The 136,662-nt window shown below is 40.9% G+C and overlaps 1 protein-coding gene and 1 long non-coding RNA gene across 2 annotated transcripts; one reads left to right on the forward strand and one right to left on the reverse strand.

Annotated features, from left to right (window-relative positions):
• Window positions 1-54,509: 54,509 nt before the first annotated feature.
• RAPGEF5 (Rap guanine nucleotide exchange factor 5) lies at window positions 54,510-113,579 on the forward strand. The gene is made up of 16 exons (XM_033164926.1): window positions 54,510-54,947; window positions 84,143-84,221; window positions 84,373-84,517; window positions 86,107-86,204; window positions 92,036-92,066; window positions 92,854-92,932; window positions 94,382-94,531; window positions 95,727-95,824; window positions 98,535-98,657; window positions 99,246-99,424; window positions 104,018-104,108; window positions 105,180-105,230; window positions 105,697-105,784; window positions 110,223-110,287; window positions 112,490-112,544; window positions 113,205-113,579. Exons 1-16 carry the CDS (start codon window positions 54,656-54,658, stop codon window positions 113,321-113,323), a joined length of 1,743 nt encoding a protein of 580 aa, XP_033020817.1. The 5' UTR covers window positions 54,510-54,655; the 3' UTR covers window positions 113,324-113,579.
• LOC117055422 lies at window positions 108,757-113,447 on the reverse strand. Its single transcript, XR_004427632.1, has 3 exons — window positions 113,344-113,447; window positions 111,778-111,920; window positions 108,757-108,951 (listed from the first exon to the last, which is right to left on the reverse strand). It is a non-coding gene; the product is annotated as an uncharacterized LOC117055422 (long non-coding RNA).
• Window positions 113,580-136,662: the final 23,083 nt, after the last annotated feature.

The following is a 136,662-nucleotide window of genomic DNA, read 5'->3' on the forward strand; positions in this document are numbered from 1 at the left end:
ATAAACAACAAAAACTCAGAGCATGTGCACCTATACATTTGGTTACAGCAAACATAAGACTAAAACAAGTGGACAACATGAAATCCCCCCAAAATATACTCTCAATAACACAAACAAACAAATAAAGCAATCGGGGAATTATCATCGAAGTAATAAACTAGCCAAGCCTAAAGAAAAGGGAAATCAAATCTTATAAATATCACTACATAAATCCATAATGTTTTTTTGTTTGTTTAGGAGAAGTTGCATTGGATCTGAACTCGTAGACTGGCTTTTAAAGCGCTGCCCTTTCATAAAGAGCAGATCTACAGCAGCTGGTATCTGGCAGCTCCTACTGAATATGAGAATTGTGTTATCAGGTCAGTTTTATGAAAGCAAGTCTAACCTGTTTTACGAAGGTATTCAATTTCCCTTCCTGTCCTCATCTTTCTCTGGGCATTAGATTTATTATGTTTACAAAGGGAGAGAGAAAAAGACAGATATCTGTTGTTCTGTTGGGCTCCCCTGTGCTGCTTTGGTATATATTTCACATGCGATCTTTCATATCCTGAATAATTATGACGACATATTTACTAGGTATTTTTGCCCAGGGACATACTTGTCAACTTTCAGAATGTACATTCTTTTCTCTCTCCCTCTCCCATGCTCCCTCCCTCCTTTTACCTTGATGCTTTCCTTATCCTGTTGCTAAATACTGTGCAGCTGAGTAAACAATACAGTAGTTCACTATATGATTGAAGGTGGAGCCTTTTTTAGTACTGTATATTGAAAGGAACCTTTGACTGAAGATTTGCAAATTCTGTCCCTGTTTCCCCGTACTACGTTCTGCATAACAAGGAGTTTACGTCTTGTACTCCATAAAGTGTATGCACACCGATGACCCTATATTTTATAAATAAATGAATTCTTGAAGGATGGCTATGAATAAGGAGCACTCTTTACCTTCGCAGCTTTTCTTCTGTCACTGTATTCAGGCTCACAATCATTTATCCATCCACGTTCATGCCACTCCCAAGTCTTCTGCCTCCTTAACAAGAGATGGCTCCCCTTCTCCATTTATTGCTGAACCACCTAGTCACCTCTCATCTAGACTGTTGTGGTTCTTTACATTTTGAGGCTCCATTAAGCCATGTCTCATGTCTTTGGGAATTTCAAAATTCCCTGTGTAATGTAATTTTCTCTTCCATGGCTGGGATTGTGTCTGCTCCATTCTTTCAAGCTTCATGTCGCTTCTGCATCAGTTTTTATTTACCCTTGTCTTACTTTGAAGGAATTCTGTGTCATTGCCACTGACTATAACTTGATTTGTACATGGCCTTTGCAGCATGGTAGCTGCTTAGAAAAGCAATTCGTGAAGATTATTCCAACCTCAAGCTGTCTTATGTAAAGCACCTCCTCACACACTTCCAGCCATGCTAAAGCAATCCCTGTTTTGGGTAATTGCTTTTGTTAGCATTCTTGATATTGCAGGAGAAGCTGCTTCACATGAATTCATGTTGGGTTTTTTTATGTTGCTTAAAATGTTGAAATGGTTGCTGCAGGTTGTATCTGTTCACAGTGTGTTTTTCTACATGATCCGTATTCAAAACGTATCTTACCGGTATATGGTTGGTCTGTACGTGTGAACTAGCCCTTCGTTGTCAACTGAAGCCAAATTACTGGATTAATTTCCAATACTTGCTTAGCAGTTACTTCAAGTTCTTGGTTTTGTGGCAAGCTGATAGAAAACACTTTCTAAGATTAATAGAGTTATCCCCCTTCTTTTTACACAGTGGATAAACAGATTTATTTTCAAGACAAGTACGTTTTCTACCAGTTCTCAGCTGATGAGTGTACATATCTTTTCTGTGAATATGAAAGAGATGATGGATGGAAAAATGGTGTGAAACTCTTGCTGCAGCTAGTCCCTGTTATTCCTCCAAGGATTAATACCTGTAATCTGTAAGTATATTCTCCATACAATTCTTACTGAAAGTTCTGCAGATGACTGGGTTATATCTCTTAAATAATCTACCAGTCTTCCCTTCTACTTTATGCATATTATCGCAGAGGCTGTTGCCTGTGAAAACTCCTACCATAATCTTCCTACTTACATTGTATAAACTGTGTGGCTACTTGGTTTGTGTTATCTAAATCAGTGTTTTTCAACCTTTTTTGGGCAAAGGCACACTTGTTTCATGAAAAAAATCACGAGGCACACCACCATTAGAAAATGTTAAAAAATTTAACTCTGTGCCTATATTGACTATATATAAAGTAATTCTCTTGAATTTTTCAATTTTTCCCACGGCACACCAGGCAACATCTCGCGGCACACTAGTGTGCCGCGGAACAGTGGTTGAAAAACACTGATCTAAATCAGCCTATAGCTGGCCCTGTATTATTTATAGGAAGCACTCTTATGGGAAAGAAGTCTTGCAGCAGGCTAGCCATATTTTATTGAATGAGTTACTATAGTAACTTGTATCTCAGTGGTGCCCAAACTGTGGTACATGGAGCTCAGTAGTTCACAAGCTTCATTCAGGTGGTCCACAAAGAAGAAGTCCACATTAAATATTCCTATCTGTTTTTAATTGTATTTTTATTGCTTTTTATTTTTCATATGGTATATATCCTATCTATTAAGAAATTAAAGAAGCAATAAAAATACAATTAAAGATAATATAGCATTACAATTGCTACAGGAGGCGGCAAAATCATTTAGTGGACCATCAAGACCTTCAGCAATTATCAAGCAATCTGGGGGGTGGGGAGTTTGGGAACCACTGTCATAGAGGGTCTAAGGTCAGGTAGAAAGGAAGTGGACGGGCAAAGGTGCTGTCTCTGCATAAAGGAGGCATAGGGATGATGGGTCTCCTTGCTGTGAGTGTTCCTGTACACTTATGAGATACATACTGTAAGCCACAGGCCTCCTCCAGTGTAGCCCTGGAAGTCAAGAGGCATCAAAGAAAGGATGTGAATTTCACAAACTGATTTGAATCAACTCGCCAAATTCACAATGGAAAGAGAGGGTTCCAAGGGCAAGCTGGGGTTAGGCTGGGTCCCAGTTACTCCAGTTAGGTTCTCTCTGTAGTTCATGAGAAGCTGCCATGATGAAGACAAGTCCTGCTTCAGCTCAGACCTCCTTCCGCTCCTCACTTGATTGCAGATAACAGGGTGGTGCCTTGCCACTCTTTCATTGACCTTAAAATGTAAGAGTCTAATTCGTTTGGGTGCCATTCCTGAAGCAGGGCTGCAGTTCAGCCTCTGTATATGTCACTGTAAATTATTGTACTAGATTATTGTACCCTTTGGCTTTTACAGTGGCATTTCTTCTTAGTTTGGGCAAGTCTGAATAAAACAAAAGCACTTAGAGGAAGACAAATTGATGGGACACTTCAGTTATAGCATGACATGTCTTGGTCAGAATATTTTAGTCTATGCACCTCACTTCCCTGTTTGTTTTTAGGCACATCATTTAACTTAAGGTCTAATTCAGCTTTTCCAAGGTGGTGTTCCCAATATGTTAAAGGCTCCTTTCAACCTCAACCAACATTCCTAATGGCCAGTGATTATGGATGTTGTGGGTCACATTATCTGGAGGGCACCAGGCAAATCAGAGCAGTCCTTTACAAACCTTTCCTTTTTAAAAAATGAAAATGAAAATACATTCTTTTTGTTTTAACAGGAGCAATAGAAAAATAGAAGACACAACTGAGACCAATGCTGAAATTCTTGCCCGTCTCACTTCTGCAGTGAGTCTTTCAACAAGCTTTTCTTTACTGTATTGAAAAGTGATATGTTTGTGACCGACTGTGGTCTCAAGGAACTGTAATGCTCACATCATGGTTCTAATCTCTTGCGCATAATTTTAATGGCAGTAGATTAAAACTCTAATATATTTGTATTTTGACCTTCAACTCTGAAAGATTCTCAGGGTGGCTAAAAATTAAAACACTTACTTAAAAAAAATATCATCAGTATTAAAATATAGGTCAGTAGAGCATTAAAACAAAGGCAGTTTTAAAATATAACACCTTACAACCCCAAAGTGTAGGTGTGGGAAGGAGGGGAATGTAGACATACTGGGATTTGGGGCCCTTTTTTGTTGATTCTTTCACACAAGAGGCACTAACAAATTGACCACAAGGCTCTCAGTTGAGGGTCTCCTAGCTGTTTCTGACAATGGGTGTGGCAGTGCCATTACAGGCAACTCCCATTTTGCACATGTTCGATTCATGTGCGACCACGCATGCGCGTGCCAGGTTCAGCACAAGAAGAGGATGGAACGGGGAGAAGCAGGCTTATGCACGCTCTGCCAATGTGCGCAATGACCCAGAATATAACCCACACGTAAATTGGGGTGGGGGTGGGGTTGCCTATATTTACCGCAAGGCAAAATAGTTGAACTATTTGGATAGCTGAATAGTTTTATTAGAATTGTTGGGAGTCTAAACCCCATACAAAATTTCCACAAAGTGAACAAAGGCCTGCATTTATCAGTGTTGAAATGCATGCAGAAGGATTATTTGCCAATTCAGAGTGTGACAATAAACGGCACATAAAATACTAATGTGAATTTTAGCCACATGAACTGAAGCCAAGGCTAGTGAAGAACTAATTATGCCTGCGTGTGTGATACTGCTTTTCCTGTCTCTTGGCAGGATGCTTTTTAGAACCAATGAGGTACTGTATGTTTTCTTGTATCTCCCCCTGCTTGATTCCCACAAGGGTTCAGTACCTTTAACTGAGCTTTTAGAAGGTATATTTTCTCAGAATTAAAGAAGTACAAGCTTCTTTTTCTTGATGAGTCTGGCTAGAACCTGTTGGTAAAAGGAAACACATAGTTGTTTGAAACAATGGAAGGGCGAGGGACTTCTTGAGCGGTAAAAGCTGTGTGGAATGGTGCCAAGTTGGTCAGGTTGCAGGAAACAACTGCAAAGCATTTGCTTTTGTGTCAGAAACATAATATTTTAATTATTTAATTACATTTACTGCTTTTGTCTTTCCACCTGATAAATCCCTCCTATAATGTGACGTTGTATGTAATAACGTGTGATACGTGTGAAACATAAAAGAATGAATATTTGATATGTGGGCTGCATTTGAAAATGGTACAGAAACTTGAGGGTCAAGGAGATGGGTTGCTGTCTATAGAAATGTCATCTCTCTCTCTCTCTCTCTCTCTCTCTCTCTCTCCAGTTGAGTAGGGATCTAGTGTGTGTGTTTCTGGTGTAGGGCAATTGGGATAAATTAGGGATTCTGCTGGTTTACCACATGCCTCGTTGCCCAGCAGTTTCCCTGCCTGAGTTGACGCAGTTTTTCGATTGACTTGCCTAAGATCCAGGACAAAGCACCTTCTTTCAGAAATCCCCCCCCCCCAGATGTCAATTCCACCTTTGAAATTCCCTTTGAAATATATCTGTGTGGGGATTTGTTTTCTGTTTGTATGGTTGCAAGTTGTTTTGGGTTTCCCTGGGCAAGATAAAGTGACTGACAGATTTAATAAATAAAATAAAAGCGTAGAAAAATAGAAAACCCACGAACAGGAAGAAAGACAAACATTTAACTCTATTGTATGTTATTTGTCTTTCTTGGAAGATTTGGTACACACATGCACAACCCTTGAGAGGCAAAGCAGCAAAAGATTTGAGCAAGTGTCTTAACATCAAGATGCAAATATTAACCCATCATCTTTACTAGTCTAAGATATCCACACACACCCATCTCTAATATTATTTAGGAGCCTCAAAATGAACCAATTTTTAAAGCTGGCAAAAGATGTGGAAAGCATAATGAGAAAGAATTAGTCTTGCACCCTGTTAAAACAAAAGCTGAATTTCCCCCAAAGCTTGCAGGATATTGATATACAAGGGCATTCTACACTTCAGGATTTAAATCTGCAGAAAGCCTTAATTTGTGCTTTTTTTATTGTAAACCTTTCCTGGCCTGAAAATGATATTTTTTTTACTGTTCCTTTTCAAAGAGAGATCTGTGGGTTCCGTAAAGTAATAATTAAATTTGGGTGATTACAACCTTTATGAAAGCTGCTTCAGTTTTACTGGTTAACACAGTGTCAGTCTCTTGACATTTAATGTTCAGTAAGTTTTGGGTTGCATATGCAGGAAAGGTCCTGAACATACTAATTGCATAAATTGATTGAATGATTCCTTGTGAATCTGACAGTAGTCTCAGATGGTATCTCCACGATGACTGAACTACAGTATTCATCTTTTCCATGGCCATGTCATCTCTAATCTTGTAACCATGATATCTGACCTTTTCCCTCATGATGATCCATCTGGGTTTCAACTGTGTAGACTTTAAATTATTAAAAGGATTATTAAGGGGATATCAAAAATGATTAATATGAATATGAACTCTTGCTGATATATGGAAGTGCTGGGTGCTTGGGGAAATCACAAGCTACTGTCAATGTGCGAATTCCATTTGCAATATTGAAAGTTAAAGAAAAAGGAATTCTTGGGGATGCCTCAGAATTCTTTTTATGAGGCCTTGTGCTGTTCTCGTTTTACTTGTTAATTTTTTCCACATAAGCCAAATATCGGACTTTATGTCAGTTGTGGGGAACTTTGGTCCTCCAGATGATGCTGAACTAAAACTCCCATCATCCTTATTCTTTGGCCACACATGCTGGAAAATGATGGGAGTTGTTGTTCAGCAACATTTGGAGGATCAAGAGTTCCTCACCTTTGCTTTATGGTAGCAGTATTAATAATTAACATTTATTCATATAGTACCATTAATGTATATGGCTCTGTGCACAATTAAAACAATAGATTCTGCATCAAAGGGTATACAATCTGAAACAGGAAATATGAACAGTGCAATAAAAATCTGTAGCATAATATGCACAATACACAGCCTTGGATGAATAAGAAGCACAGAATTAGAAGAACGAAGAGAGAGACTAGACCAGGGATCAGTCACCCTTTTCAGTCATGGGCCGGTCCACCGTTCCTCAGACCATGTGGTGGGCCGGACAATATTTTTTTGGGGGGAAATGAACGAATTCCTATGCCCCACAAATAACCCAGAGATGCATTTTAAATAAAAGGACACATTCTACTCATGTAAAAACACGCTGATTCCCGGACTGTCCGTGGGCCAGATTAAAAGGCGATTGGGCCGCATCCTGCCCTAGGCCTTAGGTTGCCTACCCCTGCTCTAGCACAAGGATTTTTGATTGTGCAACAGAACGTCTTCTCCATCTCTCCATGTGTGCCCTGTGTGCCTTGCCCCCCCCCCCCATTGTACCTCAGTAGTTTGGGAGAACCCCCAGAACAGATTTAGGGAGCCTGTAGGAAGAGGATAAGTTTTGTTGTTCAGCCAGAAGTGCTAACAGAAGCACTTCTTTGGAAACCACCCATTGTGTTCTATAAACACCCAGTGCTGATCCATTAAGCTGCTTGGGAGAGGGGATAATGATACTGATGAACCGAACAATTGCAAATTGTTTTCCTCCTTGCTTATGTTAACTGTTGTGTTAATGTGGTTCCTACCGGTAATTGCTGCACCGAATCAAATATATTTTTTATGAGCATACTGCCACTTAGGAAATAGCAGTATCCTATCCGAGTTCATTCAGAAGCATGTACAGTACCACAATTTTCAGTGGCGTTTTCTTTTGGACATCTGTGCAGAAGATTGCAGCCTAACTCTAGGAGCTCCAGATTGCTAGAGTAGATGGTTTGCTATATGTATGTAACAGCTTCCTGCTTATGGGCACGACTGTAACACTTTGTCTTTTTGGTGCGTTAGGTGCAGAGAGAATTGGCGGCTGTTCTTGCTATTAAGGCAAGAAAATCAGGTGAGTGTATCCAGGTTTGGATTTTGCATTTTCAGACCATATTAAAAGAAAGAAATACTGTATAGTATAAAGCTTATTTAATGTGACAAGAACTGCTTGGCATTTTCTTCTGTTTTCCTTCTTTCCTACTCTTCAGTGAATGTTCACCTGATGAGCTATTATAATAATTGATCTACTAGTCTAAGCTGTTTGTAACAGCTTCTCCTACAAGTCAAGTGTTCTGTTTGCTTATCTTTTTATATTTTGTAAATTAATGCTTAAATATCCATTGCCTTCAGTTGAAAGGTATACATTCAGATTTTGAAGATTGTTTTTTTTTTTGTCACCACCCGTGCATAAGAGTTATGCTTTGGAATAGTACCATATAACTTTTTCATTTTTCAAAAAATATTTCTTGCTAAATATAATACATGAGATAAATCACAAGGCTTCCCAAGGTTGCATGAACCCATCATAGTTCTGTTTAGGCATGAACATGATGTGTGGACTTTGAGAAATATACAAAAGGGATATACCTTAATATATACTCCTTTAACTTCCGTTAATATTACTTGTATGTATTGCTTGCTGATACTCAACAAAAGGCAAATGGGATACATGGAAAAGCATAACTGCCTGATTTGTGGCTACTCTCAGTTTGTTCCATGTTTCAGGCACTTGTCAACATCAGTCATTTAATGTGTCAGGTACAAAATGAGAGTTTCCAAAATGTGGATGTTATTGACAGTTAGAGAACAGCACCAATGAACTGCTTGGGCTTTGGGTTGGTAGAGGAACTACAATAGTGTTATTGGCTGCCCCAATATCTGTGGAAGGGTGCATGAGATTCTTAGGGGTCTTGGCACTCAGCCAGGGTCTGTGTTCCTTTGGGGACAATGAGGCGTGGTGAGAGTCTACAGTGTCTTTGAAATATGACTTATTTACACATATTTACACCGGAAGCTTTAAGTAAAGTGAGATTTCACAGCATTCTCATCTCAGGAGGGGCCCCGTCCTTCACCGCAGCCGAGCATTGGATTCCCAGACACATGGTTGTAGTAGTAGAGTCCTTTAAGTTCCTGGGCTCTATAATTTCTTATAACTTAAATTGGTCAAGCAACATCAATAGTATTATTAAAAAGGTCCACCAGAGGCTGTATTTCCTGCGTCAACTAAGGAAATTTAAATTGTCCCAGGAAGTGTTGATCCAATTCTACAGAGGCATCATTGAAACCGTTCTCTGTAATTCTATAACAGCTTGGTGCGGTACAGCCTCCAAGAGAGACAAGAAAAGGCTCCAACGAGCTGTAAGAATTGCAGAAAGGGTAATTGGTGTTAGCTTGCCTTCAATAGAGACAATTTATGCTACCCAAGTTAGGAAGAGAGCAGAGAGAATTGTAGCAGATCCTTTACATCCCGGTCATCATCTGCTTGATTTATTTCCATCTGGACGTCGCTACAGGACAAAATCGGCCAGGCACAAGAATAGTTTTTCCCCTTGTGCCATTAAATTGTTAAATTCGTAGTTGTATAGCTGAAGGGGAGGTAAAATATGGGTGGGGTTTCTTTGCTTCTTTGTATTGTGAGAGGAACAGTGTCTATGTTTACATTGCAATGTAGCCGAAACAAATTCCAAGTATGTTGGAAAATGTACTTGGCCAATAATAAATTATTCCTATTCCTATTCCTATCTGTGCCTCTCTCACAGCCTGCCAATATGGTCCTGGACTTCACATCAACTCATCCAGTTCTCCCCCTTTTCCCACAAACCCTAAATTTCAAAAGGATACATTTTTTTCCTATATATGACATCACGCCCCCCCCATCACCTGCAGAGCCTCCTGCCTGGTTGATGGTTTCCATTGATAGCTTAATGATTTACTCACAGCACCTTTTGTCATTCTTAACAACTTCTATCCCAGGTGAGGCCCTGGCCTGGAAAAAAGACCTAGCCTGTATTTTCCACTGCCTTAGCATCTTTCCATCAATACTCCATATATTAACTAAATCCTACCATGTATTAATTTCTAACATTCACTAGCTCTAGCAGTTATGAGTGCCCTTGCATCCTCAAACTCTGTTACCCCAGATCTGGAACAGTATTATTGCTAGTGGAATGAGTCTTAATTGGTGTAGTACAGTATTTTAGGTATTAGTAACACTGCATTGCTGCTTTGAGTAGTTGAAGTGGCAAGCACAGTACTTGGAAGTTTGAGTGTGCATACAGGCTTTTAAAACTATTGAACTGAACACTTTACTTCATATTACAACATGTTTTCTTTTGAAGTAATGCATGTAAGGTGATTTCTGGACCAACTGTGACTGTAAAAGTTGATTTAAAAGTTAATAATTTTTAAAATAATAAATCAGGCAGGCATAATTATAGTACAGTTTTATCAATACACACTCTGATAATAGGAGCTGGTATAACAGGGTGCTTTGATTGCTTTTTACAGTGTTGCAAAATTTGGGAGCTCTGTTGATGGATGCGATGTTCATATATGGAAAAACATTAGCTTTTGAGTAAAGATTTGCAGCCAGATTATCTGGCAACAGTTTTGCTGTTAAGTTAAAGCTTTAAGCAAATTTTGCTGGTGTGGGATGTACACACTTGCAAGTAAGTGCCTACTGTGAAATCATCTGACTATGAAGGAAAATGTAATTAGAAATCCCAAAAGATCCATTCCACAATGCAGATGGCTATGTATGAGAATCAGATATGTCCTTGTTATAGTGGAGAATTCATGGTTTGCTTCTTCAAAAAGTAAATAAGGTGGAAAGAATTGGATTATAGAAAAGCATAACCAGTAATAGTGTTTTCTGGGGTTGAACCAGGAGGATTTTGCCAAATAATTTAGGAACTTACCGTATTTTTTGCTCCATAAGACGCACTTTTTTCCTCCTGAAAAGTAAGGGGAAATGCCTGTGCGTCTTATGGAGCGAATGGTGGTCCCTGGAGCTGAATTGCCCAGGGGCCAAAAGAGGATTGTGCTTTTTATTTTACAAAGGAAAAGGGAGTGTTGAAAGGACCCCGCTCAGCAGCTGATCAGCAAGAGATCAGGAGAGAGATAAGAGTCCCGGCTCCCTTTCAGCCCTGCCCTCCTTTGTTGAATGTGCTGCAGAGGGAGGTTGTTTGTTTCCCCAGGACATGTGACTGGCTGATTAGATTATCTGTCTGGAAACTGTAGAAATGGCTCCCTTTCCTTAAGATTTTTCAGAAATGTGAGTTAAACCTCATAAAAATGGGGCTTTTCCTCTTTGCTTTTCCCCCTTTGCAAAAGGAGCTTTGCTTTTCCCCCTTTGCAAAAAAAGCTGCAAAACCTTTAGCTGATCCTCGAAAAAAAAAAAAACCCAGGGCTTTTCCCTTTGCAAAAAAAGCTGCAAAACTTTTAGCTGATCCTAAAAAAAGCCTTTTGCCTTTGCAAAAACAGCTGCAAAACTTTTAGCTGATCCTCAAAAAAGCCAGGGCTTTTCCCTTTGCAAAAAAAGCTGCAAAACTTTTAGCTGATCCTCAAAAACACACACACACACACACACACACACACACAGGCTTTTAGAGGAGGAAAATCAGAAAAATATTTTTTTTTTCTTGTTTCCTCCTCTAAAAATGAGGTGCGCCCTATGGTCCGGTGCGTTCTATGGAGCGAAAAATACGGTAAATGAGATTTGGACGCGATTAAAAGAATCCAAAGCACAAACCCTATGAAAAGAAACAGTCATAATAATACTTTAAGGACTTTTTATTGCAAAAGCTATTCCATCCGATTAAAAAAGGCTTTTGTGTAGGATTCTTAAGAAGAAGAATGATATGTCTCTGAAGCCAAGTCATGCGCTGGTAAGAAAAATAGTGTCAAGTTGTTGTCACAACAGGAACAGACTTGAGGAGAAGTATAGGTTATAAAAAATGCAATTAATTCTTCTAAGACAGCAGAGAAGATAAGATCTATCTTCTAAATAGGACAGTAATGGGGAAACTCCATTTAGGATAGGATGCAGAAGAAACGAAGAGACTAGCATGAGTTTGGCCAAACTTTCGGAGGCAGTGAAAGATGGGCGTGCCTGGCGTGCTCTGGTCCATGGCGTCACGAAGAGTCGGACACGACTGAATGACTGAACAACAACAACAACAGCAGCAGAAGAAACAGTATTGGGATTACCGGATAAAGATACCATGATAAAGTTCCAAAGAACCTCACAAGTAGTTTTATGTGCCCAGGAGACCTTTGGAATAAGCATGCTTGCTTGATGCCCATGTTACGAAGCCTGGGGAGTTTTCAGCAGCAGTTTGTGGTACATTGAAGGAAAGCAAGTTTCTTTAAAAAAAGAAATTCCATGGGATTCTTTGATGCTCCTGCTGTAGCCCTTTGCTTTGAATGAGGGGGATTGTTCTGTGAGTCAAACGTAGAAAACTAAGAGTTAGTTTTAAAGTTCTTTATTAGGCTCTTATAAAGACAACATGAGTGCATTGTTTTGCAGGTTGAAAAAGTGCGTACCTTTCACACACTATTAAGCTGACACTACAGTATCAGATGAAAACTCATCTATTAAAGGGGGGGGGGACCCAAAGGAGCTAGAAACAGTGATGGCAAATATTTCCTAGACTTGGTGGCCATCCAAAAGTTTGTTCTTTCCAGGACCCTTGTCTCGCAAGGGAGCAGGGTTGTGTTCTGACCTTGTGCTTAATCATGTGAGTAGATAAATAAATATGAGTCTCACATCTCATACTATTTGTCTAATGTGTTGCACAGTACACCTGGTGCACTGCCTAAACCTGAAGTACATTTTTCCATTCTCTAAAAATATGCAGTCATAAATAGATAAAGGACCCCTGGACAGTTAAGTCCAGTCAAAGGTGGCTATGGGGTGCAGTGCTCATCTCGCTTCAGGCCGAGGGAGCAGGTGTTTGTCCACAGACAGCTTTCGGGGCCATGTGGCCAGCATAACTAAATCTCTTCTGGTGCAATGGAACACCGTGACGGAAACCAGAGTACACAGAAATGCTGTTTACCTTCCTGCCGCAGCAGTACCTATTTATCTACTTGCACCGACGTGTTTTCAAACTGCTAGGTTGGCAGGAGCTAGGACAGAGCAACGGGAGCTCACCCTGTTGCGGGGATTCAAACTGCCAACGCTCTGATTGGCAGGTCCAAGAGGCTCAGTGGTTTGACCACAGCGCCACCCACCAGCATTTAAACACTCAGTATAGAGAAGCCTGGGCACAATGTTGTAACAATGTCTACTTATTTAGCGTCCCTTGTAATGGCATCTTAGTTTATTTCTGACCGAAAGATCTGTAATGTCATTTTTGCTGAAGATGCCAAAATGATCTTGGAATATATGAAGAATTCCAAATCCCAAATTTGGTAGAATAAATTTAAATTCAACCACAGAGGGGCTGCTTACCTAACTTTATTCCTGTTTTTTCAGATTTCAAACTATGCCCACAGAATATCTGACTGGTAAATTCTTTAATATACTAACATAACAAGTGATGGTCATTGTGTTTGTGGATCAGGCCAGGTTGAATACATTGTCCACTGTATTTGTTATTGCCCTTTATACAAGTCACCTAGGAATTGTTGTTGTTCAGTCGTTCAGTCGTGTCCGACTCTTCGTGACCCCATGGACCAGAGCACGCCAGGCACGCCTATCCTTCACTGCCTCTCGCAGTTTGGCCAAACTCATGTTAGTAGCTTCAAGAACACTGTCCAACCATCTCATCCTCTGTCGTCCCCTTCTCCTTGTGCCCTCCATCTTTCCCAACATCAGGGTCTTTTCTAGGGATTCTTCTCTTCTCATGAGGTGGCCAAAGTACTGGAGCCTCAACTTCAGGATCTGTCCTTCTAGTGAGTACTCAGGGCTGATTTCTTTGAGAATGGATAGGTTTGATCTTCTTGCAGTCCACGGGACTCTCAAGAGTCTCCTCCAGCACCATAATTCAAAAGCATCAATTCTACGGCGATCAGCCTTCTTTATGGTCCAGCTCTCACTTCCGTACATTACTACTGGGAAAACCATAGCTTTAACTATACGGACTTTTGTCGGCAAGGTGATGTCTTTGCTTTTTAAGATGCTGTCTAGGTTTGTCATTGCTTTTCTCCCAAGAAGCAGGCGTCTTCTGATTTCGTGACTGCTGTCACCATCTGCAGTGATCATGGAACCCAAGAAAGTGAAATCTCTCACTGCCTCCATTTCTTCCCCTTCTATTTGCCAGGAGGTGATGGGACCAGTGGCCATGATCTTAGTTTTTTTGATGTTGAGCTTCAGACCATATTTTGCGCTCTCTTCTTTCACCCTCATTAAAAGGTTCTTCAATTCTTCCTCACTTTCTGCCATCAAGGTAGTATCATCAGCATATCTGAGGTTGTTGATATTTTTTCCGGCAATCTTAATTCCGGTTGGGGATTCATCCAGTCCAGCCTTTCGCATGATGTATTCTGCATATAAGTTAAATAAGCAGGGAGACAATATACAGCCTTGTCGTACTCCTTTCCCAATTTTGAACCAATCAGTTGTTCCATATCCAGTTCTAACTGTAGCTTCTTGTCCCACATAGAGATTTCTCAGGAGGCAAATGAGGTGATCCGGCACTCCCATTTCTTTAAGAACACCTAGGAATAGATCCCTCTATTTATTCCAATATTCTTTAGAAGGTCAATCAGATGATTTCAAAATTAGATGGTAGCTTTACATGTGCTAGCACCAAGAAAGTTGCAAAGCCAGAAAAATATTTACTGCCAAGGAGATTTTTAAAATCTAAATTATTTTGGGAACTTCATAATTTTAAGTGTTCATAATTTGCAGCTTTGAAAATGGATATGCTTTAACTTGTCTTGGGTTTTTTGTGATTTTATATAGTAATGGCCACTGGGTACAAACAATTAAGAAAATGACCGCCAAATATCCTTGATGATGGTCTCACATGTCATGTTATCATGCGACATGTTATCACTGACAATCACTTATATATTTACATGTGGAACAATTAGGCTAACTGATGACATGGAGAAAAAACCTATTTCAGGAAATGGATTTTAAAATAATAATAATTGGCACTCATTGAAGATTATAAGTCAGTGTACATAGCATTTTAATACTTGTTATTTAATGCAAGCATGCCTAGTTTCTGGTGCTTAAATTTGTGGCTTATCTCTCTTGCGGTCAATTTAGCTAGAGTAGAGAAAATGAACACTAATTAACTCTGTGTGTAATGCAATGCCAAACAGGCCACATTCTAAATTTTTAATTTTAATTGCAGATGGCTTTTTTTAATGATAAGACTTGCTTAACATCCTGCTATAAACTATTATCTGCTGCTTATTTCTAAACACTACCAAATACTCCCTTATATTTGCAGAGATGGGCTGGTAGAATCCTGTTTCCTATTTGGTATCTTAGAAACAGATCCTTCGGGACTGATTCTCTATCTGGAAACTAAACTAGCATAATGAGTAGCCTTCTCTGCAAATTCAATATTAGCTTTACACCTCAGGTTAAAAAAAAAGTTAATGACCATTTGCACACCAGAGATAGGAATTTTCCTTGGATTTCATAATGCTTCCAATTTTAAAAAATACAGCATAACGCTGGAGTAATGTATAGTTAGATTGATTTAAATTACACACCATAATCATGAGGACACCCAAGAACACTTCAGCGAGAGGGGGGGGGGGAAATCTAGTATCAATGACACTTAAATTTGATACAGGCGGTTCTTGCCACAATGATCCCAATGGATAGGAGAGATACAGAAATGACAACCAGAATGTAAAAAATTGATATGGTGGGAGGAGGAGAAAGAGCTGCATATGTAGCAAGATCTTTTGTTTTGTGTGCATATTTGCATTCGCTGCAGTGGACCCCACTATCAGAAACAATTTGCCTTTCAAACTAAAAACCTCTTATCTCTTTCGCGGCAGGAACTGTTGCTGCAAAATCAACATAAAAGTCCATTTTATATGGGTGTTTCCTATACAGTACTGTATATGTATTACTACCGGTAATTTGGATTCAGACCAGTATACCTTATTGAATCAATGGTGTATATATATTTATACAATGGTATTTAGGGTTTAGTTGTGCACTCAGTCGTGAAATCTGTTCAGCAATGTTTTTAAGTCTCAGCCTTCATCCTTAACCATTCTTGTTATCTATGCATTTTGGCACATGCAAAACCAACGATGTCTCCCATCTGTTTTTAGCCACCCCCCCCCCCCCCCCGTTTTGGGAAAGATTTGTATTCAGCTGGTTTGAATAGTTCTCTTTGTGACACTTTTATGCGACACCTTAGTTCTCTGCCAACTAGCTGATAGAGAGCATTTTGTATGCATTCGTTTCAAAATATATGCATAGGCGGGACAAAGGAAGAACCACACAACTTAACCGCAACCCAAAACATACGCATTGCTGAATTCTTTCATTCTAAGCCATTTCAAATCTTTTACTGAGTTTTTTAGTCTCTTTGCTTCATGTGGTTTTATAATCCTGCATATAGGATTGATGATACATTGCAAATATTATACCTTGCTTGGTGCTATATGAACATAAGAAGAACTAGAATCAGATCAGTGGCCCATCTAGACTAGCATTCTTTTGTCACAGAGGCTAACCTGTGGAAAGTTTTATTGTTCTTTAAGTTCCTTTATCTCCTTGTCATGCTGTGGAACCTTCATCTGCTTAACTTGCCTTGATGCTTCTCAGTTGCAGCTCATGGAGCAGGCTCCCCATGCTTGGTCTGTATTTACATCTACATAATTGACTGGCTGTGTAGTTCTAGTGGAGGCATAGGCAAACTCGACCCTCCATATGTTTTGAGACTACAATTCCCATCATCCCTGACCAGTGGTCTTGTTAGCTAGGGATGATGGTAGTCCCAAAACATCTGGAGGGCCGAGTTTGCCTATGCCTGTTCTAGTGCATTGTTGTTGTTTAGTCATTTAGTCGTATCCAACTCTTTGTGATCCCATGGACCAGAGCACGCCAGGCACTCCTGTCTTCCACTGCCTCCCGCAAGTTTGGTCAGACTCATGTTGGTAGCTTCGAGAACACTGTCCAACCATCTCATCCTCTGTCGCCCCCATCTCCTTGTGCCCTCAATCTTTCCCAACAGCAGGGTCTTTTCCAGGGAGTCTTTCTTCTCATGAGGTGGCCAAAGTATTGGAGCCTTAGCTTCAGGATCTGTCCTTCCAGTGAGCACTCAGGGCTGATTTCCTTAAGAATGGATGGTGCATAGGCATTGGGAAATGAAATGCTTCCCCGTATTTTTGTGTGTATGGTTCCTGGAATTTGGTCTGAAGAAAGAGTTCCCCTTAAGTACTGTGGCAAGGAAGGAACCTCCACTAGCCCATTAACACACTCCGAACTATTATGGTCAATTAGTCTTAAATGCTTTGCAATCCCTTCCTGCAGATTGAAGAACATTACTAATATCTGAGTGGGTCAGTAGTACATGGGTGGGGTCTTCACATCGCCAACAAGGGTACCAGTCTGTGTGTCTGCTGAATCATTCAGCACAAAATGGTCAACGGTAAGTGTTAATTGTTAACACCCTATAAAGTTAAAGGGAGGAAATTCACACCTTCCTAGACTTTATTGTTTCCATTCTGTTTGGCTGCAAAAATTTCTTCACCATAATTCATTAGTTTGTGTTGAGAAGTTTATCTCGCCAACCAGAAGTAGTATAATTTTTTTAAAAACCTACACAGTGCAATGGGTAAGCCAAATGCCAAGAGTTTTATGGCTCCGTACTTATTGTAATTAGGAATAAACACTTCAGATTAAAAACAATGTTTTTTTAATCAAGGAAGTTCTGGACTATGTATGACACAAAATGAGCATATGCAATAAGCTAACAAGAAAGGTGAGGTATACATGTATTTTATAAAATATATAAACAGCCCATAGATATTAAGAAGCTCTGAATATTGCCTTAGTGGATAGCTTTAAAATATAATTATGTTGTTAGGAACTTATAACTCCAGATGATTCTTACGCTACTATTTTTTTAAAAAGGAATTTCAGTGCATTTGCCTGACGTCTCTTGTAATGTCTGCTGTTTGTATTTAAATACCATTTTGGATGGAAGTGGACACCTATGGATTACATATTAAACTGCATTTAAATTTAAGCTTTCGTTCCTTTGGAAACAACCACCTTTTCTGTATCACAGCCAGGCATAGTGTTATGTGTAAAAAGGTAAAGGGACCCCTGACCATTAGGTCCAGTCGTGTCCGACTCTGGGGTTGCGGCGCTCATCTCTCGTTACTGGCTAAGGGACCTGGCGTACAGCTTCTGGGTCATGTGGCCAGCATGACTAAGCCGCTTGTGGCGAACCAGAGCAGCACACGAAAACACCATTTAGCTTCCCGCTGGAGTGGTACCTATTTATCTACTTTCACTTTGACGTGCTTTTGAACTGCTAGGTGGGCAGGAGCTGGGACCGAGCAACAGGAGCTCACCCCGTCACAGGGATTCGAACCGCCAACCTTCTGACCAGCAAGCCCTAGGCTCTGTGGTTTAACCCAAAGTGCCACCAGCTCCCCCTAGTGTTATGTGTACTGCATACATATTTAGGCATATCTTGCTATCTCTGGTGATGATTTGTTTCTCTCCCTCATCCCCAGTTTATTGGCTGGATATCTCTATCTCTATCCCAAGCTCCTTTTGTTAAAAATCCAAATTCTAGAAACAGATTTCAAAAAGTTGATACATATTAAAGATGCTTAATTGGAATTTGATTTCGCTTTAGGGGTTGTGTAACTTTACCCACAGGTCTGATTATAGACCCTTGCCCTTGTGTTCATCTCTCAAAGTCCCCTGCGAACCATCTCTTGTGTGGGGGTTCCATTTGCCAGATTGTAATTTTAGAACAGAATTATCTCCAGTTGAGTGGTAACCTACTGGAAAGCAGGGAGTTATAATAGAAGTGCTGAACCAGTCTTAATTTAGGCTGCAACAAATGACATATGATTATTACTCATCTTAAGTGAATCTTCCATTAAGGTCAAAGTAGGTTATTTCTCTCTCTAAAAGAGCTTTGAAGAAATTAAATAAGCCTTACTTAGCAGGAACAATAATCCCCTTTGTGTATAACTATACCGAGTCTCTTTCCTGGAGCAAGCCTTTACATTATTATTGGTTTTTACAGAATATCTTGAAGGGAAAATCCTTCCTGTAGCCCACAAGGGAGCAAGGAAATTAAATCAAGGCATAGCCTCCTGATCTTTAAGTGACCATTAAAAAATCAACAACCTGAACTCCTTCGGCTCATTTGCAGATGGACGCATTTGAAATTGCACTTCAGCAAGCTGATGCTCATTTAACATCCTCTCATTCTTTTATTCATGGTGACCTTTTCCATGGCTAGAACAGGATTTATAGGATAGGTAGAAATGGGGAGTGGCTGTAATAAAGCCTGATTTCAGTCTGTGCACTCTAGTCACACTGTGCGTGCCACACCAAACAGATGTGTGGCTCTAATAAACACTGCTTTTGTATTTAAAACAATAAAAGTAGCTTCCTTTGCTCTTGACTGGAGGACGAATGGAGGAGCACAGTTTATGTTGGCAGAGCAGGAAATTTTATTGCATGGCCTGGCTACAACCCAGAGATTGTAAGTCATGTCAGATTTTGAAGGAACTCTCAAAGACTCAACACATTCTAGCATTTTTCTCATCCCACCCTTTTGCATTACGGTGGTCATAAAGTAGGGAATGTTAGTTCACTTTTAAAGAAAAAAAAGAATAAAGTTGAGTACCAGAAAGTGTAATATTATTGCCCAATTTTGATACTTTATGAGAGAAATTTAGCATCGTTATTTGCACAGTACATTTTGCACCACCTAATTTTCACAGCCATACGTTTGTTTTAGCATTCATGAGTTCTTGAGGATATTCATGAATTCCCAATGGTAGCAAAAATGCAGCATATTGTTTTCCTTCTCAGGTGATTAATAAATTTGAGCATAGCCTAACATGCTGCAGTTTAAAGAGTTGATATTGTTTTGATACCAAGATAGGCAATGCGACCTGCTCCTTTAGCTCGGATGTATCTCCACTCTTGCTTCCTGTTCTGCCTGGAACTTCCTCTTAGAAGCCACGTCGTTCATGAAGTTTTGGATTTTCATGAAGTTTTAGCTTGACACTAAATGATGTTCCCTTTCTCTGTCAGGCTTGCCTCTGCCTTTGCATTTTCACAACGGGGAGGGGGACAAATTGTAAGCTCCTCGGAGCAGAGATCTGTATCTTTGTTTCTGCTACTCTGCTAAGTGCCATATATATTAGTGGCATTATGGCAAAATAATTATGCCAGCTCTGTTACTTGGAGTTCCGTAGAGCTTGAAAATTTGATTTATAGACGGGCTGTTTGTCTTGAGATTTGCTTGATGCACAAAAGAGACAGAAGAGGCATTTTCAGTTCATTTACTTCCCCACAGGATAAAAATACTACAACAGAATTATTTTTTAAAAGCATATTTATATATGGTTAATAGAAATTTTAAAGCACGTTGTGATTCAACATGCGCCTGTATATGACATCTATGCCAACTTTTATAGACCTTGTCTAGAACAAAGTATATGTGATGTGGGAGATGCCCTGATGCCTTAAAAGCTTTAAAATGACCACCACGTGGAGGCCTGAGATGGCTTGGAGAATAAGAGCTTAACTCTTTTTCCCCTTGAGCTATATTTTTACCAATTGAAACTGACCCCTCTGAATTGCCGCTTTTTTATTTTCTATATATTTTCCAGTCTAAGGGCATTCCAGGGTTGGGAGCCGAATAGCGAAGGCCCTTCTGAGTGTCGTTATTATACAGGCTAAGCCCATCAGAGGTGTGATAAGTGCACGCGCGCGCACACACACACACACACACACACACCACCAGCTGCAAGGCCGGGGGTGGATCATTGTCCTGGCTTCCTTCAGAGGATCTCCACCCCTTAACCTGCTGTGACCTTTCTGGGATCAGACAATTATGGCCCCTTTTGGACGGAGATGACTCCATATCATGGTAACTTCCACATAGGTTGATTACAATGGTCTTTATGTGGGGCTGCCCTTGAAGATGACTTGCAAATGTCAAACTGGTCCGAAATGCAGCAGCCACATTATTGGCTGTGGCTTCCATTAGAACTTTCATATCCACTGGTTGCCACTGCATTTCTGGGCCAATTCAAGGTCCTCGTGCTAGAGTTTAAAGCCCAAATGACTACAGCCCCAAATATCTGAAAGACCGCCTCCTTACCCACAGCTACTCTAAGAGGTGAGTGATGACGACCTGAGAGAGCCCTGTGGCAGCTGCTAAGTTGTGGTGGCATTCCCTTCCCACAGAGCTGTAGTCCCCACAGAGGTGTACCTTCATTGTACAGCTTTCATCAAATGCTGAAGACACATCTCTTTAACTTGGCCTTGAGACACACATTTTAGGACTCACTCGAGTTGTGATTGTAGTTCTTTTTAATGTTGTGTTTTGTATCGCTGTACCTTCTGCTCAGGGACCTTCTGGTGAAGGGTGGGGAATGAGCCCAATAAGCCTGTATTATAAATGTCTTTCATTTCCTCTCATTTCAGCAATGAGCCAAAGTGGTGAAAACAGCACTGAAGAAGAAGCAGCTCAAGACGACCTGAAGGATGTCTATGATGCACAGGTAGAAAAACATTCCTAATAAGCATTCAGGATCCTGGACTTCTGTTTGAAATAATATCACTTGCTAGGGTAACACTAGAACCCTGTCCTGAAGAGAAAGATGACTCATATGCCGTTCAGCGTGATATTGAAAGTGTATTGATCTTGCAGTTTTCTGCAATTAAAGTTCTAATATCTTGGCAATCTATGTGACTGTATAGCCCCTTCTTGATATTTCTTACATATGCATTATGCCATTAGACTTCATCATCCTGATTTTTTTAAAAAAATAGTCTCTTGTAGACATGCCTGCATTTGGACACAACATTGCCATAGATTTGCAAATTGCCAGGTGCATAAGCATGCTGGCGCACACAGTTTGAGTGGTCCCTACCTTCCTTCATGGAGCTGATTGTCCCTACTGAATATCCTAAAATCAGATCTGTCATTTACAGAATTTCATGTGTGGAATCTGTTTCAGTCACTTTTATAAGGTCACGCTAGACATGGCACAGGGTATCTGTGATGAATGTTTTTTAAAACTTTAAAAGTAGCTGCAGTGCCTATTCCAAATCAGGTTTGTGGCACTGATGAAGGGGTATTCAACTTTGCACCGTGCCATTTATACCAATGCAAAGCTGCCCACAACCTGCTATTTCCCCCGCAATGATGACGTACATAAGTATTTCCTGTATACTGGGTCTAGTTGCTCCAATACACTAGAAATCTCTGCAGGTATTGATAGAGGTGGATGGCTTATTTCATTCAGAATTAAACAGAATCCATTATAATTAAATAATTTATTCCAGTGCAGCTGAAATGATCCATCATTTAGCTGCTTCTCATGTCTGTAAATTTCCTCATCAGTCTGGTTCTGCATGGTATAATAATTAGTTTATCTGAATGCTCATTTCAAGGTTTTGTTGCTCAATATTTAAAAACAAAAGAATTCATTAAGTGTTCATCTGCTCTAATAAGCAGCATGCTAATAAGATTATATGGGTGGATTATAGAAAACAACAGTAATTTAATTTCAGTGAATTCAGTCATTCAATTTGTGTGGAAGCTACTTGACAAAATTTGTGAAATTTTCAAAGGGTATAATAGTTACTGTCTCATTTTGACTTCATGGAAATTGTTTGGAGTATTGAAACAGGACAAAAAATGGCATTGGCAGGGCTATATCCTATGGGGGGGATTCATTGCTGTGTGGGTGGACTTTCACTTGTGCAGTGGGACTTCGCCTTCCTCTCCTCCCCTGGCAGCCCTCATGTGCCCCTCAAATCTGCTCCAGAGGGTTCCCCAACCCCCAAGCAGATTTTGAGGTGCAGGGGGGCTGCACAAGAAAGTGAATCCCATTACGCAAGCAGAGACTGAGAGCAGATAAGATAGCCATCTTCAAATATCTTAAGGGTTATCACATGGAAGAAGGAGCATACTTGTTTTCTCCTGCTCTGGGGGGTAGGACTTGAGACAATGGCTTCAAGTTACAAGAAAGGAGATTCCGACTAAACATTCGGAAAACTTTCTGATTGTAAGAGCTGTTCGGCAGTGGAACAGACTCCAATGAGTGGTGGTGAACTCTTCTTCCTTGGAGGTTTTTAAGCAGAGGTTGGATAGCTATTTGTCATGGATGCTTTAGCTGAGATTCCAGCATTGCAGTAGACGACCCTTGGGTCTGACAAATATACAACAAATTAAATAAAATCTGGAGGTGTTTTCTATGCAGCATTCATTGACCTGAAGGCAGCATTTGATTCAGTTCCTTCCAGGTGGAAGTGAACTTCAAAGTGAACCATTCACAGTGGGATCTGGTGTTAAATAGGGTTGTGTTATTGCCCCAACTCTATTCATTATTTTCATTGCCACGATCCTACACTTTGTTGAAGGGAAACTCCCCACCAGAGTAGAAATCATTTATTGAACAGATGGAAAGCTCTTCCATCTGAGGAGGCTGAAAGCAAAGAGTAATGTTACCATAACTTCTGTCATAGAGCTTCAGTATGCTGTTGACAACATAGTGGGCACACACTCAGAGGATGACCTCCAAACCATCCTAAATGTATTGGCAGAAGCTTACGAAAAGCTTGGCCTATCACTCAACATCCAAAAATCCAAAGTGCTGCACCAACAAATACAAAATAACCCCTCTGCAGCGCCACAAATCCAACTCAATGGTGTAACGTTGGAAAATGTCGATCACTTCTCCTACTTAGGCAGTTATCTTTCCACAAGGGCCAACATTGATGCCGAAATCCAGCATCGCCTGAGCTTTGCGAGTGCGGCTTTCTCCTGATTGAAGTGTAGAGTGTTTGAGGACCGGGACATTCGCAGGGAAACAAAAATGCTTGTTTACAAAGCTATTGTACTACCAACCTTACTATATGCTTGTGAAACATGGACCACTTATAAATGCCATCTCCAACTCCTCGAAAGATTCCGTCAACGGTGTCTCCGAAAAAATTTACACATCACTTGAGAAGACAGGCGAACTAATATCAGTGTACTGGAAGAAGCAAAGATTACCAGTGTTGAAGCAATGATTTTTCAACATCAACTTCGTTGGACTGGTCATGTTGTGCGGATGCCTGATGTCTTCCAAAGCAACTACTCTATTCCGAACTTAAAAATGGAAAGCGTAATGCTGGTGGTCAACAAAAGAAGTTTAAAGACTGTCTCAAGGCAAATCTAAAAAAATGTAGTATAAACACTGACAATTGGGAAACACTTGCCTGTGAGCGGTCCAGTTGGAGAACAGCCTTTACCAAAGGTGTCATGGGCTTTGAAGACACTCGAACTCAGGATGCAAGGGAGAAACGTGCTAAGAGGAAAGCACACTTGGCAAATCCATACCGTGATCAACTCCCACCCGGAAACCAATGTCCCCATTGTGGAAGGATGTGTGGATCCAGAATTGGCCTCCACAGTCACTTACGGACTTATTGTTAAAACCCTGTTTATGGAAGACAATCTTACTCGGCTACGAGTGATCGCCAAAGAAGAAGAAGAAGTGTGTACACAGTTTAGGTCATAAGTTTTGAATCATCTGGAATATGTGTCTACAGGTACTGTGCAGAGCATCACAATTGTAGTGCATTTTTGTCTGTGGGAAAAGGCCATAATTTTATACCTGCAGGCTTGAAGTTTTTAAGACTAAACCCTGAGCTTAATTATTTTAGTGGAGTCAAATTTGGATTGATATCTGTTTGCAACCATTGCCCAAATCCTCAGACCAGTCTTCTCTGTACCTGAATGTGACTCAAATTACTCTTTGCAATCAGAAGCTGGTTTTCTTCTTTTCATACAGTCATGGCTCAAGACATTCAACTGCTGGTTTTAGTTGTATTTAGACCTCTCTGGCTTGCTTCCTTTAGTTGTGCTTAACTCACATGAGAGCAGTTGGATGACAGCCATTCACTTAAGGTTATGTTTTTGTGACTTTTCACCACAAAACGTACTAACTGTAGGTCTCAGCAAAGCAAGAGATCTCTTGAGACATTGTTTGATACTTTTTTTTTACAGATATCTGCACAAAGAGCTAACTACTCCAATATTAGTTTCTGATCTAGGGTGCTTAGCTGATGTTTATGCTACTTTTCTCCTTGCAGATTGAGACAATCAAGTGGTAGCAGAGTCTGCACAATTTATTGTGATTTTAATTTGTATATATATATATTTTTAAATTCTATTTTATCTGTTCAGTTGTGTTTTTATTTGTACCTTGTACATAAATTGTAATGGCTGGTGGTTGATTATGTATCTATTACCATTCAGTGAGAATCCGGTCAGCAGCATCGTCTTGCTCAAATATGGAACAGAATCTTGCCAGTCTCCTGCTTCCCTAGATTTCTGATCAGGTGGCAAAGTGTCAAAACACTTGGCAGGAGAATGAGTGGCTCACCAACTAATTACTGGTATATGCACACTACCTAAATTATCAGTATCTGGGATGAAGTACCGTATTTTTCCGCGTATAAGACTAGGTTTCCCCCCTAAAAAATAATGTCAAAAATTAGGGGGCGTCTTATACACGGATACATCTTCCTCCATTTTCTTAAATCTGTGTCCCCAGAAATAGGGGACGTCTTATACATGGAGGCATCTTATAGACAGAAAAATATGGTACTTATAGCTTTCCAGATATTGGTGGACTTCAGCTCCCATCATCCCTGACCATTGGCCATATTGGCTGGCGTTGATGGATGTTTTAGTCCTACAACATCTGGAAGGAACAGGTTTCCCACATAAGCTTTATACAGTTTAATTGAGGGCACACAAAACTTTACAGATTTAGTGGAAGCAAAGAGAACTGCTTTTACAGTTTTATTTGCAGCTATCAGGAGTTTCTGTGGTCCTTGTGTAGAGCTAGAATATCTCTGAGGGTAAATCTTGCTTGGAACTTCTTTGAGTTGAACGTGGTGAAAGTGATTTGCCCTCTGTTTCTCTGGAGACCCAATATTTCACCTTCTTGCCACTTCTAGCTTATTCATTTATCAATGTTACGGCTTTCCTCTAGGGACATTTTTTTCCAGGACTTGCTTTGCAACCAAAAGGGCTGTGTCAACACTCTGGTCAATGACTGTTGCGAAAGCCAAAAAAATAGCTTGTAATTTTTCTTTTGTGTAAAAACACAGAAACTTCTTGTGCTGTTTTGGAGTATTTCTGTACAAGTTGTGTGCTTTAGGAGTCTGATCCATTCAACCCACATAGGAACCACATACGGCCACCCACACATCAATGGGGATAACATACATTAAAGCTTAGAGTGGGAATATTTTTCCATCCTGTTAATTTGATGAGTATCTTGCACATACTTCACATGTATGCGTAAGGCAAAATGCATGGGAATAGAATGCTATAATGCCAGACTCCATGCATTGGTATGGAATGTGAGAAAAGGCTTTATGGGCACACAGTTGCAGAGAGCTTCCAATTACATGGATAATCAGGTTTTCCCAATCATGGGTATAGATCCTGTGCTTATATTGTCGTGTGTGCATAGGGTCTAGTATTACCTTTGACCCAGTACACAGAGGATAGGGTCAACAAGCATGATTTCACTTCCCCATCATTGTAAATGTGGAAAGAGGGTGTATGACTTGTGATTTACTGAGGTTTGCTGGCGCTATATCTTCTCTTGACTGGTTTTTGGCTTGTTGAACCCCGGATAATACAGATAAATACTATCAGGATAATATGCTGATAGTTGAGGGGCTGTCTCTAACTTGTTGGGGGGAACATGATAATTAGTTTGTATATTCCAGACTTTTGTTCCCATTTGCAATAACACAAATAGGCATAGAATAGATGTGCATACTAAATACAAATAATAATAATAATCAAACTGCTATGTTGGTTCCCATGGTAGTATTATGGTCACGAAGCAAAGCACTCACTTTTATACCTTTTTTCCAGTTCTGTGTGTCTGAAGCACACAAGAATTTTTTTTTTATTTTCTCTGCTATCATTTGCTCTCAACTTATTTCAGTGGTTGTATTTTAGCCATAAAGAGAAGGGTGGAGTGTGAGAAATAGAAGATTGTGCTGTTATTTTTAGGGATGACTCTCCTGCTCTCCATCCTTTTCCAGGGCTGTTCTTGGCTAACTTTCCCATGGATTTCTAACCTCTTGCTTCAGTTCTCTTATGTAACAGGAAATAGGTTGACGGGAACAAACGCACTGTTAGCATATCAGCTGCACACATAATAGCAGCTGATTTAGTTCATGCTGTCTTCATTTTGCTAAGCAGACACTATATAGCACAAGAAGAAGGAAAAAGAACTTGGGGAGCCTTTTTTGCCCAAGGGAGAACATTATAATTCTGCTCTGCTCAAAACTGCAGAGTTGAGGGGAAGCTTGATGTGGAATATGTTCTTCTTTTAAAGTTTGAAGTCTGGAGTGTCATGTCCTGGGATTGTGGATTTAAGTATCTCTTTGCTTTCCCTCCAACTCTCAAGGCAGGAGTTATGTGCAAGCTTCATGAACGAGAGGATATTGGGCGCCTTGAACTCGTCCAGAAACTGGCAAGAGAAAACCTTCTACAGACAGATAAAAAAGAGCAAGAGAAGACAGATCAGGTAGGACATTTTTTTCAGTTTTTGGTTTTTCAGAAGAGTAAGCTCACTGTTTACAGTTCTGCAAAGTGAGTCATGCCTAATTCCCAATGGAATCAATGGAACTTAATTTGAGTGCAAGTCTATGCATGTCAAGTCAGAAATAAGTTCCCTTTAGGAAAGGTTTGCACTCTCCCAAGGAGATATTTGTGGAAACCAACAGTTCTGATGAAATTTTGTTGTTCAAATAACATTCTTTCAGTAGAATCTGAGATATTAAGAAATGCATTAAATGCATTCAAATTGATCCGTTTTTACTTTATAAACATTTTAAATGATTCTATTTATTTTTCATTCGACCTGGTTTATGTAGAAATTTAACACTGTGACCAAACATAAACCAAGACTGTAAGTGATAGAATCTGGCCAAAAATAAATAAATCAAGCAGTCAAATTAAATTAGCCTTTGAATCAGCCGCCAAGAGTCATCCAGTGGGATTTACAGCCTTTCCGCAATGCTGTGTGGGGAGAATGGGCTTGATCTCCCTGGGAGGAGGTAAGTCCAAGGCTTCAGGGGCAACTGTGGAAAAGGCCTTGTGCCTAGTAAATTTTATTTCCTATAGCACAGGTATACATAGAAGGGCCTGATTGTAGTATCACAGTTGGCTTTGTACAGGGAGAGGCAATCTGGCAGGTATGTTGATGGCCAGCCATGAAGGGCTTTGCAAATATGCACCAACACCTTGAATTGGGTCCAGAAGCCGACAAGGCAGCCTGTGCAATTGCGGCAAAACCAAGTTGATATATATATATCGCCTCCTAGGATTTATTATGGGAACAAGCCATGGTATTCTGAACCAGCTGTAGCTTCTGAGTTGTCCTAAAGGGCAGTTGTGTACTTTCTTCCTTCTTTTTTAAAAAAATGAACATGGTTTAGAGGCTCCTCGGGGGAATTTTTTGTTTGTTTGGTTATTCATCTATTTTTAAGCAAGTATATTTTTCAATCCATGCCAGTCTCAAGGCAGTTTGCAACTTTAAAAGACAACCTAATGTGCTCTTGTAATTAGAACAGTCCTCAAAGCCATACCTCCCTTTCCCCAAGACCTAGGTGAAGAAATGAGTAGAAACAAATTTTGTCCTAAAGTAGTTATACAGATGGCAGACATTAAATAAAAGCCCCACACGCTTTATTGGATAATTTGTTTTGTTCTCTCTATGATATTTTGTTTGTAGATTAGAAAATATTTTTCCTAGCTGCATGCTAGTTTAGAACCGCCCAGAAACAAAAACAAAAAGGTTGTAGCAGTGTGTGTGTGTGTGTGTGTGTGAAGATCACCAATACTTTCTTTTAAACACAATCTGATCTTGCAGAATCCTTGTGGCAAGCTAGAAAAATAACATGCCAAAATGGGGTGGGCCTTTTGTTTGTTTGTTTTTGCTTTTGCTTTCCCCAAACAAACAAAGGAAATTAAACGTTATTTGAGAGAACCACTGTAATTTGTTCAACAGTACCGTAAATTGCACTTGGAAATTATCAGAGAGGACAGAAAAATTCAGAGAAATTCTGATGGTTGGGGCTGCATGGTTTTAGCACACTTTCAAGGTGCATGAGTGGCATTTGTGAGTCCTCTTTCTTTCATCCTCTAAATTAGTGTGATCCAATGCACAGCCTGGGGGCCTAAAGCTTTTTTGGTGGCCCTTGGCAACATTTGATGTCCCCCGCCCGGGCTTTGGGAAGGGAGGCATGAGTGCTCTAACAGGGTTCTAGAATCCTCCCTTCTCCTTCCCAAAGCCTAGTTAATGCTTTCCCAGCTTTGAGAAGGATGTGGGAGGGCTCTGGATCCCTGCCAGAGCCCTTGCACCTGCTTTCCAAAACCAGGCACCTTGCTTAGCTGCCTTTAGGAAGGGAGCATGAGGGCTAGCCAGGGGACGTCAAGTTTTGGCGTCCCCACACCCTTGCAGTAAGGCAGAGTGTGGCTCACAGTTTCCATGTCTTGCTGCCTACTTGGTGTAAAACATTGGGCTGCCCTGCATTCTGGGTGTCTGCACATTCTGAAAACCCCACATTGTCCTCAGCTGGACTTTCCTGTAAGCATGGTGTCTGTCTATTGTAAGCCACCCTGTGATGTGGTGAAGGTTCAGAAAACAAAGGCTAGGCCATTGTTTCTCGTTATTAGGAGATTGGCTCTTGGAACATTCTCCCTTTCATATAGTCTTCTTTTTCTTATGGCAATAATAGATTATATATTGGTAAGGAGAGGTAGCTTCCAGTCATTAAGGCAACCTTTGATCTCTGTTGCTTTGTACGTATCCTACAGACTTAAAAAAACTTGATGCATTGATGTCTCCATATAATGATTTTATGATTGCTGTTCATGTGGTGAATATGTTATCTAAATGCACCCCCAGGTGGTAATGGATGGCATGCTGCAGAGAACTACTGCAGGCTAGAGCTTGTTCTGGCATGGTAAATATTAGCTACTAATGCATAAGGGGCACCTTAAAACAACATATTAAGCAGACAAGACCAGTGGAAACACATCAAAAAGTTTTGGAAGCAGAAAAAATGTATATAAGCATATGGATGGATTCAATCCAGCAATTTGGATGATTAAGACTGACTAGAATTTGATCTTACTTGGCACAGAATGAAAGAATGTTTGGCACAATGCAGGGTATTGACTGCAGCAATTTTTTATTAATTAAAACGGAGTTTTACAGCACCTTAAAGACTAAATGGTGCTATTCAATGCTAGTCCTACTCAGAGGAGACCCAGCAAAGTTAATGGGCATAATTCACTTTAATTGACTTAAATTCATTAATTTCAGTGGATCTGCTCTGAGTAGGACTTTGTTGACTACAACCCTAACAAATGGCATATGTACTACAGACTACTTTGCTGAATGCATGAGCGCTGTACTGAGTTACAGATACATGAGGTAGGTACATACACACACACACACACAGAGAGAGAGAGAGAGAGAGAGAGAGCGCTTGGGATGGGAGAATGAAGCAGTTTCATGTTGCAGTCTCACTTTGATGTTCCTTTCCTCCAGGATGACAACCCTTTGTTCAGAGTTTACAAAATTACCTGTAACATCGAAATGTTCCATTGCTGTTTCTTAATAACTGTTTCTGATGTCAAATTTGTGAGATACAGTCATACCTTGGTTCTCAAACACCTTGTGACTCGAACGTTTTGGCTCCTGAACGCTGAAAACCCAGAAGTAAGTGTTCCAGTTTGTGAACGTTTTTTGGAAGCCGAACGTCCGATGCGGCTTCTGCTGCTTCCGCTTGAGTACAGGAAGCTCCTGCAGCCAATCAGAAGCCACAACTTGGTTTTCGAACATTTTCAGAAGTTGAACGGACTTCCGGAATTGATTCCGTTTGAGAACCAAGGGATGACTGTATTAATATATCTTGAATGCAGTAGCATGCATGTAGAAGAAGAATTCAGCTCTGAAAATGTAAATGGATGAATGCATTTTCTTTTTCATATCTTGCAAATTTTGGCATACAGTTAGACTCAAAACTTGCAGAAGGGTTACGTTCCAGGGGTCCTCATGCAAAAGCAAATTCATGCAGTCAGGAAGACCCCTGGAACAGCCCCCCCCCCGGTGCAACCATCATTCCCTGTCCAATGTTAGTGCACAGAGCGGGCAAAATTACATGAACCCTGCAGGGCCTTCTAGAGCCTGGTAAGCAAGGCAAAAAAAGGGCTTAAAAACTCTTTCCATGAAAGAAAATGCAGTGGGTAAAGAGGTTTTTAAGCCCTCCACCTTACTTTCCAGGTTCGGAGAAAGTTGTGCAATGGCTGTGGGTGCTCTTGTGAGAGCTCACACAGCCCCTTCTGATGTTTCTTTCCTCAGTCTCCCACCCTCTTTCTAGTTATCAACAAAACACACAAGACTATGATCGTGTATGTAAATTGCGCATAAGGTTTGGGGCCTACTGTATGACTTTTTTAAGGGCATTCCAAGAGGTCTATAAGGATGAATGGCATAATATTTGGTTTCATTTGCATGGCGTTTCTCACCATGCATCCTTAATTGCATTTCTCACTATATAGCACCCTTAATTGCACAGCTTCTTGCATTGCCTCCTCTGTGATGAACCAAGCTATTTGTACTATTGCAGAGAGGAAAAAAGGGCACATTGTGACCCAGCAATTACTGGTATGTAGATTCTGCTCTTGCTCTCGTCTAGACAGACAGCCTGTGCTAGAAAAGGTGAATGGCAGTTAGACTCACTTCCCTACATGACCCTAATGTTCTTCCCCTGTCATCACTCTCCTTTCTCCTTGTGCTCTAGCTCTCAAGGTCTTGTTAAATGTTTGCATCTTAAAAAAAAAAAAAACCACAAAGGCAAAATGTGGTGAAGAATTTCTTAATTTGCATGTATTGTTCCAGGTGTTCCAGCCAGCGTGCATGTGTCTCTTGAGAAACCGTTTAGCCCTTGCATCCAAGGGATTTGCTTCTCAGAGTCTGCTTTAATGTGAGAGGTATCTGGCAACAAGTAAGGCCAACAAAGTGGCAGCAAAAATAATTTTACAGTGGTGTTATAGAAGCATATTTTAAAGAAATCAACCTTTTTTTTAATTAAAAAAAGGTATGAAATATATACACCCGTCTAAATTTTCCAGTAAAGTGAAGCAAAGCCTGAACTGTGCCTCTGCTTTCATCGGAACCTCTGATTATTAAGAATTGTTGGCCTCAGCTGGTTTTTGAATGGCTCTTCCTGAAGAGGAAGTGTGCCTTTTCCTCCCTGTACTTTCCCTTAAGTTCTGCTGTGCATTAAATTGAGTAGAAGCCAGGCTCAGACTGCTGGATGAATGGATTAGAGATGGGTGGGTAGGTCAAAAGAGGTGAGATGTATGCCAGCAGCTTTGTACATATAAACTGAGTTTGGGTGGATGGGAGGTCTGGTTTTATTTTACTTTTATTTCATTCTACTACATTTCCTTATTTTTTCCCCAGAGGCGCAATATGCTTTTTATTGCATCTTTTCCTATCATACCAAAAATATCTGAGTTGGGACTGGGATTGTAGCCTGTCTGAAGCCTTGGAGAACTGCTTCGGGTCACTGCAGGCAGTACTGAGCTAGATAGATCAATGATATCACTCGGTATAAAAGCCTCCTATTGGTTCAGAATACTGTGTGTGTTGATGAATGATAGTTTTATATACTTATCTCATTGGAATTCAATGATGATTAGGCTCAATCCATAAACAGACACAAAATTCACATGGGGGGTGGGAAGAAGTCAATTTAGATTTTTCAGTACTGAGATTTCCCCTGGTTGTTTTAATTGTATTAATAACAGAGTTGTTGCAAATGGGTTGAAGTGAATATTAGAACATGTTCAGCTATGCACAATACCTGTGTTGCACTTTACACTGACACAAATAGATCCACTGGTGGAAAAATAGGAAGTATGTTAGCTCTATTAACTAGGTTTTAATGATGGCTGCCAATGAGAGTACCTTATAAGAATGGAATCCTCAGATAACTGTGTGATTTCCCTGTCTCAGGTGTTATGTATTTGTGCACTGAGGGAAGTTAAGGAGGAAATGAATGAGCCTGAAAACTGTACCTAATCTCTGTATGTGTAGACGTGGAGAAGAGAAATGGTCATGATTCTGTAAGCAGCACCTCCAACCACTAGGTGGTGCTGTTCTAAGTTCTTAGGGCTTAGCTGCGTTTCTGTTTTTCATCTTGCAGTTCTGTCAGTTTAATTTTAAGACCTCTATGTCTGTTATTCTAAGCAAGTTTTACAATTGGTAACCACAACTTGAAAATGGAAAAAATCCTTACTGATGGCGAAGAAACTTGATGGTTATTCAGCTGGACCTGAAATGATTGAGTACCTGGATGAATTTGAGCTTCTTGTCTTAGTGAAAGAGTGGATTGATTAGAAAACAGCGCAGCACCCCACAGTTTTTTCTACAGTGTGATAATAAGGCATTTTATCTGCAGCTTACCAGTGCAAACTGTGACTTGTGAAAGCAATTCTGTAATCACTTAAAAGCCATGAGATAGACTTAGGTATTTCAAAATGCAGGGAGGAATGGCAAGCTAGGGGGAGACAAGTCAGGAAATTAATCTCAAATTAATTTAATTTGAGAAAGCAAATGGATAAGAGCTTCCCCTGCTTCTCTATATGTCCACCTCATAAAAGACTATTATATGAAAAGCTAGTAACTGGGGAGCTTCATATTCTGCTAGTTGAAGAGGACACAATTTTAGATAAGCCAGTGGACTGTATTGTATGCAGAGTGCAGAATGTGAAAGCAGGTATTATTTCATTAAAGGTGTATGCTTAGAGCAGGCTTTCTCAGCCTTGGCTCTCCAGATGTTGGACCACAACTTCCATCATCCCTAGCTAGCAGGATCAGTGGTCAGGGCTTATGGGAGTTGTAGTCCAACAACAAGGTTGTAGTCCAAGGTTGAGAAAGGTTGGCTTAGACTTAGAGAAACTCTCTTATGACACCAGCAGCCATCCAGGAACAGCTTTTCACAGCAGCTGGAGAAGGTGTAGGAGTCCCCAGCCCAAAGGCATTTGCAGACAATGTGGAGAAAGAAGGCCAATGGAAGCAGAGTTTCCCATGAAAAGTGAAGATGTAGCAGAGAATCTGGAAGTTTAGTGTATAACTGAAATATCTGCCTTGCTGATTGTTGAGAGATAATTTATTTAAAGCATTTTAAAATGAAACTCTTATGCAGAAAAAGAGCAGCCTACAGTGATCAATAACAAGACAGTCCCTGCCTGTAGGCTTACAATCTAAAAGTCACAGCACAAATTTTAAGTCACATACTTTTAATCTTAAAAAAAACCCCACAGCCATTCTCATTATCCTCCTAAAATAGGTTGGTAAATATCCTAAGATCTTTTAATAAATATAGCTTTCAAGTTTACATAGTCAGTGTTCAGTGAACTTTATACAAATAAAAAATGTTCTTAAGTATTTTTGTTGCTTATGGCATTAAAATTTAATGTTTCACTTACAGTGCTAGGCACAGTGCCATGGGAGTTAAGTTTGGGCTGGATCCTTGAAGTCCAAATGCCACAGGAAGGTCTACTTAGAGCGTAATCAATGGCTGATCCACGAAGAGAATCTTATAGATGTTCTTGATGCTACAAATCCTAAGATGACAGACAGACAGACAGTCACGCGCGCGCACACACACACACACACACACTGCCCAGGCACGTACGTGCACACTCACTGCACTGCATCTCATTTTCCTCACATTCGGTATTCCCTCATGTGTAATTCCTGCCAGCGAGGAACATATGCAGCGCCACTGCAATTTAATTTATATTTGATTTGGCTGATGAAAAGCTTGCAGAGTCCCTGAAATACCCTTGAGCGATTGCAGAATAAGTGACAATGCAATCTTCAAAATCAGCAGAATGTATTTATGTGTGATGCAGGTACCTGAGCTGTAGTAATGCTCTTGCTTGCTCTCTAGTTTGGTCCATTTGCAAGCAGTGCTTGCAATGGTCTTCCAGCTTGATCTTCTTCCTGTCCCGCCTGCCCCACCCTCAGATTTCACCCAAAGACAATTGTACTCTTTCATTGACTTACAAATTGATTGGAGAAGACTTCACTGAGAAGCTTCTTGCCATTGTGCAGAAGGGAAAGGAACTATTAGACTCAGAATACATGCTATCAGATGGTTTGAGATTTGCTCCTCATCTGTGCTTCACCACTATATAGAAATCAGCTGACGAAGGAAGTGACATTTCTTTCTGCTTTTCTCTCCTTCTACCATGTGAAGCCAACCAGGCAACATGTCTGGGCTTGAGCGCTTTTGTTAATTGCTCCTATTCGTAACTTATTTCATATGGAGGAGGAGCTTAGTATGGAAATGGTCCATAAGAACTGTATATATATATATATTTTGTAGTAATTTTTATTAAATTTTATAGAATAACAATAAACAAAACACAACACACGAACAATACACAAAAAATTCATAATCCATCACATCATTATTTCCCATTGTATGGGGACTTCCCTCAGCCCCCCCCCCAGCTACATTGTCCATTTATTACTTTTAGCAGGATCATCTTGTAAAATCTTAAACTACAATAAGAAGAAAGTCTATGACAATCAATTCTAACCAAAAGTTAAATAATATGCATTACCGAAAACCTATCTATGCTTCCTTAAAGGTAAATTATATATTACAATACTTCTTCAAGTACTCTCTAAATTTCTTCCAATCTTCTTCTACCTTGTCCTCTTTCTGGTCACGGATCCTTCTGGTCATCTCGGCAAGTTCCATATAGTCAAACATTTTCATCTGCCAACCATTTATTGTAGGCATTTCTTGCGTTCTCCAGGATTTACCGGTAGCTATTGGTAATCTAGCTGCTGTTGTGGCATACAAAAAGAATGTGCAATCTTTCTTTAGGATCTCGTCTCCTACAATTCCAAGCAAAATGGCTTCTGGCTTTTTAATAAAGGTATTCTAAAACACCTTTTTCAATTCATTATTAATTTTTTTTCAGAAGTCTTTTATCTTGGGGCAGGTCCACCACATGTGGTAAAAGGTACCTTCTTTTTCTTTATATTTCCACCATTTGTTATCAGATGCATAATGCATTTTTGCCAGTTTCACAGGTGTTAAGTACCACCTGTACATCATTTTTAACATATTCTCTTTCATGACATGCAGTAAATTTCATACCTTTTTTCCAAAATTTCTCCCCGTCATTCAATATAATATTATGCCCCACATCTTTTGCCCATTCAATCATTGCTGACTTCACTTGCTCGTCTTTCGTGTGCCACTCCAGCAACAAATTATACATCTTAGATAAATTTTTAAACTTTGTATCAACTCTGTTTCCAAATATGACTTTTCAAACGAGAAACCAACATTTTTTACATACATTTTAAACGTTTCATTAATCTGATGATATTGTAACCAGTCATTTAACTTATCTTTAATCTGTTCATATGGCTTTAACTTATATTTGTCTCCTGCTTCAATCATCAAATCTCTGTATTTTAGCCACTTGGCTTCCCTATTTGGACTTTTATGGGCCTTAGCCTCCAACGGTGAAATCCACAAAGGTGTTTTTCTTTCTAACAAATATTTGTACCTAATCCATACATTAAACAATGATTTTCTAATTATATGATTTTTGAAACCTCTGTGAGCCTTTATCTTATCATACCATACATAAGCATGCCAACCAAACACATTATCAAAACCTTCTAAATCCAAGAGATCTTTATCTTCTAAAGTAAACCATTCTTTCAACCAGCAAAATGTCACAGCTTCATAGTAGATTTTTAGATCTGGCAGGGAGAATCCAACTCTTTCTTTTGTATCCGTTAACAATTTATATTTAATTCTTGGCTTATTCCCCTGCCAGATAAACTTAGAAAGCACCTTCTTCCATTCGCTGAAACATTTCACCTTATCTATTACGGGAATTACTAGGAACAAAAATAACATTCTTGCTAGCACATTCATATTAACTGTTGAAATTCAGCCTAACAGAGATAATTTCAGGTTTGACCATATATCTAAATCTCTCTTAATTTCATTCCACAACTTTTCATAATTATCTTTATATAAATTCAAATTTTTAGGAGTCAGATTTACACCCAGGTATGTCACCTTTTCCACAAAACTCAAGCTACTGGTTGCTTTCAATCTGGTTATATCTTCATTTTTAAGATTTTTGCTCAAAACTTTGGTTTTACTTTTATTTAACTTAAAACCGGCAAAATTCCCAAATTCTTGAATCATATCCAGTGCTTTAACTGTTCTGTAAAGTCAGAACCAAGTCATCGGCAAAGGCTTTTAATTTATACTGTTTTGACCCTACTCCAATACCTTTTACTTCATCATTCTTTCTTTTCATGTTCAGCAAGACCTCCAGGACAGTTATGAATAAGAGAGGGGAGAGTGGGCACCCTTGCCTGGTACCCTTTTCAATTTTTAGCTCCTCTGAAACCACAGTATTAACTATAACTTTTGCCTTCTGTTCAGAATAAATTGCATTAATACCATTTAAGAAATTTTGGCAACCTCCATCTTATGCAAATTCCTTTTCATGAAACTCCAATATACATTATGGTCCATAAGAATTATAAGTTATCAGATAAGCCATTTTTAATGAATCTGGGCAAGGCATTTTTCTTCTGCTTGAAGATAGCTCAAGTAGGGTTTTCTTTAAATACAGGAGTAGGATTGGAAATCATGTCTGCAATCTTATATCCACTTTCCTGGACTAATGAGTCAATATGTATAAGATTGTGCTATAGAAGTCATAACTATTTAGGTGCAGTGCTAAGGACATACCCAGTTGGCACCTTGCTATTAATATGTATCTCCTCGCAAAAGGAGACTTGCCGCCAGCTCTCCCACTCACTGCCCAAGGCCTCTTCACACATTACTGTTAGAGATGGTGACCACACTAGGGCAGGACCGGTGCTAGGGCTTCTTGAGCCCTAGGCAAACCACCTTCTGGCGCCCCCTGCCCCCCGCCAAAGCCTGCTTTAGCGGGAGGTGGGGGGGGTGGAGAGGCAAGCAGCAGTTTCTCTGCTGTAGCGGAGAGCTGCTGCTCGCCCACCCCGCCCAAGCCTGGCCAGCGCCCCCTCCATTTTGGCGCCCTAGGCAATTGCCTAGTTCGCCTAAATGGATGCACTGGCGCTGTGTTAGGGCATTGTGATCCCACAAAGTGCTCATGCTGCAGAAATCTGACAGCAATCCAGGCTTCCTGTCGCCTGCATATGTGTGGCAATATAGTCACGAATGCACTTGTCACACACTAACGTATAGATGTGGGATACATGCAATTTGATGCATGTAAGTGATTCCGACACAGACCCCTTACAGTGGGCTTTTGTTTTCTTCTGTTTTCAATCCTTACTTGTCCACCATCCTCTCATCATGTTTGCGAAATAGGGGTGCATATAGGTTGAGGTGTGTGTGTGTGTGTGGTGGCCATTATAGCCTCTCTGGTTTGCAAACTTTCCCATGGGCCCTTAAGGTCAAATAGCTCCCAAGAACCCCTTCTGCTACTTGCATGGTATTATATTGTTTAAGAGTAAAGCCTTGTTTTGTTCCTTTTGGAGAATAATCAGTGTAGTTGTTAACACTATAGCGTGGGGAGTCTAACATGTCGTCCAGAGTGGCTGGGACAGCCCAGTCAGATGGGCATAGTACAAAATGTTGTTGTGCTGCTGCTGCTGATGATGATGTCCAGCGTCCTAAGACTCCTATAGAGCAGTTGCCACTTGGTGGCCCACCCGTGGTTCTGAGGAAAATGCCTTGGCTTTTTAGTACTTTAAGACTGCCATCCTGTACATACCCACCTGTCAATCACATGGGGTCATTATGATATCAACATTTGACCAGTGAGGACAATCCTGATAAAGATCTGGCTCTTGGAGCCAGAAAAGGTTCTCTACCCTTAACCTAGATTATCAGGACAAAATAAAAAATTAAAAAATTCCTTCCAGTAGCACCTTAGAGACCAACTAAGTTTGTTCTTGGTATGAGCTTTCGTGTGCATGCACACTTCTTCTAGATAATCAGGCTTGGTGACTCCATTCTTTTGAAAAACAAAACTCTTGTTCTGTGGCCCCATATATACCAATGGCACATTAGAATGGTGACTTGGGCATGAAGTTCATCTACTGCTATGGAGCCCCTTTGGAATCATCCACTTGTTTGACGCTAGCTCGTGAATTAATCATCAAAGTGCTATAGAAATAAGTATGAGTCTTGTGCAGAAATGTTGAACAAGGAGGCTATTAAAATACTGCCTTCTTTTGTTCTACTATTCTGTAAAGCAACCGATGCATTTCTGGTATAAATTCAACATAATTACACATAAACAGCACTGTGCTGCTAATAATGTATAAATAAATAAATATATATCCCGCTGTAACCTTCATTCACTTTTTTTCTTTAGCCCACCACATTCCTGCATAATTTATTGGATGAAACTCTTCTTGAATTTTATACACCCAGCACGTGGAACAGATTTGTATAGACAGGTGGAGTGTTTTCCACACCTGGGAATAAACCTTAATTAAGATATAAAACATGGTTCATTATGGGAATTTATCTCCTTTGGCGGCTTAACTCATTTCCTGTGTGACACAGTAGAGAACACAGGCACGTCAATATGGGAATCTGCTCTGAAAACGTGAGCCCTGTTGAAATAAATGGGGATGGTGCCAGTCCAGCATTTTGAGAATTGGATCAAGTCGGAGCCAGGAAAAGAGTGCGTGTGTCACTTCTGCTTTTATGACAGTTTAATGGTTCCAATCCTTTTACAGCCTCTCGCTTCCAATTTACCATGTGCATGTTAAGTGCTTGCCACTGCAAGCTCCCCTCTTCTTTCCATAGACAATATGCCTAATGTACATCAGCTGCACTGCATTGTTGCGGAGGGAACCGAATGCTAAATGAGCAAGGGCTTTTATAGAAATGAAAGCTGGGGCAAAACTGCTTCATCGTGGGAAAATGGTGCCAATGTCATACAGTCTCATAGCTGCCTGCATGCATATTTTACAGAACACTGCATTCTGTTGTTTTTTTCTAGGTATATTTAAAATTTTAGGATTTAATTTGTTTTCCCCTGCTTTGATAAGTTTCCTTCAGTTGCATGCCGCTGCGTTTTAGTAAATATATTACATTGGGATGGGGCGAGTTTTAAGACCAAATGTGTGTGTGTGTGTGTGTGTGTGTGTGTGTATTCTAAACACAAGCATTTAAACTCCTTAGGGTGTGCAGTTTATTTTTTAAAAGATTGATTATCGTGTTTGGACTAAGGATTTGGAGCTTGAGCTAAATTCTAAACAAGCAAAGGCAAATACAGTGGTACTTTGGTTCCTGAACTTAATCTGTTCCGGAAGCCTGTTTGAAAACCAAGGCACGGCTTCCGATTGGCTGCAGGAGCTTCCTGCACTCAAGCGGAAGCCGCGTCGGACATACGACTTCCGAAAAGTGTTCAAAAACTAGAACACTTACTTCCTGGTTTTCGGCGTCCGGGAGCCGATTTGTTCATCAACTAAGCCATTCAAGAACCAAGGTACCACTGCAATCTAAAATACTCTTTCCCTGGAAAATTCTTCTGATTCACTTGTTGCTTATTACCTGTGCCCCTCCTGCTATTTCTGGAAGATGTGAAGCAGGATGTGTGTGGGTTTTGCAACAGATGATCACTGAACACACCACGGAAGGTTTTGAGTGAGATCCAGTAGTACCACTTTATATGTCATAAATGAGAAGTGTGAGCAGTGTGTACTTTTCCCCCTACTTTTCCTCATAATTTCAAACCAACTCGAAGGCTTTGTGCATGGGAGTGGGCAGTACCCGGTAATTGTATTTGTGTTTAAGTATTTGGAGATTGAGGAGCTGTGCCACTATCTGATGCTTCCGGTTGCTGCTGTTGTCATCACTTTTGCTCATTCCAGCCACATTTGGCATTTTGACATAGGCTTAGGTAGATGTAAATATGCCTGAAGGGTGGTGGTGGTGGGGGTGACAGCTGGTTTTTATGCTTTGACACACTGTATTTTAAAACCCCATGCATAGCTGACTCTTTTCACTCTCGGACCACGGATATTGGGTCAACCCAGAAATGTGAACTCCCTTCTGACCTACGTTGGACATAAGATTACTTCATTATTTTAATTTTACGTATTTCCTGGTCTGCCATGATGGCTATCTGCAAGCTGTTCTAAAAAGTTTTTTTCCTGAGATGTACAAAAAATAATGGGGAAAAGTTCTCTTTCACTGATATATTTTGAAGAATTAAAAGAACCTCGGGTGTGTGTGTGTGTGGAAATGGATAGTTACTAGTATGTGCTTTGCATTGTTCAACACAAGAGAATTCTTGGAGATTGCAGGACAAAACAAAACATGCCAGTGTTTACTTAAGATGCTTTGCATTTCATGGCAGCTACCACGTGACTTAGTTGTTACCATGGTAGCTATGCATTTTTCATTCCCTAACTTCCATAAATGCTCAGATTGCCCTTGTTGGGATAACTTATTCCCTTCTTGAAGTTGTATACCACTGCGCAGAATAATGATAATGAAAGCAATGCCTGGAGAGAAGAGAGAGAGAGAGAGAGAGAGAGAGAGAAAGAGAGAGAAATGTGCTCTGTTTTAAACTGATAGAACTATGGATGATATATAAAGCAATTTTAGTTACCGGTATTTTAGTCAGAACAGTTATTCTAGTTTTAAGCTCCCCTCCCCTTTTTAATGAAATAAAACAATGAACAAATTATTATTAGAGGCCACAGTAGTAAAGGTAAGATAGCAATGTACTATTACTATATTATTAGTGGTCCAGCCCTCAATAAATAGCATATCAAGAATGTGTTATGCACTGACATTGTTGGGTTTTTAATTGACATTTGTTCTGTGTTAAGATTTATTTAGCATCACTATACTGATGAAATATATCCTAGTATTACTGCGCAATGAAGTTTTTTATGCTATCTTTTTTAGTGTCTGTTACACAGGAAATGCCAAATCCTCATAACTAGAGAGAAACCGATAAAATATTTGGAATTGTACTATCCCGGAACTGACGTATAAAATACCGCGCTATATAATGTCTCTCGCGGAGGAATGGCAGAAACGCCAGATAGTAACGGGTGGTGTGTATGTGTGTTTTAAGGAATAATGCAATGCATTTTTATTTCTGCTCTGTGTTTGCGGTGCTTTGAGATAAGGAGCAATTCTGTCTGTTTCATAGAGCAACTGCGGTGGTCTAAAAAAGCAGTGTGCCTAAAAATGGCAGGAGCACTTGATAAATCCTGGATAAGATGTTCCCCCCCCCACTGTGTGAATGTTTCTGTGTGGTGTATAATATTGTTAATTTTCAAGCAATGAAATATTCTTCACTCAGCCTCAAAAGGAGAGAAAGCACCTTTTTATCTCCCTTGGTGCCTTCACATACAAAAGAGATTGAACCCTCATTGATATGCCAAATCACACAGGGACATGATTGAGCATTTAAAAAAAAAAACCGATTAAGAAATGATGAAATGCTCCTACAAGGAGAGTGGGGCAGGGTGTTAATTCTTTTCTGGCTTCCTGTTTAGGATTTACCCTGTGATAGTACAAACAGAGCTTCAGCTTAAAGGAGTAGCCCTTGGGATATAGGTAGAACGGTCCAGCTGTACACCACTGACTTCTCAAATCCCAATCCCTTGCCGAAAACCAACGTGTAATTGTAGCAGATCAAGGTCCGTCCATAAGGGGAAGTGGTCTTTACCAGGCACAGTGGTTTTCAGGTGGTCCTTCTGCTCCTATACCTTCTTAATAGGTCATAGGAATGTAGGTAGCTGCCTTTTTAACAAGTGGGTCCATCTAGCTCAATTTTGTCTGTGCTGCTTAGCAGCGACTCTCTGAAGTTTCAGGTAGGGGACAACCCCAGTTTTAGCTGGAGAATCTGAGGATTGAACATGGGAATCTTTTGTATGCAGAGCAGATCCTCTGTCATGGAGCCATGACCCTAAACCTGCCTTTCTGCACCAACATCTCTCAAAAGGTACCTTATACTGGCCCGTTTGCACTGGGTTGGGATATTGCCTTGGATGTAGATAGAAAAGCAGCACCATGGATCCTGCTGCCATAATGTGACCTTCCTGCCTGTGGCTAATACTAGCTGCGAGAGAGCGTGAGACAGAGTAGAAGAAGAAGAATTTGGATTTGATATCCCGCTTTATCACTACCCGAAGGAGTCTCAAAGCGGCTATTAACATTCTCCTTTCCCTTCCTCTCCCACAACAAACACTCTGAGGTGTGTGAGGCTGAGAGACTTCAAAGAAGTGTGACTAGCCCAAGGTCACCCAGCAGCTGCATGTGGAGGAGCGGAGACACGAACCTGGTTCACCAGATTACAAGTCTACCGCTCTTAACCACTACACCACACTGGCTGAGTGATTTTCATCCATACTGTCTCAGGGAAGGAAAGAGTTATACCCTCCAGCCCATGAACCATGTTCCTAATCCATCCACCCCTCCCTGTGCCACATTAACATGTTAGAACAATAAAATATAGAAAATTCACATAACTTTTCAGTGATACGCTATAGTGGTTTGGCACTTAAGACTATTAGAGAAACAGAACACCATTTTCCTGCGTGCAGCACTTGGGAGTCTAGATTTTATTTCCACTCCAGCCAGAGTACAGTACAAGGTTTGAGAGTCTCTAGTACTTGAGCTTATCCGCTCATACCTGGTACACTCTTGACTGGAGAGAAAATAAATCAAAAAGCCAGAGGAAAAAAGAAAAAGTATGCATCTCTATCCTTTGAAAACCATAATAGTTTTAAAATGTCATGTAAAGATGTCATAGTATTTTTTGAAAAGGTTTCCAAGCCCCTAAGGTATTGCTGGATACTAAGGGTGCTTCCTTCAGCTGGGTATTGCTGATGTTTTCGTTCTTTATTTACTCAAGAAATAAGCAGGAGGTTCAAAGTGCAGTGCGGGCCTGATTTTTCTCCTTTATTTTTTCAATAAATAAAACCGGAGGTTCAAAGAGCAGGACAGGTCTGTACATATTCCTTGCTTCCTGCTCAGGGATGTACAGTGCAGCATTACAAACAGAGCCTGAGTTGCAGCAGTTTAAGAGATTAGCCCTTGTGACGTAGGTAGAAGGGCTGTTTGAAGGCTCCCCCCACCCCTGGAAGGGGAAGTGGTTCCCACTGAAACCACTGTTAAAATGATGGGGGGGGGGAAATGCATCTTAGCAGTGGTTGCCACCTCCCAGAGCAAGTTACGGCTCATCGACTTGATAAGCAGTTAGAATGCCCTTTGCTTCAGCAAAGGAACAATTGGGAGTTCACTTGGACTCCCAATGGTTCCTTTGATGCCATGATGTTAGTTGTGGGCAGTGCTGTCAAGTATCCCGTTTCCCCCGGGATTCTCCCTTATTTTAAGCAGTTTCCCGCTCCTCTCCCTTATTTTTTATTTCCCTTAAATTTCCCGTTTTTAATGGAAGCAGCTCCTCCCCTGCTGGCCAGGGACTGGGTGGGAAGACCTCGCCTACTTGGAGAGAAAAGCCTCAGCCCTCAAAGCAAGTGGGAGCCGTTTCCCATCCTTACAGGGGGGTGTATTCCTCCCCCTGCATCAGCCCTTATCCGTTGCCGCCGAGCCCCTCAGCCGGCCAATAGGGTTAGCTGGAGGGTGGAGCCTGGCTGCCTTTGAGCAGCTGCTGCTTCCTGTCCTGTTTTGATGGGATCAGACAAGAAGACGATGGGGCTCCATTGCACGGAGCACATGGCTGCCCTCCTCTTTGCTGGCTGCCCTCCTCTTTGCTCCGCTCCGAGCCTGAGCCCGCTTGGAGTTTACATTGCTGCTCCGCCCACTTTTGCTTCTGGCTCCGCCCACCACTGACATGTGACTGTCCCCGGGATAGGTGAGACTGCTGATCCCTTATTTTCAAATCCGAAACTTGACAGCTATGGTTGTGGGGTGAGTGGGCATGGATCCTGAATGCCTTGTGACTCGGACGTTTTGGCTCCTGAACGCCGCAAACCCGGAAGTGAGTGTTTCGGTTTGTGAACGTTCTTTGGAACCCAAACGTCCGACACGGCTTCCGCAGCTTCCGATTGAGTGCAGGAAGCTCCTGCAGCCAATCGGAAGCCGCGCCTTGGTTGTTGAATGTTTTCAGAAGTCGAATGGATTTTCAGAACTGATTCCGTTCGACAACCAAAGTACGACTGTATAAAGAATACAGAACCTCAGAAGAGAAACCGACTGAAAGCCAGCATTAAAACAGCAACAGAAAATCAGTTGAAAACCACCCAAAAAAACGCAAAATCAGGAAATAACCTTGTCCAAGACCATACAAATATGCCAATGGTATAAGGCATAACAATGCTGATGGTCCCCCCCCCCCCGCCCTTCAAAGTATTGTATGAGTGGCACAGCAGAGGAGTGATTCATCAAAGAATTTAGAATATTCAAATAGTTCGTAAAATAATGCAGACTTAAGATAATCTCTTGCTTATGATGTCACATGAACCACCTTGAGTTCTGATGGTGTTTGCAGTAGCACATTTCACACTACCATTTCCTGATGCCATGAACATGATGCCCCATGAATTGAAGGGAGGGGAACTTATTTTCCCAGCAACAAAATATTAGTTTGAATGCTAGGAAAATGCTATATCCTCACAGCAGAAGAACTATACTCAACAGACTTTATTGAGATACAGACAAGCAATTGGGAGAGGCCCTTGCTATCAACACTGTAACTTGCCTTGAAGTTATTAAAGTAATTGCGTGTTTATGTTAGGCGAACTGACTTCAAATTTTTGGAAGTATTTTTATAATCTCTGGGAGATACCATTGTAGCATCTTTTCATTCAGGAGACAACGTCCTGGGGTTGATCTTGGAATTGCTGTGAGCAAGCAAGGATACTTATGCAACAGCATGACTTTCATTTTTAGAATTTGTCTTAAGCCTGGGCCCAGCTGCTGATGCACTTGTTTGCTAAGCACTTTATTATGAAAAATGACTCATTGCCCTGCAGACCGATGAAAAGCAAAGTCCAGGTGGTGGGTAATTCTCAAAGGATTAATGCATACCCCATGTGCCTCAGGTGCCCCCATAAGTGTGTGTATGTAGACGTAAGTTAGTTTGAAGTTGGCGAGACTTCTATTTAAATCTCTTGCTGCTTACATAATGCAGTTCCTAGCCATGTGGCATTACATTGCGTAACTGTGGGTTTGGATCCCTGGTGGTTTTTGTGCCTCTGGAAGAGCAGTAGAGGTCTGAGGAGACAGACGAGGCTGATCTGATCTGCAAACAGGGAAGAGTGTGAAGCTGAGGCAGGGGAAGCCATGCAAAACAGGAATTGTGATGGATTGGTGATGGAGCAACCCCTTTACCAGAAGCACAGTCCTCAGGGCCGTGGTTCAAAGATCCCTCCAGCACCTGCCCGTCCCCCATTTCCCAGAGCTGCTGACCTTTTTACAGCACTGCTGGCAGCTTTGCGGGGCTGGAGGAGGTGGGCAGCGGCTGGAGGGCGGCTCCTCTGGCAGGGAAGAGGTGGAGGCTCCGGGCGTGGCGCTGCTTGGGTGCGGTGGGCGAGGGCAGTGAGCTGATGGTGGGAGGCGCCGGGTCCAGCCTCCACCTCTTCCCAGGCGCCCTTCAGAACTCAGCGTGAACTTGGCACCCCAGTGCCCCACACCACTTACCTCTATGGGCAAAACGCCTCTGACAGTCCTGATCCAGTTTCTCTCCCATCCCCAAATACATAACTGTTCCTAAATTGCCGGGGGGGGGGGGGAGGGTGGCGGCTATGAGATTCAGCCTTCGCAAGGGATCTCCCTATGTCTGGTGTAGTTTGGACCTGACTTGCCTTTGATCAGCCTTTATCAAACATTGATAATTAGATAAGACTTGGAAAGATTGAAGGCCTAGAGCCAGCCAATGACTCTCCAATAGTCACAGAAAAATAAACACAATAACTGCTTACTGCCTATCACCTTGAGGGAAAGTGCTCAAGGCACAATTGTTTATTTATTTTAGAAACATTCCTTAGATGTCCTTCATCAAATGATTCTAGGGCGGTGTATAAAAGTGAGAAGAAAATGCAATTCGCAGAACATACAAATGCTGTTTAAAACGCAACAACATAAAAATCCTGAAAGAAAAAAAATGCAGAATCCCTAAAATAATTGACAACCTTAAAATTGCCTGTGCAAATAGGAAGGTCTTCATCTGGCAACCGAAAAGCTTGTAATGCACTGTCGGGATTGCTTTATTTACACTTTAGGGTGTTCAGAGCACTTTGTATGCATTATCTAACTGTATTTTTTAAAACGGCCCTGTAAGGTTGAAGTAAGCAAAAAACGTAAATCGGTTTTTGTCTCCATTTTGCAGATGGGAGGGGAAACAAGCATGAAAGTGGTCACCTAGTCAGTCACAGGAAGGGCCATGAGTTGTATCTCAGTCCCTTAAGCCACCCTGCTTTAGTTTTATGACATGTGTATGCGTTTACATATAAAACCAATAAATGGATATAGCTGGAGCAAGGGTAGGAATTTCCGGCCTAGATAAATTGCTGCTAAAAGGATCATTTCAATTCCTCTTACTTTCGCTTTCTTAAATAAAGCCTCTTTGTATAGTCTTATGTGAAAAGAGGTGAACTTGAGGTGTCTTAAACATTGTTTTACTTTCAGGTAATTATTGTCCACTGGTTCGGGAAAACAATTTTAAAAAATAATCTGACTCCATCCTCCCTCCCTCTTGTATTTTCCTTGCTCACCTTACCTCGGTTACAACCCCAAATTGCATAGGTACATTGCAGCAGTAGGTAGTGGGAGAAACACTGGATGAATTTTCTTCTTATTTTTTACGTTTTATACGTTTTATTTTATTTTATACGTTTTAGCATACTTGAAAATTAGTATGGAGGATATCCCCCTCCCCACCCCTTGTTCCATTTGAAAGGATTTTTACTAATTACGTCTTTATAATAAAGTTGCCGCCAAGATGACAGCATCAGCATTATTATTATTATTATTTAAAAAGAAGTGCTTTGTGCATGCATTATTTCACTTGATCTTGTGTTAAGAAAATATTGACAGCAGAGCAGTTCTGATTTATTTTAGATAAAAAGGATTTTCTGGTCTCGACATATTTTGATAAATGTTGATATTTCATGATGGTTGCATTTTCTAAAGTTAGGATGAGGGCTTTTCTCTGTACAGGTGTATGTCTCTGTCACGGAGCAGCAGTTTCACTTAACCTTAGCATTAAACGTAGCATTAAATGACTTCGGGCAGGATGGGGGAAGGCAGCAACAGAGATGGGGGTGCTTATCATGCCTCTATGGAGGGTTTTTTCTGTAGTGGAAATGATATTCAGAGTGTAAGAACCCCCCCCCCCCGTGGAATTATGGATAGTTACAGTCCATGGCAAGAAAATACGTTCTTCTAGGACCCTGGGAAGTGCCTGTTGCCACCTTCTCCTTGTGCATGGATAAGTTTCAGGGGTCTTGGGGAAGGGGAGGAGGAGGAGACGAAGAAGAAGAAGGTGGTCCTGTTCACAGCAAGTAGAGGTATGGCTCTACTCCCCTAAGTCTTGCTCATGCAAACACTTAATCAGGAGTGCTTTTGTGAATGTTCCTACTTGTGACATAACATTTCAGAAGCTACATTACATGGTTTAGTTTCCTTGGGAGGAAGAGCATTGGAGACTTAGTAGCTTGGTTCAGATATAACTTTCCTGGCCCAGCGACAAACTATAGCAAGAATATGTAGCAAGAATAAGCAACAAGCCACAGCAGTCTTTTTCATCCCTTTATACACTAGAGTAGACCTTCTGTTTTTCTAAAGTGCTCAAAGGTGCTCTCTGTGATCAAGCCTGGCACACATACACACAAGTTTCCTTATGAAACAGATGAATTTCTACTTCAGCGCTTTCCAAAATGGCAAATTCTAAAGAGCTGCATTTATTTTAGCAAAATAGGGAGGGAGTTTTGTGCCGTCTTAATAGCTCCATTTATAACAGCAAAATAGCATAAAAATGGGTGGGCTTTGTGGCATCTTAAAGAATTTAATTTATTGTGACTTTTTAAGGCTAGAGCCTGCTTCATCTGATGTTAATTTATACTATGCTAATGATGGGAGCACTGTTTGAAGAGATGCTCTATATAAATTGTCTACATTCCGTGCACACCTGCCCTTCCATAATTGTTGAATTATTAGCATGCACACACATTGAAAATTTTTTAGGGTGCTCAAAATAAGCAGTAAAGAAATACTGAAAAAAATATAATACTGAGTAAGTGATTTTTTTTGTCAACCACTTTCTCAGATACTTCCCTTTTAGAATTAAGCAAAATGAAGCACCTTAAGATAATGAGTTGTAGCCAACAAAGGTGTTCCATCAGTGCAAGGACTTGTGCTTGTGCAGCAGGACTTCCCTTCCCGCTCCTCTTCCTGGGTGTCCCCCAAATCTGTTCTGGGAGTTTCCCTGACCCTCCAGCACAGATTTTCAGGAGTGGTGGTGGGTGAGGTGGAGAGCAGGTGTAGTGGAACTTCAGTTGCACAAGTGGAAGTCATTGCACCAAAAGGACAATTTCACTGAGCACAACCCAATTTTGTTTTTTTTTATGTTGTGAGCTGCCCTGTGATCTTCAGATGAAGGGCGGTATTCAAATTAAACAAACAAGTAAGTAAGTAAGTAAGTAAGTTGTGAATTGTTCCACTGATTCAAATGTGTTTGACCTAGATTAGTAAATACAACGTATCTGTTCCTGAAGTCATAATTGCATGACTTCCAAGTATGGCCTTAATGGTGACACTGTGGGTTTGGATGTCCAGAATGCCTGCCTGGGTATTTACGGGGTTCAGAGAACTCCAGACGAAAGAGAATTCATGTTCTCTAATACAATACAGAAACAAACTATATTTTTTGGGTATGTCCCACATTATGTTGCCTGTACTTCAAGGGTAGAGAATATTTTTCAGCTTGAGGGCTGCGTTCCTTTGTAGAAAACCTTCCAGGGACTGCATGCTGGTGGTGAGCAGGGCCAAAGGCAAAAATGGGTGGAACAGTTGATGTGACTTTTCCCCTGGTGCTGTAGGCTGCATTCTAGCCTACTGTTCCTGCTCATTCTTCTTTGCTTTGATAAACTCTAATATGTTTGCAGAACAGGCTACAAAGACTTCTTACAGATGACTAATTCTTGCATATATATATCACCTACGTAATACCTTAAGGTAAAGGTAAAGGAACCCCTGACCATTAGGTCCAGTCGTGTCCGACTCTGGGGTTGTGGCGATCATCTCGCATTACTGGCCGAGGGAGGCGGCGTACAGCTTCCGGGTCATGTAGCCAGCATGACCAAGCCACTTCTGGTGAACCAGAGCGGTGCATGGAAACGCCATTTACCTTCCCGCCAGAGCGGTACCTATTTATCTACTTGCACTTTGACGTGCTTTTAAACTGCTGGGTGGGCAGGAGCTGGGACCGAGCAATGGGAGCTCACCCTGTCGTGGGGATTCGAACCGCTGACCTTCTGATCAGCAAGCCCTAGGCTCTGTGGTTTAACCCACAGCGCCACCCGCGTCCCATGTCGTAATACCTTCCTTGCATCCAAATGTACAAAATGTCCATTGGAAACCATTGCATTTTGAAGATTTGACATAGAACTATATGCAGATGTCCTTAAAGACCCCCCCCCCATTTTCCGATTCTGCAGGTTGTTACCACAGTGCACAGAGTTGGATGAAAGAGTTTTCAAGCCATTTCCAATACTATGCCTGAATGACAAACCAGAGAGAGAGAGAGAGAGAGAGAGAGAGAGAGAGGTTTAATTTCACATGTATGAAGAGAAATGTAAGATTACTAACATCTGTCTTCTCTTCTGAATATGTTGCCATTTGAAAGGAGCCCTCAGTAGCTACTGGTACCTTCAAAAGCTGCTGCTTTAGTTCCCACAATGTACCTTTGCCTTATCACTCAAGGTCATGCCCTGGTACCAGCATCAGATTGTGAGAAGGTGAAAGAGTAGACCAGTGTTAGATGCATCAGCACTAACTACTTTTGCTGTGTCAGTTTCAGCAGATGCAGCTGTGAAAACAAGTTTCCTGCTCTGCAGGGGCCTTATAATAAAGGTATTGCTTTTGTTAATGGATTTAACTTTCAGCCTTTTTTAAAAAACAAAACAAAAACATTTTGCTCCGCTGCCTCCTATTACAAAGAGCCCCCTTTTGTATTTTAAAGTCATTGTTCGTGATTCCGAAAGTCAGTGTATAGACTTGTGTAGTTTGAATACCTTATTTAGTTAACACAGTCATTTGAATTGGTCTTTTATCTCTTTTGTTCTTGCTGGTACTTAAATTGGCAGGGTCAGATTTTCTCTGAAACTGTCCTGCATACTTTTATGTAACAGGGCAGGAAAGTATTCTAACTGGCAAATGTAAGCAAAATAAGTAGCATGTATCTGCTGTGGTTTATTCTTGAATACGCTTTATGCTCAAGATAACTGAGTCATATATCCAGTTAATCAAAAGAGACCTGCACAAGTTACAACTTGCTCTGTAAAGGGTCCTGGTTAGTTCATTTCATTTAGGGGCAGCAACATTTATACTGGACGTGATCCAACCTAAGCTATGCACTTCTAAGTCCCACTTAGTGCTTAACTTTGGCTGACTCGTGCACACAACATTCCCATTGACCTGAACATGAACTCTGGCTGAATTGTGGACCCACTCACAGTGACCCCCGCCCCAGGGAGCAAAGGACTAGACCATGTAAGGTGTACCAAACTGCATAAGACAACATTCCGGGGTTTAAAATTGTCCGCAGCTTTTATTGATTACAGTTGTAGGTAGGCTTTGGTTCAGGCATTGGGTGTATATTCATTCTCAGCCTCCAGTTGGGGGGCTAACACTTAAACAGTGTCATGCCTGGGATTACAGGACCACCTCAAGATGTGGGTCTACCTAGGTGGCCCTCTGAGGCCACTGCCAAAAGCCAGGTGCAGCCGGCCTTCATAGCCTGGCCCTCTAGCCACCTGATTGGCCAATTTAAAACCCAGTGCATGGCGGGCTATTCCATCCTCCTTTGCCGCCAGCCGGGAGAATTCCCCAACTGCCAGCCACATGATGGGGAAGCCTTTGCTCTGTGGAGCTGAGGCCTGCTGTGACGGGCCACAACTGCCGCCCACCCGGAGACTGGGTAAGTGGCCATTGTTTATGGTGACTCTGATGAAGAAAAATTGATTTTTTTTTCTGATAAAAGGCAGCAAGTGCCAATCACTTAGCTGTGCATACAGGAAAACTTGGGAGGGGAGATTTGCCAATATTTTCCTTCTGACAAAATTGTGTCATACAACCTGAGGACCCCAACTATTAGTGGACTTTTGAAAAGACAAAATGTGGGAGCTGAAGAACCTTTATATATGCATGTGGTGGTTTGTATCCCAACCAGTATTGACTGTTTGTTTGCTCCAGTTATTTATTAGTTGCTTTTCAGGACCAAGTCCTCACAAAGTGATGCATACATATAAATAAAACAATAGAAACCTCAGGATTCCCTGCTCATTTACTTTGTTTTTATAGAGTGGAGAAATAAATGGCATAGAATAAAGTTCCAGTAGTGAAAAAATGAAGTTAGCCATCCGTTTAAATGGTCTTCATTATTTACATAGTTTTTGTTTTTAACCGGAAGTGCAGTAACTTATATCTGAGAGGAGTGCTATTGAAAGCCTATTTTTGCAGGTACAGTTCAGTGCCTATGAGCATCTGAATAGTTTTAAAAAATGTATTGGAAGCTGTGTGCTGGGACTTCTTTTTAACGCAATAATTTTTAGGTTATAGTCTACTCTTATCTCATTATTTTATGGCTGGGTTATAAATTGTAGGCAACAAAAGCATATACCATGAAATGAAAGTGCAATTATGCTTCAGTATTCCTGCAACATGATGTCTTGCTAATGTCCCCAGGGAATTTTTCAACAAATACCCTATGTTAATTACCTCAGTACCTGTATGTCTGACATGGCAAAAATCTAATAATTGCAGTGTGTGTGTGTGTGTGTGTGTGTGTGTAAGGGGGAGAGAAATTTGTAGAAAAGATGTTCCTGAATTTACAGCTCTTTGGGGTAAGACCATTTTTTTTGTGCAGGTTCCTCCAGTGTCTAACAGAGCATGATTCTACTATTCATTAGTTTCTGAATTCCTTCATGCCATTAAGATATAATGGAGAAGAAAAAGGTTAACCATCAAATGACATTGCATTGTAATGTTCCCCATCTAACATAAATCTTCTCTCGCAAAGGGCCATTTTAATTTTAGAATGCCAGTTTGATACTATCCAATGTTTGTATTCTTTCAGGACGTACAAATAATATTCCTGCATATTAAACAGTATCACTGTAAGCCACATTACTGTTAACGTTGGAGTTAATTAAAATATAATTAGACTATGGCTTTTGCTGAGCCTCTTGCTACACTGGGGGTTTTCTCGGAAGCTCTCAGAAGGAACTAATGGGAGCCTTTCATCCATCAATATGTTTCTTTATAGACTATTCAGTCAATACCAAAGCCTTATTAGGCTCTGTATCATCACCCATTTTGTGTATATATGCTATATATGCAGCAATAGTCATGCTCAAACCTTCACATTTAGAGGACCTAGGGTGGAAAAAGTCATCAGGTTCATCTGTGAAACCCAGATACAGTTTTGCAAAGGGTCATGGTCATCTGTTTGCACATCTTGTCCAAGTTTTTGTTTCCAAAAGTTAATTATTGAAGTTGTGAGTTTTAAGTGCAGGAAACAATATCATGTGGGTTTTTTTATTACTGACTGGCTTTATTGTCTGTCCCAAAGAATGAAAGTAGCTTCATCAGACTGTATACAGTATTTTGTTGCTGTAGCAGCTGCACCCTTGTTGAAATGTTGTAAAGTGTGTTTTTTATGACTGTAAACTGCCATGGCAGTTTAATTTTATTTGTTTAGTCGTTGGCCACATCAGTGAAACATAACATGCATTAAGCGGAAATGCTCAGTACCGGTAACAGTGAACAGTGAACAGTGAATTGAAATGAGCTGGAAACTGGTAAAGATACTAGAATTCCTTTCTTGTTATTAACCACCCGCTTCATTTATGTGCTTGAATATTGTGTTTTGCAGTTAAAGCGTAGACGTACACTCTCTGTGCCTCTGGGAAAGGGGAGCTCTGCTAAAATTCTGGTGCATTGTGAATTTTCAGAATGTAAATCAAGGGCAGTGACTGCTGCAAACCGCGGCACTGAGAGAGGGAGAGAGGGAGAGAGAAAACGTAGCTCTAATCAAGGCTTCCCCCACCTTCCTTTTGTCAGTCCCTGGAGATTTCACTCATTTCTCTCTTTCTTTGTCATTTGTGCCCCTCTCCAAATTAAAGCTGGATGATGAAGTGACTACTATTCAAGTGAAGGAACTGGACCAAGATGTGCTGGTGCTTAGGAAAGTGTCGTCACATAGCCCAGCCCCCACATCAGGGAGTGCCGAGAGTGATTGGAGGTAAGAGTTTTTTCCTTGGGTGCTCAGACACAGCCGCGCTCACAAGCTGACTGCAGAGCTCCCCTCGGCAGCCAGATGAACTCGGTTGCTGGCAGCAGAACTGAAGGGGAAAGACAGAGCAGTATGTAGGGGGAATACCTTTGTTGTTTTTGCCCTGCAGTATGGGAAGTTCCAGGCTGAGGATCTTTGACCCGCACATAGAGAGGAAGGATTCTGCTCTGTCTCTAGGCAGGGAGCTGCCTCTGCCCACGTTTGATGTGCCTTATTTTAAATACATTGATGAGGAGGATGAGGAGGATGAATGGAGCAGCCGCTCGCAGTCCTCAACGGAGGATGACTCTGTGGACTCTCTGCTTTCTGACAGATACGTGGTGGTATCCGGGACACCAGAAAAGATTTTGGAGCACCTCCTGAATGACTTGCACCTGGAAGAAGTGCAGGACAAAGAAACAGGTAAACTGCAACCGTGTACCATCTACTGAAAAGCAGCTGTCTGCATCCCCTGGTGCTTCTGGCACACATAGTTCATCAGCCATGTGCAAGTGTTCAGTGTGATGTTTCCCTGCCAGCATTTTCACTTCAAGTGATTATAATTTAAGATGTTACTGTTTCACGTGCATTGTGTTTAAATTTATATTTGATCATTTTAAGCTAGCGTGTCATCAGGTTTGGGCAAAAGGAGATCAAACCTGGGAAAGAAAAGTTACTTTTAAGAAATGACTGCCCCCTCCCCTTTATCCTTTTCAGTAGCTCATTTGCATCTTGATATATAAAATGCAAGGAACTGAAAGATGGGTGTGTGTTATGCAGGAGGTGACACACATGAGGTAGTAAACAGAGGTTTATAGCTGCTGGGCGGATACGTCCACAGTTATTTTTGTAATGTACTCAGCAGCTACTTGTTTAATACAAACTTCTTTTAATTAATAGCTTACCTATTGCATCTATAGCAATGCTGTAGTGTACAAAATACAATACTAATTACTCTTCTCCTGTACCACGAATCTATGCAAACTGAAGCTATTGCTATATTGAGCAGGTGTCTTTATTGTGCATTTTGTGCAGCAGTATGTTTTCTTAAAAATTCAGATGTTTGCCATCCTCATAGTGCTTTGACAGAGCATTCTGAGGTGTCTTGTAGACTTCACTTCACGACACGATATGCAGCAATGTCACCTGCTGTAGTACTTATCTGTCTTTAGCTAGGAATTGTAATTTTGTTCCAGCCTGAAGCAATTATTATATTGATCAGACTGCTTGACATGCAGGTTATTTTTCAGCTTGATCTCCTGACTTTAATGCACACTTTGTTGTCACCGAAGCTCCTTTGGTAGTTTATCAGGATCACCTGCAATTTATTTACAGTTTTAATTAAAGCAGCCTTGTGGTTATCCTTCAGAGTTTTCAATATAATTGCAGAAGGGCTGTGAAATGTAGCAGGCTGGAAATGGAGTTGGTCCCAGGGTTTGCTTTTTCTTATTGTTCTCAATGGAGCTTCAGTGCACATTCTTAGTGCTCTTTTCCAAATGAGATTACTAAAAATAAACACATTTACAAGGATTAAAAGGATTAAAGCATAAATAACATCTGTGAATTCCTACAGCACGCTTCAGCCAGGTTCTCTGGCCACAAATCAGTGGAATATTGTCAGGCATGAAGCATTTGTGCTCAACTGCACAATGTGGTTTTACTACAGAATAAACCAAAATAAAAAAACAAGTGCCTGATTTATTGTGCTGTCCATTGAGCTTCTTCTCTGTGGCTGGAGATTAATATTTTGTGCAGAGAAAGCACCGCTGTCTGATTGCTGTGCTTCCTCAGGTATAATCATAATGTTGTTTGTAATTTTACTGGTGCCAAATCATAGGCTATATAATAGAGGCGGTTTATGCCAGAATGCTCTTGGCTAGGTTGCACAGATCCCATGGGGCAAGGGGAATCCCTTCTGGTTCCTTGTGCATTTTGGTTCGGAGCAATTGGTTAACCTCTTCCCTTAGATTGCTGTCAGCTTTATTCATACATCTTTGGACTCCTCCTGAACGAGGATAGACTCCCTGGGAATGTAGTGCATTATTGTCAGATGCTTTTAGTTTCTAAAAAGAGTGCCTCCAGATAACATTTAACTGTTCAACAGCTCATTGTTACATTCTATTTTCGCCTCCGCGTTTCTCAAACTTAAACCCAGCTGCTCATTAACATTTTATTGTTCTATAGGTGAAAAATGGCCATTTGAGGATGGCTGGCTGAGATGATAATATATTTTGTGGTTGGCTGATTCCCCTCTACATCCTTCCACCCTTATCACACCCCTTGAAAGCTGACGCTGTCAGTCATGTCCATGTAGCAGGGTGCGTTTCTAAGTACAATAAATGAACTATAAATGATTAAAAAGAAATTCTGTTAAGCTGAAAGAAGTGGCCCAAGAAATTGATTTGAGATATGTTTTCCGATATTACATTGTGGATGTAGGCAAGACAACTAGGCATATGAACAACTGCAGGCTGCACATTCTGGTGTTGGTAGCAGAGCAGCATCCCTCATCAGCTGTTCACTGCAGTCCCTTTTGCTGCTTGATGTTGAGGATCGATTCCATAAAGCTTCTCAGTAAATATAGGTCCCTTCCAAAGTCCTGTGCAGGACTTGACTTAATCAGGATTCCCCTGGCTTAGTCAGGCTGATAGATTTAAATAGTTACCTGATGGACTGGAGGCAACCTCTGGCTGGGTGTTTTGGACCCTCCTGTGCTTGCCCTCAACCAGTCCAGCATTGACTGTTGCTACCCCCGGCTTCTTCTGAACTGCCACCCTTATGCCTGTTCCTGTGCCCACGTTTTGCTTGCGCTGCAAGATTGGATTGCGTAGGGCACCAGATCACTGAGCCTGTAGAATGGTTTCTCTCCTAACAGTCCCTCTGAGCCACTGCAATCCATAAGCTTTTCTAGCTATCGTCTGAATCTGGCTGGTAGCCAGGCAATATTCTGGCAACATTCCAATTCATTCTCTCATTATCCTTCTCACCTTGAAGTTTGCCATGATTGGCTTCAAGTGAGCGTGCTCAAAACTAGCACATGCTGTTTTCAATAAGCTGAAGCCAGAGCTGCACTACTTGTTGGCCTTTGTGAGAACTTTTGTGCACAAGGTTTGAATCAACATTTGCTAGGGCTTGCCGATCAGAAGGTCGGCAGTTCGAATCCCCGTGACGGGGTGAGCTCCTGTTGCTTGGTCCCTGTTCCTGCCAACCTAGCAGTTCAAAAGCACATCAAAGTGCAAGTAGATAAATAGGTACTGCTCTGGCAGGAAGGTAAATGGTGTTTCCGTGCACTGCTCTGGTTCGCCAGAAGCAGCTTGGCCATGCTGGCCACATGACCTGGAAGCTGTACACCAGCTCCCTTGGCCAGTAAAGCGAGATGAGCGCAGCAACCCCAAATTTCTCTGCAACTGGACCTAATGGTCAGGGGTCCCTTTACCTTTACCTTTACCTTTACCTTTGCCAAGTGTGTAGTTTCGTTTAAGCTCTGAATCTGTGCATCCTTATTGTCATGTCCAGACACTGTGGCACATTCTTCAATGAGATACATATTAAACTGTCATATATTGAATCCAACCATTGGCCTGTTTGGACCAATATCAGCTACTCAGACTGGCAGTGGCTCTCCAGTGTTTCAGGCAAAAGCTATTATTCCTAGCCTGGCACGTGACATTTGTAGTTAAATCTCAGGGGTTGAGTCTGGTGCCTTCTGCAGCCAAAGCTTGTGCTCTGCCATTGAACCATGACCCTCTCTCCAGGACGTGGATATATAGGAATAAACAAAACAAACGCAGAAGCTGCTGTAGACGTTAAGAAACAAATGGCAAAAGCCAAAAAAATAAAAGCGAGCAGAGTGCCACAGGGCTCTGCCCTATGTCCTGTGCTGTTTAACATTTTTATAAATGACTTGGATGAGGATGTGGAGGGGATGTTTATCAAATCTGCAGCGGACAAGAAGCTGGGAAATATAGCTAGCGTTGTAGGAGACAGAATCAAGATTCAAAATGATATTGACAGGCTGCAATGGTAGGCAAAAATGAGCAAGATGAAATTTCTCAGGGGAAAGTAAAGTCTTGTGTTTTAAGTGCGCGCGCACACACACACACACACACACACACACGGTCCAGGATGTGGGAGACCTTGCTTTGGAGCAGTAAATTGTCTTAGCTGTACATGAGCCAGCATTGTGATGCTGCTGATTTAAAAGGCTAATGCAATCTAGCATTAACAGAAGCATAGGGTCCAGATCACGAAGTAATACTTCTGTTCTGTTCAGATTGCATCTTGAATATTGTGTCCAGTTCTGCAAGACACATTTTAAGGAGGACGTTGACAAACTGGAGTAGAACCATAGAATTGCAGAGTTGGAAAGCACCCTGAGAGTCATTAAGTCCAAACACTTTGCAATGCAGGAATCTTTTTCGTATGTGCAGAGAAGGGTGACCAGGGTGGTGGTGAGATCTGGAAACCCAATTCCTATGACTAGTATTTGCTTGTTTTGCCCTCGACAAGCAAATTTTATGGGGGGATGGACAGACAGGATAGGGCTCTTCAAATATCTGAAGGTCTGTTTTACAGAAGATTGAGCAGATTTGTTCTCCGTTGCTCCAGAGAGCACAATTTGTACTAATGGGTGGAAATCGCAAGGAAACAGATTTCAACAGAATGTTAGGAGAAACATCTTAATAGTAAGCAGATATTTCACAGTAGAACAGACTACCTTGGGAGGTGTTGGGCTCTTGTTTGCTGAAGATATTGTAAGCAGAGGCTAGACAGCCATCTGTCAGGAATGCTACATTGAGCAAAGTTTGGACCAGATGACCTCCAAGGTTCCTTCCAGCAATAGCTATGATACCTTCATAGGAGGATCCCTCTCAGTCTCTCCTCCATACCAATGTGCAGTGGCTGATAAAGCGCTCGAAGTCCATTTCTTTCTTCTGCTTTGGTGCATAGATGTGTTTGTGGTTCAGCAAAGATGTGGGACATAGGCTTTTGTAAGCTGAGAACACCTCTCAGTCACTTGATGTGTCACAAGTATATATAAGTGCACTCATTTTTATATTATATTCTTTGCAGCTTCTGAAATCAAGGTTTGTGCCTGTTGTCTAAAAATATCACTTTGCTTCCTTGCAGTCCCCCACCCCACCCTTTCTCATTATGCTGAGTGCTAAGTTTTCTGTTCTTGCAAAAAAAGGGGGGGTGTTTAGCAAAATCTTACATTTCTTTTTCAAATTTGTCTTCTTTATGTTCAGTCAAAATCAACCTATGTGGCATTTGGTTTATAGACCCTCAAAGTACCTGAAATACAAAGCAGTAAGGAATAGCTTTATTTAGAGGCAGGTCAGCAGGCCATTTTAACCTAGTATTGACTACTCTGCCAGCGACTCTCTAGATTGTCTGGCAAAGGTCTGTTCCAGCCTTGCTAGTGGAGATGCCAGAGATCAAAACCTGCAATGCATGCATGTGGGTGGATGGCTGCATTGTATACTGGGATCAAGGACGGCACAGTATACCCAACTGTGGTGAAGTCATGAATGTCCATAACAAAAAAGGATTAATTACAATAACCAATTTTCAAGACATCACCTGCTCCATATTCATAGAGGGCGTGCCTTTTAATCTAATCTGAAAAACTCTGTTTCTCTCCAAAATCCTTGTGTGGGTTTGGAAGCGCAGAGATTGCAGGCTGTCAGCCACTGATGAATATTCAGCTGTTGATAGCTACATCTTCCTAATGTTGTGATTGCACATAATTAATATATATTTTGTTGCTTTTGCTTTTGGATCAGTTGCACACAGTAATATGGGGAAGATCTCTTTTATTCTTTTATTTTCTTAGATTCTGTCCACATTTTCCTTGGATGCCTGTTTTCTAACAGCAAAACAGTATGTCCACAGTAGGGCTGAGCAATATTGTCCAAAACCGTTTTGAAGTTCACATTGTGATAATTGTTTCATAATATTTGAGATGACATTATAGCGCGAATTACAATGTGTGTAAGGGCTAGGTGATACCTGGTTTTCAACATCGCAATAACTCACAAGCTAAACACTGCAACGTTCTCACCAGCTAGACCTCATAATATCACCAGCTAAACATTGCAATGTTATCACCAGCTAAACATTGCAATCTACCACAATCTCTGAAATAAGGATGGAACTATACAGAGGTGAACAGGACAATGCCCTGGCAACTGCTACTACTGCAATATTATGATTTATAATATTGTCATTTATCCGTTTTAGACCCCTAAAACAGATAAATGACAATATTATAAATCATTACACACTCAGTTTCATCAGCAGACAAGCCAAAATGCATCCCAACAGGACTTTTGGTTTTGAGCTTGGCTACCAAATGGTGGCGCTGTGGGTTAAACCACAGAGCTTAGGGATTGCTGATCAGAAGGTCGGCGGTTCGAATCCCTGCAATGGGGTGAGCTCCCGTTGCTCGGTCCCAGCTCCTGCCCACCTAGCAGTTTGAAAGCACGTCAAAAGTCCAAGTAGATAAATAGATACCGCTCCAGCGGGAAGGTAAACGGCATTTCCGTGTGCTGCTCTGGTTCGCCAGAAGCGGCTTTGTCATGCTGGCCACATGACCCGGAAGCTGTACGCTGGCTCCCTCAGCCAGTAACGCGAGATGAGCGCCACAACCCCAGAGTCGGACACGACTGGACCTAATGGTCAGGGGTCCCTTTACCAAATGGTAGTATTCAGGACAATTCAAAGTATGACAATGAGTCATAGTGAATGCAAATAATCTGAGACTGCCAGCAGACCTGCTAGGAGGCAGAAGCAGCAGTGACAGAAACAGCTTGCCATGACCACGGTACATGTCGGCAGTAGCGGCGAAAACCTGCAAGGTCTCGCGGTGGTGGCACAATCAGTGGTGGCCTGCGAATTCTCATAGCGGTGACGGGAGGTGGCGGCAGGAACTGTGGTGGCCTGCAAGGGCTCATAGCAGTGACAGGGAGTGGTGGCAGCGGCAGTGGACTGCAAGTCCTCATGGCAGAGGCCTGCAGGGACTCGTGGCAGTGACAGGAGGTGACCATAGTAGCGGCATCCTGCGAGGCCTTGTGGTGGCAACAGGAGATGGCAGCAATAGTAGTGGCAGCCTGCAAGGCCTCGTGGTGACAGAAGCAGTGGGGCTTGTGAGGCCTCGCCATGGTGGCAATAAGTGGTGGTAGCCTGCAAGTCCTCCAGGCGATAGTAGGAGGCAGTGGCAGAAGTTGTGACAGGCTGCCTCAGTGAGGCCTTGCATGCCATCTCTGCTTCTGCCACCATTCCTGCCACCACCACAAGGCCCTGCAGGCTACTGCCACTGTCATGACAAGGTTTTACAGGCCATTGCTGCTTTTGCCTCTGCTGCAGGGTCTTGCAGGCCACCACTACTGCCACCACCATGACATGACCTTGCAGGCTGCCGCCTCTTCTGCTACTGCTGATCATTACTGTGGTGAGGCATTGGTGATTATTGTGCCGCTGCTGCCAGGCTGCTGCTGCTTCTGCCCCCCCACTCCCCAGCTATTGTTGCTTCTGCCACCGCCAGGCTGCTCTTGCTTCTGCTGCCTAGCAGGCTTGCTTGCAGTCTGGCAGTCCCAGATTATGTGTACTCACTATGACTCATCGCCATACTTTGAATTGTCCTGAATGCACTGTTTGGTAGCCAAGTCCAAAACCAAAAGTCTCATTTGGATGTATTTTGGCTTGCTATTTGCTGAAAGTGACCATGAGGTGATTGATAATATCATCATTTCTCAGTTTTAGACCCTTAAGTAGTAGCAGTTGCCAGGACATTGTCTTGTTCGCCTCTGCGTAGTTGTTTCCTTATTTCAGATATCATGATACATCGATATATTGCTATGTTTAGCTGGTAATATATTGCGATATTGAAATCCAGTTATCACCCAGCCCTAGTCCACAGAGATGAAATGATTCAGAAACTTACACCTGTGTCTTTATGTGTGGTGTTCATGCAAGAAAAATCTACTAGGTGTGCGTAGTGGTGTTAAATTGTGGGAAAAGATGGACGAAGGACACAGCTCTTTAAGATCAACAGCTCTTTATTACAGCAGTTAGAACTGCTCCTGGTGTCAGGCACAATAGCTGGCTGCTTTATATAATACTAAGTAACTTGTAACAGTAACAAATTCCAAGTAACTATTTCGGGATTTAAGATCATCATAATTTTTTATATCCAAGTGAGGCTTATGCTTCCACCTCTGCCCACTTTTCATAGACTGAAATATGTATGTATTCGTTCAATATTTGCCTCATATACTGGATAAGCAGAGTGTGCTGGGTATTTGTGTACAATAAAGAGTGTTCATAGAGGGGGGGAATTCTTATGAAACATGTAGCTAGTAAGGAGCATGGCCCTATATAAACCACACCAGGCTTATTCTTAGTAGTAGAAGTAACAGCATTAATACTACAAGTTGATTTTAATAACAATATATAATAATAATTTATTATTTATATCCCTCCCATCTGGCTGGGTTTCCCCAGCCACTCTGGGCGGCTTCCAACAGAATATTAAAATGCAATAATCTATTAAACATTAAAATCCTTCCTTTAACAGGGATGTCTTCTAAAGGTCTGGTAGTTGTTTTTTTCTTTGACATCTGGTGGGAGGGTGTTCCACAGGGTGGGTGCCACTACTGAGAAGGCCCTCTGCCTGGTTCCCTGTAACTTGGCTTCTCATAGTGAGGGAACCGCCAGAAGGCCCTCGGCACTGGGCCTCAGTGTTCGGGCAGAATGATGGGGGTGGAGACACTCCTTCAGGTATACTTAACAAGTTTTACTAAGACTCAACCCACTGAGATTAAAAGGTATGACTAACTTAGGTCCATTAATTTCATTTGGTCTATTCAGAGTAGTTGGAGACAACCCTAAGAGTTGTGTGATTTTGTTTTGTTTTTAAATCTTTCCAGCACTTAAGCAAGCCTGCAGAATTGATTTTGGACCTTGAGAATTCCAAATTTGTGGTTCTTTTTCTGCATCATTGTTGAAAGATCTAAGGCCCACCTAACCCCATTAAAAAGCAGTAATATATAGAATAGACTGCATTGCTCCTCCTCTTCCTGCATTCAGTTTTTTCTATCCTTTTGCAGCCACTTTGCACAGTCCACTTCGTCTGAAATTCCCTGTGTAAAAGTGCAATATAAAAACAGTGAGCCTTGTACCTTTATACAGATGTGTATAGTGTGAGCACTGTAATGTATACCGCTATAGTATTCTGGAGAGCATTGTGTCTGGAATCAGAGACATCTTGCCTCTGGAAACCAGTTGCTGGGAAACCAAGCACTTAAAGAGGACTATTGCTCTCCTATCCTGCTTGTGAGCTGCCCAGAGGCAGTTGCGTGGCCACTGTGGAAAGTGGGATGCAAAGCTAGATGGGTTCTTCGTCTGAGACAGCATAGCTCTTACAATGTGTGCTGTTGCCACTGAACTCTATAAGGAGAAAGAGAGAAGGTAAGTGGAAGGACTCACTTTGGCCCATTTTGTTCAGTGTTGACCGTGCTGATCAGCAGCAGCTATTTAGGACTTCATACAGCAGTTTCTTTCAGCCCTGCCTGGATTGGCCACGTGACCCTCTGCCCCAGTAACAAATCAGCGGTCAGCTTAAATTTAGATCTCTTATTGTCTCTTACTGAGGTATCCAAGCTGTTTCTATTCTGGGATGTTGCACCTTGCTAGCCAGTAGTTGAGTATTTAGAGTTGGCCTTCCCAGTGAGAAGTTCTAACTATGTCTACTGGCGAACAATAATCTTTTTATACCCTGGCCTTTGTATCATATGTAGTAATATAGTTTAGCATTCCTCTGGTCGTTTTTCGTTGGCTCAATATGAATGACAACTGTTACAAAACACGTGTCAACCTGACTAGTGAAAATGAAGCAGTTTAATAAGCTATATTCAAAACTAGCATGGAATCTGCTTCCTAATTTTAAACAGCACTCAAAATAGGAGCAAGCCATACCTTGCAGGTCGCAGGTGTGTAAGGATTCACCCCTTCCCATGATTCAACAATCCTTGGATGCTGGGGCCTTTTTCCTTAGAAGCTGGAAACGTTTCTGTACTTGGAGAATGCACATTTATTTGACTTATCATTTATAAGAATACTACAGAATACAAGAGCACCGAACACACCAAATTGCAGAACAAAACCCTTACTTTTAGTGAGAGAGCACAACCCTGTTTCTGTGTTCATTGTGCACATTCATTCCAGTGTTTCCAGTGTAGCCTAGGCTCAAAGGTTTCTAGTACAAAGATTTTCTTGTTTATAATGTTTTCTGTGAAGTATAAAAGCGTATATTCATTGCCGTTCCACAGCATGTGAAGGATGGCAAAGTTAAAAAACAGCACTGTTTTGCAATATGTTTATTAACAAGTTGAGCCAAAGCTTCCGTCCTTATCTCTCTAGCATTCTCCCTCTCCCTTTTCCATCAACTCACACTAATAAAGATGTAAGAGGTGGGGTGTCCCAAGGATCTGTATTGGGGGATGGTGCTTTTAAACTTATCCATGAATTATCTAGAGTTAGGGTGAGCAGTGAAGTGGACATGTTTGTGGATGACACCAAATTATTATGGTGGTAAAAGCAAACTTGGATTTCAGAGAGCTTCAGAAGGATCTCTCCACACCAGGGAAATGAGCAATATAACTGTTTCCAAGCATCTATTTCTGATGATAATGAGAACTAGAACTGCGTGTTATCAGTATATGGTACTGGTGACACGATGCTCCAAACTGGCCACTCACCCCATACAGCCATGGGCGGCCCGTCGCGATGCCTCCCCCATCAACACGAAGCTACACCATGTTTGCCCCAACCATTGGCTCCTCTTCCCTGGTTGCCGCAGTGCCTGCTAGGTTCCTGCCAAACCCAGATTTGTAATTTCCGGTCTGTCTGCGGCAACCCGTGGGGCTCCGCTCCAAATTGTTAAAAGGGGTCCAGCGCTGTTGGCCCCAGGGCGTCACTCGCCCAGCCCACTCTCTCATCTCTCTCTTTCTTGCAGGCTAACCTTTTTTCTTTCCAGATATGCAGACATTGCTATGGTCTTACGATGGTTGCTGTTTTTGCAGGGCCAGGAAGGAATTTTCCCTGCTCTGCAGGTTTTGCCTTCCCCATAGCAATTGTCACAACTTTGGCAGTTTAGGCCTTGGGACAGAATCCTTTAGCCTAACATCTGTAGAAAGGGTGAAGTGGTGACTTACCTGCTTCCTGCGGCGGCATTAACAGGGTACTTAGTTAGAGGGATCATGAGGGGAGTCTCTGTTCACAAGTGCACAATGGATGGGCCATGGAGCCCCCCCCCACAGCAATTTGGGGAGGGATCAACTGCATAAACACGTGTTTTGCGTTAGTCCCATCTTCCCCAAAATGACCCTGTCATGCCTCAGACCCCCAGCAAGGGGCTGAGAGGGATACATGCCCAATGCCTCTGCCAAGGTTTACCTACATCTGAACTCAATAAAGTTGTGTCCATTTTAATCCCAAATATGTTGTCGTTTCTACTCATTTATCTGAGGCCTGGCTCCTGGGGGACGGGGAACTGTGTCAGGGTACACAACTCCTCATGACCTCCCCCAGTACCTTCATACAGATGTTAGAGCAAGTTGTGAGGAACCTTTTCTGGACTTGTCTGTTATAAAATTAGCAATGACCAACAGAAAACATTTTTTCAGATTGTTCTGTGAGTCTGTGAAACAAATCATGGCTACAGACAGTTTGTTCAAAGATATATATATTTTTTAGCAACCTAGTTGGCAGTGTGTGAAGTTGGCCAGTGTTTGCATATGTGATGTGAACACTTGACAGTCCATGAAGGTCTCAAAGCACAGGTAGTTTTTTGGGGAATTACATAGCCTGGTCCCAAGCAATTTGGGATTTATAGATTAAAGCCGGCAGATTGAATTCCTGGGGACAAATTGGAGGCAGTGCAGGTTTTTGTATCGTGGTGCAACATGATCCAGTCAGCTAATTCCAATCAAATATCTAGCCACCATATTCTGAACTAATTGAAGTTTCCGAGTAGTTTTTAAAACCCCACTTACAATGTTTTGTAGTAATCTACAAGTCTTGTAGATGCAGAAGCTGCTCTTCAGGAGAGACTTCAGTTAGTATATTTTATAATACAAATTGTACACAACAGAAATTCTGAGAGAAAGCCATGGAATATTATTGATGCTTGTGTTCAAAAGCCTGTGAAATGAGCATGTGTATTGTGCATAAATAAAAGATCAGGGAGCATTAAAACACGAGGTGATAGTGGAGCGAAATGGCTATCTTTTAAGTAAAACACCACCAACAATATTTAGTAATGATTCATTTAAACTAATCACACAAGCAACAAATCTAAGTAAACATGGAACAGTTTGGTCACGCAACTGAGGTCACACCTCTTTAAGGATGAAAATGTAACTTGATCAGCATCAAATAAAAGAGCTCTTTCATGAAGGTGTAGCATTAATCTATTGCATGGAGCAGATGGCTGGAAGGAACAATGAAGGCTGCACAATGGGTCTTTGCACAGCAATACTGTGTTTTTGCTGTCTGAAATTGTAGCTTTGGCAGTTGCTGTGAATAGCCCATGGCTACTAAAATACAATGCAAGCAGGATAAACATTATTTGTATCGGTGTATCATCTTTAAACAGAACAAGCAAATACTTTTATTTTTGCTTTTATTGCAGTGTCACTATGAGGCTGTAACATCAGCTTGCAGTTTGAAGTTGTCATGGTTTTCTTATGTGAAAGGAAATCTCTCCTTGCATTTCCCTGGCTTTGTCATTAATAATAGCGGAAGATGTATTTTTAATTATGTATTAGCATGCACTGATATCGTATATTTGCATCTGTGTGCTATATTGTTTCATGTCCTTGATAATAATTACGCATGTAGTACTTTCACTGATGTTAATAAGTCTTAAAAGCAATTTAAGTAAGAATAATTAGGACATAGAGAGAATAGAAATGTAAGTTAAATGCAGAATATAGTTTAGTGTTTGGTTAGACCAGATCGGGACCTCTATTTTTTTGTAAAACACGTGTGGGACAAAACTAATGAGCAACTGACCATTAAAGAGCAAGGAGAGGAAGCTTCAGCCGCCATTTGAGAGTGATATCATTTTTAAAAAATAATAAAATACAGGCAGCCCTACCCTGTTTTCTACAGAGGTCATCCATTCAGGGGTGGCCAACTTCCAAGAGACTGTGATCTACTCACAGAGTTAAAAACGGGCAGTGATCTACCCCCTTCGGGGGGGGGGTTCATGTAAAAGTTGTTGAGCTTCTTTGGGGAAGAGGAAAGCGACACTGAGCTTTTCTTTTTAGGAAGGAAAGCTCTATTTTTGGTGGTTCAGGTCATTTTAGGGGTGTTGAGCTATTTTTAGGGGAGCCAAAGTTTTTTTTGGCTTCTTTGGGGGCAGCCACTGATCTACTGGTGATCTACCACAGACGTCCAGTGATCTACTGGTAGATCACGATCTACCTGTTGGACATGCCTGATTAGGGCAACCAAGGCCGACACAGTTCCATTAAGCTTCACTGCTGTATTCTGTGTTAGCTGTAACTTCTGTGTCATCTTCAAAGACAGCCCCACATGGAACGCATTGCAGTGACCAATAGGTTACCGGAGCACAGACTACTGTGCCCAAGGTACCCCTTTTCAGGAACAGCTGTAGCTTGTGTGTCACCCAGAGTTGGCCAACTCTGGGGTTACTTGGGCCTCCAGATGGATTTGGAGTAATCCTAGAATTACTCCTGCTTTAAAGAGAGTGCCAGTCCATCTAAGCCAGGTAATTTGCCCAAGTCCCAGACATGAGAACTGCCAACCACAGAACTTCCATCTTGTTGGATTCAGTCTCAGTTTATTGTCCCTCATCTAATCTATTACAGTGTCCAGACAGCAATTCAGTGCCTGCATAGACTGACTTATATGGCATATTGATGGCACCAAGCGCTAATGCATCTGACCTTGCCCAGCCACTTCATATAAGCCAGTGGTAGGGAACCTCTTTCTGTCTGATGCCTGAATTCTTGTGGGGAACCTTCCACTGGCCACATCCAGGTGGTGGGTGGGACTAGAGACAAAAGTGGGTGGAACAATGGATGTGATTCTTTTGTACTGTAGCTGAAATTCCCACCACAAAAAACCAGATGTTTCTATGCTGATAAATGCCCCGCTCCCCATTCTCCCTCAGCACTCAAGAAGGTAGAGGGCAAGGCCAGGCAGGGTATGCAGCCTGTCAAGAGTCTCAAGAGTTGGACAGAGAGGTCTGGCTTGAGGTTCCACACCCCTGAAATAGATGTTACAGCATGGGGGACAATACGTGGCCCTGCAGTACCCCATTTATAGTTTTGCTCACCGTGCCTTATGTCAAGAGGTTTTAATTCTTTGCTGCTTTCTCTCCTACTTGATGAACAAAAGGAAACTGCACAGTAATACCACAGTTCCATGCATGTCTGCTCAGAGGTAAACCCCGCTGAGTTCAATGGGAGTCGCTCCCAGTTTTGCAGCCTAATTCTCTTTCTATTTTATAAGCACTAAGCTTCCAAAGGCTCCTTACTTATCACACTATTTTTGGCCTGTATGAATTGTTTATGGCTTCTGTTGGAAGTAAAGCAAGCCAATACTGGCACAGAAATGCAAGATTTCTTTCCAGCACATTACTAGCATCTTTATTTTTGTACCAAAAATGGGATGTGGATGCCAGCCACCAGCCAAAATTAATTCGGGAGCTTAGATTGCAAGGTTTCCTGGCCAACGTGTCCCAATCTTAAATCAATGAACTTGGAGAAGTATTCAATAGCAATCAGAGAAAAACATAATGAAGCAATCTCTGTCATTTACTGTCAATGGAATGTGCTCAATGCAACTAGGACAAAAAGAAAATGTTGCTTGTTTTGATGGGTGGTGGGAAGAGGGAGGTGCCAGTATAGTGATGATTTGCTGTGTTTCAGTCTTGAAAGCAGAGATGGGCAGTGGTCTGCAAGGCTCTTTATATGACTGAGAAACCCGACATTTCATTCTTAAGTTACCCTTTGAAAACGTGAGTGGAAAAAAGTAATTAATCTGCAGTGCAGTCTTATAGCTGTCTATTTAGAAGTGAGCTCCACAGACTAAATGTGGAGATCAGAGCCTAAAGACCAGAGCCTTTAAATCCAAATATAATGAGTAGAATTCTACAACCTGTTTATTATAAGTTTAAATATGGTAATAATTGCCAGTTAAGAGTATTATACAGTTAAGGATTAACTTTGTCTTATAAAGTGGATACAAATTCTATGTTTATGTCTGGCTTTTTTTATTTGAGTGGGGGGATACACATTTATATGTGTTTTATTTTATTTATTATTTTATTTAGCTGTCTATTTTATTTTAACTACAGTAGCTGTATGCTTTATTTGTGCATCTAATATCATCAAACTATGACGGTAATGATGATGATGATGGTGATGATAACCATTCAGCTGTGTTCATGTAAATTAGGAGTGGGAAACTTGTGGCCCTCCAAATGTTTGCTGGAGTTCAACACCCATCATCCCTGACCACTGGAACTGATGGGAGTTGTTGTTCAGTAACATCTGAAGGGTACTGGGTTAGGCTAGATAATGGTAATAATACAGGTTATCCCAGCTATGAGATAGCTATGGAAATGGGTGCAGACCAAACTTCCCTGGAAGAAGTTGTTTTTCTACATATGATTGGAAATCATCCAAGCTTTTGATTTCTGAGCATAAATAGGAACAAAAGGATGAGCTGGAGCACAGTGAGTCACTACTTGCCTGTCAAATGAAATAGTTACCATCTCTTGAATTATTAGCAGGGAAATATAAAATGCAGGCTTTTATTCTTTACCCCTGGGCAATTGGGGCCTGGCTAGCTTCTAGTGATTATTCCTAGTCCATAAATAAAAAGACATAAATGATGGTGCAAATATATTGGAACAGCAGTATATTTTTTCCCCATCTAGTATGGATGCATGCCACTTAAAATAATGGGATGTTTAATCAAACTCTTTTTTTCATGTTCAGGTAACTTCAAGTTGACAACTTAGCAACCATGTTTAATAGTAGCAGTAATTGGCACATAACTCTGGCAAAAGATATTAACTCTCTTTTCAGGCTTCAAAGTAAGGTAAAGCATATTGAATGCTGACTAATTAAATATTCCCCAAAATGGGAATATTAATTTACCCAGTGTATGATAAATTAACTAATTTGGGTACCCTAATGCCTAAAATAAATAGATGACTTGCTCTTTTGGTGCAGAGAGACTTCCATGCATCCATTGTTGGAGGATACAGCTTTGCGGCAATTACTTTAATGCATTATCAGCATGTTACACATTGGGAGAAAATGGTCCATGTCACAGAAAACCAATGTAATTTTCATTTTCTCTCTCTCATATTGTGTCCTTATGTTGGTGTAACATTTTTCATGTTATAGCCTAGTTTTCGCTTTACGGCTTCCTTCAAATAGAAAAGCTATACCCACATAAACTACAAAGATGCACATGTCCACAGTTGGGCATATAAATTATTGTTAGTCAAAACAAAAATTGAGTATAACTATATGATTCCACTATGGTTTTCTGAGTAGTAATGTATGTAGTAATGTAGTAATGTATGGAAGTGAGAGATGGACCATAAAGAAGACTGATCGCCAAAGAATTGATGCTTTTGAATTATGGTGCTGGAGGAGACTCTTGAGAGTCCCATGGACTGCAAGAAGATCAAACCTATCCATCCTTGAAAAAATCAGCCCTGAGTGCTCACTGGAAGCACAGATCCTGAAGTTGAGGCTCCAGTACTTTGGCCACCTCATGAGAAGAGAAGACTCCCTAGAAAAGACCCTGATGTTGGGAAAGATGGAGGGCACCAAGAGAAGGGGACAACAGAGGATGAGATGGTTGGACAGTGTTCTCGAAGCGACTAGCATGAGTTTGGCCAAACTGCGGGAGGCAGTGAAATATAGGCGTGCCTGGCGTGCTCTGGTCCATGGGGTCACAAAGAGTCGGATACGACTGAACGACTGAACAACAACAATATGTTTCCACAGAGGCTCAGTGCAGATATACAAAAGACCCACCCTCTTGGAAGGGAATTTCACTATCCCTCTTTAACTGCGGTGTTAAGCATTAATTCCCACTTAGGTATGATTTGAAGTGCTAAAATTTGTTTGAATTCTTGGTTAAATAATACCCTGGTTTGGCTTAATGTCCATGCTAATGTAATTGCTAATCACAGATGGGAAAGGGGAAGTTCACTTCTGAGAGAAACATGAATCAGGAGGAAGAAGACACCCTTCAGCCCATTTACAATCTCTTAACTGTGGTCAAGAGCATGTGTGCATTGAATGTTTGGTCATGCAATTGTAACTGGTATTAAAAGCATGTTTCCTGCAAAAGAGGTCTAGCTGCTGTTTCAGTTCAGTACTGTGATAACAGGCTGCTAAAGTACATATATTCCAATGCTTCAGTGTTGTTGTTTTTTGCTGGTCCTTTTAAAAAAATAATAACACCACCCCCTTATTAAAACCTGATGGGCATGCATTTGCACTACTGAAAGATTTGGAACATTGCACAGATTTTTCAGAAGTCATGTCTAGAGAACCCCCAGCCTGGCAATTTTCTGCCCTGAGGCATGACTGTTAATTTATCTCATTCTATGAATTTTAGTTTAAGGAAGTGATAAACAACCTTGAGCCTGAGAGCAATGGATATCTAACACGTTTTTTTAAAAAAATGTTTGCTGAAGCCCTGGTTGATTCCCCTCCCCCCATGTTAAAATGGCAAAAATACATCTTCTTAACTGAAGCAGGACTGTCTTTTCAGTCTTTCAGATGTATTCTGTATGTATCTCATAAGGCATCTTTTCTATTACTTAAAAGGGAAAGGGTTTTTAAAATAAAGACATATCTGTTATCAAAAACTCTTATCCATGAGCACCTGAAATTTACAGACTTTGAAACAGAGATTTGTAAGTTGTGTTAGGCCTCTTGGTTCTAGCTCAGGTATGGGGAACCTTTGGCCCTCCAGTTATTGCTGAACTACAGCTGTCATGCTTGTTGCAGCTGAGGAGAGTTACAGTTCACATCTGTTCTAGCTCCTCCATCCTAAACAGTCATTTAAGGACCTGCAGCATTTCCCAAAATGCCATTATTTCAGGCCAACATTCAGTTTTATATCACACTTATAACTCATGTTTTTTGATTACTTGTGATTCAGCATGTTAGTATTACAAGTTAATACCCCACCCCACCCCAGGTTATGGCTTTGTGTAGATTTATTTAAAATTATACGTCTGTGTTCCCTACATATTGAAATGTTAAAACCCAGTGTGGAATTGATTTGGGTTCAGAGTGCTGCAGAGTTTTCAAAGGAAGCTGATTAGCATGAGCTATTGTTATGCAGAATGTAATGATGATATTCTAAACCCAGGTGGTCTTATGATATGGCTGTGTAACGGTGGAAGTTGAAATTTGTAATTAAGATTGTTTTAACCAAAACAGAAGCAAGTAAAAGATCAAAAAGACCTGAACAGAGCTGAGAAATATCTAGGAACAGGAATTAAATTACTTAAAGCAGGCATTCCCAAACTTGGGTCTCCAGCTGTTGTTGGGACTAGAATTCCCATCATCCCTAGCTAGTAGGACCCAATGGCCAGGGATGATGTGAATTGTAGTCCAAAAGCAGCTGCAGACCCAAGTTTGGGAAACCCTAGCTAAAAGTAATGTATCAGTAATAAACCTTGGAGTATTGATGCTTTATTTGTGGAATGCCAACAATTGTTCCAAGACCTATCATCTTAGTTCTTAATACTAGTCCATTGACTGTGAGAGTATAGTTGGCATAATGGCATTTGTGTTCAGATACCATATTACCTTGTCCTTATTTTTTCCAATTCCTAATATTCCCTTATCTGTGCCTTCATTGATAACAATGCATCATGGCCAGGTATTCCTTTTCTCCAATGTGTGTGTGTGTGTTTTTTTGCAATCCAAAATCTCATCATCTCCCCCGCTTCCCGCTGCTTGAATTGATTCCTGGCCCAGATTCTCTTAGGAGCTCTGGGGCAGCAGACCAAGTGCCCTTCTAGTCCAGAGTCCTGTTCCCACAGTGACTAGCAGGTTCCATTTAGCTACCAGAGGCACCAGATTAAATGGCTTTACAATGTCATAAGACAGTGGATATTAGCCATTGTAACATCTTGTAACAGCAACTTCACAAGTTAAAGAAATATGTCCTTTTCTGTCATAAATCTCCTGAAAATCAGCTCCATTTGGTGACTGGGAGTTATTTTATTGAAGAGAGAAGAGGGAGGAATCTTCCACCCAGTGTACATTGAATAGTGTTAAAAACTTCTGTAATGTTTCCCCTCAGATATATTTTATTATAGTTAAATTCCCTTAAATGCATTAGCGTAGGGAAGATGTTAGATCATTGTGGTTGACCTCTTCTGCACCTTTTTTCAGCTCTACAGTCTTTCTTCTCAGAGATGAGACGACCAGAAGAGCATGCCGTATTCTGACAGGAAAGAGGGCCAAGGAACAGGGAAACGAGCTCATGACATCATAGCCACTATAGACATGTGGTATTAGTGTTCCTTTCCAACCTCATTTTCTCTTATGCATTTTCTCTTCCCTTTCTTCAAAAGGTGGTAGGCAGGCAAAGGCAAGTAGATTGATGGGTTTGACATAGAAAGCAGATTAGACTAGTCTGCACAGCCCATCAATGCTGCCATCAACACCCAGCATCCTTAGGCGGCTGACAAGAACTGGGTCTAGCTGCCATTTTAATTTCCCATAAGGCCCAAGGACAATGCCACATTGGGAGAATGGTGGGAAATGGTGGCTAAAGTTAGCTACCTAGCACAGGTTTGAGAGTACAGCCAGTGCTCACCACAGCCATTGTCAGAGGGCACTTTTCACAGAAGTTGGCCCTGCCAGCTACTCTTAGCATTGAATAGAGAATGTGGTTATGTGTTGCTCCGATGTCAATGTTTCCCATTTGTTTCACCTTCCAGTTAGTAGAGGAGGAGCTCGTGCAAGAAGCAAAGAGAGCAGCAAGGCTTGTGCCTGAACACACCCCAGTGGTGGTGGAAATTCAGGGGTGCCGTGGCTGTGTTGTACTCCTTCAGGATGCACTGAAGGAAGTTTAGAAAAGGCCCTGGTTGCAGGGAGAGAGAGAGAGAGAGACACTTGTGATAAATTATATGCTGTCTACAGTGCCAAATAGCGTCACAGGAGATGTGAGCATAAAATGACAGTCTTCAAACTTCTGCATACTAAACCCCGCTTTTATGTGTAGTCTGTCATCTGGTCACTGTTTTGCCATGCTATTCCCCTCCTACATTAAACTTTAATTCTGTCACAATCCATCACACAGGATAAAAGCTGCAAGTGAGATGTATATACGCTCCTCTTGCACAGAAACCTGCTTGAAACCTGCCAATGATAAAATAAATCTCAGTGCAGTTTCCCAGGACGCTCTCAGGACACAAAATAACATCTTGTTTTTCATCTCACACCACACATGTGCGCACACACACAGACAACATTTAGAAAATAAAAATGGTTACTACTTACTTCTTTATAGGTCATCTTAAAATGTATTTGTGATAGGTTCTAGGCAGTCAAAAATACATTCTTCATACATCATACAATTAACATGAGTACTAGCTTAGATGAGTACTAGCTTAGATGGCTTTACTGAAGAGTTTAACAAATTAATTGAATATGATTTTTTTATCATTCATATATTAAAATTATATCTTTCCCTCCCACCCAAAGGAGCCAGAACAGCATGATAGGACTATCAGTGGCTATTAGCCATGGTCATTTCTTTCTTTTATAAGAAGTTTTGTAAATTTTCAGTGTATAAACACAATTACATAGAGTTTCCCTCCCATCCCAACTTACACCCCCCCTTTCCCCCAGGACAGATCAGTCTATTAAGTTCTGCCAAATCCAGTTTGTGATTCCAGTGGATGCCATTTTTCGGGATTATCAATTGAATATTTTATAAGAGCATGCCTTTAATAAGGTCAGTGGAATTATCAGTGGAATGTTTTATAAAAGGATGCCAAATTTTAATAAAGTCATCTGTCTCTTATATTGTTCAATCCAATGAGATATAAGCAGAGGTTCCATTCCTTTCTGTGCTACTAGTATGCATGCCGCCACCAGAAGAAAAGTGGTTACCGTAATTATTTGTAACAGACGTCCAGTTGCTCTTCTCTGAAAATGGTTAATAGCCCCAAACTTGGGGTACATTCTACATGTTGACCCCGTGATATGGCTTATGTCCATAAGTACACTCTGCTAGAAGGGCTGTACATGGTCACATGCCCACCACATGTGGAATGTTGTACCTATCCTGTTGCAGCCTCTCCAGCACTGGGGTGGGAGTGTTTTGCTGATGTAGCTATATCCTAATGGTGTCAGATGCCATCGATGTAGTAATTTAAATGTGTTCTCTCATATGCGAGTTGACACTGATTTAAAAGGTTTTTTAGCCCACAAATTATTCCAGTGCACCACCTCAATTTTTATACCTACCGGTAGGTTAGATTCCCATTGTCGTTTTATAGAATTATGTTGTCCAATTGTTAACTCATTAATTATTTTGTGAAGTGTAGATGCTTTTTTATGTTCGTTTGTATCTAAAATTAAATTTTCAAATGATGCTAGGGGTTTTGTAGAATGTGCTTTAATTGTCATTTCTTTAAGAGGCTCGCGACCCAAAGGCTTTAGACTCTGGGTGTTGTCACAATACCTTGAAAAAGAAAGATACCAACAGAATAGTGAAAATGGATCTGGACCTGGGTGATATACAGATTGCAGCTCATTCAAGAAAAAAAACAATGTGTAATATTGGACAAATCATGTTATGGCCTCTGTTTTCTTCCAGCTGGAAACTGTAAAATATAATTATGATCCCTTGTCATGGGGGAGTGCTCTCATTTCTGAGGATAAATGAAGAATTATTATATTATACAATACAGTACTATATTGAATTAGAATAATTCCCCAGGCTGCTGATCTAGGTTGGATTTGGGAAATTGTGATGTTTTACTATGCAATTTACTTCCATTGTTTCTTCTGTTTTTGGAAGATGGCTAAAACCACCTTGAACCCACCTTTTTGTATAAATATACAAATAGCTATATGTTAATGCAACTCATCCAGAGCTCCTCCCAGTGGAGGTGTTGCCCCACCAACCTCAGTCAGCTGTCAGCCCAGCCCCTGCCTGCCTGCCTGGATTGTGCTATAAAATACAGTAGTACCTTGGTTTTCGAACGTCTCCGTTAACGAACATTTCGGTTTTCAAATGTTGTAAACCCAGAAGGAAATGGTTTGGTTTTCGAACATACCTCGGAAGTCAAACATGCCCACGCAGCTTCCGCTGAATGTAAGATCCTGAGGCCTAACTGTTGGCTATTGAGTTTTCGGTTTTCAAATGTTTCAGAACTCGAACTGTCTTCCGGAACGGATTACATTCGAAAACTGAGGCAGCACTGTATTGTTATAGGATGCAAATGTATGTGTGAGGTAGAACATAGAGGGACAGTTTAAAAGTCGCGAGATGAAGTGTTAGTCCCTTTTAGAGGAAAAAAAAGTCGAACAAGAAGATCTGCTGCATGGCAGAATAAATTTATTTAAAATTCAGATGAAGACTATAGATGGAATCCTGTTTATATTTAATCAAACCAAGTTGCACCCTTAGAGCTGTTTCTGCAGAGCTTTGCTCACAGCTGAATGAATCATTTGCAATGTGTAATTTGTGGTGAATTTAGTTTCCTTTGTGGAAACATCCGTCAGCAGAAAATTTACAGATGTGGTTCAAAAGCACTTAAAATGGCATTCTATTTCCTCTGTAACATCATGTTACACCAGTTATTCCATGTTGCTGCTCTAAAGGGAAGCTTGGAAACTGTTGGCTGTTTCCTTAGATGTTCATTGTATGCAGTTATCAATACAGAACCTAGGCTTGGTATCTTAGAATTACGGGGCTGGAAAGGTCTCTGATTCCTTCAGATTCATTCTGCATGTTGTGGCAAGGTCAGGTCCCCTTCAGGTTATATTGCAGAACAGTGTTCCAGATAATGAAAATGAGTTAGATAAGCTACACATCGACAGCAAAATCATTGCGGCCTCAACTCCAGTTATGGTAATCAACTTTGGCTGTGAAACAAATTGCATTGGCAGAATCTCTTTTTTTTTATAGAAGAAAACTTCTTATGGACTCCAGCCAACATCCTTAATCTTTCACACAGTAATGTTCCAGAGAAAGGGGCAAACCCCAAGATCTTAAGGTCCAGGCATTCTTTTTTCAGTTTGAAATTATTAGGCTGATTGCAAAAGAGGGTTCTGATGATAGATTAATATGCCAATTTTTGGATGGTTATATAGAGTTTGTGTTAATGCATTTTCTTCTTCTGAATTTTCCATCATTTTCACTATAATTATATGTAGCGCCTTTAAAATTCAGTCTGTTCACATGTTACTGCGATACCTGTAAGCACATAATGTGCTTTCATGGACCTGCTCTTGCCACACACACCCAGATTAAACTGGGCATGAAAGAAGCCTGCCTTAGCCAAAAAAATGTGTTGTGCCCCCCCCGACTCATCACTGCAGAGAGAGAGAGAGAGAGAAAGAGAGAGCGCACGCTGGGGAGGTATGCATGTAGGGCCCCCAACTGTTTTTGTGGTTTGTAAAATTATTATTGTTGTTATTGTTATTATTAAGTTAAATTTGTATACCACGCTGAAGATCACAGGGCGAGTCGTAAGATAAAAATACAAATTAAAAACATAAAATACATAATAAAAGTAAAATGAACCAATAGCCCCCCTCCCACAGGCCATAGAATGTTAATCAGCCAAACACCTGTTTGAAGAGAAATTATTTGGCCTGGCTTCTAAAGATATGTAATGAATATCTTTTCAAAATACAGTGGTACCTTGGAAGTTGAACAGAATCCGTTCTGGAAGTCTGTTCAACTTCCAAAACTTTTATAAACCAAGGTGTGGCTTCCGATTGGCTGCAGAAGCCGCGGGACACTCACTTCTGGGTTTGCGGCATTCGGGAACCAAAACATTTGCCTTGCAAGGCGTTCGGGATCCAAGGGGTACGACTGTACTATGATGACGATGAAGGCCCCAGGCGAGTCTCCTTGGGGAGAGCATTCCACAAATGGGGAACCACTGCAGAAAAGGCCCGCTCCCATATTGCTACCCTCCAGCTCTCTCATGATCGCAGTGTCCAGGTCAATTCATATGGGGAGAGTGAGGTATTTAAACCTTGAGCTATTTAAGGCTTTATAGATAAAAAATGTTACATTGAATTGGGCCCGGAAACAAATTGGCAGTCTGTGCAGTCGTGCCAGGGTCAGTGTAATGTGCTCAAGCTTTCTTTGTCCCAGTGAGCAACCTGGCCTCGGAATTCTGCACCAGCTGGAGTTTCCAAACCATCTTCAGAGGCAACCCTACATATAACACATTGCAGTGACCTAATCTAGAGGTTACCAGAGCAATATACCCATGGGCCCAAAACTGTTGGTGACCACTGGCTTCCTTTGTTCTATACTTCATCTGAAGCAGGAAGTCACATGTCTTCCTCATGGGCATGACAGCTAAACTCCAGAACACCATGAACAGTTCAGGGAAAGTGGTCTGTAAGAAGGAAGGGAAGCCATAGTCTATAGAGCAATGAATTATCTCCTCTCTGTCATCCCCTTCCAGTTAAACTGTTCTGCAGTGATATTGTGGTAAGAAATTATTTATTTCTTTGGTAGCAAATGATTTTGAGTTATGTAATTATGGATACACTGCTTTTTGTTTGTTTATTGTGGAATAGCGGATGTATCTATTTTCATGATTATAAAAATTATTTATGAGTAGATATTAAAATACAATTATAATAGCTTATGATACTTCCAGAAAGGCAAATTGCTCATCAAGATAGACCAGTTTACTAAGCAATGTCCTGTAATAGTAACCTAACATGTCAAGTGTTGAAATACTTCTCAGGGAATTGAAACTAATTGAGAAATGGTTTAGTGAGCTTTAGTCTAGTCTGCTCCTCGACATTATTGCAATTCAGTAATTAGACATTATTTACTTCAAGTTATTTCATTTTATTTACTGCCTAGTGTTCATAAAGTGTGTTCTTTGTACAGTATATTGAAAGGTCAGATGTTTTGAGCTTTTAATTTTACACAGAAAACATACTGAGGAAATATTCTAAGGGACAATGTGATATGGGTGACGAATTATGATATGCAAGCTGCTACTTGATATATTTGTTTCGAGGGGATTTTTCTGGCAACATCTCTACTCTCCTACGAAACATAACTTCCTAATATGCGTAATGCTTCAAAACAATACAAAGCCTTTTGAGAGAGGGAACAGCGGAGCAACTGGGAACAGTAGGACTAAGTCCAGACTAGCACAAATGCCCCAGGAAACGCTGTTGCAGACAATTCTGATTCCTGATAACTCTGGTTTCCTGGTAACTGAGGTTATCAGGGACCAGTTTAGCTCTCACTGGACAAACTCCAACCTGGAGGCCATAGAGTTTGGAGGCCATAGGTCGCAGCTTGTAGTTTGGAGAAAGCTAAATCTCAAGCCCAGGTTCAGACAGCAGCAGAGTTTAGCTAAATCTCAAGCCCAGGTTCAGACAGGGCAGAGCAAAGCAGCTGCAATCTCCCACCAGAGCCCACGTGATTACACATTCATGCTAAGCCATTCCTTGACTTAGCACAATGTGCGAGCCAGACCACTGGCTCCAAAAAGCTGCTTAACTGTCACTAAGATGGAAATTTGCTGCAGCCAGGCAAGAGGCTGAATGGAGGAAGTGTGGCTTGAATGCAGTTAGAAGGTAGCCTGTGTTATGTCTGAGAATAAAATATAGGGCTCTTTAATTGTCTGAAAGCACTTCTAGGTGTTCCAAAATTTTATTTTCATCTGTAGCTGTCGTTTTTGTGGCTTTAATGGGAATGCACAAGCGTGAAGTTGCTCTTTACAACTGTATTTTGTGAATAAATACCTGTGTGATCTAAAATCTTGTAGGAATGCTTGCATCGTCTACACAGTTACAAACTGAGCCTGATCTGTAAATCTGTTTCCGAATTCAATGGCTCTCTCAACCATTGTATTTTAAGAATGAACTATGGGAGTGTTATTTCAGGGAATGAGGTAGTTGATTCCTTAAACAAGTTTACAACGAAACAAATTGTGAAAATCTCTATTCATGTTGCCCTTCAAAGAGTAGAGAATGGATAATGCCCTTTAGCTTACCAGTTGTGTTCAGCGTTTTACATTGAAAGAGTGTATTTGTTACATTTGTGAAGACAATAGGGTCCATAAACAAAAAACTGCACAACTTAAAACTGGCTCAAAACTATGGGACAAAAATTAAGCTTATAGGAGAAAAGATAATAGGATATTCTATCTATTTATTTTTATTTTGAATTACATTAAGAGATTAGTAAGTCAAAAACGTAAGAAATTAGTGTCTTACAGGCTTTCTGCTCCCAAAACATGCTATGCAAATAATTGCAAGTTTCAGAATTAATTATCCTTTAAATATTACTTAGATAAAATGTGGGATTTGGCCATAATGGTAAAACTAACCATTTATATAGGGACAAAAGAGTGCAGACCAGACAGTAGTGAAATAACTTCAGTCGTTCAGTCGTGTCCGACTCTTCGTGACCCCATGGACCAGAGCACGCCAGGCACACCTATCCTTCACTGCCTCTCGCAATTTGGCCAAACTCATGTTAGTAGCTTCAAGAACACTGTCCAACCATCTCATCCTCTGTCGTCCCCTTCTCCTTGTGCCCTCCATCTTTCCCAACATCAGGGTCTTTTCTAGGGAGTCTTCTCTTCTCATGAGGTGGCCAAAGTACTGGAGCCTCAACTTCAGACTTCATAGTATACTGGAATCTTTTCATTGAATAGTATAAAATAATTTACTAAATCCAAATATAGTTTGTTTTTAATAGTTTTGCATCAATTGAGAGATTAGTAAATGAGCTCCTGGCCCTCAGGGAACAGGATTTATCCTTGAGGCCAAGGTGGTTGACCTGGAGAAGCATGCTGCCTTTGGGGATACTGTATTTCGGTGTGTCCCACTTCCAGGATGATAGCTTCCCTGCTGTCATGGAGAATGTGTGTCTTGGGGAAGAAGGTCATCACTCTGAGAGAAGGAGGAAGTGATTCTTAAGAAGGGACCCATTCCTTGTGTGATGAGTAGTTATCCTCTCATGCCAAGGATAGTCCTCCAGAAGGTTTTAGGGTATGTGATGGGTCTGCAGACCACAGTATTTGCTTGCTTGGTGAGAAAGTTGTGGGTGTCGCCCCTCAGCTTGATAGCCTGGTTGATATGTGTTGGGGAAAAGACACTGATTATGGTGCAGTTTGGCACCAATGACACTGGAAAATGTAGCTGTGATATTCTGGAAGCAAAATATAGGCTTCTAGGTTGTATATTGAAAGATGGCTTTCTGGGGGATGCTGCTGGTTCCACATGCAGTGCCAACTAGAATGGTACAGCTGTGTAGTCTCACTGAGTGGATAAGACAATGATGCCAGTTGGTGGGGGTTGGATGTGGTAGGCACTGGGGAACATTTGGAGATAAGCTGGGCCTGCACAAAAGGGATAGGTTGAGATGACCATAAGAGGAGCATGCTATCTCTGCAGTACGGACTACTGGAGATGCCTCTCCCTGCCTTTCCTTGAGAGCATTTACAATCAGCATTCTGAATGAGGGTCGCTCCCATTCATTGGAAGAGAACATTCCCTTGTCTTTTAGAATGGTGATTAGGAAATCCTGAATGTTAAACCTCCTGAGGTCTTATTATCCAGTCAATTTCACGCATGCATGTAGAGTTCAGTGAAAATGAGAATGTGCAAATGATGCAGAAATTGGACCCATGGAGTTTCATACTTCTAACATGAAGCTCTTTCTATCTAAAGCATGATTGGCTTTTGATTCTTTAAACTAGAAAACTCTGCTTTGAAATCAGTGGGATTCAAGAGGCTGCCAGAATAATAGAAGCTTTGGATATTTTGCCTATTATCTCTTTTTTTAAAACATTTCAGCTGGTAAAAAGACAATGCTAGATGATTTTTAATGCTTGGCATTATATATAGAAGATGTTTCCATATTTCAGGTATTAATCGCACCAGCATTTGAAAATTGCATTTGATTTCATTTTGATTATTCATTGACCATACCCAAGTACCTGCTTCACAGCAGGAAATTACATATCAGTCACAAGCCTATTAAATCCTTTGTCTTAGGGCTGTCAGACATTATAAATTTCAACTGATGAATTGTCCGACTTTTAACTAGTTAAATTCAAATACCTACACAGACTGTGAAATCACAGAAATGTTGAGGATACTAAAGGGCAAGTTCAGTTATTTTTCCAATTTGGGATCAAATAAAAGCCACTAATTGTTATTAGAAAGCAAACTTTAATATTTCTGTGTCCTTCACATATCCCTTGTGGATAAAGCCCTAACAGCTGGGTACCAGATTATCATCCCCTATAGGATTTCACTCAGGTTTTTAATATGTTGTAAGAAAGGCCTTTCTGTCCTTTCCCCCACCAACGTCTGAAGTGCATTTGGTAGGGATTTGGTGACTGAGCCATGGCTCTGAGCCCTGGTTGGTGATCTTCCAATGAGAAATATATTTTTATTTATGCAGTCTGTGTACATACAGTAGTTACTTTATATATGTTGGATACTACAAATGTTCCTATAATAAATTTCCTTTTCTTTTAAAGACACAAGTTGCAAATTATTTGTCCTTTTGCTGTCTACATTTTGGGTATTCCAAGCTACAAAACTAAGAACCACAGACTGAATATGTCAAACAATTCAACTTTTGGGTGTTTGATTTGGGTTATAAAGGGTAAAGGGGACCCCTGACCATTAGGTCCAGTCGGGTCCGACTCTGGGGTTGCGGTGCTCATCTCGCGTTACTGGCTGAGGGAGCTGGCATACAGCTTCCAGGTCATGTGGCCAGCATGACTAAGCTGCTTCTGGTGAACCAGAGCAGTGCACGGAAATGCCGTTTACCTTCCCGCTAGAGCGGTACCTATTTATCTACTTGCACTTTGACGTGCTTTCGAACTGCTAGGTGGGCAGGAGCTGGGACTGAGCAATGGGAGCTCACCCCGTCGCAGGGATTTGAACTGCCGGCCTTCTGATCAGCAAGCCCTAGGCTCTGTGGTTTAACCCACAGAGCATTATGTAATTGTGATTATTTCTAACCCCTGGGCATACATATCCCCTGGTACAGGGATGGAGGTGTAAGAAACAGAAATGAGACAAGTTCCCCCACTGATGGACCACAATTCTAACCCAGAAACCTTTTAGTTTATGAGTCTTTAGCAAACTAATCAGTGATCCAGTTCAGTGATATGGGATGAGCTTAGAAACACAGTGTTTTCGATATTGAGTGATCTTCCATACTTATTGCCACTTTATTCCTGTCATGTTTTGAGTATTAGCTATGATATCATGCCTACCCAACCTTTTAGTTGTACTGTGATTTTTTAAGGGTTTTTTTTTTTGCAACTTTCTTTGCAGAGACTCTTCTAGATGACTTCCTTCTCACATACACAGTCTTCATGACAACAGATGATTTGTGTCAAGCTCTGCTAAGGCAATATCCTTCACTGGTGCATTAATTTAATATTCCCTAACCCCCTTTACATTAGCTTTTAAATATGAGTCGAGGAGGACCAAGCGAACCTTCTTCATTTCTTAAATCTGAGATTTAATGTTTCCTTGGTTGTGGGTTCCTTAACTTGGTATACTTATTGTGCTAAAAACCATCAAGGGAAGGAAGAAATTATAGATGTTTCTTGCAGAAAACGAAAAGTATTGCACTTGGTGTCTCAGTGGACTTCACTTTACAAAGACTGGTTACATGAAGATGAGCATCTAAAGCAATTTCTGAAGGTATGTCCACACAGCTGCATTTCAACACTATATGATAATGTCATTGATATATGCTTGTAAATTGAGAAACAGATGGGAAGTGAACTTATTAAATGCAAAGACAACTTTACAAATACATACTAATTATTTAAGGGCATTGCTTTCTCTCTAAGCATGGGTGGTGGATCTATTGTATGTGTGGCATGGCATGCATTGTAGGATTTATGTTGCATCTTTACCATATCAGGTGAATTTGCCTAGCCAGTCCCTCACTTCTGTCTGCCTACCCCATGTCACCTTGCTGCGTAATGGAGAAGCCTGGAAAGATAAACCTACCAAGGCACTGGGGTGAAGCTGTACAATACTGAAGTGTGCACTTCACTTGATTGCTACCACTCAAACTCTGGACTTGATTTGTGGCATATTTGCCACTAAGGTTCACCGCTACTTTTCTAAGATCATAATCATCACTCTGCCTCACGACTACCATTTGACTCTAGCCCTGTTCTCTCTGTTGGAGAGTTGATATTAAAGGGAAATATCATGACTAAGATATGCAGCTTTTTTGATCAGAATGCATGAGGTGGTCTATTTTTTGTGATCTTTTATAGGTTTTGTAAGTGTTTCAGCATTATTGAAGCATTAGTGACATTTATGACAATTGTACCACCTTTCAAATAAAATTGATCATCCCATTGTTGGGGTATCTGTTTGGAAATACATTATTAAAGGAGTTAAGAGAAGGCTACGTGGGGGGAGAATCTTTCTTTTGAAAAAGAACCATCTGTATGCACATTGTAGTAAGGGAGAGTGAGAGAGAGTGACCAAGACTCCTGCTGAGCTGGGGCTGCCCAGCACTTTATGCTAAAACAAGCACAGAACCTCAAACCTAACATGGGGAAGGACTGTAGATTAGTGGCAGGTCATCTGCTTTGCACACAGAAGATCCCAGGTTCAGTACCCAGCATCTCTAGGCAGAGCTGGGTGAGAATCCTGGAGGAGCACTGCAAATCTATGTACACAATACCAACTCAGATGGTTCAATAGTCTGACTCAGTATAAGACAGCTTCCTATGTTTCTATTGCTGTTTTGTTTTATTAAAGGCTTATAAATTTAAAGAGATAAGATCCTGAGATTTGAAATTCATTACTACATTCTAGACAGTATAAGTACAGTCTACTATTCGTTAGTATTGCAGTTTACTTTCGATTGTTGGGCGGCAGAGCTGTGATGAATCTAGTATTACGCCAAGGAGAGAGATGCTTGAAAGCTTATGGCAGGCTTTAAGTAACATCCTGAAATGTCACTTTAGAATGTTTGCACTGACTAATGAGAGTTGACACTTTTAACACCGTTACTTAGGAAGGAAGGGTACGGAGACTGCCTCTTAAGGCATCAGCTATCGTTGACTGGTGGATGTGTTTTAAACAAATTATGCACAGAGAGATTTTAGGTTGAAAGCATTTGTGCAGTTTTGCTTTAACAAGCTAACAACTGATTTCCTGAAAGGTCTGGTATGATGTTTTGTACTTTAGCCATCAGATCAATTTGATTGATTGATTCTTTCTGTGCGTTTCCCCCCCCCTCTCAACTACTCCTCGCTTTCAAGACAATATACAGGAATGTGTTAGACGATGTCTACGAATATCCTGTGCTTGAGAAAGACCTGAAGGAATTTCAAAAATTGCTGGGAATGCATCGTCGTCAGTAAGTTGTTGCTTTGCTTTTTAAGGCCTTTAGCAGAGTTATAATTAGTTTTCAGTTGGCTATTTATGCTTTTGTTAGTTGAGTGAAGTGAGGCCAGAAGCAGCGTAAGTGTCATTCCATGCATTTAATATTTGTTCAGGCAAGCTCTGCTTTTCTACAGCTACAAAGAAATAATTTGATACGACATGTTTGACACATACATACAGCGTTAGCAGAAATAGAGTAAATCTGATTCCATCACACTAATTCATCCTTCTACTATGACTTGTATTGTAAACAGAAGATGTGTAGCTAGTTGTTACATTAACATGCCTTTAATATTTGCACCAGTGAGGGAATTGTATTTAAGAATTTAGACAACAGAACTCATTGCACACCCACTCACTGTGCTCTTTGGCCGACTACTGTCCCAAACTCAGGCACAGCTGGCAGCGGACCAGAGTGAAGACTCTTCCACTCTGGTCTGTCCCCCAAGCACCGCACACACACCCCAGCTTGCCCAGGATTGGACCATTTGAATTTAATGGATGGTGGGCTATCCCACCATCCTAAGCAGCTGGCCAGGGGAATTCCCCAACAACCAGACCATGAGAGAGTGCTCACCCCCTCCCCGGAATTGAGAGGCCTCTCTGATGGGCCGCAACTGCCACCCACCTTGTGTCTGGGTAAGCGGCCATTATTGATTTCTCTATATGGGTAGAACCTTTGAGGTGGTGGCCAATCCTTATCGTTTTTTAAGTCTGTTGTGGTCACACCTGATTTCCTGTAATTTTCAAAATACATGACGAGTGAATGAAATTGTTTCACAGTTTAATAAGTAGAGGAAAATGGCGCTCAAATTGATGACATGGAATGTTCGGGGATTGAACCAGAGACCGAAGAGACGCAGAGTTTTTTATAGTTTGGAGAAGAAGAATTTGGATATAATATGCTTACAGGAGACCCACATAGTTCGACGGCATAGAAGACTACTACAAAATAAAAAATTAGGCCAAGAGTTCCTATCATCGGACAAAGTCAAGAAGAGAGGAGTTGTAATTTATGTTAAAGAAAAATATAGCCCAAGACAGTTATTTAAAGATGAAGAAGGGAGATACATCGCTGTTGAAATTAAAGTACAAGGCGAAAAAAATTTGATTCTGGGACTTTATGCACCAAACGATGGAAAGTCAATTTTTTACAAAAACATACATGATCTGCTGTTGGACTATTTGGACTACAAAATAGTTTGCCTTGGAGATTTTAATGGTGCAGTTTCCACATTAATGGACAGATCACAAAGAACTAAACTAACAAATGATGGGAAACTTCCAAAGACTTTTTTCGAAATGGTGGACAATTTGAATTTGGCGGATGCCTGGAGGTTAAGAAATCCCACCGAAACAGAGGCAACTTATTTCAGTGAACCGCAGAAGTCATGGTCGAGAATAGATTACATTTGGATTTCGAATGAATTGGCACCGAAAATACAAAAAGCAGAAATCGGCCCAAAGACATATTCGGACCACAACCCTGTACAAGTAAAATTAAAAATGGTTTCCAAGGATTCCTTCAGATGGAGAATGGATGATGCTTTGATGAGAGACACCAAGCTGGTAGAAAGAGCAGTAAAAAAGATAAAAGAGTATTTTCAAATCAATCTAAATTCAGAAGTGGAAAAAAGAACTGTGTGGGATGCAAGCAAAGCGGTAATGAGAGGGTTCCTCATAAGTGAAAAAGCAAAAAAGAAGAAACAACAAAATGCGGAAATGGAGAGATTGCTGAAATTGATCAAAGTTAAAGAAAAAGAATTAAGAGGACACCCTAAATGTCAAAAAACACAAAAAGAAATCAAATACTTGCAATCCCAGTATGCCAAAATTATGAATCAAGACATTGAATGGAAAATTAAAATGATGAAACAGAGGACATTTGAATCAGCAAATAAATGTGGAAAGCTACTAGCCTGGCAGTTAAAGAAAAGACAGAAAGCAAATATCATCAGCAATTTAGTAGTAAATGGAAAAAATGTGGAGAATCCAGAGGAAATCAGATGGTGTTTTCAAAGATTCTACAAACAACTGTACAAGGAGGAGAAGATAGAAGAATCAGAGATAGACCGATTTCTGGAAAAAAATGGATTGCAAAAAGTCCCAGAGGATAAACTAACAACGCTCAACCACCCGATATCGACTCAAGAAATAGAGGAGGCAATTAACAACATGCAGCTAGGGAAGGCCCCAGGACCAGATGGATTGACTGCAAAGTACTATAAGACTTTGAAAGATTGGCTATCACAGCCCTTGAAAGAAGTTTGCAACAAAATACTAGAAGGAGATAGGGCGCCAGAGACTTGGAAAGAAGCCTTTATCACACTGATTCCAAAACCAGAGACAGATAAGACTTTAATGAAAAATTATCATCCAATTTCTCTTTTGAATGTGGATTATAAAATTTTTGCGAATGTCATGGCTACAAGATTAAAAAGAGTGCTGAAAGATTACATTCATAAAGACCAAGCAGGTTTTTTACCAGGAAGACAAATAAATAACAACACAAGAATTATTGTGAATATTTTAGAAAAACTGGAAAAAAACATAAACACAGATGCAGCACTAATGTTTATAGATGCGGAGAAAGCCTTTGACAATATCTCATGGACATTTATGAAGAAGAATTTGGAAAAGATGGCAGTTGGACAAAGATTCTTAAATGGCATCAATGCCATTTATACAGAACAAAAAGCAAAAATTATAGTAAACAGTGTGATATCGGAGGAAATCGAAGTTGAGAAAGGAACAAGACAAGGGTGCCCTATCTCCCCTTTATTATTTATTACGGTCCTGGAGGTCCTCCTAAATATGATAAGAATGGAGAAACAGATAAAAGGAATAAGGGTGGGGGAGAAGGAATACAAACTACGCGCCTTTGCGGATGATTTGATGTTATCCCTACAAGAACCGGATAGCAGTGTCCCCAAAGCTTTGGAATTAATTGAATCGTTTGGACGTGTAGCTGGCTTCAAACTTAATAAACAGAAAACCAAAATATTGACAAAAAACATGAACTCAGAACAGATACAAAAACTACAAGACCATACTGGCCTCAACTTTGTTAAGAATGTAAAATATCTAGGTATTAACCTTACAGCAAAAAATCTGAACCTGTACAAGGACAATTATGAAAAATTGTGGACAGAGATAAAGAAAGATTTAGAGATTTGGACAAGATTGAAACTCTCATTGATGGGCAGAATAGCTGCCATTAAAATGAATGTACTGCCAAGGATGCTGTTTTTATTTCAAGCCATTCCAATAGTGGATAAATTGGATTGTTTCAAAATATGGCAAAGGGACCTATCGAAATTTATATGGCAGGGAAAAAAGCCTAGAATTAAATTCAAGATCTTAACAGACTCTAAAGAGAGAGGAGGCTTTGCCCTGCCAGATTTAAAGATTTATTTTGAAGCAGCGGCCTTTTGCTGGTTAAAGGATTGGTTTAAATTGGAAAATGTTGACGTGTTGGACTTGGAAGGCTTTGATAACATGTTCGGATGGCATGCTTATCTTTGGTACGAAAAGGCAAAAGTTCACAAGACCTTCAAGAACCATATAATTAGGAAAGCCCTGTATCAGGTTTGGATGAGATATAAAGACTTGTTAGAGAGAAAAACTCCTAGATGGCTCTCACCTGTGGAGGCCAAGGCATATAAGAGACCTAACATGTCTGCAAGATGGTTAAAATATGCAGATATATTGCAGCAAGAAGGCGAGTCGATTAAGCTGAAAAGCTATGATCAAGTAAAAAGCGAAGTCGCCGACTGGCTGCAATATCATCAGATTTATGAGATATTTAAAGCAGACAAGAAAATTGGTTTTCAAATGGAAAAATCAAAACTGGAAACAGAACTGATAGAACCGAACTCTAAAAACCTTTCCAAGATGTATAATTTGTTGCTAGAGTGGCATACGAAAGATGAATTGGTTAAATCGACAATGATAGATTGGGCAAAAGATGTGGGCCATAACATCATGATGGATGACTGGGAGAAATTGTGGAAGAAAGGTATCCAATTTACAGCTTGTAATAGTTTAAGAGAAAATATAATGAAAATGCTTTATAGATGGTATCTAACACCAGTTAAGATAGCTAAGATGAACCCTACAATGTCTGATGTGTGTTGGAAATGTAAATCTACGAAAGGTACCTTTTATCATATGTGGTGGTCGTGCCCAGGGGTAAATGCTTTCTGGGATAAGATTTATAACGAGTTAAAGAAGGTAATGAAGATTACCTTTAGTAAGAAACCAGAGGCATTTCTCTTGAGCATGACCAATGAAGAGATACCCAGTCAGGACAGAGTGTTCTTTATGTATGCCACAACAGCTGCTAGAATTTTATTGGCAAGAAACTGGAAAGGTGAAGAGATCCCAACAGTAGAAGAATGGCAGATGAAGCTAATGGACTATATGGAACTCGCCGAACTGACCGCGAGAATCCGAGACCAGAGGGAGGAGAAGGTGTCGCAAGATTGGAAGAAATTCAAGGAATATTTAGTTAAATGTGTAAAATTGAATATTTGAGCAGAATTAGCTAGCAGAATTGGCTTTAGCATGATTATGTTAGATAAAAGAATGCAGAAGTTTAGATGTGAATGTTAAGAATGTGTAAGAGTATATAAAGATAAAGAGTCAAAGTGAGAAATTATATTTGTTTAATTAATTTTAAGTTTAGTGAGAGACAAGATTAAGATTAATGGAAAAAGATACAAAGCTACCCAATTTAAATATATTAGTTTTGAATGCAGGAGGGGGAACGAGGGAAGTCTAAAAGTGTGTAAAGAAGAAAGAATTAATAAGAAGATAGAGATAGGTGTATGTTTAGTGAGGTATTTGTGTTTTTATGTTTATTGTTATTGTTATTATTGTTTATTGTATGTTGTTTATCATGTATTTTTGTATTTTCTTTTGTTCATATATGGAAAATAATAAAATCTTTATAAAAAAAAAGAAATTGTTTCACAGTTTAAAGCAAGTAATTGCCCAACAATGGTTGACAGTGTATTCCTGGTTACTTCTGTATTTTCCTGTTAGCTGTGCTAGTGGTTCTGAAACTTTTGCACATTGCAGCCTTCTTCCTTTTTTCAGACATCCTGCATTCCTTTCAATTTTTTGACTGCGGTTACACCATATCCTAAAGCAGCTGACAAAATTGTGGACCTAAGTTGGAGATTTAAGCACAAATAACTGTGGGGGGGGGGGTTCTTACAGGAGTGTAAGCTAACTACATTTGACTCCTACATTAAGACATGCACTATGTTATATGATGCACAATAATTAAATGTATATAATTGTCGAAAGACTGGATGTTAAGCATTGCCAAAGAACTTACTTGTGAACTTACTAGCTGAAGATGCGCTACGTATAGATTTCAAATAAACTTTTAATTCCTGCATTGCTGGTTTGCACAGAATGCTGATCCATTTGGCTTTTAGGTGTGCAATGTTAAGATCTGCAGTTTTGTAAGAAAATTTCCATAGGAAAATAAGCACTTAAATCTTGTAAAATTATTTCTTGTCATATGGAACAAGGTGCTAGTTAATGACAAGCACTTCTGCATTACATATAGTTGAGGTCAGTTGGAGCATCATGACTTCTCAATAAACTGCAAGCTTATATCTGCACAGGTCCTGTTGAATTCAGTAGGACTTATTTGCAGGTAATACTACACTTGTTCCTTGGGCATAGCTTTTAATACCCTCTTCTCTTTGCTCTTGTTAACGGCAAAGATCTGGATAATATCAACAGTTAGTTTTTGAATAGAGAGACTAATGTCTTGTCTTTTTGTTTCAGCACTGTAGATGAATATTCACCTCACAGAAAGGTAATGCATATAATTGGTTACTGGTGTGTGCCATTCTTTTTTAAACTGTCTAGTTCTTTCAATCAATAATGGCAAATGGGCCATTAAATATGCTGTCCTGTACAGGTAGCATTGCTAAAAGCATTTGTTCTTGACAGTTCACCTCTGCTTCTAGCCATGCAAGCTAAGCTAAATTCACTCTGGCATTATTAGTGTTTAACTAGTCTGTTCTGAGATGCCAGAATTCAGCAAAAGCCAGTCAGCATGTCCTTGCCTGCTTCAAGTTAGACAGGTCTGAAATGGAGCAGATTTCAGCAAGCAAATCTGGAAGAGATACTGATTGCAAATGTCAGGGGGCTCTGTTGGAATAGAGGGTGTTGTGTAGTGTGTGTGGGAGACAGACATACAGACACACACACACGAAAATGTTACCCAAAAAATTAGGCCAGACTGTATTGCTGTGGAAATGTGATGTTGTGGTCAAGGAATTCACTATATTAAAGCTTAGGGGTATAATACTCTTCAAAATATGACCGTGGAAGCATAGAAAGCAGAAAATAAGATTGTGCTGAAATTTATTACAAAACCTTCTTGCAGTTATTCTCAGTATTCTTTCAAATTTGTACTACTTCCACTTGTCCAAAACGACAGCTCCCAGTTTATTTAGCCAAAACAGGGTGGGTGGATTTCCTGTTCCTTTTTCTTTCTTTTTTAAAACCGCCCAACCATTTGCGGTCAAATTTATTTTGAATGTTTCAATAACTGCATTTTGTTCATTGCTCTTTTCTTCCACCTCCCTCCCTCATAGCATAAAGCCATTTTACATCATTTCAGTCTCAAGGAGAACTGGCTCCAGAACAGAGGGACTGTGAATGAAACAGAGGAAGGTAAGCATAATGGATGTGGAGCAAAGGAAACAAAGAGGATGTCATTATACTATATTTCTGCATATATGTTGGAAATAAAGAACCATTTTCAACGACAAAGGTAAAACCACTCAAAACACCATAGAGCTATGAGTTGAGAAACACCCAATGCAGTGAAAATAGTGTTTAGTCTTTTGTCAAATATGGCTCCCTTCCTACAAAAATGTAAAGTGTCAACTGCTACATTAAATTTTCTCCCAGCATCTATAAGAAGGATAAAAATCACATGATGGAGGTGAAAATATATAATAGTTTGAAAAATAAATTGAATATTGAGATCATTTCAGGTATCTAGATTTCAACTTTTCAGGTGAAATGCCTTAAGAGTTTAATATTAACTCAGGTAAAGATGAAACCTGAGTTGCCAAATTATATGTTTGGTCTTTAACATGATTGATTGGGTAACCTGTGGCCCTCCAAATGTCCCATCATTCCTGACCATTAATTATGTTGACTAGAGCTGATAGGACAACCCTCATCAGCATGGGCATTGGCAGGAATTGACTGAGTGGTTACACAGCCTGGGTAGCTAAACCTGACCTCTGAAAAAGTTGTATTCCTTCATTGGTTGTCAATTGGTAGACCTGCTCTCCATCTAGTGGTGGATCTGGTGCCGCTGCAGTGGGAAGGTAAATGGAATTTCCATGCACTCTGGCACTCGTCACAGTGTCCTGTTGCACCATAAGCAGTTTAGTGGTGCTGGCTACATGATCCGGAAAGCTGTGGTCAAACACCGGCTCCCTCAGCCTGAAAAGTGATAGTCAACTTTGACTGGACTTAACCATCCAGGGGTCACCTTTGTTGCCAGTATAGTATTTTAAAGGTAAAGGGACCCCTGACCATTAGGTCCAGTCATGTCCGACTCTGGGGTTGCGGCACTCATCTTGCTTTACTGGCCGAGGGAGCCGGCGTACAGCTTCTGGGTCATGTGGCCAGCATGACTAAGCCGCTTCTGGCGAACCAGAGCAGCGCACGGAAACACCGTTTACCTTACCACCAGAGCGATACCTATTTATCTACTTGCACCTTGACATGCTTTCGAACTGCTAGGTGGGCAGGAGCAGGGACCGAGCAACGGGAGCTCACCCCATCGCAGGGATTCGAACCGCCGACCTTCTGACCAGCAAGCCCTAGGCTCTGTGGTTTAACCCACAGCACCACCCGCGTCCCACATGCAAATTGTGACTTGGTTTTGGTCTGGAAGCAGTGTTGGGTTTTTTTGTCCTTGCATTTTTCTCTGAAGAGAAAATGTGCCTGTAGGTCCATGTGGCAGCAGCTGTGGCTTCAGCTGTCGAGGAATGACTGTCAAACCAGATGTTAACCAAAGCATCCCAGCAATTTGGAGATGTTGCACCCTTCAGTGAAATCTGCTTCTGTCTGTTGATTGAATTATTTCCCCTCTTTTCACAGTTTTTTGTCGTGTGTATATAACAGAACATTCTTATGTCAGCGTAAAAACTAAAGTATCCACTTCAGCTCAAGAGATCTTGAAAATTGTAGCAGAAAAGCTCCAGCATTCACAGGAAGACTTGGCTCTGGTGGCTCTTTCATTCTCTGGGGGTAAATTATTTTCAGCTATCAGTAGACCCAGTTTTATTCTCCTTCATTTTCTGTATCTTATCTATAAAGAGAGGGCTGGCACTTTCTAGTGCAAGGATAGGGCTGTTCCCCTATGGGTCCACAGCTGGATGACCATAGTTACAATAAGAAGCTACTTAGCAGAGAGGAGTTTCCATGGCAACTGCTAATTCTTTGGTACTGTTGGATAATGTATTTCCACATCGGGTCTGGATTGCAAAGGAGTGTTCTCGTGTTCAGAAACATGTTATAAGGTTTGCCATTAAGAGATAAATCTCCCAGTTCATAATTTAAGCTAACCTGAGAGGTAGCTGTAAAAAGGGAAGTGACTGTGAAAGAGATATTTCCCCTTTGGACTAGTTGAAGTGTATTTGTACATGGAGGAAAGGGGGAGAAAACTGAAAAATATGACTTCTGGAAAAAATGTATGTTTTGTGAGACAATGTAAGTAATGGGGTTTCCCCCCCTCAGTTTTAAAAGACCCCTGCCTAGAGTCCACACATCATTGTGAGAAATAAGTTTTCATATTTAATCTTTTTTTAAAAAAAACCAAGGCCCAATTACCTGCCCCTTTGGTGGGGGGAAATTAGACTACTGCTGTTGATCTGTTTGACCAGCCAGGCTTTGGTATTTTACAGTAGGATTTTAGAGTCCCTGGAAATATGCTTAATTTTGTTACATCGTAATATTATATGAGGAAAATGCATAGAAAATGGTTAAACTGAAAATGTGATGGGGTTTATCAAAAGGCGACTGAGTGGATTTATTACACAGTGTAGATTCAAAGGTGCTCCTCTAATGTACATCTGTGTGCCCGACACATATAGACTTCTCTGTTTTAACGTGTTTGCTATTTACTGTTTTCCGCCCATATTAATGAGAGACTTTTGCTGCATAAGCCTCGCAGCAGTAGGTCAAGAGCCCATTCAGTTCAGGGATGTAAAGACAGGAGACGGAAAGCAACAGGAGCAATGGGAGTTTCATTTATCATCTGCCAGTAGGGAAGTAGTAGTAAGTGAATAAGATTGGGCTGGTAGATAAATTCCTAGAGAAACTACTCTTAGTGGTTTCAGAAGCATATATATGTACTTACTATAGATACAGTGAATTCTGACTGTAAGAATGCATTTTGTTCAGCAAAATATGTCAATATTTCTGTTTTTCTTCTATACTAAAGAAAAGCATGAATTACAACCAAATGACCTGGCAATCTCCAAATCCCTTGAATCGTCGTCTCGTATGTTCATATTTCGGAAGAATCTGACAGATACTCTGGTAAGGTTGTGTGTACACGGTTCCAATTTTTTCTGGTTTCCCTCAATACCCAAAGTAGCTGTGAGTTTTAAGGTTGTACTAAAAACCATGCTAGGTATCTTTATTAGGCCAACCAAAATGTCCCAAAATAACGTACAAGCTTTTGAGTTCCCCAGAACTCTTCATTGGACTAGAATAAAGCATTGGAAGGGAGAGAGAGAGAAAAGAGCTGGTGGTGGAGCCTTGAGTCTACACCAGCTGAGAGTCTTGAGAAGGTAGTAAACAGCCAAATGAGGCTCTGTCTAATGTGCTGGCTTCATCTAATGTGTTTTCTTTGTATGGCTGTAAAAAGCGTTTAAATTGCACAGTTAAATCCCGTGGACTTCGCATCACAGTAATATTTTTACACAACCTTTACAGCCAGGAAAACATAATAATAATAATAATAATAATAATAATAATAATAATAATAATAATAATAATAATAATAATAATAATAGAAAATGAGATTAATTATTTTTACCAAAGCTTTATAGAGATATGTTTTATCTATACTGTGAATTTTGTTTTAAGTGACACCTGCACTACATGCATTTTAAGACGGGTAATTCAGTCAAATGGAAACTGGCATTTCTCATTGAGGGAGAGGACATTCATACTAACTGCTTTGGTGTTGTATACAAGCCTTTCTCTTAGAAGAAAATATCACCCATATGCTGTGTATACCTGCTAGGAGTTTGGTGTCATATCAACTTAAGAACTAATAGATAACAGCTTTGGTTTTACTCGCTTTAGAAAAACAGAAGCAATCTAAATGTGCACAAGTAGCATCCAATCTCACCTTTAAGGGACAGCTGTTTCATTTTCTATTTTAAAAATGTCTTCATGTCCAGTGTGTCTAGAATCAATCATTTTTCATTGTATATTTTTTTTTAATGAAGTCTTTTATCATGGATTCTGAATGGAACCATGTTTGGCACTCGTACTATAAAATATAATGCATTTGTTTTCTGTTGAACATAATAAAACATTTTACTTGGAACACAAACCTTGCTGGTGTAGAAATTCAGTTCATAGGCCAAACACATTTGAGATGTTGGTTTCAGTATAGCTCTGTTCAGGCATTATTAGGAATGACAGGATCTGTCTGTTTTTTAAAAATTATAATTTACTTTATTGAAAACCACATTAAGACATACAAACAAAAAATATACAAATAAACAAATAAGCAAACAAAACACCCTGTATTACTTCGATCTTTGATATTTCTTCCTGTTTTACTTATCTCTCCCCCCTTGCCCTCCCCCCCTTCCTCCCTGCTTCCCTCACCTATATGCAATCTTGTTGGTCTTATATTATCATATTCTACTGTGTTATTTATTTTTCCTTAATATACCCATTCTTTTCATAATATTATTCATTCACCTTGCGATATATACAGGATCTGTCCCTTTTTGTTCTCTCGGTTTCTAATTTTTCCATTCTTAAATTCAGCTCTCCACATTTTGCAGCAATTTGGGATTTTTTTATTTTAATCCTCATGAAAATTCATTAGCATAATAATAATAATAACAGCCACAATAATAACAACAACAACCATAATAACAATAATTTCATTATTTATACCTTGTGCATCTGGTTGGGTTTCCCCAGCCACTATGGGCGGCTCACAGCATATATAAAAACACAGTAAAACAACATATTAGTGTGAATTTCTCCTAATAAACACTTTCAAACTACAGTTTTGACTAAAACACACATTTCTGCAAGCAATTTCTCCTAATACAATGCATTTTTGCATGTTATTTTCACTAATACACACACACACATATATACATATACATACACACACACACACTTACACTTTCCCAGTATATATATTTGCATCTTTGTAAACATTGTTTGGCTGACGAAGTTCAAAATTGCAAATTATTAACAATCAATCAGTCAAATTATATATATATATATATATATATATATATATATATATATATATATATATATGCAATTTCAGAGGATAGTTGTTTCAATTATCATATTTCAGAAAGTGCAAAATTGATCAATTCGTCTTTAAATGCGTACTCCATCTCCCCCCCTTCCTCAGGCATTATGTTTTAGTCGTAAGTATTAGTGGTGGCACAGGGCATAGGGCCATGTGTACCGGTTCTGTCCCCATTGCCTGCATAAGCACTCTTTCTACCCACTCAGCTTCCAACCTTTGTGGCTAGAGTGGAAACATCTGAAGGTGAATATTTACCTGCTTTCACTTCAGTGAAAGCAGGTAAATATATAACCCCTGTATGATTGGAAACACTGTGTCCGATCACACTGATGTTCCCATGAGCATTCAGGTGAGCATGAGTAGAAGTCCCCTTCAGATGTTCCTTATTCAACATGGGAAAACAGAGAGGGCATAATATGTGTGGCCTGACATCACTTACCTGTGTTTGTGTTTTCTGCACAAACTTTATGCCTGAACTAGGCTTATGGTTTTCTGTGATATGTTTTGGTTGGGTTTTGTGTGTTTGTGTTTGTGTAATTGTGGTAGAGTTGCCTAATGCAATAAGAATGCATTGATCTCCTTAGTATTGAAAGCTAATTCAGTCTTAGAGCCCATAATTCTTTCAAGACAAACAGTTTAGACAAGGTACTGAAAAAAACATTGCTTTATGGTCAAGGTTTCAATTATGTATGCTTGTTCAGGAACTATTTCCATCTGTTATTGATTTAGAACCCTTTTGCTGAAAATGAGGAAGCCCAGCAAAGGTCAGTGAGAATTCTGGGAATTAACACGTGGGACCTTGCTTTGGAATTAACAAATTTTGACTGGAGTCTCTTCAACTTGGTTCATGAGGTAAGGTGCAATGGATGGAAATGCTTGCTGTAATCAGTGCTCAGTTCTCCAGTTTGGGCTGTTTTCAACCAAATGTTTGCTCATGTAATGCCTTCTTCTGGGTATCTCATAGTATGCAACTTTCTGTGACCGATACAAGGGCAGGATACAAATGTGTTAAACTTGGAACCAAAATTAATGTGCATAAGTAAAATGCAAAGTGTCTCTCATTGCTTAATGGAGCTAATTTTTGCTGCCACCCATATTAATTTTTAAAATCTAAATTACTTGAGACTTTGAGGAACTAAAAAGAACAGAGTTCATCAGGCTGTCATTAGTTCTCAGACTGAAACCTATAGCAGCAATTAGTGGATGCCAAGTTGGAAACAAACCGTTCTTGCATTTTTCATAACTATGTCCAGGAGGATAATTGCTGAAAATCTCACAAGATTACTTGAAATTCTGGACTCTTTCTGAACTGCTTGAGGTTTGTTCATAAATTATTAAAAGGAGTTGTCTGGCCAAGTATCAACAGTTACACTTTTCAGAATGGTTAAATTCTCATTTGCATTTTTTAAATGCCTAATTACTCTTTTAACTGTCTTCCAGCAAGAGCTGATATACTTCACCTTCAGCAGAAAGGGCAATGGGGAGAACACTGTGAATCTTAGTCTTCTGCTTCAAAGATGCAATGAAGTTCAACTCTGGGTTGCTACAGAAATACTCCTTTGCAACCAGCTCTGTAAACGTGTACAGCTAGTGAAAAAGTTCATTAAAATTGCTTCTCAGTAAGTTTCAACCAATGTGAATGTTGAATTCACATTCAGTCTTTTAAAACTGTACTTAAGGATAATGAAATGATAGAAAGGTGTGTTGCTGTGCCATGAATTTGACTAGTACTTTGTGATGTGCATTTAAAATACTACACAAGGCAAGGACAGACTATTTTGTCTTAAAACACACACACACACACACACACACACAAATTTAATAATGTGAGCTTTTCATAGCTGAGATGCAGCTAGGACAGCAATAGTACAGATTGTTCAGACTATAGTGGAAGATAATAATAATAATAATAATAATAATAATAATAATAATAATAATAATAATAATAATATAAATTGGCGGGTATTAGAAGTCACCCCAGAACTGGCCCTACTGAACATCTTCCAATAATAATGCCCACTTACATTATAAAGAGCTCATAACCCACCTCAGTAGCCAGAAGCATCATAACCAGACGCTGGAAATAATTGTTAGGAGTAAACATGGACCAGTAGTAACAAATTGTATGGGAAATGGCCTTACTAGAAAAGCTAACCAATAGACTGAAACTGATACGGGGACAAATGGAGGAAGACACTTTCACTCCAGTATGGTTCCCCTTCATCACAAACATAGCCCAACAAGAATCCGCTGACAGCATATGAGTTGGTCTCTAAGATGCTACTGGAAGGAATTTTTTGTATTTTTTATTTTGTTTTGACTACGGCACACCAACACGGCTACCTACCTGTAACTAGCATGTGAATCGATATAGCTAACTTGACCCAAAAATCCACTCCTTCACAGTCTCACACACATAAACAAATATCACTACAGCCAGCCAACCAACCACACCCTAGGCCACCCCTCAACCTCTCTCACCACCAAGGAAAGATAACAAGTGAATAGAAAGAGAACCTATACAAGTGGCTCTGACGCAAAACCCCACACATACACTAAGTACAGTGGTACCTCAGGTTACATACGCTTCAGGTTAGATACACTTCAGGTTACATACTCTGCTAACCCAGAAATAACGCTTCAGGTTAAGAACAGAAATCGTGCTCTTGCTCTGGTGGCGCAGCAGCTGTGGGAGGTCCCATTAGCTAAAGTGGTGCTTCAGGTTAAGAGCAGTTGCGTGTTGAGGTCCCCAACCACCCTCCAGTAAATAACTCACACCGGAAACATTAATTTTGGTTTGGTTTTTGGAATAATTTTTGGCCACAACTTTATTAAAATACAAGATATGTGAGTGGTTGCGTAGGCATTGGTTTAGACTATCTGACCCACTGGGGACAGAACTGACGACAGTCAGTAAGGGAAAGCAAATTGGGGAGAGAATAGGAGCTGGGGGGGTCAGACACTACGACTCTCCCCAAATGCTCCCAGGGGCTCTTGCGTGGCCCTGGCCCCCGACCGGGGGATACGGACAAAAGCATTGCAAGCCCCTGGATTCCTTTAACGGAATTCCCACGCAGCAGCAGCAGCAATTGGAGGGGCAGACACAGCCAATCATTACCCCTCCAGCAACGAACACGAAACCAATGCCTAACCGCCAACCTTACAAGTTGTGACTAATTGCTACGCAGTAGGCGAAAACCAGAGGGCACGAGCCAATCAGCCAACTGGAAAAATTCCTACCAGGCCCCTGCACCAATGGCAGATGACCCCATGACAGGCATAGCAAGGTCAACGCAGAGGCCTAAAACGAGGGAGGGGAGGGCGGGCGATCCGTTGCAAGCAGCAAAGAGAAATAATACAGGGCGTGCCAAGGATTTAAATCCAGTAACTGTCCATCTACCAAAATTGCAACGTTAATTTCTCCCCAACAACAAATAATGCCCCAATCAAAACAGCGACTAACTCAGAACCAACCCACACTGGAACGGTGGATTTTCTGGCCCCCACCGCAACCCGTGCTCTCTAGGAAGGAGAACAAGCATTTCAGGTTAAGAACGGACCTCCGGAACGAATTAAGTACGTAACCAGAGGTACTACTGTAGAAGAATAGAAACATTCCCACCCTGCCCCACCTTCCACCCCTGTTTTCTTCCCAACCTTATACTGCATGCAACACTAATGTCTCACAACAAATGAAACTGAACTGTAGAAAAAACAATGCACATATTTTTGTAAACTAAGAAATCTTTAATAAAAATGATTATATATTTTTAAAAGATTCAGCGTGCACCTATATATAGATCATAGATAGACCATAGAACTCATTGTGTGTGTACACACAGAGATAGAGTTATGTGTGTAGAACCTCTTTCTTGTTTCATATCTTCTGTGTTCAGCATGTGGGTTGTAGTGTTAAACAACATTAAACTATTAATCAGTAATCAGTAAAATGCTCTCTTTTTTGCATTCCCTGTTGTTGCTAACAGGGAACTCTTCATGATCCACTTCAATTATGTACTTAAGTTACCAAATGTTTTGTCATCTGAACTAAAACATGGATATGTTGTCTATGTATTACCTCATTTGCTCAGCAATTCTAGTATCAATCAACTTAGTACACTGGCATTCAGTTAAAATACATTTTAAAAACTGTTCCTTCAGACTAGTTAAAGTATACTGTGCATTTATACCCCACCTTGGAAACTTATTGAAGAGCATGACATAAAACCCTAAAATACATGAAATACATGGAATAGGAATTCCCATCTGTGTAGCTTAGTGTGAAAAATACAACTATTTTATTAACTCGCAGATAAGCAAGTAAAAAGTATTTCTAGATAATCCATTTATATTGCAGTATAGTCTGCAAATGCCACTCATTAAATGCATGACATCAATCCATTTTTTTGCAGCAGTGTTCCTTGAGTTGCATTTTCCAAGCATGTAAATTGCAATTTTTGTGTTGCTGAGAAAGTGAAATTCTCCTACCAGACAGCACTACCATTGTTAATGCAATTGCTGTGTGGAACATAGTTACATAGACAAGCAGGAAGCACCTGTTTGATAATGTGAATGTGACCAAAGGTAGCTAATAACTGATCAGGGGAATATATAGGTTGCACATTAATTAAATTTGTGGCAATAAACAACAAAATAAACTGGAGGTTGCAAAAGAAAAATGATTCAGGATTATAGGCATATGTGTAAAGAACATTGGGAGAGATTTAATTTAGATAAGCTCAAAGCTGTGCTACTAAGCAATACTAATTCCAGGATAAAGAAACAGAAACATGATTGCTTGTTAATGATTGGTAGTTTTGAGAAAACATTTGAATCTTAATAATAGAAAAATGAAGCATTTGGAAGAAGTATGCCACAGTTTCTAATAGATATAGCAAAACTTCTGTGCTTATTGCTGCACTTGGCCTTTCATATCTTATATAATCCAATATGTGAATGAGTTTCAGAGATGGATTTGGGGGAGCATAACCAGTTTGATTGCAGAGGGCACTGAACCTCAGGGACAGAGCAACTATTATTAAGAATGGAGCACAAGAAGCAGCCACTTGGCTCTTCCTTGGCACAAGTGAAATGTGAAAATTCACATGAATGCACAGCCACAAATCACAGGCTGCAATCCTAAAAATGGGGTCAGGTCCATTGAACAGGTGGGACTTGCATAGGATTGTTCTATTAGTCTTAAATCCTCAGTTGTTTTTAAAGTCAAATGTCACTGCACACACTAAGGGGGCTGTCAATAGGGCTAAAAAAAGAAAGAAAGATGGCCTGCATTGTCCCTTTAAGTAAAACAAAAATGGCACCAGGGCAGCCACAGATCAGGGAAACAGACTGCATACAGGTACAAGAACTCTGGAAATATAAAATAAAAAAAATAAAAAAAATTCCTTCCAGTAGCACCTTAGAAACCAACTAAGTTTGTTCTTGGTATGAGCTTTCGTGTGCATGCACACTTCTTCAGATACACTGAAACAGAAGTCACCAGACCCTTATATATAGTAATGAGTTGCAATTCAGCAACTTCTCTTCACCAAACTTAAAACCACGGAGAGACCTGGTGTGAACAAAGACATTGGATTCTTATCTCATTATACATGACAAAGCTATCTTTAGCCATCTCACCCCTTGCTTTCCCCTTAAGACTAATTGCAGTCGTCAACAGGTTTTCCACACCCATCAGCCAATCACCCATTCCCACCACCCTTCTGAGTAATACCCCTCCTCACTCTCTCACTATATATAAGGGTCTGGTGACTTCTGTTTCAGTGTATCTGAAGAAGTGTGCATGCACACGAAAGCTCATACCAAGAACAAACTTAGTTGGTCTCTAAGGTGCTACTGGAACGATTTTTTGATTTTATATTTTGTTTTGACTATGGCAGACCAACATGGCTACCTACCTGTAACAAGAACCCTGGAAGCACCTTTGAAAGGGCTAGTGGTTATATTAAAGTCATGAGTTTTGGCAGGAGGGGGTAGGTTACTCTCGTGACTTTAAAGTTGAGGAACAGAGAAAAACAATAATTTGGGGGTCATCTTATTGGGCCTGCACCTAATTGGGTAATTACAGAACTTAGTGTTAATATACTTGGAACAGTTAATCTAATATGCCTCTCCATGCTAGAAGTATTAAGGCTTTGTATATATAGAAAGTTACACCATGTGTTTGTTTTTTGTACTTTTAATTTTCATAGCTGCAAAGCCCAAAGAAATCTGAATTCATTCTTTGCCATTGTTATGGGTCTCAACACTGCATCTGTCAGTCGGCTTTCTCAGACCTGGGAGGTAATACAAGTATTTTGTTTTTAAAATTAATTTAAATTCTTGTTTTAGCCTGCAGCCCACAGGCCAACCTTGGCACACCTAGGAGGCCAATTTGGTTCATGAGGTCATTTCCCCCAAATCACACCCACCCACTCTCCAGCTGACATCACTTGTGACATCAGCTGATGAGCAGGAGGACAGGGTTTAATCATGCATTGACTGTTTGCCCCGTTCCCAGCAGGGAACAAGATTCTGCAATCAAGGAAGCAAGATTAATTTTTTCTCATTAGCTGATGAGTTGGGATTAAAGCACTAAAGATGTTGACTCAGCAGAATACTGCTGGGGGGGGGGGGAATAGATATATGGTGGATCCCCCATGTAGGGTAATTCATAAAAGAATTGGCTGGATCCCTAGGTCTAAAGTATGGAGCTAGACACATTTTCCAGCAAGAGAGAGCCCCCAGCAGAGTATTGAAAAACACAAAATGATGCAGCACAGCTAAGCATGGGAATAATAGTCTGATAGACCTTTAAAATATCCTGTTCTAGCCACTTATAGATGGAAGAGCCATCAGGTCAGCATGGTGCACAATCAGGTACTGAGGGCCCTCTCCCAAGTGGTTCCTTTAAATCTTGAGATAGATGCAGTGGACACAACTCCTCTTCCCTGTTTAAAATAATTAAATCAGAAAAAAACTAGCCTTCCCCCTGAAACTTAGCTATCCCCGTTGCTCCAAGGAGATTTCAGTATCAGTTCAGGCTAGCACTAATATACTGTTGATACATTTTACTTTTTTAAATGAAATAATCAGAAAGGCCTTTAGACAAATGAGGCAGACAGAGATGTTAGTGAATAAAATGAACACAGGTTTTAGGAAGCAATTATAAAGGAATTATGAGAGGGGCAGTCTCAAAATGCAAAAGGATTTGCATCACTCTTAAACATTATTCATGATGAGCAACTTGATTTTTTATGAGTTTTTTATGATGGCTAGTCACTGAAAGAAATATTAAATACTTTCCAGCATACTTGATTCCCCCCCTTCCCCATCGAATCCCATTTCCTTTGATTTTTTTTTTGTGTATTGCAGAGAATCCCTGGAAAGTTTAAGAAACTGTTCACTGAACTTGAAAGTTTGACAGTAAGTATACTTTCTACAGAAAAGACTTTGATTTCGCCAGCTGCTCTCTTCCAGTGCTTAATGCAGTGGCCCTCCAGATATTGTTGGACTCCAGTTCCCATCAGCGACAGCTGGTATGCCCAATGGTCAGAGATAATAGGTGTGGCAGTTCAACTACCTCTAGAGTTTCACTAGCTCTTGGTTGATGAAAACCTCATCATCTAAAGCTGGGATCCTTAGCTTTTTAGCTTACTGCAGACATATGTAGCTCCAAACTCTTTATTAGCCCCTAGAGTGAATGACCCTTTATTTCACTCAGTCAGTCCTCTATCTTTGAGAAACATTTATCTGCCTCATTTTCCAAGGAAACCTTTTATATTTAAAGCATATTGAGCTTGTGGGTGTGTAACAGATTACAAATTGCCATCCTTTAGAAAGGGTATTGATTTTCTCCTTTCCTTTCATCGCGATCAAATTGTTTCGGTAGGACCCTTCCCTGAATCACAAAGCCTACAGAGATGCATTCAAGAAAATGAAGTCACCGAAAATCCCCTTCATGCCTTTGCTCCTTAAAGGTAATACAGTTTGTCCACATTGAACATCTTCATAACATTATTTATTAGTACCAAAGGGGTGAGATAAATTTTTAAGCATATTGCTGGTGTTCTGTGCGGGTTTACCAGGGAGTGCAAGGTTAGCAATGCAGTGCGTATTGATAATTGATATATGTTGCGCATTATGGATGGAGAAACCAAGGATCAAGAAAAGAGATTACGTGCTGACAAGAGAGGCAGCAGAGAGGGTGAATAATGGAACTGTAAGATAAGATAAGACTTAAGATAGCTTCTAGAAACCCTTTTGTTCTTCAGCTGAGAATTCAAAAGTTAGCTTAATAAAAATCCGTTCTTTTCCTGTTTCTGTTGTCTAATAAGTGAGATGTCCTGATTAAGGAGAGTGTGTGTTCGAAAGTAAAATACTACCCTACTGGCCATCTTTAGTTCTGATAAGGTTCCCTGCTCTCCCCTTTTTCTGATGACCCTGGGATTTTGCTGTGCCTTCTTCATGACTGCTGATCTTCTGTTGCACCTTCTGCTGCCTTCAGTCTTAGATGATGGAGGCAACAATTAGGAGGGACCATAGCTCAGCTGCACATAATATGCTTTGTATGCACTCCCAATCTTCAGTATCTTCATTTTAAAAATAAAATAAAAAAGAGATATCGGAGCCCCACTGCTGGTCAAAAGCAGACAGTACAGATTTAAATGAACCAATGGTCTAATCCAGTGTATGGCAGCTCCATTTTAAGGCATAACTGCAGCTCAGTAACAGAGAGCATGCCTTGGATGCAGAAGCTCCAGGCTTCCATACCTGGTGTCAACCAGGTAGGTCTGGGACAGGCTGCTTGAGAGCTATTTGTCCGGTTGTAGACAGTACCGAGCAAGATGGACCTTCATAAAGCAGCTTGCTCAGTTCCTGCCACCTCAGGCCTTAACTAGTAATGCTAAGTCAAAATTCTCAGAAGCATGTCTTGTTCTGTTTTGTGCCTGTGATCTTGTAGTCCCTACAGGCTATGTATAATGGATATAGGTCACACTTGGGTGCATCTTTTAACGGAACACATTGCAGTGCCTGCAATTCTGCTGAGCACTCAGCTTCTTCCAATAGCTCTATCCTACGATTTATAACCGGCCTTTGTTTCTATCTTACCACCCCTCCCCTCTTTTCTGGAAAGCTATTTGTAGAGACTTCTTTGAGTCACCACGAACGGCCATGGCTGCCTTTTTTTCCTTTTCTGTAGGCAAAGGGATTAAAGCCCTTTGGCATATCTTCACGTAAAGAAACATCTCCTTAGCACAATGGGATTCATTGTTTGAGAGTGATAATTTATTGAAACGAAGTATTTAGTTATAAAGTCATCTTTGAAGAGGCTGTGTTTTAGGGCACAATCTTTAAAGAAGAATAAAGTCTAGAGGTCAGCGTCAAGGTCAGCACAGCCACCTACAATGTTGTGTAGCTTTATGGGTTTTGTGAGCCATGCCCAGCTACAGTTGTTTTACAGTATCTAGAAATTTTACCTCTTTGTCATGACTGGAACATGCACATACCTGGTATATCTGAGGGTAACGACAACATTTCCTCCTTTGGATGCCTCATTTTTTTCATTCTCCTTGGGCACTCTGTGTGTGTGTGTTCCTGTCTGTCTGTGTCTGTGTTAGTATATGGCCAGTACTAAATTATTCTTGGGGACTGGTATCACCACCCATAGCACTCCTGTGGAGAAGTCTGTCCCTCTTGACATTTCTAAGTTGTTGGATTTTTTGTCCTCTTTGACGTACCTCCATGATGCTCCTCCCTATTATTTCTGTAGAGTTTGTATCCAGAAATAACCATGTCACACTGCTTTTCTCTATCCCACCAGCTTTCCATTTTGTCAGCAATTTCTATGCTCTATTTTAGACCAGTCCCTCCAACTTGCCCATCTTGACTTGGAGGCTTCTAGCATTAGCACATGAATGCGTTTAGCGTCTGTCTGTCTCTGCAGATGTCTTTGGGGCATATGTTTCATCCCCAGAGTGCTTTGGCTTCTTTCAATGTACTTCCAATGCCTAGCTCTCTGGACAGTTTTTGAATATTTTCATCCTCACTTCTGGAGGATGATTTGTCCCAAACTGGATGCTTCTCATCTTTCTTTTTTTACATGAATTGCTCCCCCCCCCAGACCCCAGCAGCCTTGAATGGGCCCTCCAAAGAGAAGTGTGGGAGGGAATTAACACCTTTTAAGTAAGAGTAAGTAAAGCAGAAGGGACCCAGGTGGCGCTGTGGGTTAAACCACAGAGTCTAGGGCTTGCTGATCAGAAGGTCGGCGGTTCGAATCCCTGCCACGGGGTGAGCTCCCGTTGCTCGGTCCCAGCTCCTGCCCACCTAGCAGTTCGAAAGCACATTAAAGTGCAAGTAGATAAATAGGGACCGCTCCAGCGGGAAGGTAAATGGTCTTTCCGTGTGCTGCTCTGGTTCGCCAGAAGCGGCTTTGTCATGCTGGCCACATGACCCGGAAGCTGTCTGCGGACAAACACCGACTCCCTTGGCCTATAGAGTGAGATGAGCGCCACAACCCCAGAGTCGGACACGACTGGACCTGATGGTCAGGGGTCCCTTTACCTTTACCTTTAAGTAAAGCAGATGTTGGAAAGGAAATTTGAAATAACCCCTTTCTTAAATAGGTAAAAACTATCTCAACAACAATACCCCTTTTAAAGTAATTGAATTTCTACAGCAAACCCTGTTGTTTCACAGACAGTGCTTTTTAAAATCTTGCTGATTTTTCAAATATTTAATAAAACACTGTTTTGCTCTTTACAATACAGCTCAGATGCAATTTTCTGCTCCACTGAATTTATCCAGGCTCATAGTTGTTGGCAGCAAAGCAAATTTCTATCCTTTTTTCCATTCTTTCTCCTCCCTCCTCATAAGGCTTCTTACTGCAGTCTTTAAAGTTAAAAAAAAAAAAAAAACCAGTTCAGGCTTTTCAGTGGAATGCCTTCTTTATTAGCATTGACAGTAACAATTTCACCTTCTCCATTTTGCTTTAGTGACAGGGCAGGCAAGGCATTGCAGTGGGGAGTGTATAATATGCAATGTTGGCACCTGAGTCTAGGAGGTGAGGTTGACAGAAAGCACAGCAGTGTGGAAAGAGTGGAGAAGTGAGCATCAACCAAGGCACCTTGTTTCAAAGGGACCAGTTCTGAAAAGTTTAAGAAAGCAAAGGCTTTTTAGGAACACATTTGTGGTCTTGGTATTGGCAGTGTTGCAGCCCTTCATTTATGCTAATGTCTGAAGAAAAATCCAAAAGGAAGTAGGTGGCCTATTGATGTTGTTTATATTGTTCTGCCAAATTTGTATATGTGGGTGTGTTCCTTACAAAAAAAAGCTACCACCCTTCTCTACAAACAGGTATGCCCATTTGTTCACTCTGACCCTTAACCAGAAGTAGGGGCTGTTGCCATATACAGATGTGCTATTTAGGGTTCTAGGTGGCTTCTTTCAGGATAGCTTTTGCACAGAAGCCTCCAGCTACTGATCTCAAAAGTTGGACAAATTTCCTGTTTGTTTTAAAGCAGTGGTTCCCAACCTTTTTTTTTTGCCATGCCCCACCTACACATCTCTACAATCCTGATCTCACCGCCACCCTGGTGACATATAATTCTTATTATTCAAAAAGTAAACTCCAATTCAAGTGGAGGAAGCCTAAAAGATCATTAACTTGGTCTAACTCATTCTCGAATTGCCCCCTTTAACAACCAAATTGCCCCCTGTGGGGCGTGTGCCCCACATTGGGAACCACGGTTTTAAAGTAAGGGAGATGTGTGCTTCAGCTGTGGAGGGGTGGGGGAGAACACATATTTTAAAGAATTGGAAGGCCTGAAAAAGCGGAAATTCACAAATTCTGGTTTCCTAAATGAACACTTCAGCAAATAATGCACATAGGGTTGTAGAGTTGGAAAGGACCTCAAGAGTCATCTAGTCCAACTCCCTGCAGTGCAGGAATCCCAGCAAAATAATCCCTGACAAATGGCCATCCAGACTTTGTTTAAAAGCATGCAATGAAGCAGAGTCCACCACCTTCTGAGGTTGTCCATGCCACTGTCAAATCGCTCTTATTGTCAGAAACGTCTTCCTATTGGTCAGTCGGAATCTCTTGTAATTTAAAAAAGAGAAAAGTACCCAATGTGCATGTTTTCATCAAGAAATTAACAATACACGAACTTCTGCTTTTCCAATACTGTTTTTTCCAGTTCTTTAAAATTTGAGGCTTTCCCCTTTCTCAAGAGTTTTTCACAGATAAGTTTAGAGAAAATCTAAGAATAATGGAACACTGTGTTACACTACTGTCACCATTTCATGCCACGTAGCCTAAAAATGGGAGATATTTATTTATTGTATTTCTATACCACCCTTCAACCAAGAATCACAGCGCAGTTTACAAATTTTTATTTTTTACAATTTCTTTTTTAGATGTAACATTTATACATGAAGGGAATAAAACTTTCCTGGATAACCTTGTTAACTTCGAAAAGCTGGTATGTAACATTTTCTGTTTTTAAGTCCAATATTGTGGCGGGGCGGGAGGCTTGCTACATTGTCACTCACCCGCCTTCCATTTCTGTTTTTTGTTTTGTTAATTCTAGTTCTTCCAAATAGTGTTACTTTAGAAGCAGGGGTTCTGTTTATTCCTCATTTGATTCTGCTTTCCATTGAGAGTTTCTACAATAAGAGTAGGATAATGAGCTTTTAACCAAAGGTTCAGCTAGACGCCATTTTATTATATTTTCAAAGATTGGACACAAGGTTAGTCCAATAAAAAAAGGAATCTGCATAAGAATAAATCATAATATAAATTCCAGTTTGTTGTTTTCACTAGTGTCAGGTGATAATCTTTCTTGTAAACTTTGGGTTGCCTTCTACAAGCAGAACTGCATATTGTGTTGTGATATTTTGGGCAGGCGTATTTTTAATTTATTACATTTATATTACACTTTTTGTCTGCCAATAAGCTTATAAAATATAACCTTTGATGCACACATTATTGTGACTTTATCCCCAGCATTTAGGTCAGGCATAGGCCAACTCTGGCCCTCCAGATGTTTGGGACTACAATTCCCACCATCCCTAGCTAACAGGGCCAGTCGTCAGGGATGATGGGAATTGTAGTCCCAAACATCTGGAGGGCCGGAGTTGGCCTATGCCTGATTTAGGTCTTCAACATACTTTGCAAATTTTACTGCCGCTGCTATCTTAAGAGGCAAATCTGCTGCAGGGCGGTAGGGTGTCATGGATAAGAAGGTGGCAAACCAACAGTTCTGCCATTAAGTAAAGGCTGTCTTAACGTTCTTTGCAAGAGGGGGAAGCAAGATGGCTGGTGTAGGGAGCACAGCCTGCAAGAAAACATTCTCCTAGGCATGCTGCATGACTAGAAGACAGGATTAGTTTTGGGGAGCAGGGCACAGCAATAGAGAAATCGAGTGAAAGTTGCATTCTTATATCCTGCTCCCAGAGTATAAAAGGACAAAAACTGAAGGCTTGTAGCTGCTTCAGAGTTTATATTAATACTGCCACAAATGGCATGTTTTTGCAACAGGCAGAAAACTAGGAAGAGCTGCTCTCTTGAATCTCAAGGAGTAGCCTCATTATGAGTTCTTGGTGGCTTGTCTTGCAAACAGGGCAACTTAAGAGTCACATTATCAGAAATATAATTTGCACAATCATGGTAATCTGGCATTTCCACAGAGCTATTCCATTCAACAGCAGTTTTATAACTCACAACTGTGGCATGATCTGTATTATGCCAAACAAAAGACGGGCTAATTTTTAGCAGGCAATCAGTTTTTCTTCTTCTTTGGAAGCTGGGCAGTTTGTGCTTTTATTTTTTATATAACATCACTAGTGAGAGCTAATTGCAGACAGGTTGCTTCAAGTTTAGCTACTAAGAATTGTTTGGGTCCAGTTGAATGTCTCCTCTGCTTAGATTGCAGTTGTGATGAAATAATAATTGCAGGAAAACATTATGGACCAAGCCCTCAGCTGGAGCCAATCAATGTAGCTTCATGAATCTATGCCAGTTCAAATCAGCCCAAGATCCAATCATACATGTGCAATGAAATTGGAAAGGTTTTCCTCTCTCTAATCAGTGCAGCCATCTGTGACCTATATTGCCTAAGAAAAGAACAGCATAGGAATGAACTCCTTTTAAATAACTATTCATACTAAACTACTGCAATTCCAGAGGCATACTGGGTAGAATGTTTTCTCTGAAGTTAAGAATTCTCTTCCTTCTTATGTCATGCCATCTAATCCCCATTTAGATAGAAGCTTCATTCATTTGAATGTCATTTCACTAATGGAAAAAATGTGGGGCCTGCCTGGATTGCTGGTCATTTTTGTAAACAATGCTGATGTTAACACACACATACTAAATTCTTATACTGCAGATATATGCAGAATGCAGATAATTTCCCACTGCTCCTGTAATGTATCAAAGCAGCCCTCAATCAATGCTTGAAGTTATCCATGATAGCTTTCTCTTATAAGATCTTACATTTTCACACACATACCCCAAAAAAGAAAAACTGGAAATGGGAAGAGAATATAGCTTGCCTCCCATGCTAAAGGAAAGGTTATACCTAATCTTCTTGTACAACTACCAGAGTAGCTTTTTTGTTAAAAAATAATAATATTCTATTAGATTAATATTCAGTGGTGCCTTTTGTATATTATCTTCACAGCACATGATTGCAGACACAGTCCGGTCTTTGAGACACTGCAGACACAACCAGTTTGGTGAGTAAAGATTTCTCTCTAGCTAAGCTTTGAGCAAATATAAAAATCTTCCTCATAGCAGGTCTGTCTGACCAGCCCATATGACAGCAATAAACAATTTTTTGCCCAAAGCAACAGAGACTTATGGTGGGCACCTGTCTGTAGCATAAGCTTGGGAAATACAACTGAACCAGTACATCTGGCATTTACATATACCATTGTTTATTGTTTTTTGACTGCTTAGAAATAATCCTATGAATGAACTAAAAGGATTTACGCTGAAAGGGGATCAACTTTCTTGTTTGGTGCAATCTTTTTTTTGTTCATATTTTCAATTTTGTTCATATTATTCATGATCGAGGCTATTTGTCTGAGATGATAGACCTTTTCTACACATAAAGAGAATGTATGCATACACAGGTTACTTGTTAGCTTAGAGGTCGTCTGAGGAGAGGAGATATGGAGAGCTAATTGCCTTAGGCCCAGGTGAAATTAGAGTCACCATCCTCAGCCATATCTGTTTAATTGATTATCACAGTTTGGCTGGAAATAAACATTATTATTTTTTAAATTAGAAATGTTGACACCTGTAGTTAATTGCATTTTGGGCATGAGTTCCGTGAAGGAAAGCTGTAGAGTAACTGATCTCATTCATTCATTTTTCTTTTGTCTAAACTTTAGGAAATGAAGTCCCCCAAAAAGAGCATCAGGAGCTGAAGCCCTACGTCCATCACTTGCACATCATCGATAACCAGCAGATGTTGTTTGAGCTTTCTCATAGGATAGAGCCTCGCGTGTGAGTTCACGCAGATTCACATACCTGCAGCACTTTCAATTAAGTGAATGTTTATGCCAAGCATGTTGCTTCCCTTGGAGAGAGGTGAATACTGAGTTTTATCAGTAGCTGATGCCATAACAAGCACAGCCATCTCTTGCAAAGCAGGAAGAGGAGCTGTTCGCAGCAGCCTTCCGGGATGAGAGAAATGCCATATTCATTCAACTACAGACGGGGAAAGAGAGAAACAGCATTCTTCATATACAAAGACTTGACTTCTTCAAAAAAAATAAATCTTGGTCCAGAGTAGCTTTCAATTCAGACTCTTATCAGTGTTAATTTGGGGGGGGGGGGGGAGAAGACATTGTGTCATTATGAAGGAACTTTTTAGCAAGCAGCACTATGTGAGAAAGGCACTCATAATTTGCCACACATGGATGCGCCTCACTAATCACAAGCTGCCAAAAGCATTGTTTTGTTGCCAAAAAGAAAATAGATGAAAACAGAGAAAAAGAAGTATGTACTGAGCAAACTTTCCTGGGATAAGAAGCAACCACTGCTGCATGAGCATAAAGAATGACAACTTGTTAGAGCACAGCATAAGACTCATTCAAACAAATTGTAGAATTGGACAAACAGCAGGTGATACTTCATTTTAGCAGCCTCCCCTTCAGAATGTGTTCCACAGCATAAAGCAAAATTCCACACTGTTAAACGGTTTGCAGCAACAAGTGCAGTGTTTCTACACAGGATTGAGTAGCGGAGTGCACAGTGCTTCCTTGAATGTTTCTCTGAGCTTTTTTTTTTAAAAAATTATAACTCCCTTTCCAATTACTCTAATTTAGATAATCAAGCTCATGAGCTGACATGCTTATAGTTTATTACAAAAAGAATACAGTATGCTTTACTCCTTGATATCTGTACCATAAGTTAAGTACTGCAGTTGCCTTTAGATGGGTGTAATGTGACTTCTAAGCAATGGTAAAGTAAATAAGCAAGAATCTATGAGATTGTAACAACCAGCAGCTTCCAACAGAGGGAAAGACCTCAGTCACCCTTAGGTTAAATGTCACAAAAGCAAAAACATCAGTACCTCAATATTGGAGGGCTGTTCTGGAATGTTTGCCAAGGGCATTACTTACACTGCCAATGAAAACGTTTGCCAATTGAAGTAACTCTCCCACCTACCCACTCAAGGAACTAGATTTCTGTAAGAGTCTCCAAAATGGGTCTCCAATAAAATTAGCATACAAAACTACCTGAGGGAAAGCTGGAAGAGCTACTAAGTGGCATTCCTATCAATCATTATTTATTAAGACTGAAAATGATAAATACTTTACAGATATGTGAAACCTAACCTGCTGTGAGTGCGCACACTTCATTCTTTTTCACTTTGAAAGACCAAATAGACCCAAGGGCTTATCCACACTATTAGATCAAACTTTCAAGTTGTGGGGCTTGAATCTGACAAGAGGCACCTTTTCATATTGTCTTGAGAGTTTTGGTTCATGTGAGTGAGAATCTCCTTGAAAGTCAAGCGCTCTTTTTGGAATCGCAGTGCAGTGCAGCATAGCAGAGGAGCAACTATGACAGGTCCTATCCAACAACTGTTTTGACACTTGCATAGCCACACTTCCGGCAGAAGTATAGCTGTCTAGTGAGGGAAATATGATACTCTCTGGTGCAAAACAGGTTTCTTGAAGATACCTGAATCTGATGATCGCAGATTTTTGGGGCTATATACTATCTGGAAACTTGTTTCAACTCCTTTCCCAAAAAGCTTGTATCAAAGGGTCACAGCCTTTAATGTCAAAACATGAGTCAAAGGTGAACAAAAAATGACAGTAAAGCATGGCAAGGCTTTGCCTAGTGAGTGTGATAAATACGATGCAAAACAATGCATTTCACTGTGAAAAATCTATTTATATGCATCTTTATACAATATACTATTTTATAGTGGAAATGGGAGCATACTTCTTGTGATACTATGCCAGACAGAAGATACTGTGGGTGAAATCTAGTGTTCTTTGAAATGTGAGTCTACTAAAGCAAATGAATTCTCCTTTTTTATTACAGCTGCTAGGGTATAATCATTCAGGAACTTTTTTCTGCACAAACTCCTCCCCAAGGGATTGTGTCCTATTGGAAGAGAAATAAAATCAGCTTTAAGTGGTAGGGTTTTTTCAGCAGGGTGGAGATTCTTTCCAATGCATTTTGGCCTCCCCAGTATGAAAATTGTAGAAATACTGTACAGTGTAATGTAAAGACAAGATGTTTCAGAATTGTAACTATATTATGAATATGCTATACATGTTCTCCTGGCAGCTGCTTTTTTAACCCAGTAAAAGGGGAAAACTGGCTGGCCTTTGAGAAAATCTACAGTATGCATTTATGTAGGTGGTTGCACATGTTAGAAACAATCCAGATAACCTATTTAGGCATATGAATGGAGTTTTATATGAGGTTTTCCCTAAAGCAACTCAGCTGAAGAGGCAAGGATTTTTTTAAAAACCGAAAAGCAGCTTGTCTCTTAGGCAGTGTGATTTGCTTTAACAAAGGAAAAAGAGAAATGTTGGGCTGCATGCATTATTTCCAATCACATACATGTAAGTAGCTTTATTTTAATTGCAGTTGTTGTAAATAACCCCTTTTATGCATATAAGGCTAACTTGGGGTGGGGGAGCTGTGGGGCCCAATTAGGCTTAGAAGTTACCAGTTCCTCATCTGTGGTGTTGAGCCACCAGACCTTCAGGTAGTAGATCTCAACGTAATGAAATGAGATTCTCATGCCCATGTTTGCCTAAAAACACTAATGCAGAGGGAACTTTGTAAGAGAGAATCAGGACATGGTTGCAAAGTTCATAGGTTGCCGGAGAGGTTTCCTAAAGGCAGGATATAAATTTATGAAATCAAAACAAACCCTTCCCACACCTATTATTCTTGTCAGCAAAATGCCCCTGACATCCATATGTGGGTTTTGAGACCGTAAGAAGCTTGACTGTGTGAATATAAATGGACTGGGGGGGGGGGGGATTATTTGATGCGGCTAATTTGATTGATACAAGACTAGTTAACCTCACACCCCGCTTACTAAATTCTCACTCGTTAATGCCACCTTGCCCACACATATACATTGACTAGCATGTGTTTGCTGGTATAATGTACAGTTCCTACCACAGTTAATCCTTTTTTCTTTTCTTTTTTTGCAAGGCAATAATGTATTTCCAGCTCTGGCTTCCTTGTTCAGTTGCTGATTTGAAAGTCACTTCCCAATTTCATGAGAGGACTTGTTTTGCTTATTCTTGAGAGTGGTACAATGCAAATATGTAATGATTTAAAAAAAAATATTTAAATCTCTACTAGATTTGGCTAAGCATTGTTGTACTCCATAGGCAGTTTCCCTGTTGTCAGTTACAGAAGTAACGGATAGCATCTTAAAGATATTCAGTGGCCAGGATTCAGTCAAAAGGACAAGCCAAAACTAAATTATGAGCACTATCCCTTGTTTGCCAGAAATGAACAAGTGTTATGGACTTTGATTTGGCCTAGCATACATGACAGATGGTTGATTGGCACATGTATAATATAAGGCCCATTAAAAAATAGGGGAAAGGTATAGAAGTCCCAACCTTCAGTATCAGTAGTATCAAACTTTATTTCGGTCACAGACCTGCATAAGATAAAACATACGGATAAACTGAATACATAAGACTTAAAACAGGTAAGGAATAAAAACTAGCAATTAAAAGGAGATTATATCATACATACTTAAAAAGATACAAGCAGGGACAGTTTGTTGTTTAGTCGTTTAGTCGTGTCCAACTCTTCGTGACCCCATGGACCAGAGCACGCCAGGCACTGCCTCCCACAGTTTGGTCAAACTCAAAGCAACTATAAGGGAGGGAGTGTGAAGGAGCACAGGTCATGCATGCATTTTGGGCATTTCCTTTCCTCGTATGGTGTCTTCCTAAAGCAGCCTTCCTGGATGGCTGAAGGAAGGGCCTGGCAGCGGACAAGAGTGAAAGCCCTTCGCTGTTTTGGAATTTCATTGTTGGTTATATATGGCATCTGGGAGGTGAAGTGTCCTCTGGTTTCACTGATAAAATTTTTTGGGGACTTAGCTAGAAGTCCCAACATTGTTGATTCTGTCTACCAAGTATGCAGAAACGATTGTGCTTTTTAAAATACTTTTTTAAAATAATGCTGAGACGCACTGATACGCTGTTACAAAGAAAACAGTTATTCTCAGTTGTTGTCTTACTGCTAAGCAACCAAATGGTAGGGCTTCTTGAGAAGTGCACTCAGATTGCATTCTGTTAAAATGTACAATTTTGTCTCCAGGGATCAGCTCAGGAAAAATCAGGTGTGTAAGTTTGCAGCACAGACAAGCTGTGGGCAGTGCTGATTGGTTAGTACCTGGGAAATCACAAGCCTACCTCTCCCCCATCCCTGGAGCAGTTCTGCAACTTTTTTTTTTAAAGAAAAGATTGTTGCTTTAAAGAAAAAATAAAAAAGGTATCAGATGAACATAAATAAATGTACATATGGCGCTTCTGAATAAAACATGGGCTGCCCTTCTGAAGCATTAGGGGAGAGTTAAGATTGATGATTGAACCAGCATTCAGGTAGGTAGTATGTACATCTTTCATTTACAAATGGGAAGGAAACTGAGAGAACCCCCTGGGAGAAAAAACTGCTGTTATTTCTGTACATACTCTAAATCTCACTGGCTTTAATAGAGAAATTTTAATATATGCTTTATTCTCCCATTAAAATCCAGGGACTCAAGAGTCTCTAGTCCTAGACACACTCACCTGGGAGGAAGTTTCATTGAACACAGTGTGACCTATTCTGGAATTAAACCTGCATAAAATTGTGCTGTAAATTAGTCTGGCTCATTCCCCTCTGTTAATCTATATATACAGACCTCAGTAGTTGTAAGAGAGTCAGCAATTAAAATGGGGGTTAAGAATAAACAGTGTTCTGCAGCAGTACTTTGATGTACAGTCTCTTCATGAGTTTAATGTGTTAGTTTCTAGTAAGCAAAGGGGAAAGCTGCAACAATTCAATGAAAAAAATGTGTTGTAAAAAAAACAACTACAGAGTCAGCTGTAAATATTAACCTTTTTAGTAGAGTTAAATTACTATTTATTTGCATAGCCTATTTATTGCATTCTTCTAAACACTGTTAGATACTGAGGCACTGTCAACAAATAGAGGAGAGACTACTTGCATTGTCAATTCTATCATCTCTAGAGTGACCTCATGGTGTCAACTTGCATTAACAGTAATAGACTAGATTGCCCAAGCCAAGGTTATTTGCCTAACTTCTCAGGGACCACACCTTGTACTTATCCAACATTATTAGAACTGGTATGTATGAAATGCTCTGATTTACCAGGATCACGGTTGCCAATGTATTCCTTTACATATTTCATGCTTTGTTGGCCTCTGTATATATCATTGTGTTGTGTATTTATGAGAGCTAATAAGCAATTGCTAACAAGCAATAATTTATATGTCGAAATGGCCAAGCAATACGAAGATAAAACTTGTAAAAGCAAATGTTAATGTTTAAACTTTTTTAATATTGCTTTTCAAAATATAAAACCATATTAATTAAATTGTCTGTGTGAGTCTATGTTGACCTTTGTTTCTAAATCGCAGACTTCATGGGCTGCTGCTGTAGAACATGAGCATGAGAGTCCTGCTTTCAAATTTCAATATAGTCATTAACTCCCTGGGTGACCTTAGCCAAAACATCATTTCTCGGCTTTACACAGACACACACACACACACACACACACAGAGCGAGAGAGAGAGAGAGAGAGAGAGAGAGAGAGTAATATGGGGTTGATAATAATAGCCTAGCTGATGATTGCTGTAATGATTTCTGAGAGAATGCTGGGAGCAGTTATGGAAAGCAATGGGATGGTCACTGGTCCATAATATTATCCACCTGCAGCCTCATTAGCAAGATATGCAGTCCATAAGTTAGGGTTATTTATATCCAGTCACAGCAGCGGCATAGCCAGAACATACAGCATCTTAAATTTGAATTTGAACTGAAAGACAAAAATGATCTTCCAAAACCTAAATGGTTTTAATGTCAGGAGCAGCCAAGCTCAAACTGGGAAATGACTGTCTATGCACGGCTATACCTTACTGTGAACTGCTGAAAATATGTTCAGTTATATAGAAAGAACAGTATTGTTCTCCCAAGCCTCATCATGCCCTTTCTGGATGTTCCTCATGATTTGGCCTAGTTATAAATGCTTCTGATGGTGCATTCTGACGGTGGAGATGAATTGTGCCTCCCGAGTTACATGACTTCCTCTATATTATCGTCTAACTATAACAGAATGTAGTGATCTCTTGTGAGGATGAGTAGAAACAAACTAGGGAGGGACCTACGGAAGGAATGGTGTGTGTGCAACTGGTTCTAGTGCTCCTGGAACAGTGGCGGACCTCGGTGTCTCAAATTTCATTGGCACCCTGTGGATGCTAAAATCTGGAACCCCACCCTACCCCACCCCCCTCTCATCTTCCATTGGATGTCATAGTTATGGCTCCCACTGAAGCTCTGCACCCCATGTGACCACACCGGTCACACTCCTCTAGATCCACCTTTGTCCTGAATCACCTTTTACTGTTCCAACCCCATTCTTAGTACATCTCTGAGGTTCTATACACTTAGGATAAGCACAAGGAGTCACTGCCCCCATATATTGTTATATGCCAACCCAATCTTTGAGCAGCAAGTCTCCAGAGGTACCTGCTTTCCCAGGGTTCTATGAGATATATGGTTTTATTTCCACACATATAATCTGAGCATAGGATGGAGGGGTCACAGCATTAACACCCCTATAGATCTGGCTTCACCTTTACATTTCCAGGGGACCTCCAATGTCCAGCACATAGCAACCTGTTTCTCTGTCTGCGGCTTCCAGCATTCCAGCTTTTCCCCCTTACACACACAACTCTAGATATTGTTCTCCTATGTACCAGTCAGGTGGGGGGTGGGGAGAGGCCCACCCATTTGTTCTATGGCACAGAGAAACTTCTTTGGTTATGCTAAATTGTGGTACTTAGCTAAGCAGCCAAAGCCATTACCTTAACAAAAGAACTGGCTTGGTATGCTTCCCCCTATTTGTTCTGCACTCACAAATATAGGAGGTCTAGGGTATTATCCAGACTGATGCCCTTCGCCCCCCCCCCAAAAAAAAGCCTCATTACAGTTTAAACTGGGGAGTCTGAGTGTAATCATTGATCATATTTCTTCTGGAGTGGGTATAGTTAAATCTTTAAATTTTAGTTTCTCATTTTTCTGGTCTTGAAGTTCAGTTCACCACATTTCTGCAGCAATTCTAAAAATATATATGCCTGCATACTAGTGCATATTCTTCCTATTATACACATTATTGTATGCAGTTTTACGAATATGCACATATCTGTAAGCAATGTTCCCTAATGCATTCTTGTATGCTATTTTCACTAATAAATACTTTTTATTCAGTTTTGGGGGAACTGCACCACAAAATTCAGGGAGGTGCATATTTTGACAGAGATGGGTTCATATTGGTACTAGAGAAGGTCATGTTTGTGCAGGAGAGCCCATGCTTCCTCTCTAATATTACTCAGAGAAGTCTAAACTAAGTTCCGATATACACTGTGATGAACTGGCAGGACACCGAAGAAGGGGAAGGGGATCCCAGAGAAATTTAACCACAACTGGTACACACCAGGGCAAGCTGAAGATGGGGAAGGGGAGATTGGGGACTTAGGAAGTACTCAAGGGACATCAGAGGACGCCAAAGGCGCAGCTGCCAGTTCCCAGGATACAGGGGAAGTGGACACATCACAAGAACCAGAAGGGTCCTCGTCTCCATGAACAGTGGGAACAGTGGGAGGTGTACTTTAAGAGACTAAGGCAGGCGAGAGAACACAGCCAGCTTACTAGTTGCTCAGGTGAAGATTGTGGGACTTGTTAGTTGTGTGAACACTCAGCTTGATGAAGCTCAGGGCAGGTGAGGATCACATGCTTTGTTAAGATGAGAGACACAGCTACTCAGCTGGAGCAAGCTCAGGTGCATCAAGTAAGATTGGGAGGAACAAAAGAAAAGGAAGGCAGAGACTTTGTGCCTGCTCAACCTTCATCGTTGCTGGGCTACGGCTTGGCTGTTTTGGAAAAGCCACTGGACAGCGCTTTCAGGGCTGACCCTAGGATTCCAACCCTGGGTCTTCTTCAGAAACGGTAACCTGGTTTTACAGTTTCACTTTGAACCTTTCTCATTGCATTGGACCTGAACCTGTATTTGATCATTGAACTTTTTGGCCCTCTGGTGTTGCCCTTGGGATTGTGTGCACTTTCGGGTCTTACCTCAGAGTACATGGGGATTCAGGGCTTACACATATACACATAGTATAATCTAAGCCTGCAAGTTATGCACATTTAACTTGTGTGTATACAGCTTTACACACATGGCAAAAATACAAATAAAAGCAGGTGGGGAGGGGGTGGGGTTTGGGGGAGGAAATGATTTTGGCAATCCCACCCTCCATTGAACCTGATGTGTTTTGACTATACATGATTTTGGATTTGGGTGCAATCCCTGGAACATAACTCCCATGTAAGTTGTGGGTTTACTGTAGTTTCCTTCCCTTTTGTTATAACTCTTATCAATATAACTTAGAAAATTCTGAATTAAGATGCCTGTGATGAGCTGTTAGGCTTAATCAGTGGTGACCAGCCTAAACTAGTACTCAAGAAGAAGAAGATTCTCCTTCTGCCTAAGCACATGGAAGCTAAAACAAAAGTTTGCCACAAAAGGGATTTCCTCATAACTAGTATGTTCTTTCCAGGATGTAGACATCTCAGTGATGCCTGCAAAACTGAAGACATCACTGACATCTAGTGTCTTGAAGGATCCTTGCTGACTGTTTAATCTGTGATTTTGTGATTTCTTAGGATGGGTTGATGCTGTGTTGCACTTGCTTTAATTTGTGCAGTTACAGGTGGGTAGCCGTGTTGGTCTGCCATAGTCAAAACAAAATCGAAAATTCTTTCTAGTAGCACCTTAGAGACCAACTGAGTTTGTTCCTGGTATGAGCTTTCGTGTGCATGCACACTTCTTCAGATACACTGATACCCCTCCCCACTCCCTCACTATATTTAATTTGTGCATTAGATTTGTTGGCTCTATGCTCCTGGAGGAGAATGTTTACTGGGCTTTTCTGTTGAACCTTTTTCTAGTTACTTTTGCTTTCTGTTTTATGATGAGAGTGCACATCGATGCTGTCTAGATGCTAAAAGGAAGAGTAGGCTATTATGGCATTCTGATATGTCGCTCACAGCAGCAAGTCAGACTGTAACTGTAGGAGTTCTTCTACCCATACTGTTAGCCAAAGGTCTACCATGCCTACTGAGCAATCTAATACTGAGCTAATAATCAAAATAAGGTTTTGGTGTGTGTTAAAGTAATGTGAGAACCTGAATTATACCAACTGGCCACTTAATTACCATTTGATGTTATTGCCTTTTTAGCTGTCCTATGAAAACTCAAGAATCAATGGGCACAGAATTTTGAGTGTAGAAGAATAGGCTTCACAGAAAACACCAGTATAAAGATGAATGCAAGAGGTGGCACTATATATGTGGGGGTGGGGTGCGTTGTAATGAATATTACCAGGCATTTGGGGGCAGCAAGGAAGATGAGGTAGTCCATGCAGAGTTTCATGACTATTATTGGATTTTGACCTCTGTGAGCTAGATTCCTCAGCTGCATGGCCAATTTGGGTAGGAAGAGCTACTGTCCCTTAAGTTTTCTCCTTCCACACCCACATGGCGAGATGAACCATATGGTACAATTCTGTGTTGACTTCAAGCAGCAGCAGTGCAAAACAAGATATATTGGGGAGGGGGGATGGCAAACTGAAGATATTGCTATTGTTGTTGTTCAGTCGTGTCCAACTCTTCGTGACCCCATGGACCAGAGCACGCCAGGCACACCTAATCTCCGCTGCCTCTCGCAGTTTGGCCAAACTCATGTTAGTAGCTTCGAGAACACTGTCCAACCATCTCTTCCTCTGTCGTCCCCTTCTCCTTGTGCCCTCCATCTTTCCCAACATTATTTGGGCATCAATTGATGTTTCTCCTTGTTTGCATGGCACGGCTTTGCCTCTGCATTTTGAGACAATGGCTCTGTTTTCCATGCAGTACAAAGATCTGCTTGCCTGGCATTGCTTGTACTCTTTCAAAAGAGATGGCTTGGCTTGGCTTCCTTTAATCTCCTCAGGATTACAATTGCCTCATTTTAATGGCTATTATTGCTTTCCCCACCCTGTGCCATAGCTCTGGGTGGTGGGAATTGTACTTTCAATACATACCCTGACAGGATTTAGCTATTTCCTGTTTTATACTTTGCCCTCATTATTTGTGCTTATAAAACATGGCACACTTGAAGACCTGAATTTTATTTGTTTGTTTATGTATTTATTAATACAGCAACACACTGGGTCTAATTAGAAAATTGTTGTCTACAAGACTGAAGGATTTATTAAACATCAGTGCATGTTTCCATATCTGTAAGTTTATATGGATATCATTTTGAAATATATAATGCTATTACACACACTACAATCTCCAAGAAGTGAGAGATTTCAGGGGTCAAATATGTACCTTGGCTTTGGTTTCTTTGGAATGAAGGTGACTAGAGACTAAGGGCATTTCTGCAAATCTTTAAATTACTGTACATGTATATACAAGCTGAGCATAAAACTGGTTCACAGCATCAACAACCCAACAGATCCTGCTTACCCATTAGGTTTCTAGGGGGCTACCAATGGTATAGCTTTAGTTTCTTACAGAGAGCAAGTTAGGCCTATGTGTCTCTTTCAGACCTGGTTTCAAGACTGCCAATATTTTGTTTCACGTGCAGTTTGATGACATCACCTCCAGCTAAGACAGAAGGGAAAGAATAATATCTCTAGGTGCTTCTGTGGCCAAACATCACGTATACTTGGCCATAGGGCGGTCAGTTATACATTGCCAAACATGGGGACTGCATCACACACACACACACACACACACACACAGCAAAAGAGGACATCAGTTTGAATGATATTTGCATATAATGATCTATATGTATAGGTGAAATTCTAGAAATAATTAGTGGTTTAAAGATAAGAAAAAGTAGGAGTAGAAGCTCTCAGATTGAGGAAATCAGGGCTGTTCTCTGACAGCCCTTCAAAATAGAAGGCTTTGCTTTTGGAAGCATCCTTCTTAGACATTTCTCTAGTTATGCAATGATCTGTTCTCTCAGCAAAAGGGACTAAGCTATATTTAATTACCTCTTTTTACAGCCTTAATAAAAATTGTAAGGTTCGCATGAAGGTGCTTCACGAGTAACGGAGCAGGAGCCCAAACAGTCTTTTGCAGTTTTATTGTTCAAACTATTTACAGTGCAGAGCTACAAAAAGCATGTCTGTTTCAGATGCTGGCAGAATCTGGGAGTAGCCCCTTCTGGCTTTTTCCCAAGCGTAATAACTTCGGCACCCCAAGTCTCCTCCTACCCTCCTTGCGTTTCATCCCTCTGCGCAACTGGGGTGCCGGAAATGGCGCGCCTCCCTCCTGACCAGCCGGGCGAGGTGAGCGCAGGGTCTCAGCAACATCCTCAAGACCTCTCCCCACCAGGCTCCCTGCTTGTGGCTCCTGGCTAAAAGAGGTGCTGGGGCTTTCAGTGGCATCCCTAAGCCCTCTCCCTGCCTGGCTGGTTCATTCCCTCTCCTCCCCACTAGAGGTGTGGCGCCTTTCCCCGCTGGAAGAGGGGCTGCTGCTGAATTGGCGTCAGGGCTCTCTGTATGCTAGTGGACCCTCTGTTCCCCTCAGCAGGCCAGGTGGCAGTTCCCTGACAAATATTTGGTGAGGTGCCCCCCAAACACCCCAAGACTATGTATAGGAGCCAACTTCTAGGAGTCGAGGTCCCTTGGCCCCCCAATGAAATATTTGAGGCCCCACCCCAAAGTTGATAGGCATTGCCATTCAAATTGTGTGTGTGTGTGTGTGTGTGTGTGCGTGCACACACACGCCATGTCATGTGATAGATTATGTGGGGTGGGGTTGACCTAGGTCCTCCAATATTTTATTCAAGTTGGCATCCCTGGGGCTAAACATGCTCAGAAGGCATATAATCCTGGATTACTATTGAGGGGAAGCCAGAAGGAGGCAAATGGAAGCAGGCAGTTGCAAGAGGAGAGAGGAAGAAACACATATTTGCAAAAATGACAAGAGAGAATAATCTCATTGTCTGGATAGAATCTCAGGGGTCGGCAAACTTCTTCAGCAGGGGGCCAGTCACTGTCCCTCAGACCTTGTGGAAGGGCCGGACTTCTGGTTCAGAAGAGGGAGTGAACTTGGGCTGGTCATTCACTTTGGACAGAACATGGTTTAGAAATTTTACAATGAAGTCCCCATATTCATCAGTTCCGGTAACTTCAGCAACATAATGGGAAATTGTGGTTTTTCCTAAAATCTTAACGATAACAAAGTTTCCCTCTTTCACATCAGTCTTGTTGAATTCTATATTTTCTTCTTCCTCTAGTTCATCTTTAGAAAAGGTTTCAAAATCAGTCGAGTCACTTTTAAGCAGCTGGTTTGCATTCAACTTTTCTTTCATAATTTTTGACAAAGCACTTGTCTTTTCTCGTTCAGGAAAAGGTCTGTCTGTCACAAAAGATGACAAATATGCGTCATCTCCAAATGTATCTAGGTTGAAAGGACTGAAATCAGTGACGGCAAATCCTGCTTGGATGTTGCTAGGTGTAAATGCAAGAGGGTAGGCTTTGGCAACAATTTCTGGTATGTAGTAGATTGTCATTGGTTTCCCAGGATTAGTGGTCATCCAAGAATCACAACTACTGTTGTAATATCTCTTAAATGGTCCATAAACACAGGTTGCAACTTGTGGCTACAATGGGGTGGGAATGTGAGCATTGTCACTCCATTTGCCTTGGCGAGATCCAAAACTTCAATAGAGATATGGCTGTCATGGTTATCTAGAATCAGAAGCACTGGGTGATCTTTGGAACTTCTAAAGTATTTGATGAAATGGTTCATCCATCGAATAAAATTATCAGCTGTCATCCATCCACTGGGATGTGCAGCACCAATGCAGTCTTTTGGACCATTTTTTAATCATATAATCTTTGAAATGCGCCCTTGGAAATATGAAAAGTGGGGGGATGCTGTTTCCCAATGCATTTATACACACACACATTGTCAAAAGAGTTCCCCGTTCTGCTGATGTCATTCAGCCAACTTGCTTTGCACCTTTCACAGCAATGATTTTTGATGGTTTCTGCACTGTGGTTACACCAGTTTCATCTACATTGTATATATCACCTGCTGAAAAATTACTTCTTTCTATAATGAAGTGGAGTTTATCAAAGAACTCATTTACGTTAACACGGTTGAAGCTTGTTGCTCTTGACAAACTTGTTGCCTGTGGAATGCGAAGTGACAGTAAAGCACAATGACGTTTCATAAATCCTTCTGCCCAATCTAAGACAGCCTTTTCAATTTAACTTATTTTACTATTGTTACGAGACATATAAATTTATTAATTTAAACATCTGAAGAAGTGTAAACTAACAGAATATAACACAAAAACTAATAAACTACGAATGATATTTTCCATGGGGTACATTGATCCATGCTCAATGTACCCCATTCCCAATTGGATCAATGTGCCCCACATCACCATTTCAGACATAAATCTATTTTACGCAAAACAGGCTGGCAGCCATGACAAATATTTTAGTACATACTGCAGCTATGTTAACTATGATCACATAAATGAAAAGATATTTCAGCTACCTTTACAACTTTTAGAGCTACATGGTTCACAATACATATAAAGTTTTTTTTTTTTTACTAAAGCTTACCTAATTTAACAAATCTGGATTTTTAAAAAAACTTCTTTGAAAACCCAAACACAATGACAGTATGTAGTATCACTGTTGTTGTTGTTGTTGTGCTGCCACAAAGTTTGTATAAAAGCTAAAGTACGGTTTTAAAATGGAAAGGATCAATGTGCCCTATGGCTCAACGTGCCCCACTTTCCCCTACTCTATATTAAACTGCAAAACCCATCTATGCATCACAGCAGAAAAAGAGAAATGGACTACAGTGCTGTACAGTCCAAGCCACACTGCTATGGAAAAGGGACTGTGAATGATCCTCTTACAAGGAAAAGTAGATGCAATAACCATGTGTTTGATTTGTTTCCATCTTGTGTTGCAAAGCACAAGATGGTACATGGATATTTACATACCTGCAATAGGAATCCTTGAGCACCATCTAGTGGCTTTTATATTTATCGCTGTTCTATAATAGCAATGATTAGATTCAGTGGATGCAAAAAGATTTTAATTACTTGAGTGGTTAATGTATTTTAGGCTGTCACCAGATTGAAGAAATCTTAGTCAATTATGCGAGTTTTAATTTCGATCAATTAAATTGAAGGGATATTGCATATGCAAAAAGTTCTGAACGAAATAAAAGCATATTTCTTTGTTTTTTTAAAATGATCTGCAATGAAGAGGCTCCATCCTTTTCTTGTACAGGATGGAATTCTGCATTTTGATAAGTACTTGCATGAAAATAGGATTAAAATTTTAAAAAATATGCTGCTAAATTAATTAGCAGAGGATGGGACAGTGGAGACGGAGAAGAGATGAAAAACCCAATTCATTATTAAGCTGGGCTATAAATTAAAGCAGCTAAATTTAACCACATCCAAACTAATGCTTAACCTGATGGTTGAAGATTTCTAGTTATGCTTTGTATTGCTAGTGCAGATTAAATTATTATATTAATAATAAATGCATTCAGTTAGTCAATCAGATTTCTATTGTTTGAGCCACTGGTAATTATAACATTCATCACAAAAAACAACAACCAACAGACAGACAATCCAATCAAAATGTAAGTTAAATCAGTGTTTTTCAACCACTGTTCCGCGGCACACTAGTGTGCCGCGAGATGTTGCCTGGTGTGCTGTGGGAAAATTACTTTATATATAGTCAATATAGGCACAGAGTTAAAAATTTTAACATTTTCTAATGGTGGTGTGCCTCGTGATTTTTTTCATGAAACAAGTGTGCCTTTGCCCCAAAAAGGTTGAAAAACACTGAGTTAAATCATAGTTTCCCAAACTGCAGATTATCAAGTTGTAAGATTATAAAGTTCCCAAAATCATTTTGATTTAAAAAATCTGCTTGGCAGGCATCACTGTTTTGGATCCAAAAAGTAGTCTATAAGGTTTTCATCGCCAACACATATAAGACTATGCTGTGGGTTACAAACTTGTCTCCATAGCTTGGCAGCCTTCTAATTTGGAAATCATTTGATAGACCATATAAGGAATTCTGGTCTGGATGAAAAAAATCTATTCCAAGGTGAAATTGTCTTCAGTCTGGTCTGATCCACATAGACAATGGCAGTCACGAGCTGGCCTATTAAAGAATTTACCAGTCAGGTATTCTTAATCTGAAATCAGAGCTGAGAAACCAGGGGAAAAGTTACCGGTAATTATTGCAGACAAATAACCTTTTTATGGTAGGGTTTAATTTTAATATACCAGACTGAGGACTTGGAATTGTTAATCTATATTCAGTGTTTGTTTTCAACAGAGAAAGCTGGGCAGAATTTTGTAGTAGTTTGATGTTGACTTAATCAGGTCCCCCTATAATGCCATCACAGGATACAAGCTTTCAGAAAAGCTCTAGCAACTAACCATTCTAATGTGAGTATAAAAGCACCTGAACATTCTTGCATACACAATTTAAGATGTGTGTGTATAAAAAGAAACATGAAAAGCAGCCCTCTGGAAAATGCTACTTCTGAAACTCTTTATTCTTCCTTTGAAAAAAAAATGCCTGTGCATGCATAGACTATTGCCGGAAATACCATCTGTTTAGCAACTTAGTTATATCTCTGTCCTCGTTGGCTTCCTTGACATTCCACTCAGCACTTCTTTGTCTTCTGGATGACTTAATCTGGTGCCGAAGGGTGAGTTTATAATGACAATGTGTAGGATTTTTACTTGTTGTGAGCACGCCAGCTGTGCTGGTGTAATATATTGATGGCAAGCGCCAAACATTGTGCATGTGCAGCCTTGTGGAGAGAGGGAGGGAAAGCTGTTGTTATAATGCAACTCATGTACCCGACAATCTTAGCAGGTGTCACTATGGTAGGGGAAGTGTGGCTTCGTTAGATTGCGGTCAATAGCTACAGCTGCAAGATAATGGAGAAGCAAAGCTGAAAAGAGCCACACAAAAAATGCCATGGAACTGAAATCTTATTTTTTTAAAAAAACAGTAAATATTTAAAGTTATAATGAGGCCTTCCTCATGGTCCTGCAGTTATCCAGGGGCTGTCCCCCCCCCCAATCCGCCATAAAGGTGTACAGGTGACATACTTCGATGTATGAATAATTCTGTGAGCAAGGGATGCGGGTGGTACTGTGGTCTGAACCACTGAGCCTTTGGGGCTTGCCAATCAGAAGTTTGAATCCACACAACAGAGTGAGCTCCTGTTGCTTTGTCCCAGCTTCTGCCAACCTAGCATACCAGTGCGAGTAGATAAACAGGTACCGCTTCAGCGGGAAGGTAAATGGCATTTCTGTGCACTCTGGCTTCCGTCACGGACGGTGCTCTGTTGCGCCAGAAGTCATGCTGGACACATGACCCGGAAATCTGTCTGTGGACAAATGCCAGCTCCCTTGGCCTGAATCGAGATGAGTGCCGCAACCCCATAGTCGCCTTTGACTGGACTTAGCCATCCAGGGGTCATTTACATTATCTTTATCTTTACTTAATTCCCTGAGCAAAAAAAAAAAATTTCAGAGAAATTCAGAACTCCGTTATTCTAAAGATTTTAGTTTTATTCTGTGCACTCTGCAATTGGCACATGGATGGAATTGTAGTCTTGTGAAGCTGGCCTTGATTGCAATAGGCCACAGGGCAGTGGGACCACGGATGTTATTGGGGGTGGCCAAGGAGGACTGAACTCTGGGTCTTTTGCACTGGTCTCCTGCCTTTTCCTGCTTTGTTATTTTATTAACTTTGCTTACAAAGTGGCACAGGCCACTGCAAAGCACTGGTGCTGGTGAGGCCCAAGCTGTTGCCTAGAGGCAAATGTATGGCACAAGCCAAGGCCCCAAACCATTCAAAGAAGAGACAACTGCTTAGGTTGGCATGGTCCAGAAAGGTGGCTCATAAATTTCTTAAAATAAAAAAGAGAGTAAATATTTTAAACTGTACAAGTGATTAGTAGTTTTATAGGTAGCAACTACACCATACTTGTAAAGCACCCAGTTTCCCCCAAAGAATCTTGGGAACTGTAGTTGACCTCCACAGAGCTACAATTCCCAGCATCTTTAACTATATGAGCTGCTGACATCAGCATGGGCAGCTGACCAGTCAGCAATCACATACTTGAGTGGTGCTGACTGAGGTGCCTCTTGCCTCAACCACCACTTCCCAATAGTTTATGATAAGCACGGGAATCTTCCTCCACACAATTGCTTTTCCACACAATTAGCCTCCAGAAGTTCCTGTTAGTAACTTCACACGCTACTTTTCTCTCCAAGCAAACAAAAAAGGCAGACTGCTGATGGCAACATATCCTGCCAGCATTGAGTAAGGATCCCTTGCTTCCAGCATGGCCCAGCTTCTACTACCATGTCCCATAACTGGAGGCATTTCTGAAAATAGACACACACACACACACACAGAGAGAGAGAGAGAGAGAGAGAGAGAGAGAGAGAGAGAGAGAGAGAGCGCTTATATGCAGGAATTATGAACCTCTGCAGGGCTGGCTCTTCAGCCACCTACCGAATTTGGCTGAAGCAGCAGTAGCCTATCTCTGGTGGAAGCAAAAATAATAAAACAGAGCTGCATGCAAGTCACATGTAGCAATCGTACTAGGGAAATTTGGGGTAGTGATGGCTGCAAATGCATCTTGTTTGAAGGGCTCTGTGAAGTTGTGGGGGTGGGATCTACAGTGTCTGTAGCTTGACTTCCACCTTCTACCCTGATAAACTCTAAAATACGCATTTCCGGAGCATTTGACCACTCGACTATCCTTCATTTGCTCCCTTCATTTGGTCCCTGCCTGCCTCTGAGAGTGCTCTTCCTTGCACTTGTTTCTCCCTCACTGACAAGTTGCTCAGTTTGGCTATTTCCAGCAGCCTGCTCCCCATCCGTTCCAGTGAAAACACTCTGGTATTTTCGACAGGGCTCGTGTCTCATTTCTTGCATTCCTCCCCTCACTGACAAGTTGCTCAGCTCTCTCAGCCAAACTGAACTGAACTTGTCCAGCTTTGAGATATGTTGGTGAGCACAGTCTGTGTGTGTGTGTGTGAGTGTGTGTAGGGGAACTAATCATTCGCAAACAACTTGGGGTGCTTCTTAAAACCAGGTTAATACATTTTAATTAATCTTTAAATATTTATGTAGGGTTGCCATATTTCAAAAAGTAAAATTGCTGACACTCGCGAAGAAAAACATCCAAATTGTTGAGCTTTTTTGGGGGGACATCCCCAATTCTCTCCTGGTGCCAAAAGGTACAGGTGGTGACCATTTTGCACAGGGGTTCTGTTTCCAGCCCCTGTGCACATTGGTGGAGCACATATAAGCATGCCCCACCCCATTCCACCCCCATTCTGCCTTCTTCTGGGCCGGGGGTAGGGAACCTGCGGCTCTGGAGCCGCATGCGGCTCTTTCGCGGCCCTGCCGCGGCTCCGGGGCGGCTGCCTGGGGCGCGGAGGTGGCGCGGAGTGGTGGGGGCACTGCGCCTGAGAACTCCTCGGCCGGAGGGAAGACGCGCCAGCCCTGCCAGCGATGGAGGGGCGGTTTGCAGGGGGGAGAGAGGGAGGGAGGGAGGGGGCAGCCGGGGGGAGGCGCGGGGGGCGGGGCCTGGTGCGACGGCGGCAGCGCAGTTGGCGGAGCGGAGCGGGGCAGTCCCCGCCGTGGCCCGCCACTGTGAGCGCGCAACAGGCGCTCCTCCTTCGGCTCCGGGGCGGCTGCCTGGGGCGCGGAGGTGGCGCGGAGTGGTGGGGGCACTGCGCTGCGCTCCTGGCCCGCCTGGGCTGCGCCCGCCGCGCCATCCTCCTGACCCGCCGCGCCTGCCCGCTTCCCTCCTTGGAGTGTCGGGCCCGGCGGGCGGCTGGGGTGTCCTTGTGGGGCTTGGCTCCGTTGCGCCTTCCCCGCTCCCCGGAGAGGCGGGCGGGCGGGCGGGGGACCTTCCCGGCGTCGGTCGCCGGATGGTGCTGCTGCCGCCTCCGCCTGGCTTTGCTGCTCCGCCTCGCCGTCCGGCGCCTCTTTGGCAGCGGGATCCGGGGGGCGCCCGGGGGCCCGGCCGGGACTCGGAGCCTTCCTGCGCCGCTGTGCAACAGGAAGGCCGGGCGGCGGCGGCGAAAACGTCCGGGCTGCTTCTGAAACCTCCGCCAACCGGTGCTTCGCCAGCGCTCGCTGCGGGCGGTGTACATGCTCAACGATGGCCCCAAGGGCGGCTCGGGGGCCCGGAGCCCCGAGGCCGGCGCGCTGCAGAGCCTGGCGCGATTCCCCCCCCCAAAAAAAACCTGTTTTTTGCTTTTTGGCTTTTTGCCTTACTCTCCCACCCCCCCTCTTTTTTTTTCCTCCCCTCCTTTTTTAATCCAAGGGGAGAAATCCCATTTTTAAAACAAACAAACAAACAAAAAATAAACAAACACCCCCCACAGCTGCTGCAGCCACTCTATTTGAATTTTTATTATTACCCTTTTCTCCCTCTATCCCCCCTTTTTCTTTTCTCTTCCCCTTTTGTTTTTGTTTTCAAAAAAAGGAAAAAGAAGAAAAAGATTTCCCCCCTTTATTTTTATTTTTTAAACTACTACATATTTTTAATAGATATTCTCCCCACCCCACCCCACCCCCAATTTATATTTTTCCACCCCACTTTTCCATTCCCACCCCCCTTTTTCTTTCTTTATTAATTCGCTTGCCAACCTATCTTAGAGGGGGAAGCCCTCTCTCCCACCCACCCCACCCCCAATTTATATTTTTCCACCCCACTTTTCCATTCCCACCCCCCTTTTTCTTTCTTTCTTAGTTCGCTTGCCAACCTATCTTAGAGGGGGAAGCCCTCTCTCCCACCCACCACACCCCCAATTTATATTTTTCCACCCCACTTTTCCATTCCCACCCCCCTTTTTCTTTCTTTCTTAGTTCGCTTGCCAACCTATCTTAGAGGGGGAAGCCCTCTCTCCCACCCACCACACCCCCCCAAAACAACTTTGAGCTGAACCCCAGAAAACGGGGGTAGATCACTGCTGAAAGTAGATCACAGTTTCTTGGGAGTTGGCCACCCCTGGTATAAGACATGTAACTAGAATAAAAAATTTAAAAAACCAAGCAAATAATTGTAATAACTACTGTAATAAAGCACTGCTATAATTATATATAATTTCCCTAAAATTTTGGTTTCATTCGCCTTTCCGTGCTGAAATGTCACAACCTGAAGGACCATGGCTTGCCCCCCCCCCCAGTTTTGATCCTGGGTACGCCCCTGAGTCAATGCAAAAAAGTAAGAACTTATTCTTCTTGTTGTTTTTACTAATTATACTTTGCATTGGCTCCTATACGTTATTTATTATTATTGCATTAAGGTAAGAAACAATATATGCAGCGTTATATTTGTTTTAAATGTCGCAATGGTTTTGCGGCTCCCAGGTTTTTTTTTTTCCTTTGGAAACGGGTCCAAGTGGCTCTTTGTGTCTTAAAGGTTGCAGACCCCTGTTCTGGGCCCAAAAGGACCTGCATGTCGGCAATTGTGCGTTAGTTGGATGTGCCTAAAATGGTCACCCCCTATATGGGCAGTAATATGGATTTGCTCAAAGGGGGGGGGATGTGATTTGAGTGTAACAGTAGCATTTCTAGACTATGTAAGTTAGTTTAAAGATGTTTCCTGATACTGAGTTACAATCCACATTAACAAAATAAAAAAAAAATCCTTCCAGTGGCACCTTAGAGACCAACTAACAAATACCAATAACAAACTTAGTTGGTCTCTAAGGTGCTACTGGAAGGAATTTTTTTATTTTGTTTCGACTATGGCAGACCAACACGGCTACCTACCCGTAATCCACATTAACTACATTCACAAGTGTTGCTTTGGACAACAAACGTGAGTCCAAAGTAATCTTGGCATCTGAAAGCATCCTCAAGATTGATTTGCAACAATGACTTGACATATTTGGGCCTCACCATTTCAGAGATCTTCTCTTTCCTTATCCCTGAACTTATCAGTACAGTGTGCTTTGCTGGTTTGGCTAACCATCACATTCAGTATTGTAGTGTGGAGTAGGAAGAAATGCTTACTGATCCTCCTCACAGCAACTCTTCCTTCTGCAAGTCACAGCCCACCCTCAGAAACTCCTGCTGATCTGCTCGCTTGGCCAGATGCTCTTGCCAAACACCCACCTGGCCCAGCTGTGTCTTTCAGCAGCACTTGTCAACTGCCAAGGCAGCTTTTAATCTTTCACTTTTCAATGGGTGCTAAAGTAGTAGTTTTTAATTATTCTTTCTTATTCTAGCTACTTAAAACAGCAGTAAAAGGAAGCAAAGTTATTTGTACAGCTCAGTTGACAAGAGATTGCCGGCTTGATTCTGAAGTGTGTGGCAGCACTATTATGTTATCAACTGCGTGGACCAGCAAAAACCACCCTCAAGGCATCTAGATTCCAGTAGCTGTGGCTTCTAGGGAGCTGTTTTCATTTTTCTAGGTTGCCACTCTAACGTTTGAGTATTCGTCGAGGGAGGGAGAAATCTCAGAACCATCAAATCTTTTGATTTAGTAATCGTACAAGTTGCAGATGCGGAGCCAGAATGCGCCCTTTCAATTTGCCTCTTTTTATGCCCTACAAATTCCATTCCTTTCATAATGGATGCCAGCCACTTTGCTGTTATTTAAAAAGTAAATAGCCTTCCTGCAGGAAATATAAATAGTAAGTAACTTGACTGTAAAATGTACCTCCAGTTGGCGCAGAAAGCATGAAAGAATCTATTGAGTGGAAAAGAAAGCTTCAGCTCAACTATACTGAACCCTCCAGAATGTAAGAGTAGCTGTTTTTGACATTGCAACCCTAAAAGCTAGAAGTTCTACCACAATTATGCTGTCCCTCTTTTATCGTCACTTGTAAATCCCTGTCCCCGATTTTGTCCCTATTTTGTAGAAGCTGTGTTAAATTTTTGTTAGTGTGAGTTGCTAACATTGTCATTCATCAGGGTGTATTGGCTCCTTTCATATAGCCTTTGGAAGTTTAGCCTGCAAATCCGTGCATGCAAATATCTCATTGAACTTGGTGGGAGTTACTTCTGAGAAAACCTGTATAGGATTGTGCTGCTATATTTTTGAATGAATGCATGTTGTATTTGTGCATATTTTGGTTGGCACATGCACCTGAACACCACGACATAGAGAACTTTCATTTTTGAAGCTTAGCCCACTTTCCTTCCTTTCCTTTCCTGCTGCCTCCTCTGCTTCAGGTGCTTCCACCCAGCTGAAGGATACAAGAACCTGGCCTACTTCTATGAACTTTATTCTACTTTAAGATGAAGATTGGGACTACAAGCCCCAGAATCCTTGGTGGAAAACTACACTTTGCAGGGCCTTCCCCTACATTTTGATGTGCCTAGCTGGAGTGCATTTTATAATCTAGGTCTTTCAAAGCAAATGTTGCTTACAGCTTGTGATTTATTTTGAAGGAAACAAACCATGAACCCAGAAGTAACACTAAAGCAAACCAAGACTCAGCTCCCAGCAGCTCAGGAGGAGGGAGAGAGGAAGGAGCAAAGCACATGCAATTTTAGTCCCATGCCTAAAGATGACATGAACCCGTATATTATTAGAGAAAAGCAAATACAGTACTTTTCCTTCTCTTGAGTTTGCAGTTGATGCACTTGTTACTTTAAACCACATGATGGCACTCTTTGTCTCGTGAGCTAGCCACCTTCTGTTTGTAGCTTCTCTGCCTAAGTTAACTACATCAATAAATGCTGAGCCATTTTGTTTTATTGCTCTTTCTCAACTTAAGAAAAACAAAATGTTTGGTTTTTTCCTGCTCATCTCCAGTCATCCTACAAATAGTTCATGCATGAATAAAGCCTTTGAACTCCAGAAATTGTAAGTGATTTTCTCACAAGTGCCACCATCCACCCAGCTGCTCCCAGTAAGCTCTTCAGTGCCTCCTGGAATCTGGCACTGGCTCTGTCTGACTCTAGCATGAGATACAAATGTAGTAAAAAAAAAAGAGAGAGAGAGAG

This window comes from Lacerta agilis, chromosome 12 (assembly GCF_009819535.1).
Source record: "Lacerta agilis isolate rLacAgi1 chromosome 12, rLacAgi1.pri, whole genome shotgun sequence".
NCBI lineage: Eukaryota > Metazoa > Chordata > Lepidosauria > Squamata > Lacertidae > Lacerta > Lacerta agilis.

Coding starts and splice junctions, on each gene's coding strand:
- RAPGEF5 (XM_033164926.1), top strand. CDS start 54,656: ATGGGAAGTTCCAGGCTGAGGATCTTTGACCCGCACATAGAGAGGAAG. Junction 84,222..84,372: donor TGTCAAGCTCTGCTAAGGCA/ATATCCTTCACT, acceptor AACTTGGTATAC/TTATTGTGCTAAAAACCATC. Junction 95,825..98,534: donor AGAATCTGACAGATACTCTG/GTAAGGTTGTGT, acceptor TTATTGATTTAG/AACCCTTTTGCTGAAAATGA.